At 46.7% G+C, this 122,771-nt stretch overlaps 3 protein-coding genes across 8 annotated transcripts; 1 reads left to right on the top strand and 2 right to left on the bottom strand.

Moving 5' to 3' along the window:
• Positions 1-6,593: 6,593 nt before the first annotated feature.
• Positions 6,594-43,695, top strand: B4GALT4 (beta-1,4-galactosyltransferase 4). 4 transcript variants are annotated; one of them, XM_074853064.1, is made up of 7 exons: positions 6,594-6,675; positions 25,037-25,515; positions 27,074-27,306; positions 31,459-31,646; positions 39,728-39,850; positions 42,475-42,579; positions 43,008-43,695. In XM_074853064.1, exons 2-7 carry the CDS (start codon positions 25,248-25,250, stop codon positions 43,147-43,149), a joined length of 1,059 nt encoding a protein of 352 aa, XP_074709165.1. In that variant the 5' UTR covers positions 6,594-6,675; positions 25,037-25,247; the 3' UTR covers positions 43,150-43,695. The 4 variants fall into 4 exon arrangements, with proteins under 4 accessions (XP_074709165.1, XP_074709184.1, XP_074709174.1 ...); XM_074853083.1 differs by lacking the exon at positions 6,594-6,675 and adding an exon at positions 13,936-14,249; XM_074853073.1 differs by lacking the exon at positions 6,594-6,675 and adding an exon at positions 14,619-14,676.
• Positions 43,696-44,710: 1,015 nt separating this feature from the next.
• Positions 44,711-60,277, bottom strand: LOC141936273 (beta-1,4-galactosyltransferase 3-like). The gene is made up of 6 exons (XM_074853125.1): positions 59,760-60,277; positions 51,698-51,933; positions 50,621-50,811; positions 49,400-49,522; positions 46,518-46,622; positions 44,711-45,326 (listed from the first exon to the last, which is right to left on the bottom strand). Exons 1-6 carry the CDS (start codon positions 59,995-59,997, stop codon positions 45,185-45,187), a joined length of 1,035 nt encoding a protein of 344 aa, XP_074709226.1. The 5' UTR covers positions 59,998-60,277; the 3' UTR covers positions 44,711-45,184.
• A 6,360-nt stretch (positions 60,278-66,637) lies between these two features.
• Positions 66,638-97,881, bottom strand: LOC141936220 (galactosylgalactosylxylosylprotein 3-beta-glucuronosyltransferase 1-like). 3 transcript variants are annotated; one of them, XM_074853041.1, is made up of 6 exons: positions 97,677-97,881; positions 77,096-77,244; positions 76,229-76,767; positions 74,602-74,898; positions 73,990-74,097; positions 66,638-69,912 (listed from the first exon to the last, which is right to left on the bottom strand). In XM_074853041.1, exons 2-5 carry the CDS (start codon positions 77,205-77,207, stop codon positions 74,011-74,013), a joined length of 1,035 nt encoding a protein of 344 aa, XP_074709142.1. In that variant the 5' UTR covers positions 77,208-77,244; positions 97,677-97,881; the 3' UTR covers positions 66,638-69,912; positions 73,990-74,010. The 3 variants fall into 3 exon arrangements, with proteins under 3 accessions (XP_074709142.1, XP_074709147.1, XP_074709145.1); XM_074853046.1 differs by having other exon boundaries at positions 76,229-76,764; XM_074853044.1 differs by having other exon boundaries at positions 77,096-77,240; positions 97,677-97,864.
• Between the last annotated feature and the right edge of the window lie 24,890 nt (positions 97,882-122,771).

The raw sequence follows: 122,771 nt of genomic DNA, 5'->3' as shown, positions 1-122,771 counted from the left end.
CATTCTGTTGTTCTGGATCACCTGAAAAAAAGCCCAAACTAAAATGTGAAATCATTCAAAAAATAAATTGTTCTTAACCTCAGTCCAGGTGTCGCTAAGGCCTGAGGCGCCTGCTCCAAGAGAAAGCTGCTCTCTGTGTAAAATATGCCCAGGAGATCTTAGCTGGTGGAGCTGTGCGACAGGGCACGGTAAGGTAGGGGACAGAGGTCTGTGCTAATTCCACAGGGAGAAATTCCTTCTCAGCTGCAAGTCTGAACGCCAGTTTAAGTCTGGATACATGCAGAAGAATCTGACAGCTGCTACGTGTTTTGACTCAAAGAAGTAACTTAGTGTTGTTTGTAAAAGTTAGGCTAATGACAACAACTCTGGCTGGATGTTTCAAGGTTTACACACCCTCCTCCCTAGCATACTACTTATAATGGTTTTGCATACAGAATTCAATGAAATCTTATGGAGGCTTGGGCACCCTGTCTTTTCCTTTCTCATTCTCACATGGAAACGAGCCCAGGACAACCGCAGAGAACAATTTATTCCCCTGTATCCTTGATAACACTATTTCAGAAAAACCTTGCATTTATCTGCCAGGGTCCTTGTGGCCGATCCATGGTGTGTTGTATTTTTATCACCGAGTTCATCAGAGACATGTGTGAATGTTTGGGTCCTTGCTCTCCTCATATTTGTAAGACCACTGTAATCCAGAGTGAGTTAAGGAAACTAAGGACTGAGGAAGAAGGAGCAGCTCAGGCAGAATGTGAAAGATGAGACCACCCTTGTTAAATCTTGTGAAATCCCCCTAGTGTTTTAACTGATCCTTGCGTGGGACTTTATCATGTGAAACATGGATTTTACATCTATGAAAATCCCAGGAAAGTACAGACGCCCATGTTCAAAAAGATCCTTCCTCTCTGATTAAAAGTGTAACCGCTGCAGGGACTTTGATAAAACACTAGTACTGAGTCACCGTACCACCACTTCCCCCACTGGCCGGTACACCAGCAAATGCTAACTGTATAAAACTTCTTACACGCTCAGCCAGTAGCACACTTGATTTTGCCCGTCTTTACCTGTTCCTGTTTTCTTCTAACGCTCATTTCCTTTCTGGTATTTCAGGTTAATGCCCTTTTCATCTACTTCTCACTTCTGCCATGCTTTGTGTCTGTTTTCTGCTGTCCCTTAGAAGACGTAAACCCTTTTTCTTTGTCACTCACTCTCCATCCTGTTTCAAATCCCTTTCCAGTCTTACCGATTTAACTCCTTCCTTTTTCCTTTTATCAAACATCCCCTCTATCCTTTTACTCCAGGTCTATTGCCCCACAGTCTATGGGACACAAATGGGTGTGACTCTGGACAGTCCTGTAAATCTACCTGTTACTTAGAGAGTCAAAGCCTTACCTCAACAAAGCAAAGACCTAATTTCCATCTTGTGTACATGCATCCAGATGAGGTTGGGTACCACTAACAGTGTGGCTGTAGCGACTTGAAATTCAGCATGAACCAACTGCTTGAATGTCCACCAGTTGCTGGGATGACTTTTGAAGCCCTCTCTAAGCTCCTGGCTACTGACACCATGCTGTTACCGGCACCTGGCTCACATTAAAGCGAGCTCTGCTTGGCTGACTTCACAACGTGACAGTAAGTCATCACCACTAGGGCATATTTCCATGGAAGTTATTCTGTGCTGCAGAATGTTTACTTAGTGTGTGCTAGGATTGAGCCCCAAGGTTTAAAATAGGGTGTAGCTGAATAAGACACAGTAAAAACAGGAGCACAGACCTCTGGATTTAACACAGCTATATTAACATTCTTACAGAGAATACTAGTGTCATGGGGATCATGAGTCACTGATGTCTAAAAACGTGAGGTGGAACTTCCTCTTGTGCCCACACAAACACCAGCTGGATTTTGTGCACAAAACGCAGCCTGGGAAGTCAAACCTCCCTTCCAAAAGTTCCTCTGTATCACATCTTCATGCAAGAAAGTGTCACTGCTGTTGTTCACCTTTCAAGGCCACATTGCGTCAGGCAAGCAGCTTTCATCCAAAAGATTTCTCAGGTAAAGGCCTGCGTTTAAACTGTGAGGCTGAAGAACAGAGACAAAAAAAGAAAGGCTGCTTTCACTCTTGCTGCAGGGAAGAGCATCCGATGTGGACTTTGTATCTGCATCCAGGAAAACGGTGCTTCCGTACATCTTCTACAAGTCGTGTTATGGAACAATTTTACTTCTTTACAGAACGGGTAGTCAGGCGTTGGAATGGGCTGTCCAGGGAGGTGGTGGAGTCCCCATCCCTGGAGGGGCTTAAGAGTTGGGTCGACATAGCACTTAGGGATCTGGTGTAGTTGGGATCTGTCAGTGCTAGGTTAACGGTTGGACTAGATGATCTTCAAGGTCCTTTCCAACCGAGATGATTCTGTGAAATTCTGTACTTCAGGTCACTGATGTTTATGTGAATAGGAAACCAATCCGCAGGGCCTTAAAATCTATTCAAGCTCAGCTATCTAGAAACAGACCTGAATGACCCATGTTCTGATTCTGTTTGCTTAGAAATTCCGATATTTCTATGACACTGTATTGAGATAAACTGCATCCAGGATTGCTTCACTGGTAATTTTTTAGTAGCACTAAGAACCTGGTATAGATTTGCTTTCTGAGGGAAACCATTTACGCTGTGCTAAGGAAACTGATGAGGTGTCAGGTTTTCTGTCTGATATCACTGCCACTTTCCAGACAGGAAAAAAAAAGTCTGTTCATCACCTCAACATAATAATGTTACTGAACATGCCATATACTGTGTGTCCTTCTCCAAACTGGAGATGGAGCATTCCACTGAAATACCTACTGCTAAGTTTACAGATAATTATTTATTGGATGGCATTATTTCCACAACTAATGATCTTTGTCTTTTTCAAAGATTTCAAAAATATCATTTTACCCTTTGAAAACCTTGAGTCACTGGGACATTTGGGGAAAAAATAGCTTGTACTACATTTGCATGTGGCGTGGGGCCCAGTGATACATGGCTGATATTCTGGGTAGCTTCAGTTCTCATATTCTACAAGTGAGATTAAAATCAACAGCTAAAGATCTCACCTAGGACAACCTGAATTTTTGAGCTAAGAGAAAATGTAAGGTTTTGCTTAATAGAAGATTAAAGACAGATCACTGAAGGAGACCCCAGCCTCAGGACCTTTCTCAATACAAGCTCTGTTCCCAGGAGATCCACAAGAGGGTTTTATTTTTTAGAACAAGCATAACATTTAGTCCAGAGGAAAGAAACCTGATTAAAGAAAGTTTGGCAAATGTTAAATTTGCAGATAACAACGCTTGTGGAGGAAAACGTGAAGAGGGACTTTTATGAAGGTGTAGCCATAGTTTGTATTAGTTTAACAGTGTTCCCTGGGCCATAAATGGAGTTGATTGCTGCTCTGAGCGCATTCTTTCCCTGCACTGCCTTCACTGCACGGGCTCTTTCTACCCCTGTAACATAGTAATCCTGATACCTCCGAGTCCACACCCCGCTTGCAGATCCTTTGCACATCCCGATTCACTTCCAGCATCTTCACACATCCCTTTGGCTGCCTCTTCTCTCCCCTCACCCATCCTGCGAGACCACCACCATAAGAGCTTTGTGTCTCACCGTTTGCTTACCTATTTTTGTTGGCCTGTAGGATGAATGAGAATGTGATTTGCTGTGTGCGTTGGGACTTAAGATACACGCTGATTAAATCTGCGGTATGGCTGTGGACTGACAAGCCGGATGATGCCAACACACTCTTGGCTGGGTCAGACAATGACTAATGCTCTCTGTCACTCTCTCAGCAGAGTGTCTTCTGTATCTATAGCTCTGATTCTCACAGCACTAACAGAAAATTGCTATCTTTGAGATGGATGCTGCTTTGACAGGTTTGATTACAATCAGCAAGTAGCATCTGGATTTGCAATTACATAATATTATAAAACTCGACTAAAACTATCAATAGGTGTGACTGATACCATTGGAAAGGTGGTCACTCATACAGTTTTTATATCGTATATCTCTTAATTTTGGATTATCAGCATCCTTCACTATTTACAACCTGAAGGAATGTCAGACTATCCTTCATTCTCCCTCCAAACCAATTTCTGACAGTTTCAGTGAAGGTTATTTTTTTTCTTGCAAAAACATTTGCAACATTTTGCTTCGTTTAATTTTTTACGCTTTTAAATAGAAGTTTTCTCCTCTCTGGTTCTTTTAAGAGTAGTGATTTCTTACCACAAAAGAAGATGAATTTTGCCTTTTTCTTGCAGGGCTTTTTCAGTGCTTGACAGCAGATCCCTCTTTGGTGCAACTCTCTGAAGTCTGGGTGGAGTATTCCGGGTCCCAACAGGCAGGTGTGCAGGCTTACCCTAGAGCCAGCTGGACTCAGCAGGGCAGCACCATGGTCATCCCTATTGCCCCCCTTTTGCTTTTCTTGTCGTTATTGGTGAAACGGCTTTGCTATTTTGACCAAATAATTTAAAATAATTGTTCCTTTTTTGCAGGTAGGGGCAGGTACACTGGAAAGTTTTGCACGGAGAAACAACAAATGTTACATTATCGCAATAGGGACTTTGGTTAATTCATATGGTGATCCAATTTGTACTGCAGGCAAAAATACCTTTAATTTTGAGGCTTTTCTCAAATATTAAGAAAACTTACTAGTAACAGATAAACACTTTCAGCCATCTCCAGGTGGGCATGCACACTTGAAGGGGGTTTGTTTGCACTGTCAGCGTTTGACACAAAAAGCCCTTTTGTGACTGGATCTATGATTAAGGAAGAACACCTTTCTCTGTCCTGTGCAGTTAGGTGGTGGAAGCAGGCATCTCCAGTTCTGATTTCTGAAATTCTGAGAACTCCTGCCAAGCCCCACTTAATATCGCTGTAAATAAGTGCTAAATATAATACATTCTGAGAGGAAGCCAAACTCTCAACTTTTGACAAGCACCAAGCAACGCAAATGCTGTGATGCCCACAACTCTCAAACCTCCCCTGCAGCTCCCTCAGCCTTCTGCATCCCCGCCAACGGTGAGACCTGGCAGCGCTCTGGCACCCAGCCACGAACACCCCTGCCAGGCTGAGCCGCCGGCACCATCTGACCTCTGCTGATAAACGTCGGCCTGCCAAGTTTGCTCTGCAATCCAAAAGCAAAGAGATGGAGAAGGCCGGCACGGCTCGTTACTGCCAACACCCAGCCCCGCCGAGGAGCTGCTGTGGTGGGGGGCAGCCAATGACCGCCACAGTGGGGGTCCCTCTATCCCTCCGGCAGGGGGTCTGTGTGGTGGGAGGGGAAGGGAGGGAGGGAGGGAGGGAGGGAGGAAGGAAGGAAAGAAGGAAGGAAGGAAGGAAGGAAGGAAGGAAGGAAGGAAGGAAGGAAGGAAGGAAGGAAGGGAGGGAGGGAGGGAGGGAGGGAGGGAGGGAGGGAGGGAGGAAGGAAGGAAGGAAGGAAGGAAGGAAGGAAGGAAGGAAGGAAGGAAGGAAGGAAGGAAGGAAGGAAGGAAAAGAAAGAAAGGAAGGGAGGAAGGAAGGGAGGAAGGAAGGAAGGAAGGAAGGAAGGAAGGAAGGAAGGAAGGAAGGAAGGAAGGAAGGAAGGAAGGAAGGAAGGAAGGAAGGAAAAGAAAGAAAGGAAGGGAGGAAGGAAGGAAGGAAGGAAGGAAGGGAGGGAGGGAGGGAGGAAGGGAGGGAGGGAGGAAGGAAAAGGAAGGAAGGAAGGAAGGAAGGAAGGAAGGAAGGAAGGAAGGAAGGGAGGGAGGGAGGAAGGAAGGAAGGAAGGAAGGAAGGGAGGGAGGGAGGGAGGGAGGGAGGGAGGAAGGAAGGAAGGAAGGAAGGAAGGAAGGAAGGGAGGGAGGGAGGGAGGGAGGGAGGAAGGAAGGAAGGAAGGAAGGAAGGAAGGAAGGAAGGAAGGAAGGAAGGAAGGAAGGAAGGAAGGAAGGAAGGGAGGGAGGGAGGGAGGGAGGGAGGGAGGAAGGAAGGAAGGAAGGAAGGAAGGAAGGAAGGAAGGAAGGAAGGAAGGAAGGAAGGAAAAGAAAGAAAGGAAGGGAGGAAGGAAGGGAGGAAGGAAGGAAGGAAGGAAGGAAGGAAGGAAGGAAGGAAGGAAGGAAGGAAGGAAGGAAGGAAGGAAGGAAGGAAGGAAGGAAGGAAGGAAGGAAGGAAGGAAGGAAGGAAAAGAAAGAAAGGAAGGGAGGAAGGAAGGAAGGAAGGAAGGAAGGGAGGGAGGGAGGGAGGAAGGGAGGGAGGGAGGAAGGAAAAGGAAGGAAGGAAGGAAGGAAGGAAGGAAGGAAGGAAGGAAGGGAGGGAGGGAGGAAGGAAGGAAGGAAGGAAGGAAGGAAGGAAGGAAGGAAGGAAGGAAGGAAGGGAGGGAGGGAGGGAGGGAGGGAGGAAGGAAGGAAGGAAGGAAGGAAGGAAGGAAGGAAGGAAGGAAGGAAGGAAGGAAGGAAGGGAGGGAGGGAGGGAGGAGGGCGGCTCCGCCTCACCTCCCTCCGCCCCCACGCGCTCGCCCCGCCCCCGGCACGCGGCGGTGAGGGGAGGGGAGGGGCGGGGAGGGGCGGGGCTGCGCGCGGCAGAGGGCGCCTGCGCGCGGGGAGGCGGTTGGGCGGGAGCGCGCGGCCGCGCCGGGAGCGCGCGGCGTGTCCCTGTGGGCGCCCACAGGCGTGGGCCTCGTAAGTAACGGGCGTGGGTCAGAAAACGGAGTGGGGAGGGCGAGGGGGCTGCCTGGCGTGAGGGTGGGCCTGTCCCCCACCGCGGCGGGCGAGCGAGCGGAGAGGGACAGCGGCGGCGGTGAGAGGATGGAAGGGAGTTGGGACTGGGTTAAATTGTGGAGGAAGGGGTAAAAATGTGGAAATGAGTGGTGGGGATAACTAGTTCCCGGGCGGTGCCTCAGTTTTGCATCCCTAGCGAAAGAGCGAAGGGGGGGTTGTTTAATTGTGCCTCCTACTTGGAGCGTCTGGTATGTGGAGAAAACTTTAGCTCGGCTTCTGCAGCTCATCCCTCCTGGGCTGTCCCCTGTACGCGCAGGGGATCCCTCTGCAGGGGTCTCTGGTGAACGTCAGGAGCAGAGCTTGGGGATGGGGTCCTGTAAATAAGTCTGCCAGTATATCATTTCATTGTAGTGAATATATCGTTACTGGTAGAACTGGGAACAGTTACATCTCTAACCGTTATACACCAGGTGGCATTGGGCTCGGAGGTCAGGAGGACGGATGTAGTGCACCAGTGTTTTCATTTTAACTAGACCTTTTGAATGGTTTTGTGGTAAATTCAGTACTTGGTGTTTTCTCCATTTCACGCATGGAGAAACTGGAGCACAGGCAAGCGGTGCTGTTCACTAAAATTTTCTCCCTGATGAGACAAACTTCACTCGTTGCTCTAGATGTTACTTTGGAGGAGCCAGAACAGTGATCAGAGGGCTTGAGAGGAGGCTTGCACAGGTTCATGCACACGTTCACCTCGTTTGGTGAAAACGGTGATGGTAGAAATGTGTTTGCAGGTCTTGAGGGGAAGCAGAAGTGGGGCTACTGGTGAGAATATCTGAGAAAGTTGGGTTTCCGAGTCATAATATGTTTAAAGTATAGCTCTGATATGGTTAGAAACCTTGCAGACTTAAGATTTTCACAGCGCTATGGTAGTAATAGCCAAAAAGGAGACTACATAGAGTCAGTTTCTTACTAATACCTGCTTGTCTCAACAAGTTAACAATGGAGATCTCTTCTGGATTTAACGTTCTTTTCACCCTGTCACTTAACAACTAAGGAAGTTCCCAAAGGACAGCTGAGTCAGTTTGGAAGAGCTCAGTATTTAACAGAGAAGATGAGAGAAAAGGAAGGTGAAAGTTTGATGTCATTGAGACGATGTCATTAAAAAAACCCCCAAAGATATAAACTTTAGTATCTGTCTACATTCTTTAAATATTTACACTTCTTATCAGTAAGGTTGGTGCTTAAGTGAGATACTCTTTCTCTAAAGATTTTTTTTCTCTACAACTCAGTGATGATTCTGTAAGTCTTCTGTTGTTAATTACAAATACTCTGATTAAATTTAGAATGCTGAAAAGCATGGCTTTGGAGTTTTGTGTTATTCTCTATTCAACTTGGATAATGTTTCATGAACCTTTCTTTAACACTGTGAAGTATATCATCTTTCATCCAAGATACTGTTACTATAAATAAGTTTTCTTGACAAACACTGTCTTTAAGTATCTTGTTTCTCATTTATGTAGGTATTTCCTTGTAATTTTTGTAACAGCTGTTTTTCATTTTCACAAATACTTTTCAGTTAGAAGTAAGGAATTTGTTACTTCGACTTTGGAAGGCTTGGGTTTGTCTTTTTCTCTCTGGTTTGAGTTGCCAAGTTCTTTTAAATAATATGTAGGGAGAAATAGAGGTTGAGGGGTGCTTGATTTGTGTTTTTTATTATGTGATCCTAAATCTAAGTTGCATGAATGAGTTTGGTGAACTTGGGTTTTGCTAGTTTGAAGGTGGTAGGTCTGGGGATTCTGAAGCCTTGGTGGAATGACTGCCTGCTTTGATGCAAGAGTTCAGTTAAAAACCTGCTTGTTTAGGCAAATATGTAGTCCAAAAGACACCCAACAGGTGTGCAACTGGGCTAGCCATTTTTTCAGAGGTGTGGTTTTTTGTGCTGTGTATAACTGGGACCTTGAAAATTCTGTAAAACAATGGGAGACAGCTTCCATCCCTTTTTTCTTTATAGTTTTTAACATGTTTAGGGGTTTTGGTAAGTATTGTGTCTACATGCTTTTTTTTTCGGTTGGAAGTGCTTCGCCATACCTACAAGTAACATGCCTTACAGGTATGATCGTGTCATCGTGGTGTCCTTAAATCTTTTTTTAGCGTATATGCAGCGCTGCTGCTGAGAGCGACAACTGGATATCATTTGTCAGGCAGTGAATAGTGGGATCAAGTTACATTATAATTCAAATAATCCTTTTAAACTGATACCATGATGATTCTAAATGTATGCAACTCTAAACAATAGCAAAATTTGCAGATCTGATGTTGCTGGGGCATCTGCAGCATTAATCTTGTATCCCCCTCAGTCTTCAGTCCTGTAGTTGACTCTGAACTCTTGCAGCTAATCTTATTCATCAGTGACTTGGGGAGGGATAATACCTGCACAGAAATGAGAAGTGAAGGGTTGTAAAGGAACCACTTCCCCTACTCTGCTTCTGAATTAAGTGTTATCCCCTTCTACCTTCTCCCTTTTTCCTCAAAAGGGCTAGAGCCTGGCTGCTGCTTCTTGGGTAAGGAGGAGGAGGGTTGTAGAGGCACAGGAGCTCTTCAACCATGAGGGAGTAGGAGAGGAGGAGGCCACATCACATCTCACCTTTAGTTCTCCACACTCCCCAGCAAGATCTGGTGAGGTGGGGAATACAGTAACTGGGTGTGAGGAAGAGTGATACGCTGTCTCCCACTGCCTGAAATTTTACTGAGCTGCTTGTCCAAAAGGTTTAATAGTATCCTGATTCTCGGGGGGTGGGTGGGTATGTTTTTAGAATTACTTCCACAAGCATTTGATTAAAATTGCTTGTTGCTAGGTTGAACTAGAATTGTTGGAACAGTTTTGAATTCTGTCAAACGCTGTTCTAGGCCATGACACTTCCAAAGGATGGGAGTTAGAGCTCTTAAATTGTATGTTTGAAACTTTTCTCCTGCATAAAAATCCATCTGCAGATTGGTTGAAAATTTGCATAGATGTAAATTGTGTTCTAACATGGAAAAGGTTCTGTACATTTAATAGCTTAACAAAATCATGCCATCTGCACAGTGTCTTGATAGCTGTCTTTGCAGTATGCACTGACAACTTGTAATCCTTACTAAGACTGGGGGAAAAAAAAAAAAAGTAAAATCTATTCTTGCCTAAGGAAGCTTTGACTGGAATGTCTTTGGTGCAGTTCTCATGCTGAAGTACCTCTATGAGAAACAAATAATGGGATTCTGTTCTTAGTTATGCATTCATGATAAATGTACAACTGTATTAGTTTTAATTTTCTTACAACTTTGTTCATAGGTAGTTGTAAATTGAAAATTATAAATGGCTTAAGTAGCCACAGGTCTATAATCTTACCTGAACTTCTGTCCTGTATTGCTTTAGCTATCTGTGGTTGGCCCTTTGGTTTAAAAAATTAATTGTGAAGTATTTAAAGCTAAAATAAGAATGTGCACTGTTTTAATATAATATTTTTCTCAGATGGTGTTTTTGTGCAGGAGAAAGGTGAGTGAGGAATTTGGCCAGAAGTGTGTTGAGGTTTGTTTTTTGTCTATGGGTATTTTTAAATTATTTTTATTTTTGTAAAGTGGCAAGTTCTCTGACATCTGGCACCCACTCCAGCAAGGCAGCAGCTGCCAGAAAAAGGGTATTGCGGAGTTGAATCATGACCTTAGCTTTCCATTATACATGAGATTCCTGTGTTCACAGAAATCTGTTTTACCATGTGCTTTTTCAGGATATTCCACTGACCTTGGGGGGAAGATGTTTTGAAGTTGTGCTGTGTTTTTTTTAACAGATACTTTCTGTGGTAAGCACTGAGGTAGTTACAGGGTGTGCCAGTACTGTTCTCTGTATGCCTCGCTCTGTCTCTTTGACTGCACCCTGACAGCGCTGTGCCTTTTTCATGAGGTCAGTGGCTCAGCTGTAGTTGTGTAACAAGAGGCCATTCATAAATGTGTTTCTTGGCCTGGAGATGTTAGATTGCATTTCCTAGCAGAAAATCAGAGTTCATTATCTCTTAGGAAAGTGAAAACTGTACGGGAGTATTGGAGTAGCACCCGCTCAGTTGGCCTGTGCTTGATGATGATGTTGGGTCATTTGCAGCAAAAGCTCCGTACTTGCTTTGTAGAGGAAGCATAAGCTTCTCCTTTGGTAATCTCAGAAATCTTAATGGGATGTTTTAGGTGCTGAGTATTTGCCAAGAGTTGGGCCTCTGTTTTGTAAGTGAAACGTGACTATATAAAAATGTCTGCTGCTTGCTCACCAAATTGCCTGGAAATGTTGAAAGTAGCTGTATATCCACTATCTAATATTTGAGATAGCATTACTCTTGTTCCAGCACTTTATATCTAAAGCCAAGATTACTCTAGGGCCCTGTATTACGTGAAAACATCAACTGAAATTTCTTCTGCATTGGTGAAATTGTTGCCTCAAATTTGTCTACCTGAAGATAGATTTGCATAGCTGTGGTTATGCCCTGTAGCGATGACTGTCTAGATGAACAGTCAGAGAGTGGTGGTCAGTTAATCTGAGGTGGTAGAAGTGTGTCGTTACTATTCTGGATGTCAGTAGAGGACAGTGAACTCACACGTGGGTGCTGTGGCTGGAGGTTCAGGGTGGAGAGGACACTGTTGCCTGGGTGTACTAGCAGGCAGAAAATTACATGCATTCTGAGTTAATCAATATGAGTAATCATTAAGAAGCTATATGTCTCAAGCAATGCGCTGGGTCTTTTAAACCAGTTTTAAGTCGGTATTTCACGTCAGCTAATGGAATGCTGTATCGAGTGTGGGTGGCAAGGTGGTAGTGCAGGGTGGCCTCTGTGAGAAGACGCTGGGGGTTGCACCCGTGCTGAACACAGCCAGTTCTCGCCAGCCCTGAAACTGGCCAAGGCTGAGCCCACTGCCTGAGCTGGTGGTGCCTTGGGGAAAATGTATTTAAGAAAGGGCAAATGCTGTACAGCAGCTGTAAGAGGAGAGGGGGGGGGGAAAAAATCAAAACAAGAGAAAAAGTGAGAAACAGCTCTGTGAAGGCCAAGGTCAGAGGAGGAGGAGGAGAGGAGGCACTCCTGTGTGGAGCAGATATCTACCCACCTACAGCCTGTGGAGGGGACCACGCTGAGCAGATACCACCCTGCAGGCCACGGAGAACCCCACGGCGCAGCAGGCGGGCATGCCCTGGAGGAGGCTGCAGCCCGTGCAGAGCCCATGCTGGAGCAGGCTCCTGGTGGGACTGCAGTCTGTGAGCAGGAGCTGGGACCCATGGAAAGGGCCTGTGCTGGAGCAGTTTGTGAAGGACTGTACCCTGTGGGAAGGACCCACACTGAAGCAGGAGTAAAACATGAGGAGGAGGAGGAAGGAGTGGCAGAGAGGAGTTGTTATGGACTGACCCCTCTTCCCCATCCCCCTGCACTGTTGTGGGGTGGGGAGTAGAGGAGCTGGGAATGAAGTAGTGAAGCTGAACCTGGGAAGAAGGGAGTGGAGGGCAGGTGTTGTAGTTTCTGTCTCTCACTATCCTACTCTATTTTTTTAATTGGCAATAAATTAATTTTCCCCAAGTTGAGTCAATCTTGCCTGTGATTGGTAAGTGATCTCCCTGTCTTTATCTCAACCCATGAGCTTTTTCATCTCATTGTCCCCCTTGTCCTGTTGGGGAGGGGGCAAGTGAGAGTGTGGCTGAGTGGGTGTCTGGCAACCAGAAAATCAGTGACACCTATTCAGAGGACAAGGGACTTCGGCATCCCAGTGCTCGGGGACTGCTGCTTCTGTCCTGTGGAGCAAGTTGTTCAGCTCTGATCCTAAACCAAAGCAGGTCGGAACACAGGAATAGTGTTCCTTGTCTGGGGTAATGATGGGTGGAAGAGCAATAGTGTCCAATTATAGGGATAGGTGAGACACTGAGGTGCTCCTATTTTCTTCTCGGTCCTGCATGTCAGTTAAAGATATATGGAGAGTTCTCTTTCAGTGCTTTCCTGCTATGATGTTCCTTTTGTATGGAATCGATTTATTGTATTTGCCTGCCAAGCCCTCCCTCGTTTACATCTGTTGCAGTCGCTTCTTCTGTGATGCCCACATGCATCAATAAGTGATGTAAGCTAAGTATCTAGGTTATTTCCTGGTATGTTACAGATTTTTTATCTGTAATTCAGAGAGTTGGAGCTGCCAGTACTTTTGTTCTTTTACACTGAGTATCAAGCAGTTATCAAGTAATAAATAAAAAAAGAGTGTGGAGCCAGCACATCTGTTTGTATTCTTAACACATCTGGAATGTTTTAGCTGGCAGGGGCTGTTATTCTAATCAGGTCCACAAATACACCTTGGTCTGTTTTGTTTTTTTTTTTTTAACTCATACATTTCCTCTTTAAAACTGTCTGGTTTGAAGCAGTTTGTAGAATGTTATTGCCTGGAAATGTATATTATCATCCTCCTAAAATAACCATTCCTGTTGCACCGTAAGCTGAGCTACTGTTTTTCTGCTGGTAGTTGTACGAGGTCTTCTGACCTTCAGTGGGAAGGGTAGACGGAGGATCACGGAAGGTTACTAGAAATACTGCTTGCCTCCTGCTCTGGCTAACCCCATGTTTGCATGAGAGCTGATGCTGGTGCAAAGAAAGTATAGTTTGGGGACTGAAGCGGAGAGGCAGGGGAGACAGTGACAGGCAAGATCCAGGCTGGACTGATTTTTGTGGCTGGCCAGTTAAACCACACAGTAGGCCTGAAGGTTTTTTCTGTGCTAGTGAATGTCTGAAACAAGGAAGTTTTTCCCAAAAACTCTTGTGCAGTTCTAATAATAAATAAGACCTTTGTGGCACAGAGGAGGCTTACTGGGGAGGCTTTGAAATATCTACCTGCTTGGAATGTACGTGTTGCACAAAGAGTTTAAACAGGTTTGAGTTACAGGAAATTAACACTTGTCATGAGGCTGTACCTATCCTTTCTCTCCCACCTTTAATACAATCCGTCTGAACTGTGTACCCTGTGTGTACTCAGGCCTCATCCTTTCTATGGTGTTTTGGCATTATCAGTGTGTTGACTGGAAGCATGAGAAAATCCCACCCCTTACCTGACGTGTGTGTGCTCATAAATTCCCCTAACGTAGGTGTAACTCTACTGAAGGAAATCTGTTTGTCAGCTTAATATACAGTGGCTAGGGAGCAGGCTTAGGTAGTTTTGCAGCAACACTGTTCCTGGCAGCTGTGTGCTCGGCTGACATTGCCCTGCTGCTGCCCTGGCAGCCTGGAAGAGCCCCAGATGGGCAAAGTGGAGAAGAGACACCTCAGTTATTTCCCTCCTGATGAGTCTGTGAGGTTGCTAGAGGAGTGTTACAGGGCAGAGTGGTAGAAAAAGCACCAGTGAGGAACAACCTTGTATGAGGTTACCTTTTGTGAAAAGACTGGTCAATAAGCCAGGCATAAAGTACATGCTTCTGCCCGTGGTGACACTGTCACCAGCAGGTATGTCAGGGTGATAAGGAAGAGGAGTGCGGTGGGAGCGCCTGGACTCCTTCACAGGTATGGACAGGAGGGCGGGCAGCTTGACCTACTAAGAAGGATGGCATCTCCCAAAAAAAAATCTCCAAATGGAGCAGATACTTAAAGGGTTCCAACAGAAATTGTGGTTTGCTTTTAGAAGCAAAGGCTTGAGCCTTTGCTTCTAGTCGGATGGTTTGTTACAGTAGTTATTTGGATGCAGTATTGCTTCTGGCACAGCGCTCTGTCAAGAGACGCCTGCGTGCCCCCGTGCTGGTTCTGCTGTGCTAGGGAGAAAGGAGAGAGGCTGTCTGCCATCCCACACTGGGACATGAGCCGAGGGAGGAGCGTGTGGGACGGCACTAGGGAGCCTTTTAGGGCTGGGGAAAAGCGAGATGTGTTGGCTCTTTTTTTTTTTTTCAGTCATCCTGCGAGTTTTGACCTGACTCTTTCCTGCAGCATGTGAGAGGTAACAGAGATCTCTTTATGGTGTGGGGTTTCCTGGATGAAAAGTCTGCTGCTTGTGTAGCGTGCTCCATACTTTGTTGGAGTGGCTGCTCTACAGGAAGGAGGGATGTGGCAGCAGCAGTGAGTGGTTTTATGTGCTTGCTTCATTTGGTGTGAAATCGTGAGAAGTGGAAAGAGTGTTTGTCTGAGGACTGGGTTTCTTTTGTTTGTGTTTTTTTTAATAGCCCATGACTTCACCATTTCTCGGTGCAGTTGGTGGCTTTTTTTAATAGGGAGAGGTAATAGGATTATAAGTGTTGAATAAAAGAGGTGTTAGAAACTGTTAGCTTAATGCACTACTAAAAACCTGATCTGCTGAAAAGAAGGAAATACCTGTGAAAGGAGCAGGTTTAGACTCCTGTAAAACTTTAGGACTTGAACTGTCTTGCATAGATGACTGTACAGCAATCAGCTTTTCTTTCTATGTCAGTTGTAAAGAATTTAATTCTTTCTTGGAGGGTTTAATGAAGATTGCTGTACTTCTTCATGATAGTCCCAGAGCAAACTTATTGCTGCTTTTGATTTTGGCCTAGATAAAATACCAAAATACCAAATGAAATACTGCATAGTACAGAGCTGATAAATGCAGTCCCGAGGAACTCTTTCATGCTTCATTTCCTGCTGGAACTTATGAGGGTTTTTAAAGTTCTGTTGAAGGGAATCATTTTGGCTGCTGAAACTGTTCTGCTGTCTGTGGAATTTGTATGTGAGCTTGAGGAGGTTGCAGGGGCTTCTGGAAAATCCAGCATGTTAGGAAATGTGTCCTTACAGGGCAGCGTGAAATGGGTAGAGTCAGAAAGTTACTTTGTGTAAATTAAAAATTAATTTTCCATGCATTAGATGGAAGTATCTCTCTGGAGCCGTCCTGCAGATGTTCCACACAGGGTGAATTGTTTTAAATATAAACCCATGAAAAATTTAGGCAGCGTGTTCTCACTGATTATTTATACTGTTAAACGTAACTTTTTTGATAAGTAATCATGTGACTCTGAGCTTTAGCATAGTTATAATGACAATTTTTATCTAAAACTGTATCAGGTAAAATAAGTGTTTGGCAAATAATGAGTTTTAATCAACTCCAATTTTGTTTATAAGGTTACTTTCCTTCACTAATATCTAGATCAGGGCTATCAGTAATCAGTCTTCCTGCTGATATTGTCTTTGTCTATCTAGGAATTTTGCTTAGATGAAAAAGAACAGCCTTTAGAATTTCTGGATATCTCTGAGCTTGGTAATGCTGGTGGCTTCAATCAGGCTGCAGGCAAATGGGTAGATTGACCCTGCAGCCCTTACATGGGGAACCAGCTTGTATGTACGTTGCTCGCTTGCTCTGTGCTTGCACAGCGTGTTAGACTCCAGTGCATGTGTATTGCTGTCAGGAAAACCCTGAATGAAAACGAATGGGGTTCTGATCTTCCTAATTTGCTTCGGAAGAAGTCTTGTCCATGCTGGAACCTTGCTTACTATTTTGGGTTTCCTGGGTGGAGAGGAGCAAGTTAGGGCTTCGTGTTCACGGAGGAGTCATACAGCACTGCATTTCTGATCGGTTCCTACAGGTAGGCTGTGCTGAACAGTGCTAGCAACCTTGGTGCAAGCAAGTAGGGTTTGGCATGTGTTTCAAAAAACATAGCAGGCTACAGAAACTGAGTTGGCAGAGAAGCTGCTGAGTGCAGGTACAGTTACTGGTACAGATACGATGTTGGGGAACGCAGATCATGCAGTATTTATGTGCCTCAGTATGATCGTGGATATATTTAGAAGTGTGTTTGCGGTGTCTGTCTAGGTAGGAGTATGTCTACCATATAGATGGAGACCTTTCTTGTTCTTCATTGATTTTTGGACTTCTAGCTGATGTCAGATTTGGATAACTATGTTTTTTTTCTGTTTATTTTTTTCATGGATTTTGAAATAAATACCATGGGGTTTTTTTAACCTTGTGGCCTGAAGTGCTGTGCCCTTGTAGTCAGCTGTAACTTTCTAAACTAGATTTGGTTATGCTTCACTGAGACCTTATTTCACAAGAAGAGTTGAACTTTATGTTCATATGAAAGCTTCCTGGTACCTTTGAAGGTCAAATCTAGCTAGAGTCAGGTTTGAGAGCTATGAGAAGAGTTTAGTTGCATCACAGATGTTTTCCCACCCATATTTGAGGGTTAGTCACCCTGAGTTATGAAGTATAGAAGGAAGAACTACGTTTCCAGCATCTTGGAGATTATTGTTTATAGCAAGATTTGTTTAGTATTGAATTTTTGTTTGAACTATTGTTTGCGTATGTTTTAACGTCTGACTGGGTGGTCTTTTTTTCACCCACCAACCAGTGTATCAGCCATGATTTAGGGATATCCAAGATGAGAAGAAGAGCTTCTATAAGTACACAGGTAATAAAAAGAAAATGAGGGAAAATGTGGTGCCATTGCTCAGTGAGGTGGGAGACCTGGTTATGCGGATTGTGGAAAAGGCTGAGCTACTGAATGCTGTCTTTACCTCAGTCTTTACTAGCAAGACTGGGATTCAGGAATCCTAGAGACCAGGGCAAAAGGCTGGAGTAAGGAAGATGTAACCTTGGTAGAAGAGGATTACTTAAGAGGTCATGAAATACTTAAGCAAACAGGACATACATAGATCCATGGGCCATAATGGGATGCACCCGTGAGCGCTGAGGGAGCTGACTTGTGTCATTGCAAGGCCACTCTTGATAATCTTTGATTGATCATGGCAACTGGGAGAAGCTCTTGAAGACTGGAGGAAAGCAAATGTCACTACTGGCTTCAGGAAGGGCAAGAAGTACAACCCAGGGAACTATAGACCAGTCATCCTCACCTCGATACCTTGGAAGGTGGTGGAGCAGCTAATCCTGGAAGTCACTTCCAGGCACATAAAGGACAAGAAAATCATCAGGAGTAGTCAGCATGGATTTGCCAAGGAGGAGTCATGCTTGACCAACTTGATAAACTTCTACAGTGAAATGAGTGGCCTGGTAGATGAGGGGAGAGCCGTGGATGTTGTCTACCTGGACTTCAGGAAGGCCTTTGCTCTCTCCTGTAAGATCTTCATAGACAAGCTGTTGATGTATGGACTGGATAAGCAGACAGTGAAGTGGATTGAAAACTGGCTGAACAGCTGGGCCCAGAAATTTATTATCAGCAGCATGAAGTCTAGCTGGAGGCCAGTAACTAGTGGTGTACCCCAGGGGTCCAGTCCTGTTCAACATTGTTGTTAATGATGTGGATAATGGGACAGAGTGTGCCCTCAGCAAGTTTGCAGACTGCACAAATTGTGAAGAGTGGCAGATACACCAGAGGGTTGTGTTGCTCCAACTGTGGGGGAACCACCCAGCTGAGAAGCAGCTTGACAGAAAAAGACCTAGAGGTGGTGACACCAAGCTGAATGTGAGCCAGCAATGTCTCCTTGTGGCAAAGGCGGACGTGGTATTGTGGGCTACATTAGTTGAATTATTGCCAGCAGGTGGAGGGAAGTGATCCTTCCCTTCTACTTGGTGCTGGTGAGGCTGCACCTGGAGTCCTGTGTTCAGTTCTGGGCTCCCCAGTACAAGACATACTGCAGAGCGCCCAACAAAGGGCCATGGAGATGATGGAGTGGAGCATCTCCTGTGAGGAAAGGCTGAGGGAGCTGGGACTGATCAGCCTGGAGCAGAGAAGGCCCAGGGGGGAACTTCCCCATGTGTATAAATACTTGAAGGGAGAGTGCAAAGAGGATGGAGCCAGGCTCTTCTCAGTGGTGGACCAGAAGCGATGGACACCAATTGAAACACAGGAAGTTCTATCTGAACATCAGGAAACACTTCTTTTACTGTGAGGATCACTGAGCCCTGGCACAGGTTGCCCAGGGAGGCTGTGGAGTCTCCATCTTCAGAGATATCCAGAAGCCATCTGGACATGGTCACGGGCAACTGGCTCTAGGTGGGCCTGCCTGAGCAGGGGTGTTGGACCAGATGACCTCCAGAGGTACCTCCCAACCTCAACCATTCTGTGACTGTGATTTGCATATCCTCAACCTGTACTTAATTGGTAAGGGTTTAATTTTATCTAACTGGAAGTTACGAAGTGCAAAGCATCTGCTCCCTTATTTAGTGTGAATTGCAGAATGACTGTTGGGCTTTAAGGCTGCATGACCATTCTAGTCAGTATTTTATTAAGGCTATTCCATTAGTAATGATTTTATGGATGTATTACAAGTCTGCTTTTTATACTATTTCTCCAAGTGGGGCTTTTTAACAGCAGGCTCTGGGCCTAACATTGTTCTCTTTTTTTATCTTTAACAGGGCCCAAATCCTAGTGTTCTTGACTCTGGGTTAGCTGCCTGATTTAGCAACCCTGGTATTTTAAGCTTGCTGGTGAAAGATCACTTTTTCAAATGAAGAGTCCTTAGTGTAAAATGGTAAAGCAACACCCTCCAGAGGGGCAATGATCAAGTTCTCCTTTTTTTTTTTTTCTCTGACAGGCAAGTTTTCATTGAGGCTTAACCTCTTGCTTGTCCTTTTATTTCCCGTTACTCTTAAGTTCACAAGTTCTCCATCTTTGGTGGGAGTCATAAAAGTGCCAGCTCTTCACTGTGTTTCTCAGTTGCCTTCATTCATAAGGGTACAGTTCTTCATCGTTTGTTAGGAGAGACAGACATGCTTTCTGTGCACACGCCCTTCTTGTCTCAGGGAAAAGAAACCTGATACATTATTACTTCATAGGTTAAAAGGTAAGGTAAGTTGATGGGTGAATTGATTCGTTTAAAATCGCCAAAATATATCAATGCTTTCCACATTTTGAAATACATACTATATTCTCCATAGAAAACATCAAAATACCAGAGTGCAAGTTTATGAAACACAAATTACACCCTTTTGCATGTGTGTTGTGATGAGTTAAAAGTGACTAACTGTGATCATGCATATTTACGCTGCTCTGTTGAAGTGCTCAAGTCTGTTATAAGTAAGAACAACATTCTGTTGCTGCTGTAGAACTCGGTGGAGATGTGCTTTTAGTTATTATGGGAAGTAATTCACAGTGAGAGTAGTATGGTCTGAATATTTGTCAGAGGCAAGTACTGTGAACATGTAGTAATCTCTGCTTCTAAAGGAATCTTGCAAAGCTGACAAAGGAAATTGCGAAGTGTGAGATTTCACCTAACTGAATAGGAAGGGAGGAGGGTAGAAATAAGGTTGGTGCGGTAAATTCAGAGTTTATATTCCTAATTTAACATCCTTGTACCTTACCAATATTATACCTTCGTGCTCTTCCTGATATTTAAAAAAAAAAGTATTTCAGAAGTTTGGTCTTCTGACTAATACTGTCAGCTGCTTCCTGATGTTTCATTGTTTTTCCATGGAGAGTGCACTTTTTAAATTTTTTATTTAATTTGTGGGAAAAAAAAAGTTCTTATGGGGGACAGCCCATTTGCACTAGTAATTAGAGGTTAGCAACTGCCTTAGCTTTTTCTGAGAGTGCAGTCCACTTCTGAGAGGCTATGAATTTAATAATTTTTTTTTTTTAGAAAACACCTGTTGATAGTCATTCCCTGCATGTTAAGTTCAGTATCTTAACTTTGTGTTGTCCTTTTCAGCCCAGGTTAGTCTGGAACACGTTTGTATTGGGTGGTGGAGAAGGAAATTCCCTCCTCATGCACATGCTTTGTGCAGTGATACCCTCGGTTTATTGTGGAGAGATTACCCCCCTTGGGGAAAGTGTTTCACCTGCTGAACGCTGCGCAGTAATCCAGAGGTTATGAAAGGCAGCAGTTCAGGTTATTCCATAGAAACTTGCAGATCGAGTTTAGATGAGCAAATTATAAAGTCTTTGATTTAATAATTACAGGGTAATATTACCCATGGGGTCCACAGCATTTACTGTTCTCAGATCATTCATACAGTTTATCACTGGCTTCCTGTATGCAACTATTGTGGACTATAAACTGGTGGGGGGTCGTGGACGTTTTCTCTTTTATTTGAATGCCTGTTGTTTCAGTGATATGGTGGGATAATAGGGCGAAACATTTTAGTCCATTATTCCCTCAGTTGCTGCAGTTGTGAATAGGAGTCCTGAGCTGAAACTTGAACAAAGCTGCAGTTCAGAATCGATTCTGTCCTGCAAAAGTCTTCCTCTGGTATGACAGGTAATGACAGCTAGCTTGGAAGTAATGCTGGGTTGAAAGACATGCACTGATGTTTCAGCTGGCGACAGTCGAAGCCAAATGTTATCCTGTTTACAACTCATTAGTTGAGCTAAAAGCTGGAACTATTTAACTCAGAGTGTATCAACATGGTATTTCTGCTGTCACCTCTTAGGGCACCATGGCTGCTAATTTATATTATTATGTCTTCCAGCAAGACTCAGAAAAATACAAGAAGCAAAATTCATTGCTGAAGCAAAATATATTAATTGAAAATCTCAGCATTTTTGTCTTCCCTTCCATTGATGTAGTTTTCCCATTTAATTTCCTTCTACTTTCCCCCTAAACAGGAAAATAAAAGTATCCTGGTTTCAGCTGGGATGGAGCTTTTCCTCCACGCCTGTTGCAGAGACTGACTGAATTGAGATTTTAGAAACATGGGGAGATTTTTAGCTGGGTTTAATCCATTTTTTCTGCTTGAGCCCACTTCAAACTTTGATTAATTTTTCTTAACTGTAAGACAGTAATTACTCTCATCTATTTTCCTGGACAAATTGGAGTGTCCTGTTTGCTGGAAAGTGAATCCCCCTGCCCCTGTGTTTTTTCTCTCTCTCCTTAATTGAGATTTTCCTCTTTCCTCACTTCCTGTTGCTTTTTCACATCTTATTCCCCTTGCCCCCATCTGCATGCATTCCCAGTAGTGTGTTTGTATATCGTTTCAGTACATCAGCTATAGCCTACAGCTGTTGTGAGGAAAAGCAGAATAAAGACTGTCAGAATAAATAGTATTGGTTATTGACAACAACTGCAGGAGTACTTTCTTTTTAAAAAAGTGGTTAAAACAAACTGATATTTGGGGCTTACGGAGATTCTGATTTTGCAGGCCCCTAGAGTTAATGATTGTTTGTAGTCGGTCTTAGTATGGAAAACAGTGCAGTGAGGGGTCCATTTCAACCTTTGGTTTTAAAAGACTACCACACTTTTTTTAAAAAAAGCTAATACAGATCTGTTCTACAAAAGCTTTCAGATCTCCCCCTTGAAGGGTAGAAGCTGGAGAATCCCCTTCCATCACTGCCTTCTCCCTCATCTCGCTGGATTAATGAATTCTGTTCTGAATACCACCAAGGCAGTTGTTAGGACAGTTGTTCACAAAACCCAGAACCAGTAGGAAGGTTACCAAGTCAAAAGAAGGTTTGTATGCCCTTTTGAGGGGAAAAGTAAGGGGGACAAATCCATGCTGTTCTTGCACTGATCTCCAGGCTTTAGGATATCTATGTGACTCTATAAATCACTATTAATATCTCCATCTGGCTGCATTCCAGTCCAGATTTGTTTGTAATACTCAGGATAAAGTTCTTGAGCCCTGCAGAAAGATGGGAGACTCAAGAATTGGTTTCACAGTGGTGGTGGTACCCTCTCTAGCACTCAGTCAGCATGTGTCGTACCCTGAGCTGTAAGTAACAAAGGTGGTGTGACAGGTACCAGAAGGAGAATCAGGCTGCCAGGTGACCTGGTGCGGATGGGCTCACGTGCACGCTGCTCAGGTTTAACATCATCTGGCTTCTGTAGCAGACTGTCAGAAAGCATGCCCCAAAATACTCGGGGTGGGCTCCTTCTGGGGTGCGTGTGGTGGTTCTGAGACATTCCTATCTCCTCTGTGTGTTTTTAATACGGGACTGTATTGTGCCTGCCAGAGTGGTGGTGGTCCGCAGCATGATGTTGAGGCTGAATGTTGCTTGTCCCAGGGTTGTGGTGAAAGGAGGATTGAGTGTTTGCAGAAGCGTGGCTTGGTGGGGTAGCTGTCTGCAGCGAGAGCAGTGCTCTTCCAGGGCTATGAGAGACCCCTGCCAGCTACTTCTGTAGTAAGAATTCCTTGAACAGCTCTGATGATGCAGAAGGAGGAAAGTTTCTAGTTCGTTCTTCTGTTGTCAGTGTTGGCTGTATAGGAGAGAAGTGGTGGTGGTATGATTTTACCCCAGTATGCAAGTAAATACAGTAAGGAGGTGTGCTAAGTCAGTGTGAAGATTTTTGTAACTGAGGCCTGAGATTTGTTTGCATTTGGGTCTGAAGTCTGTATTTGTTCTGTTGGATAGTGCAGAAGCTGGATAATGTTTTACTCCTCTTAGCATTATAAACTGAATTACCTTCAGAAACAAATAGTTGAGCTTAGCATATGTGAAACGTGTTACTGACTGCCCCGCAAAGTTGCTTTCAGTTGTTTATTACAAGCTGACAGTAGAAAGTAGCGTGTGCTGTCAGCATGCAGATTAGATTTGCTGATCCTCTTGATTTTTTTTTTTACATGTATATAGTGATCCAGAACTGTGTAGATTTCGTTATTTTGTAGGTTAGTTGGATGTTAGGTGTTGATGGTGTTTTCTTTCCTGTTCTGACAACAGAGCTAATGGGTATCATCAACAGCAGAAAAACTAGTTCTGTTTGTTCTCAGGTTTCCTTTGGAGAGTAGTAGAGACCCATGCTGTCAATACCTTACAGGCTGGTCTCATGATTTCCCATGTGGAAAATCGAGGGAAAGGATGTAAATGAGAGCACTCAGCTAATTTTTCTGTGTCTTTTAAAACAATGAGGCAGACACCCATGTGGTCTCCAGTGTAATTTATCTAAGAACGGAAAGAATTCATTGGAAAATGTGGTTTCGAGAGCCAGGAGACAAGGAGGGGAGGACTAAGAGGAACTGAGGCTTCCCTTCATGTTTGTTTCAGTGCTTCTGTCCTTGTGGTCTTGAAGACCAGATGGGAACCACACACCCCCCCATAAAACCCCTCAAATAAACTGTGGTCATTAGTATGACTGCTGTGGGGTTTTTTCTTAACATCTCCTTCTCCTCTCCTCTTGTTTTTTTTTTCCCCCTCCTTTCCTTGCAAGTAATATTATCTTCGGTGTAGCCTCTTTTTATGCTCTCTTCTCTGTTTGTGGTTGAAGTGGGTGTGGAGATCTTTGACCGAAAAACTCTCCTGTTGCATCCTGTGTGCTGCCTGTGGGTGGAGAGAGGAGGCGAGGCAGTCCGTGGAGTGCTTGCCAGGAGGGGCAACAGCTGGTCACTTCCAGCAAACCCCGGGAAGCTCGGGTAGTACATCGAGTAGTTCATCTTGTCAGTCCTAGGTCTGGCTCGCACATACATCCCCATGAGTCAGCAAACTTTTCCAGAAGACACCTGGGCTAAAGGAATTGTAGAGTTACTGTGTTCCTTCTGCCTGCAATATCTCTCCTGGCTCTTATGTGTATCTTGAAAGCTGGTACAAAATAACCTTCCATGGTTTTGTGTTTCTTCTCTTTGATTCAGCCTGTTTTGTGTGCATTGTCTTTAATCACTGCCTTTGCTTCACGTAGCCTCAGTCCTTGTTCTTCTCACAGGTGGCAATTTTCTTGTGTGTTTTCCATATCAAAGCTCTCTTTTATTAAAATTTCATTCTTTTTCTGCAATGAGATGATAACAGACAAAAGTATTAGCATGGTAACTTTATAGTGTAATGGCAGTGAAAGGCTGGATGAAAATGGAGCTCCTGACAGACAGCAGGAAACAGAACAAAGGATTGGATCCTCACAGAGCTAACACTGAAAAACTGAACCTGCCCCTTGAAAAGCAGGAAGATTTGCCTCCAGCAGCAGCATGTGAGAGGGGAATACTGGGCAAAGACCCACAAGGTAATACTGGCAGGTAGTAGATGCAGAGGAATGATTTCTGATGCCAGTCAAGTATTGCGGGGTTCACACTGTGTTATGCAGAGCAACGTAGCATCAATAATACTCTAGAAGAAAACAGTTTAATTCTGCAGAGGTTCATGTGGTTTTGGTGGTGTGGGAGCTGACTTTACTCATAGCCAGCAGAATCTCTTGCCTTGCAGCTGTTGTTAATTTTGGTAGGAAGAGAAGTAGTAAAGCCTGTGCATTGCCAGGCACCTGTACACAGACATAACATGGGGTAGTGGTTGCACTTTCAGAGCTGGAGTTAACAAAAAAAAGTCTGGGAGTGGAGAACAAAGCAGGAGAGTGATTTGCCTAAAATCATGCAGCTTGTTCGTGGCTGACCTAGGACCAAAGCTCAGAGTCTTAGTTTCTGACCAGTAGTTCACACTTGCTGTTCCTTTCATGTTTTGTCATAAGCTATTTTCGTGAAGTCTGTGAAGATGCAGTAGAAACTAACTCTCACCTTTGTTTTTTTTTTTTTTCCTTTTGTCCAGGTTAAGACGTATTTTCCGACGTTTGAAGAGCAAACAGCACCATGGCTCCATGAATTGCAAAACAGTGGGAAGCGTGGCAGCCCTCCCTACCTCCAGCTTCCCTTCCATACTGTGACATTCTTCTCAGGACCTTTGGTTTCATCCTCACTGGGTGCGTGGTGGCCTTCCTCGGCAGCAGAGCGGAGGAAGCAGTTTGCCATCAGGGAGAGCCATGGCCTTGAGCTTGTATGTCTTTCACCTCTTCTATAAGTTCAAAGTGTTGGTGCTTGTCACTTTGTGTTTGATGGTGCTATGGGCCACATTCAGTTACTTTGTGGACTCCAGACAGGAAGTTTCTAAAGTGAAGAGCGTGGTGAAGGATTTCAGAAAGGTAACTAGCTTGGAGGACAGTCAAAAGGAAGAGAAGATGGAATCAATTGCAGATGTCCCCACGGTGAAGCCATTTCAGGGTCACTGCCCAGCGCTGTCTCCGTACCTGCGTAAGTGATGGTAACTTCTGAGAAAGGAAAGCACAGCTGCTTTGGTACTGCTGAGTTGGTTTTCTCTCTAGACACTTCTCCTGTGAAACAAATACAACGCAACCAGTTGCAGTAAGTGCTTCTGAGTGAGGAAGCGACTTGTGGCCCAGAGTGCCTGTGCGGGGTCTGGCTGGGATAGCAGCCCCCGTGGTGCTGTGCTTCGCACTTGTGGCTAAAACCGCTTTGGTAACGCACTGGTGACCTGCCTGCTGCTGAACAGTGTTTGCACACTGCTGAGGCTTTGTGTCTCTCTTTCCTGGTCCCCTAAAATCTGATAGGCTGGGGGTGGGCAGGAGGTTGGGAGCGGACACAGCTGGGACAGCTGACCCCAAATGACCGAAGGGATAGTCCCTACCGCATGACCATACTGTTTATTGTGCTCAGCAATAAAAACTCAGGGAAAGGAGGAAGGGGGGGTGCTCATGGTTGCAGCATTTGTCTTCCCAACAACTGCTCTATGTGCTGAAGCCCTGCTTCCCAGGACATGGCTGGATGTCTGCCTGCAAATGGGAAGTAGTGAATTATTTTTTTTTTGCCTTGCTTGCGTGTGCAGCTTTTTTTAAAAATTAAAATATCTTTATCTCAACCACAAGTCTTTCCACCTTTCTTCAATGTTTTGCCTTTTCTTTATTAGATGTACTTTTTGTCTCTATGTTGCCAATTGAAGGACTCCACATCTGCGTTGGGGTTAGCACTGCTTAGGACGAAGGTTCAAATAGGTGACTGTTTCCTTGCTTTGGCCATTTTTATTAGTCTACTTTTTTTTTCATCTTGGTACTACTACCAGTACCAGGCTTCTGCTTTGCAGTATCTTGTCATTTGTCATCTTCCTTTTTGTGAACCTGATTAGGGATTTGTTTGGGAAGCTGGATTCTTCCCTCTTTCCCCATGTAGTCCAAAAATCTGCTGTCTAGCTGCACACCCCCACCCCTGCCCCCCGAGACAGACTTGCTTAAGTAAACACATTGCAGCTATAGCTGTCACAGTTGCCTGCATTGTTCTTTTTCATGGGTTTGCCTAGTCTGGAGGGGCTGGAACTAAAGCTCAGTGCAAGAGAAACGGTGAAAATTTCATTTGGCTACAGAAACCCTTGGTACGTTTTATCTTACAAATTTATAGCCTTAAGCCTGTGATGCTTTTGTTCATGCTTTAAGCAGAGATGACTTCTTATGGCCCCAGTCCTGTGTCTCGTTCCACTTCCCTCTCCTCTGCTTTGCCCTGGCAGTTGTTTCTGGCCAATCGTCCTGCAGTAGGGTGGAACTTCTCTTGATTTTTTTTTTTTTTTTTTTTTTTAATTGTCACTACTCTACAATCAGTTTAAGCAACTAAACACTTGATACTCTCTCCTTCCACTGCCTGCGTAATATCCTCGTAGCACTACTTTTGTCTTGGAAGGGCAGGGAAACGAACTGGGGCTTGAACCTGGGTTTCTTATGCTGGTTGCAGAGTGCCTCATTAGGTGACTGGACTAGCCACAATGAGAAATGACTCAGGAAAGCTTCTTGCGTTTCTCCTACAGGAGGTGCCAGCAAACTCACCTTCAAAGCATCCCTCACACTAGACGAAGTGCAAAAGGAGAACCCTCAGGTAGCCAAGGGCCGGTATCACCCTACAGAGTGCTCAGCATTGCAGCATGTGGCCATCCTCATCCCACACCGCAATCGAGAGAAGCATCTGCTGTACCTCCTGGAGCACCTCCACCCCTTCCTACAGAGGCAGCAGCTGGACTATGGCATCTACGTTATTCACCAGGTGAGGCAACTGTGCAGAGATGGGTTTGGGTGGGGATGATGCTGGTGCTCTGCAGCCCGAGGAGAGGCATGCTGCTGCCTCTGCTGTCTAACATCAGACCTCCATGCCTGCTTCGAACACTTGTACTTGTTGAGGGATGCAGCGGTGCATGCAGCTGTTGCTGGTAGCATGACAGGATCTCTCTCAGCTCTTGTTAGCAAAGCTGGGAGGTATTAATAAACAGTGTCACAGAATCTTCACGGTTGGAAAAGACCTTGAAGATCACCTAGTCCAACCATTAACCTCACACTGACTGTTCTCCACCAGATCCCTCAGCGCTGGGTCAACCCGACTCTTCAACGCCTCCAGGGATGGGGACTCCACCCCTGCCCTGGGCAGCCCATTCCAACGCCCAACAACCCCTTCTGGAAAGAAATACTTCCTAAGAGCCAGTCTGACCCTGCCCTGGAACAGCTTGAGGCCATTCACTCTTGTCCCATTGCTTGTTCCTTAGTTCAAGAGACTCCTCCCCCCTCTCTGCACCCTCCTTTCAGGGAGTTGTAGAGGGCCATGAGGTCTCCCCTCAGCCTCCTCTTCTCCAGACTAAACCCCCCCAGTTCCCTCAGCCGCTCCCCATCAGACCTGTGCTCCAGACCCTGCACCAGCTCCGTTGCCCTTCTCTGGACACGCTCGAGTCATTCAATGTCCTTTTTGTAGTGAGGGGCCCAAAACTGAACCCAGTCATCGAGGTGCGGCCTCACCAGTGCCGAGTCCAGGGGTAAGATCCCTTCCCTGTCCCTGCTGGCCACGCTATTGCTGATACAAGCCAGGATGCCATTGGCCTTCTTGGTCACCTGGGCACACTGCTGGCTTTAACTGCTGTACGTTTCTCAAAGTACCTTATTATTTCTGAGTTAACGTTCCAGGTAAGCATCTTTTGTGTTACTAATGCAACTCGCTTCTCTTGCAGTATACACATACATAACTAGGCTGACGTGTTTTCTGTCTTTTAAAAGTTGGAGTTATTTGGATTGAAGGCCTCAGTTTGTATCTGGCTCTTCTTTCCCATCTGCTTGCTGGCTGTCATGCTTAGTAAGCTGTGTGTATCATGTTGTACTTCAGCTGTCTCAAAGTAAACACAACAGCTATTGCTTGTAGGTGCTTTACTTGCCAAGCAAGGGCCGTGGGAAGTAGTAGTCCATGGAGGAGCACTTGGATCCTGATTTATTAATTTTATTTGCATTCTTTCTAGCTCCGCTGAGTCAGCGGCTAAAATTTGAGTATACAGATTTGTGCCACATTCTTGCATCTAAGGTGCTTATGTTCTAGTTGCATGAGCTAGAAGCAGTATAGATTTTTTTTTTTGCAATATGTTGTCTTTTTCTTCATTTTTCATTGTGTTTGCTTTCTTTTACTATCATTTCCTTATGTGTTCTGCTTTAAGTCTAAACAGATTTTTCAGACAGTAGGAGAAAAAGGTGATAAATGAATATAGTTTCTCTTCCCTTCTCTTTAAAGAGGCTAAAGTCAATTAACCAGTATGAGCAGTGCATTCTAGGTAGAAGCTTACACTTTTGCTCAACGGTGCAGCAGAACAGCAGCAAAAGTCATGGCAAGATATATACTCCAGTTGGAATAGACTGTTCTTACATTGTTTAGAGTCACCAAGCAACCTGTGGAGTGGAAAAACAGGCTTTTTTCTGCATTAGTATGTACTGTAACCATACATGTAATGGCTCAATCCAGCTAGCAAGCAGTGGTTAGCAATAAATCATTGGGAGAATGGGCATATGTGCTTTATTTATTTAAATATGTGAGGTGGAGAACAGCTGTTGTCATGGTAGCAAAAAGTAATACAGAAGTATGAAAGTGCTGCTCACATCAAACAAAAATGTTGAGCGTGGACTTGTTCTATCAGCGTTTTTCCCTGGAAGAGTGGAAGCTTTCACTTAGCCTTTCCATGTAGATAGGTATGCCCAAAGACTGGAAAGTGGGTCTAACAAAGCTCTTTTATGGCACATCCATTTGCACTGTCCATTTGTGATGTCATTAGTTATTTTAAGTATCTTTTGAGGAAAGAAATAGTTAAAATCAGAATTTAACTATTAAAATACACAGTTTACTTTGGAAGAAGATTAAGAAATGGGCCTTCTGTATTTTTCTCTGTAAGCCATTGAAGGGCATACACCAGATCTCTTCTTTATGGGCTACTTGTAACATCTTGAAAATCATGTTTCTCTGCACAATTATGTGCATACATGAGTGCAGTGCTGGAAAAAATGAGTTTGTAATACCTAAAGGGTGAATAATTCCCGACATAAGTTTGTGTTGTGGTCAGTGTTCTTCTTCCTTAGAAACAAAGGAGGACAAGTCTCTCATCAATAAAAGATGAAAGTAAACTTTGCTATTTGTTCAGCATGTGGTCTAACGTTGAAAAGTGCCCTTCCTGGAAAGCATTTTTAGCTGTCGCTTGGCTACCTTTGTGCAGGAAGTGGGCTGTGGTGCCTGACTACTGGTGGGGGAGACAGAACTGCCACAGACACTCGATGCTGCTGCTGAACTGGGCTGGGTTTGATACCCAATACAAGGGAAGTTCTCCACAGGTTCCTCACCAGCCATCTGAATTGTTCTGTTCACTGAATAACCTATGTTTTCATCAGCAGAAGATTATCTGACAGATATTTTCATTTACAGGACACTTTAAAAAAACCAACCAAACAATACCTGACAACAAAAACACACACGAAAAAAACCCACTCAGAAATTTGGCATCATAGATTTTGGGTGAATTGTATCTGAATTTTTCTTGGAAAATTCCTTGCCTGACTGAGAATGGAAGCAACTGATTATTCCTTTTGTAATTTCTCAGAGTGGGCACCACGTTGTATTCCCTAACTGTAAGTATGGAGCCATAAATCCCATAAATCATCTTTTTGCAGGAGCAGATGTCTGTTAGTGATGGTGAACAAATTGCTGCTTCAGAGCAAAATGCTACTTTTTAGAACAATAAAGCATGCTTTTTATACAACTGCTCTTCCCTACAGCTAACCTTCTCTCAGTCTGGGAAGGCCAGCTTCTTTCTCACCTTCCATGGAGCCTTTATCAGTTCAGGCACCTTCTAGCAAACAATCTCTTCCTCTTGAAAATTGCTTTTTTAATTCTTTCAAGTACATCAGGTTCCCAGCTCTGGAAAATGACTGTCCTGTCAGTTTGTGGGAACACAGGACTTGGCCTTCTGACTCCCAGGTGGCAACTTGAGGCAACTTGCCACCTTGTCCTCAAGGAGCAGAAAGCCTTCTACAAGCTGGCATGTGTGCACTGCCCTGTAAAAAAATAAATAGCAAGGTAAGCACACCTGTTGCTCTGGCGAATAGGGGTGTGTGTGTGTATACATGTATACCTCAAAGATGAAAAATGGTATTTCTGGAAAGCGGAGATGCACTAATTTATAGCAAAAGCAAACAATGAAAACGAGTAAAAGTCAAGTGGAGCTCTGTGCTAGGGGGAGTCCCTGTGCAGCAGCATAATTAGATCATAGATAGGAGTTAAAAATAGAGAGACCTGCTTTTTATTTCCCACTCTGCCACCTACTGTGCGACCTAAGGAAATACAGTGAACTCGTTAAGCACTGCTGTCCTTTAAACTCAGTGGATGAGCATAAATCATCTGTGGCAGGTGCTCTGATATCTGTAAACAAATTAGTATGGGAGTAATGGTGGTTTGGACTTGTTTGTTTGTTTTTCCCCTGGCTTTTTAAAAACTTCCGTAACCCTTACTGACACAGTAGTATGGAGCGCCAGTTTCTAAACTGTTTACTGGTACCTCTTTTGTTACGTAGCCTGATGGGAACTCCAGGACAGGAGCAGCAATAGTAGTGAGATTGCATCACGCAGCATGCAAGCTTCTGGTATGCACGTAGACTGTAACTGTAGACTCTCCCAGCCCTGGCTGTGTTTGTTCATGACAAGGAGAGACTGAAGGAACACTGCATCACTGGCCACTCTGCTGCTGTATCCCATGTTATGGGGCAGCTCTTTGTGTGGCTACTGCTGTAAAGGCTGTGACGCACGGATGTGGTTGCAAACTAAAAGCTCAGAACAAATGCCCGGGAGCGGTTCTGGTTCAAAAGGTTTGACACCTTCTTCAGAGGTCTTTTTCCATTCTCTTCTGCAGGCTGGCAGCACCAAATTTAACCGTGCTAAACTGCTGAATGTAGGATACCTAGAGGCCCTAAAAGAAGCAAACTGGGACTGTTTCATTTTCCATGATGTGGATCTGGTGCCAGAAAATGACTTTAACATCTACATGTGTGACAGACAACCAAAGCACCTTGTAGTTGGCAGGAACAATACTGGATACAGGTAGGAAACCAGGAATATGGAAAGAATACCAACTGCGAAATTCCATGTTACTGATAATGTTCCTCTTCTGATGGAGCTGTATGCTGGTATCTACCCTTCCTCCTGCCAGCAGGTTTCTGGTGGTAATGCTTCACCTCTCTGGAGTGTCTTCTGACAAAAGAGAACTGTATGCACATCTCTGAAGTCAGCCCAGTGGTCTGTACAAACGATCATTGTCATTGTTCTGGTTTCTGGGGTGAGGTAAAGGGTGTTCTGAGAAGAAAACAACGTGCCAGTGGTTGTGCAGAGACCTTCTGTCAAAGCTGGAAGTGCATTTGCAGTCTTCTGGTCCTGTGATTTGAGGGTGTGATCTTACTATAATAAAACTTACCACTTACCTTTTGCTGTTGAAGAGGTAATGTCTGCTGTTGAGTGCTCAAGTGTGAGAATTTGCCAAGGGATAGGGTTGTCCTTTAATTATTTGGCTGGACAGTGTCTAATACAGGATCATTCTGATTTTTAGATGGGTCCCCTAAGTGCCAGTGTGATCTAGATAATTTAAAGTGAGAAGTCAGGTTCAGCCCACCTCAGAAAAAGGGCACCTGAGCTTGGTGAATTTAATGACTACAGTGTTTTCATTGAACTTGTGTCTTTCAAGATTCACCTCTTAGGTCACTCTAAATATTAATTAGAAGTGGGCTTTTCAAAAGCTGATCTCAAAGTACTTGAAGTAAAACTCTGCTTCACTTCTGGGTTTCCTTTGATAAATATATGAGAAAGAGGTGGGACGTGCACATTCTTACACAGAATAATATTCCCTTTCCAGTCGTTTAGTGAAAACGCTAGACACAGGAGGAAACATGGTAACAAGTGATGAGGAGAAGGCTGAGGTCCTTAATGCCTTCTTTGCCTCAGTCTGTAATAGCAAGACTAGCTGTATTGAGGGAATCCAGCCTCCTCAGCCAGAGGACAGAGACTGGGAGAATGACAGCCCCCCCCCTCCCCCCCCAATCCAGGAGGAGACAGTCAGCGACCTACTGCATCACATAGACATACACAAGTCTATGGGACCGGATGGGATACACCCGAGGGTGCTGAAGGAGCTGGCTGGGGTGCTCGCCAAGCTGCTTTCCATCATTTATCAGCAGTCCTGGCTGACCGGGGAGGTCCTGACAGATTGGAAACTGGCCAATGTGATGCCCATCTATAAGAAGGGTCGGAAGGATGATCTGGGAAATTACAGGCCTGTCAGCTTGACTTCAGTGCCCAGGAAGCTGATGGAGCAGCTCATCCTGAGTACCATCACACAACACATGCGGGACAACCAGAGGATCAGGCCCAGTCAGCATGGGTTTATGAAAGGCAGGTCCTGCCTGACAAACCTGATCTCCTTCTACAACAGGGTGACCTGCTTTTTGGATGAGGGAAAGGCTGTGGATGTTGTCTACCTTGACTTTAGTAAGGCCTTTGACACCGTTTCCCACAGCATTCTCCTGGCAAAACTGGCTGCTCGTGGCTTGGATGGGCACACGCTTTGCTGGGTAAAAAACTGGCTGGATGGCCGGGACCAAAGAGTTGTGGTGAACGGAGTTAAATCCAGTTGGCGGCCGGTCACGAGTGGTGTCCCCCAGGGCTCGGTTTTGGGGCCACTCCTGTTTAACATCTTTACTGATGATCTAGACGAGGGGATCGAGTGCACCCTCAGTAAGTTTGCAGATGACACCAAGTTGGGTGGGAGTGTTGATCTGCTCGAGGGTAGGGAGGCTCTGCAGAGAGACCTGGACAGGCTGGAGCGATGGGCTGAGGCCAGCTGGAGGAGTTTCACTAAGGCCAAATGCTGGGTGCTGCACTTGGGCCACAACAACCCCCAGCAGCACTACAGGCTTGGGGAGGAGTGGCTGGAGAGCTGCCAGTCAGAGAGGGACCTGGGGGTGTTGATTGACAGCCGGCTGAACAGGAGCCAGCAGTGTGCCCAGGTGGCCAAGAAGGCCAATGGCATCCTGGCTTGTATCAGCAATAGGGTGGCCAGCAGGGACAGGGAAGGGATCTTACCCCTGGACTCGGCACTGGTGAGGCCGCCCCTCGATGACTGGGTTCAGTTTTGGGCCCCTCACTCCAAAAAGGCCATTGAATGACTCGAGCGTGTCCAGAGAAGGGCAACGGAGCTGGTGCAGGGTCTGGAGCACAGGTCTGATGGGGAGCGGCTGAGGGAACTGGGGGGGTTTAGTCTGGAGAAGAGGAGGCTGAGGGGAGACCTCATCGCCCTCTACAACTCCCTGAAAGGAGGGTGCAGAGAGGGGGGATGAGTCTCTTGACCCAAGGAACAAGCGCCAGGACAAGAGTGAATGGCCTCAAGCTGTTCCAGGGCAGGGTCAGACTGGCTCTTAGGAAGTATTTCTTTGCAGAAGGGGTCGTTGGGTGTTGGAATGGGCTGCCCAGGGCAGGGGTGGAGTCCCCATCCCTGGAGGGGTTGAAGGGTTGGGTCGACATATCACTGAGGGGTCTGGTGGAGTTGGGAACTGTTAATGTTGGGTTGATGGTTGGACTGGATGATCTTCAAGGTCTTTTCCAGCCCAGATGATTCTGTGATTGATTCTGTGATTAGCACAGATGAACTGGGCTTGTGATGGGCTTTGGAGCACTGTGCTTTGCAGAGAGAATGCTGAGGGCTATGGGATGGTCAGTGCACCAAAGCAACAAAAACACTGCTTTGATTAGCTGACAGGCATGTAGAATCCAGGCTAATCACATGGCACAAAGCTTGAGGTGCTTTACTTGACCTCCCGTGCCTTAGTTACTGCAAGTGTTTTGCTTAGTTAAGCAAGCAGATGGATTTTTGCTTGCTTTTACTAAGGGATCTTCTTACTATTAATTTCCTCAGGCTTCTCCTGTTTGTGGAAAGGAGCTGTTAGTAAGGTCAGCTTTAAGCTTTGGCTTTAGAGAGTATGAACAAAATGTTTTTGTTGTGAATACCTTGCACCAGTATTCACTAAGGATACTAGTGGCTTAAATTTGATTCATACTTTCTTTTTTGCGTCACTGCCTCTGTTTACACATCCGTGAAGTGGGGATAATCATGCTCTACTTCCAAGGGAATTCCTGGGTACAGCTGAAGGAATTCAGATCCTGAGCTCAGGAATGATACCTAAACTGAGCTGAGACCACAGGTTGAAAGCCCAGTTGGGTGACCTCCGTGTTTTGCTTGGGCCGAGGTGAGCATACCGAGACGTGAGGAGGCTGAGCAAACTGAAGTCACGTGTTCTGCTTTTAACACAAAATACCTTGGACAGGAATGTGGGGTTTTTGTGGGTTTCCTGGAGGTTGTTGTTTGTCTTGTTTTTCTTCCAGGGAGGTTATCTTCCATGGTGATGCAGTGCATGGTAATCTTAGCAGCCATGCTCCTTTGCAGAGCAAGTACCTTATGTCTAGTTACATAAATTACAACTCAGTTTTAGATACTTTGAGAAAGAGACTTATATATTAAAACTTTGAAGGTAAGGGTGGGAAAACTTTTTTATCTTAGCGAAGCTATTGCCTTGAGACCAGCACAACATCCTTTCCTAATGACAGTTTCTACTGTATGATTTCTCCAGTCCAATTTTTAAAATCTCAGGGGAGCCGATCTTCATTTGTCCTCAGGGAAGAGGTGGTTGAACACTTAGAGGTGATTTATTGCAGACGATGTCACCTAGGAGCAAGATATGCCTGGGCCCTGCCAGCTCTGCCCTGCCTGGGGTTGTCCCAGTGCTGAGGGATCTGGTGGAGTTGGGAACGGTCAGTGTGAGGTTAATGGTTGGACTGGAGGATCTTCAAGGTCTTTTCCAACCTAGATAAATCTGTGATCAGTCACCTCCCTCCAACACTTCTATCTTCTGAAAACTTGCTGAGGGTGCAATCTGCCCTATCGTTCAGGTTACTAGTAAAGATGTTAACTAGTCCCAGCCCTGGTATCAAACTCTGGAGTAAACCACTAGTGACTGGCCTCCAGCTGGACTTTGCTCCACTGACCAGAACCCTCTAAGCCCAGCAATTCTGATAGTTTTCAGTCCATCTCACTTGTCCACTTACTAGTCCCTACTCCATCATTTTGTCAATGGAGATGTTACGGGAGACAGTGCTGAAAGCCACCTTAAGTCAAAGATAATCATTAGCCGCTACTCCTCCCTCATCCACCAAGCTAGTCAAATCAGAGAAGGCTATCAAGTTGGTTGGGCATGACTTGTGAACGTATTTGCTTCATCACCTTCCAGGGATTAAAAGGTGAGGTTGACCAGCGTGTAGTTTCTCACATCCTCCTTCTTGCCTGTCCTGAAGATCGGAGTGATCTTTTTTTCCTCCAGTCCTCAGGAACCTCTCCCAATCATCATGACCTTTCAAAGAATTTTAACAGAATGGCCTCACAGTAACAGCAACCAGTTCTCTTATGGACACATCCCATCAGGTCACATGGTTTTATGGTGTATGCCCAGTTTAAGCAATCCTTAACTTGATCCTCCTCCACCAAGGGTACGTCTTTGTAAGTCCGGGCTTTTCCACTGGTATCAGATACCCGACACTCCTGAAGGCAAGTCTTGCCAGTAGGGACCAAGGCAGAGAAGGCACTGAGTATCTTGGCCTTTTTCTTGTCTTCTGTCACCAAGTCCCCTGCCACACAGCAGGTACACATTTTCCCTACGTTTTCGCTCGTCTTCCCAGCAGCTGATTACCTGTGGAAGCCATTCACACTGCCCTTCCTGTTGCTTGTGAGGCAACTCCAGAGGGGCTTTGTTTTTCCTAACCCCATCTCTGCACACTTAGACAGCATCTTGTGTGTCCTTGTGAGTCACCTGACTCTACTTCCACCTCTTTCATATTTTCTGTTTGAGTTTTCTCAGGAGCTCCTTGCTCATCCGTGCAGGCCTCCGTCCACCGTTGCTTGACTTCCTGCACAGGGGAATGGATCATTCTTGAGCATGAAGGAGGCAACCCCTGAAGATCTACCAGCTCTTCTGAACCCCTTCTCTCTCCAGGGTCATCTCCCAAGTGATTCTTCCAAGCAGATCCCTGAACAGGAAGTCCAGGGTTGTGATCCTGCTATTTGCCTTATTCCCTCCTTGTTTCTGACCTTCACATCCCTGACCAGTTCTTCATTGTTTGCAAGTATACAGTTCAGCAGAACACCTCCCTTCATCAGCTCTGATCACCTGTGTCAGCAATTTATCATCAATTCACTTCCAAAATCTCCTGGATTACTCGTGCCCTGTTGTGTTGCCCTTCCAGCAGATACCAGGACTATTAAAGTCTTCCACAAGGACCAGGGCCTGTATACATGAGGCTTCTTCCAGTTGTCTGAAAAAAGCTTCAATTGTCATGTGCTGGAACTGTGATATACTTCCTAAAAGATGGTGTTATCTATATAGACATACAAAAAAAGGATTGTTCTAGGCAGGTGCAGTTTCTCATGCTCTACCTGCAGTTTTTTCTGCCTCTGGAATTTTTAGTCTTCCTTGCTCTCTGCTCTTTATCTCCTCTCCTAGAGGAGCAAACCATAAAGTAGGGGAGGGCCTATCAAGTTTTAATTATGCATTACTACCTTGAGACTTCTGCTATGGGTACTCTAGGGAAATGCAGGGAACAGGTGGGACGGACAGCAAGGAGGTCCCATAAACAGCGACAGCAGGGAAGAGCCCTCCCCAGCCATGCTTTCAGGCTGCACCGCCAGTCACCAACAATCCCCATTCCAGCAGCCTGGTAGGGTTTAGGAACTGACTGCTCACCCACACAGCCACATAAGCACCCTGCTGCTTGCTTAAGCACCCTGTAATTTCCCTACACCACTGGAGAGGCAGAGACCAAAGGAGCCTGAGCTGTAACCAGGATGGTGCTGCCCACTCAGAATCACAGAATCATCTCGGTTGGAAAAGCCCCTGAAGATCCTCCAGTCCAGCCATGAACCTCACACTGACCGTTCCCAACTCCACCAGATCCCTCAGCGCTGGGTCAACCCGACTCTTCAACCCCTCCAGGGATGGGGACTCCCCCCCTGCCCTGGGCAGCCCATTCCAATGCCCAACAACCCCTTCTGCAAAGAAATCCTTCCTAAGAGCCAGTCTGACCCTGCCCTGGCGCAGCTTGAGGCCATTCCCTCTTGTCCTGGCGCTGGTTCCTTGGTTCAAGAGACTCATCCCCCCTCTCTGCACCCTCCTTTCAGGGAGTTGTAGAGGGCAATGAGGTCTCCCCTCAGCCTCCTCTTCTCCAGACTGAACCCCTCCAGTTCCCTCAGCCGCTCCCCATCAGACCTGTGCTCCAGACCCTGCACCAGCTCCGTTGCCCTTCTCTGGACACACTCGAGTCATTCAATGTCCTTTTTGTAGTGAGGGGCCCAAAACTGAACCCAGTCATCGAGATGCAGGCACTTTGTCAGGCTGGAGAATGTGGCCAACAGGAACCTGCAGAAGTTCAACAAAGGGAAATGGAGAGTCCTGCACCTGGAGAGGAGTAACTTCGTGCACCAGTAGGTGCTGGAGGCCAACTGTCTGGAAAGCAGCTTTTCAGAAGAGGATCTGGCTCTGCAGTGTGCCCCATGATAGAGGCCAGTAGCATCCTGAGCTGCATTAGGAGGGGGGGTGTCAGCAGGTTGAGGGAGGTGATTGTTCCCTTCTGCTCAGCACCACTGGGACAATCTCTGGAGTGCTGTGTCCAGTTCTGGGTTCCCCAGCACAATAAAACCGTGGACATATTGGAGTGAGTCCAGAGAAGAGCCATGAAGATGATTTAAGTGATTGCAGCATGTGATGAGAGGCTGAGAGTGCTGGGACTGCTCTGCCTGGAGCAGAGAAGGCAGAGGGGGAGCTTGTCTGTGTGTATACATACCTGGTGGAAGGGAGTAAAGAAGGCAGAGCCAGACCCTCCTCAGTGAAAGGCAAGAGGCAGTGGGCACAAACTGAAATACAGGAAATTCCATTTAAACATATGAAAAAGCTTTTTTTACTGTGAGGGGGGGTCAAATACTGGAACAGGCTGCCCACAGAGGTGGTTGAGTCTCCATCACTGGAGATGCTCAGAACCTGAATGGACACGTTCCTCAGTGACTTGCTCTGGCAGATCCTGCTCTGAGCAGATGGGTTGGACTACTTGATCTCCAGAGGCCCCTTCAACCTCCACAGTTCTCCTGTTATGCTATGACAGGAGCAAAAATCAGCCAGGAAAAATAGTCTAAGGGAGGTTGCGTGTGGTGGTTTTGGGTTGGGGTTGTTTTTTGTTTTTTTTTTTGCTGTTTGTAAATTAGATTCATGGTAAACCAGAAATAATAATAAGCATTGCACCTTTGCTTGTCTGGCATGTAAACTGCCATAATGGATACGTTCTAGCCCTGGCTATTTGTATTCACGTACATCTAGAAATCCAAATGCAATCTGCAGCCACGTGCGTGTCACCTCTGAAGTTGGCAGTGGTGGGGTAGCAGGGGCTGTGTTGTAATGCTTACCTTAAGGGCCAGGAAAGAGGCAGGTAGCATAAAAAGCAATTAGCAAAATGCTGTAAGATGATAAATAAGCACGGTATGTAAATACTTTTTTTTAAAGTAGATCCAGTTTCCAGGACAAGGAAGGTAGAAGTTAGAAATTATTCTCCTTCAGAGCTGAGCTCCATCACGTTAGGTTCCGAAGTAACTTGCACTGTATCTTGGAATTGGTCCTGCAATATCCCATAGCCCCCTTGCCGTGAGCTGATTTCAGTCCAAGTTTTTCAGATTCAGCTCTAAGCTAAGGCAGTTAGTGGCTTGCTATCAGTATTGCAAAGCTGCAGCTATATTAGTGTGTAAGCTTTGTGCCTTTTCTACTCATCAGCGTCCTTGAGGTGAAGTGCTGCCTTGGCTGGCAAGGGGAATTGTGATAGAGAGGAACTATTGAAGACAGTTCCATTCTCTCAGTTGGAGAGGGAACTTCTTCTGGCCTAAAGCAAATCAACATATTTTTATGAAAAGAGTACAAGACCAACCTCATGGATTTGTGCACCTTTAACTCCATGAAAGACAAGTCTAGATCCAGAGTTTCAGAGTGATGTTTTCATTGTTAGTAGAATTTGACTTCCTGAATTCTTCATTTTCTCTTGTGTACTTCTAGGTTACGGTACCGGGGGTATTTTGGAGGTGTAACTGCTCTAACAAGAGATCAGTTTTCCAAGGTGAATGGATTCTCTAACAACTACTGGGGTTGGGGTGGAGAAGATGACGACCTTCGAATCAGGTAAAAAAAAAAAAAAAAAAAAAAAAAAAGATAGAGGGAAATGGATGTGAAGGGTGGAGGAATTGGTTTAAAAAAAAAAATTGGGGTACTTCACACCTAGCCTCCAAAGGTGGATCTGTACAGGAGCCTTCAATTCAAAACAGTATTGCAGTGGGGATTTGGAGTGCAAGATGCAGTTCTGTGAAGAGTTTCCTCTTTGCAAAGGTTAGGCATGCCTGAGACCTGGTCCTCCTCCTGACAGCATTGCTGCCTGGCTGTGGGTTTTGTTATGTTTGGTTGGTTTTTTTTGTTTTGTTTTGTTTTTGTCTCAGCCACACAGTATTTGCATTCTTCCTTGGAAAGTGGTTATAACAGAAATAAGGAGACTGAAGTCTGGAGTGTGATTTGCCAGAGAGACACAAATGTATTGAGTTCCAATACTTTGCAAGAGTGTGGGAGTGTTTTGGTTTTGGTGGGATTGGGTTTTTTGCATTCATTGACTACCATGGTTTACTCCAAGGAGGGCTCAGTTTGCACGTGGGTGGTGTTGACTATAGTTAAGATAGTGAGTAACTTGGAATTTTAGAAAGACTGCATGTATATGCCTATGCCCTTTGCTCTTGTTAAAGCTAGTTCTGCAGATGTGCCTGTCAAAGTAAGAGAAACTTGTTAGTTTGAGAGGTTTAGTGGGACAAAGAAGTCAACAAAACTTTTATGTTGATCTTCCTAGGCCCTTTGCCAAGGAAGAAACCTCTAATCCTGCATTGCTGTTAGTGAAGAAAGGGCCAGGGGGGAACAAACAGAAAAAACCCACAACTCTGCAAGCTCTGCTGGCAGAGCCTGTCAATTTATAGCTTAGGTATTACTCTGTCATTCTTAAGTGTTTGTCCCTTTCAGTTGTGTAAATATGCGAACAGTTTGGGGACATCAAATTCATATCCGTGGTGATGTTAAATGATTACACTGGTTACAATCAAGTGTGTTAAAGTTAGGAACTTCCAAATGAAAGTTCTTCTCTGTCAGTTCAGATCAGTCAGCTGTATCTCAAAAAATCTAAAAAGTCTAGTGGAGATGTGGATTTTTGTCCCTTCTTAATCACAACTTTTTTTTCCGGCCTAGCTGGAGACACCAGCTTCTTCTCCATGACCTCCTGGGAGCCGGTTTTTATAGTGGTAGGGGATGGCTTGGTACCATCTTATTCCCCAGCTTCCTGAGAAGTGTCAGTTAATGAGTGAACAAAGGTGATAGGGGTGTTCTCTCAAATGTTCCTGTGAGCAGCAGAGAACCAGCCGTGCAGTAGATCAGCAGGATTTACTGAGGGTCTCTACAACGTTTGCAGCGGTTGGAATCAAGTATTTCTTTGCAGAAGGGGTCGTTGGGCGTTGGAATGGGCTGCCCAGGGCAGGGGGGGAGTCCCCATCCCTGGAGGGGTTGAAGAGTCGGGTTGACCCAGCGCTGAGGGATCTGGTGGAGTTGGGAACGGTCAGTGTGAGGTTCATGGTTGGACTGGAGGATCTTCAAGGTCTTTTCCAACTGAGACGATTCTGTGAAAAGCGATCCTTCCTTGTGCGTGGTGCCTTGTAACTTTGCAGCTGTTGAGGTAGAAACCAAATCGTGTGACCCAGAGCGCACACCACAACTGGGCTCGGCTTGTGCCTTTCCTCCTGGGTGGATCTTAGGCTGGGCTGGTGACATTTTGCAGTGGGTGGTTGTAGGGAGAGATGCTGGCGGCCTTCCTCGGCGGAGACAGCAGATGGCAGCAGCCCCCTCCGGATCTTCAACACCTCGGGCCGGAGTCCTCTTAGGTGCTACCGTTCTGCCTCTGTGGTGAATGTGAGGGGCTCTTTTGGGCCCCTTCCTCACGTGAGCATTGCTTTTTTTTTTTTTTTTTTCAGATTTTTTTCAAATCGTTTGTTGTATTTGATTGATAATTTACTGCTACAAACAGTCATTGGAAACCTGTAAGGGGCTCAGTTTCTTCAGGTCTTGGTTTCCTACTGCACTGTCAGCTGCTGATGTGACTAGCAAAGACCTGGGTTATTCCTTAATTCCATTGTCATGAAGTTAACCCTTTCTGCTGACAGAGCAAAATTATTGTGTTCCACAGATATGTTTAATAAGGCCAAAAGCTCCAATCAAGTGCCTGATACCAGACACTTAAATCCATGCATGGGACTTAGTGTTTCTGGCACTGTTCTCATAAAAAAGAAAACAAGGGGTTTTTTTTAAGTGAAGAACTATCAAGTATAGGGGCTTATTGCGGGAGTTGAGATGAACTTGTTGCTACAGACCTCCTAGGTTAATCCAGGGCAGTAGAAACTATACCAGACAATACTAATTTAAATGTACTCTGTTGTATAATGTGTGTTTTAAAGCTCTTCATGACCTGTAGTGTAGGAGCTACCTGCTTCTGTTCAAAAGAAGAGGGTATCTGTCACTGTGTTGGACCAGTTCTCCAGAAATGCAACTCTGAGCCCCATTTCTCTGGCAAAAGGGGTTGTGGAAGAGACGCAGATGAGTTTCCTATAGTTCTCTGCTTGCTTCCATGCCATCTACAAGAGATGGAAGTCTCCAAATGTTGTTTTTTTTCCTTAAGAGCTTGTCTATAGGTGATGTCTTGCTCATGGCACTGTTGTTTCTTCCAGGGTTGAGATGCAGAAGATGAGAGTGGTGCGGCCTTCTGCTGATGTAGCCAGGTACACCATGATCTTCCACAAACGAGACCACGGTAATGAGGAGAACGGAGAGAGGTGAGTCAAGAACAGTGTTCCAGCTTGTATTGTCTTGGTATGCGGCTAGGAACCGGGCACCTGGGGGCCAAACAGGCATTTTGTGGTACCTGAAGGCTCTGGGGGCCACCCCTGTGACACCACCATTCACAGCTGGCAGCTGTTCCGTAGAGGAGATCTGCCTAGATCTGACAGGGTGATGATGTCCTTAAACTTACAAAGCTACAGTTATGTGGATCTGATTTGAGCACATGATTTCAGAGATTAAACCAAAGGACACTCTTCCCCATGTCTGATTGTCCATGCAGAGGACAGGAAAAGCATGACTTCACAGTCCCAGTAGATACAGACTGGCAGCAGCTCTGCTTCCAAGTTTCCCAGTAGTGGGAAAGAGCTCCAACCTCCTCTCCTCTGTGTGTCAGTGAAGATTTTCTCCTCTTTGTCCTCAGGATGAAGCTGCTACGTCAGGTATCTAGAACATGGAAAACAGATGGGCTGAACTCTTGTTCATATAAACTGCTCTCAGTGGAACATAACCCTTTGTATGTCAACATCACGGTGGATTTCAGCATGCAGCCCAAGATCTCATAAGGGTGAGCACCATACAGCTTACAGGAAATGGCAACAGGTCTTGGTTGTGGCGGCTGTTCCAGCAGATGATTCCTGGCACTCTGTGTGAAAGAGGGCTTCAGGAGAGAAAGTTTTTCTTCACAGCATCAGATTGATTGGTTGAGACCTTCCTTGTGTGAGAACTGGAGAGACGGACTGACCCGAGGGACAGGACCTCGTGTTCTGTGCACTTTCTGCTGGGACATTTGCAAAAGTGTCCTTGTTTGGGCTGGTCCAGTAGAAGGACTTGAACTAAGTCCCCTGAAAAAAAATTTGTTCTTGCAACTGTTCCTAAACTTATTTGTTGTAGGGGGAAGGCTGTCTAGCACTGCCAACACTGATGTGACTTCAAAAGGAACAGGCCAGTCTTTTCTCATTAAAAGCACAAGAACTCTTTAACTACAAACTTGCTGAGAAAAGCTATTTTTTCCATCTGAGGGCTGCTTATGTGTGAGGGAAGGGCAATAATGGTAATGGGGGAGGAGATGTTAAAAATCTCTCAATAAATACACTCCGTTGAATTCACAAGGCTTCTCTTGTCCTGCGTGAGCTCAGCTCTCCCTGCTGTGGGACTGCTTAAGTGTCCTGTGGCAAAAGCATCTCGGTTCTGCTGCAGGCTGTGTTGTTCTGGAGAGATCTGGAAGGAAATGCAGTGGCCAGCTCTCTCCATCTGACAGAAATTCCTGTCTGCATTTTTTTAATGCTTTGGGCTGCACTGTTAGTAGAGTGCACACTTGTATTCATTATTATTTGTGATTCTTGTTTTAGAAGACTGGTAAAAGTGTGGGGATAACTAAGTGTTCCACTATGCTACAGGATTTGTGCTAAAATCTTGATTAGAGTTCTTTGCTTACTGCATTATACCTAACTGTCCATACACCTGCTCACTGGATACCCATCCCTTGCAGGTAGATGTGAAGCCAGGCTTGGGAGAATCTTTTAGGACACAATATGTTAAGAATTACATGACAAAAAGCAAATACTGAAGAATGAGTCTCTGTCTTGTTGACACATTCCAACGGTAGAGAAGACAAACTTTAAGATCTGAGGTGTTAGTGGGATAGATGCAGCTCTTCAGTGAACAGGGGATTCTAGTATCTACAAGTAACATGCAAAAATACCCTGTGTCATGCTGGCAAAACAACGACCTGGTAGGCAGTGCTACTGCCCGCCTTACAGAGAAGGGGCACTGCCAGCCTCAGTTAGGTAAGCACAAATGCATTCCTGCCACGGTCACAGCTCCACTTAGAGGAAAAACTAGTATTTAATTTCTCAGAAGTATTTTCTGTTGGATGGATCAACCTTGAGGGCTAATTAATGTTTGAGCAACAGCTGAAATCAGATTAATTTCCCTACTCTGAGCTGGAGGTTAGGTTAGGTGACAGCTGCAGGTCTCAGCCTGAACTACTTACAGCTACACCAGAAACATTTAAACACTGATGGATCAGGCCAGAAAAAAAACCAAGGGCTTAAGGTCTGTTTTTCTCTAGTTTCAGGGCAACTTTCTCCTTTATCATACTCTTATTAAATATTCTAGAAAATCTTAACCCAAACATGTAACTCAATTTATTGTACTCAAATTCACAAAAGGTATTTACAGCTGTAACAGGCTTCAACCCTTTCTCAAAATACAGCACTTCAGAGGCCTGTCTGACAGAATGGCTTGTATCCTGATTTAACCCTTAAGTATAAAGCAGGCCAGAGCTATCCAGCTGTGGAACAAAGGTTCCAGAAGATTTGAGTCAGCTTACTCACAAGGAGACCTTGATCCCCAAGGCCTGAGGGCTGGGTCTGGTTCAGTAATTAGTTCTACAGTAAGCCACAGCCTATTTCTTAGCTATCACACCCTGTTCCTGAAGCCTTTTCTTCTAAGTTCTAATCAGAAGAAAAGTGAAATGCATGGAAGACAGAAGGTTTCGTCTCAGGTGGTGCAGACCCCACAGCACAACGGGAGCTAGAGGCTGAATGCCTGTGTGCGTGCTGCCATCAGTCATACTCTGCTTTTGTTTTCATTCTCTTAAGAAAATGGGGGAACATATCCAATGTCCACAGTGATGTTGGTATAAAGGGGATGCTTTGTTCTGGAAAGGAGCTTGAACTCCAGTGAATTCATTCCGTCATCTTTCCATGTTTTCCTGGTGTTGTGGCGGGAAGCGGGCCTGAAGAAGGAAGAATACCTGTGGTTAGATAAAAGAACAAAGGTGACGTTTGCAGCTGAAACTGCAGAAGAAACAGTCTTCCCAAGAAAGCTGCTCGTGGGAAAGCCCCAAGGAAATTCTTCACAATACAGGCTAGATATTAGGAAGTATTTCTTTCCAGAAGGGGCTGTTGGGCGTTGGAATGGGCTGCCCAGGGCAGGGGGGGAGTCCCCATCCCTGGAGGGGTTCAAGAGGCGGGTTGACATGGCGCTTGGGGATATGGTGCAGTTGGGATCTGTCAGTGCTGGGTTAACGGTTGGACTAGATGATCTTCAAGGTCCTTTCCAACCTAGATGATTCTGTGAAATTCTGTGAAATACAGACTAGAGAAAGGTGGCGTTTTATAAGCCTAAACAGATTACAATAAATTTATGCTGAGTATTCTAATCAAGGAGGACAGTTTGGACTGGAACCTCATCAGACAGGGAGACCAGGCAGGTGGCAACTACAGCCTGTAAAAAAACACAAGAAACTGGCAGCAGCTTTGACCTGGGAGTGCACCACAGAGGCTTGCAGTGGTGGTGTACAGGCTGCTGGAGGGAGGTTTTAAGACAGGGTTGTTATGGAAACAGGAGTTTTGAGATGATAGAGGGAAGGCTGCACTGTTGGTATGAGAAGCCTTCACCACACCTGACCCCACACCCTCCTCCAGCTCTTTTATGTAAAACTGCCTCTTTGCTAAGGTCTCTCATAGCACCTTCCTGAGGTCTTCAAACTGGAATACTGCTTTCCAGTATTTCAGTGGCACGCTGTAAATCCACACGGATTGAAGAGCAAGCTTCTATTATAGGGAAGTTGTAACAAAGCGCCTCTTCAAACTGAACTCTCCCTATTTACAAGGCAGGCAGTATTTTTTTAGAAGTTTTTTTATCCCCTGAATAATTTGAGCTCAAGTCTGAGATGTGTTAGCTTCCTAGCTGGCACATGTCCCTAACAGTAGGAAATGAGAAGAAACCCTTCAAATGCAGGGAGAGGAGCAGAATGATTCAGTTAAAACTGACTGGGAGCCTTCTTTAAATAGCCACATTAAAGTAGAAAAGCAGGCAGCAGCATCAGGTATACTTTCTGCCTGTTCTGAGGAAGATGATGGTAACAGTCAATCTGCCCCAAGGCTGAGTAGCCTCCTTGCTGCCCCCCCCACCCAACAGTTACCTTCTCCAAGGCTCTTGGGTCTCCATCTCTTCACTGTAGTCCATCACTTTGTAGCGTCCAAGGTGAGGTGATGTCCGGACTATTTTCATTCCTGCTAACTGAATCCTTTAAAACAACAAAGAAAATGTTTGCTTAGGCATAAAGATGCCATTTCTAAGCTTAGTTATAGGGAAGTTCAAAGTCAGAGATGATTTTCAATGTTTAATGCAATCAAAGCAAAATGCAGAAGCTGAAGGGAGTAGGTTTTAACACCATGGTGGCATGTTATCTTCTCTAGTAGGTTCTAACCAGGCTTGGGCTAGAAAGCTCCCAGCTGCAGCACACTTTGTACCCAGTCAAAGAGGATTATAGCAAGCAGGGAATGAACAACAGCATACAGAGCATTCTAGAGCCATTCCTGTGAATCTGACAGGCATTATTTTCACTTCCTTGTAAGAACAGAGCTTTTACCCCCTAGACATCCATCACCTAAACTTAAAAAAAAAAGTAAACCAAACTTGCAGTTTCTGACAGGAAGCCAGTCCAGAGTTTCAGATCCAGATTAAGCCTCTGTTCTTTGAGAAGTGCCATTCATTCAGATGGCCTGATTAGAGGACTGGCTTCATAAAAGATTAGTGATAAACACAGGCACCAGACAAACAAATGTGAGCTGCTCACTGCAGGACAGTTAGATAAGAAAAAAAGGCTCAGAATTCCAGAACAGAGCGCCTAAACCCAGCTTTTTGGGTGACTTTCAGGCAACCCGTTGCTGGTGGCAGCTATGTTAGTTTATCAATAAAAAGCGCCTGTAATAGTGCTAGGGCTAGCAAACCTCTTGTTATCACAGGGCAGCTCTTACACAGAGAAAATTCCTGTGAACATAAGAGCAAATGTTTGCTCGGTTGAGGTTATCTAACTGGCATGTTTGCAACATCTGATTGCCTTCCGTTAAGATCCGGTACAGAAGCAAGCTGCGCTGACGCAGGCATGTTATAAAGCTGAAAGAGGCTACAGAACTGAAAATACTTGTTAGTCTAGAGCCATCAAATGATTATAACACTTCATTGACAGTATGACACGCTATTATTTCAGATAGAGTTGAAGACAAGGTTTCTTGTTTTCTGACTGTTGCACATTCAATCAAAAAGACATGAAAAAACAACACTAAACTAGCTTTACTGTTACAGTTTTTATATTGCAAGATTAAACTAAAACCATAATATGAAACAATTAATACATTCATTTACTGCTAAGAAGAACCCAACAGACTTTCCTGTAGTTGATAATGTTAACACTTAAGTGGTTCCAATTAGTGTTTTCTTCTAATAAAAGGTAGCTCCTGGTGTTTGTTAGGACTAATAATATAGACTACTGCAGTCTGCCAACTATAAGCAGCAGCCAGAATGTTTTTTCATTAACTCTGCTTTAATAAGCAGTATCCCAACAAAAAAAAAAAAAAAATCTTTACCCTGTTTTGACATTCTGATCTCCAATTTCAAATACCAATTAATTTTGTTGCCACATGGTAAGAAGTGCTTGAGCACCTCCTAAAATCCTAATCCCAGTAGATGCATCAAGCTGGCCATTCAAATCCAGCCAGCTCATTCCTAATTTCTGCAGGCTGAGACTTCAGTGTGTGAATAAATCATTACAGGCACTGTCCACGGCCTCCATGGACCTGTGGGCCAGAACATTGCTAATTGTTAGCATAATTTTTCAGAGAAACAACATATGATTTACTTCCCTTCAAGAATGGTCTATTTTGGGATCTACATAACCTCCTTGCCTTAAGAGATTCTGTTAAGGAAGTGCACTCCTAGGCATAACTGGCATGACTACTGCTGGTACTGAAAACCACATTAGGTGCCTAAGCTGTACTAAGAACAGCTGAATAGACCCAGCATTGTAGTGTTTGATGTAAAGGTCTATTTTCCTGGCATTCCATTCCTTTAGTAAATGCTCAGTCTCTAAACAGTCCTACACCCTTTTAGTTAGCTTTCTCTGAAAGGAAAAGGAAGAATTCTGTGTTAGACAATCTGATTTTCAGTTCCCAGAAGAATACTGCTTTGTAAAAACTCCTCGAGTTCTCAAACAGAACATTCCACTGAAACTGTAACTTATCACACTGTGGAAGTCCAAAACACACACAAGGCCTTCATTGTCACTTTAGTTTTATAAACTGCCCGTGAGCTTGCCTCAGTGCAGGATGATGAAGGTGCACAGTGTAGCTATAGACCTGAATAAAGAAGCTACAGCCATGATTTTGTACTTGAAGAATTTGCATTAGGCAGAGTACCTGGAACTAAACTCATTGTGTTCAGGTCTATAGCATGCTGCTGCCATGGCAACTAAAGTACAAGAAAAAACATCAGATCTTGCTGTCACTGACTCACAGTTATACACAGGCTTCTCCATCACCCAGCACTGAAGACAGAAGTTAGAATGCCTTGTGTTCCCTAATTCCAAGTATTGGTGATGAGGTGGGATAACTTAAATTCCCAACTGTCTGAGATTCAATAAGTACCTCCTTGGCTTTCTTACTTGTCAAACTTGCAGATTCCTTCCTTCCCCTGGGGCTGCTAATCTCAATGGAGTCACTTGTCAACTACTGGTGGTGATAACCCCTTGGACTAACTCCAGAGCGACTGAGGGCACAGGGATGTGAAGTAACATTCTGCCCTCTGGAGTCTGAGGAAAGCTTTGTCCTCCCAGCACACAATGATTGGATTCACAGATTCTGAGCATCTTCTGACATTAACCACCCCCACCATCAACAGCATTTTGGATTATAACGATACTGCAAGCACGTTAGGGAACAACATCTTAGATCCTTCCTTAGGGTAGTGCTACATGTTTCACTAGCCAGCCTGGTTCTATTTTAAGCCTGTCCTGTGCATTAGTACCTTGTAGCAATGTCGTCATTTTCACCACCACTGCCCCAGTATGTGTTTGGAAACCCATTCATCTTCATGTAATGTTCTGGAGTCAGAGCAGATACACCCCCAAAAAAGGACTTATACGGCAGACTAAAAGAAAAAAAAAAAAAAAAAGCATCAATATTAGAGGCTAATACCAGTCCTCCACAAACTAACAATGTGATCCAAGTCACACATATATTAATTGCATACCTTATTACAATGCCAAAACCCAAATTAGAAAAACCAGTGTAATTCCTAACATGTTCCATGCCCCGCATTGTTCCCCCCACCTTCGCTCCAGCAGACCAAAGTAAAACTGGTTTTGAACTTCACATCTTGGGTCAGTTCAAAATACTTGCGTCCTATCACACTCCTTCCACATGATGCAGTAATTCCCAACCCTATACCTTCTTTCTGAAAGGAAAGGCAAACAGAAATCTGCCAGTCATTTGCCAAGCTGAGCTAACAGTGGAACAGGGAACTGTTCAAGATTGCACGCTTAGGTGTTGTGGTTTAACCCCAGCCACCAACTAAGCTCCCCACAGCTGCTCGCTTGCTCCTCCTCCCTGCCAGTGGGATGGGGAGGAGAAGTGGAAAAAAGTAAAACTCATAGGTTGCTGTAAGTACTGTTTAATAACTAAAATATAAAATATTATAATTGTAATGAAAAGGAATATAACAGAGAAATAAAACCCAGGAAAGGAAAAGTGATGCACAATGCAGTTGCTCACCACCCGCTGACCGATGCCCGAGCAGCGATCTGCCCCTCCCGGCCAACTCCCCCCAGTTTATAAACTGAGTGTGACGTTCTGTGGTATGGAATAGCCCTTTGGCTAGTTCGGGTCAGCTGTCCTGGCCATGCTCCCTCCCAGCTTCTTGTGCCAGCAAACACGGGAAACTGAAAAATCCTTAATTTAGGATAAGCTCTACTTTGCAACAACTAAAACATCAGTGTGTTATCAACATTATTCTCATACAATCCAAAACACAGCACTGTACCAGCTACTGGGAAGAAAATTAACTCTATCCCAGCCGAAACCAGGACAATAGGTCAAGAATACCCTTTTCTGGGGAAGTCACTACTGCAAAACTAACAAACAGAAAAACCTCTTAAAGGTTGTATCTTTCACTGTCCCCATTCCTATTTTCTGTGCAGAAAGTGAGCCAGCTAGAATACATACATTCAGAGCAAACAGAGACACTTACATGTACTTAAACTTATCCATGGCACTAGCCATATGCTTGGGATAGTATTCATCACAAACATAGAGATTATAATCATTCTCAGGTACTAGGTCCACATCATGCAGGAGAAGGCAGTCCCAGTCTTCATCCTTCAGGGCTTCCCGGACACCAACATTAAGCAGCTTTGCTCGGTTAAATGTACCATTCCCCACCTGGAAAAGAAAACCAAACATTTCTTCACCAGAACAACAAGGAGGATAACTCAGTTAAACTTTATATTACTAAAAAAGCCTTATTCAATTGAATGGTGCTGCAATGAATCAAGACTGGCTGCAAATTTCATGCCCCAGACTGAAAATTTCATCCATTCTCTTCACAATGCTCTCAGCAACTGTAAGCTTTGCTGTGTCAGGGTGTATACTGTGGGCACCTGAAGGCAGCTGACTTTTAAGAGACCAGTGAGTCAATCCTCAGGTATACAGCTGCACATCAACACTTCTGTCCTGACTACTGCTTATGAAAGCTTAAAAATGAGAAAAAAGATCTTGGTCAAATAAAAAAGTTGCTTCTCCCCCCCAGTCAACAATCAGCTTTAATTAATGAATCCAAAACCTGCTCTCTCACCACTGATCTTCTGCCACACCATGCCAGTTAAAAATGCTGTTTGACCTGAACAGGCTGCCCCACAGCAGGGTTGAGCCAGATGTTTTTATTTGATACAGACTAAAACTACCCAACTTCACTTTTGCATTTAGTCTCAACAGTTTTGCTCAGTAGCCACTCTGACAAGCTACAGGCCAACCACCTTCAGCTCCTGAACAGCTGAAAATACAAGTTACCACTTAATGACAACTTTGTCCCTCTAAAGGAAAAAAAAAAGCAGAACCAATCAATAGCAGACTGACTGACGGTCTTGACAAGTGGTGTGATATTTCAATCATTAGCAGCCATGGAGATGGGCCAGCATATAACTGACCTACTCTTGACCCACACGTAAAATGGTATTTCCACATTCGAAGATTCACGTTTCTTGTTCAGAACCTAAGCCTTAACTGGGAAGCTCGGCCACACCACCAGGCACATCTGATTTCAATTTACCTGCTGAATCAAGTAGATACTGTAACTGAGCTGCTGGCGCTGCAAGAAAGGATGAATATAGTAGAGAAGATGGTGAAGGTACTTCTCCTGGTTCCTGTAGGCTACAAGGATGGCTGATTTGTAGCGGGCCAAGCAGTGAGGTGGCCTGTAGCAGCCACCAGCCTGAACAAAAGGATTTTTTTTGACGATCATTCTTTCACTAGGGAGCACCCTGAAGGTGATGGTTAACGGACCAACTGTAAGGAGAGACAGGAAAAAGAAAAACAAAAGGTAAGATCAGTGATGTTTCTCAGCCTTCACAGAATCACAGAGTCATTCAGGTTGAAAAAGACCCTTGGGATCATCGAGTCCAACCATCAGCCCTACTCTACAAAGTTCTCCCCTACACCATATCCCCCAACAGCTCATCCAAACGACCCTTAAACACACCCAGGGATGGTGACTCCACCCCCTCCCTGGGCAGCCCATTCCACTCTCTGACCACTCTTTCTGGGAAAGATTTTTTCCTCATGTCCAGTCTGAACCTCCCCTGTTGCAGTTTAAAGCCGTTCCCTCTTGTTCTGTCACTAATCACCTGTGAGAAGAGACCAGCACCAACCTCTCTACAATGTCCTTTCAGGGAGCTGTAGAGAGTGATGAGGTCTCCCCTCAGCCTTCTCCTCCTCAAAGTAAACAGTCCCAGCTCCTTCCATCGCTCCTCACAGGATTTATTCTCCAGGCCCTTCCCCAGCCTCGTTGCCCTCCTCTGCACTCGCTCCAGCACCTCGAGATCTCTCTCGTATTGAGGTGCCCAAAACTGGACACAATACTCCAGGTGTGGCCTCACCAGTGCAGAGCACAGGGGGACTATCACCTCCCTACTTCTGCTGGTCACACTATTTCTAATCCAAGCCAGGATGCCGTTGGCTTTCTTGGCCACCTGGGCACACTGCCGGCTCATGTTCAGCTGTTTGTCAATTAGAACCCCCAGATCCTTCTCTTCCAGACAGCTCCAGCCACACCTCCCCAAGCCTGTAGCCATGAAGGGGGTTGTTGTGGCCCAAGTGCAGGACCTGGCACTTGGCCTTGTTGAAGCTCATCCCGTTAACGTTGGCCACTGATCCAATCTATCCAAGTCTCTCTGTAGAGCCTCCCTATCCTCATGCAGATCGACACTCCCGCTTCACTTGGTGTCATCTGCGAATTTACTGATGATACACTCTATGTCCTTCTCAAGATCGTCAATAAAGATGTTGAACAGAAATGATCCCAACACCAAGCCCTGAGGAACACCACTTGTGACCGGCCGCCAGCTGGATTTAGCTCCATTGACCACCACTCTCTGGGACCATCCATCCACCCAGTGCTTGACCCAGCAGACTGTACGCTCAGCCAGGCCATGGGCAGCCAGTTTTTCTATGAAAAACTTCATTCAAACTTCCTAGATCAGTGACATATGTTTAGCCCTGAAGACACCAGCCCTACCGCAGAACAGTTAACAACGCCGCGCAGATGTGCCCACACGATGCATTCCACCACTGCCTGCTGGCACCTCCCCCAGCCCCACAGCGAGGGCGCAGGGTGCAGGCTCAGCACCAGGACGGCAGGTGACCTGCCAGAGGCATCCCGAGTCCTGGCATGGCCAGCAAGTCTCACCGGGCTCCTGCACAGCTCGCTTCTTCCTGGGATCAGCTCCCTACTACACAAGGAAACCTTCCGTCTTGTGCTGCTTAGATGGGATCCTTGAATAAATGTATTCACTGTAAGAATAGCGTCGAAAATGAATCAAGATGAACAGACATACCTGCTTTTGCTACCCGTATGGAAAAAGTCTCTAAGCCTTCTTCAGAGGAGATTTGAGGACAAAGACGTCCAAAAGGATATTAAGCAGGTTGGGCGAGAAATAGTTTAAAATCTGGATAAATACAAACACTGTAGGAAATGTTAGCTTTATCTGAAAAATAAGTTTCAAGTTCAATTTGATGTAATAATCACATGTCACAAGGGCTGTATTTGCTATATTATTTAATTATATACCCTGTGATAAGCAGGCAGTACTTTTTGGGAGAAGCAGATGACAGAACTGAGAAGGAAGAAGAGACATGTCACATTTTCAGGAACAGGCACAGAGCAGCAAAAGAAACTACATATGATAGTTCCTCTACTCAGCACCTCGATTTTAAATGGGTATGTTCAACAGTTTTTACCTAATAAAAAAAACCTCTGCTTTTTTATATGAATTCTTCCCAATCTTCAGATGGAAAAAAGCTTGACAAGTCACAAGTAAGAAAGAACATAAAGTCAATCACCATTTTAACACAAGTCTCATATTGTTACAATATGAATAAATAAATTCTAGAATTATTTAAACGCCTGTCCTTCTGGGTAGTGAGAGAAGGTTCCAGAACTAGCAGAGAGTTATATTTATACACAAATCAGTGCGTCTTAATGGTTTCCAACCACTATCAACTTCTAAGAAAATACAGCACAAATGCAAAAGATTAAAAATATATTACTTAAATGAACTAGGAAGAAGTGTTCACCTAAATCACAATTAAAAGCTGACAATTTCAAATGAGAGTTTTAAGTAGAACCAACAATTCTCTGCAGGCCATGCTACCCAAAGACAATATTTTTTTTTGCACCAGAAGCCAGTGAGGCAAGTTCTGGGGTTTTGTTTTGTTTTCTAAATAGCTATAAAGAACATTTGGTTTTCCTTCCAAGCTCATAGTTAATGTTACGGCTATCTTAAAGAAAGTTTTCAGTATCTTGTAAGTCAGACTCCTTCTTGAACCTCTGAAGTAAATTATTCCCTCAAAAAAACTTCTGATAATGAAGCCTGAGAGAAAGAGCATGTATTTAGGCCTGGTGTTTAGTAGCTTTCCTTTGAGTAGAGAAAGGCATGGGTGTGTCTTAAGTCTAATTAAGCATTTAAGCAGGTGAGTCCAGTAGATACTTCTTCCAGCCCATCGTACATTCAAGTCTCTGCTACAATTCTAACGAAAAAAAAATCGAGCCTGCGTTCACCCACATCCTGTTTAACTGACACAGAAGGAAGCAACAACCCTCCGCTGGCTTTTAGGGTTTGTTTTTTTATGTCTTTTTGAGCACTAACAAGGCTTAAGGACTAAATTTGGCATAAAATTCAAGCTGTCCATTCAGAACTGGGAAACATTTTGCTAGCGTGTGGAAGTTGGTATAACTCACATTTCTGACAGGCAAAACTATACTCGAAAAGTGTCTCCTTTTCTCCCTCAACATATCGGCATTTCCTGAAGGACATTCTGAACAGCCACTGATCCCATTCCTCACACTGTCAACAAGGTCTAGCCACTGTGAATCCCATTTCATGGTTTGTTTTTGTTGGCTGGTTGGGTTTTGTTTGTTTGCTTTGAAAAGGAAAACCCGAATTTTGCTTGTCAGCAAGATCTTGCAATAGCTGACTCAACGATCACTTTTCAGTCCTTCCCTAAGTATCTCAAATGCAGGGGGAATTTGATTTTGACTGCGTTACCCTCAGTAGGAAACTGGAGTACGTTGCCATACCTGAAATGGAAGAGTAGTTCTTCAAAGAATCATGCTGTGGGCCCATGAATCTACGTCACATTTACGGTTAAGAATTATGAAGTTATTACCTACTTCTACGCAGACAGTTTCCTTTTCTGCCTTTAAGACCACCACATTACAATCCAATGTTGTTTTTAACCTGTAGCTTACGTTGCTTTTAAGATTTATGAACTCCCTGATTACCAGATCTTTTAACTAAATCACCATTAACCACTGATTTGATGACAACTGGAGTATGCTAAAGAAATGTTATATTCAGATTGGATTTCAACTACAAATAATTGCTCCAAGGAAAATATAAGAAAGGGAATTAATCCCTTTGCTTCTCCCACAAAGGCAGAGTTTTGTTTTCTATAATATAATCAGGGCTCTTTGTATTGCAGAGTAAGATTCTGTAGCAATAATCCTTAAATTCCAAAAAATCAAATCTAAATTTGGACATAAGGGTACAAATAAGATAACGTGCAGTAGTTTCACTCCTGTCACCTCCCTCCATACCCAAGCATATGATTCATGAGGGTAATACCTGCATTTTTCAGATTTTTCAAGATGTCATGTTCTCCCAAGCTGCCTGGCTCCCTACCTCAAACAGCTCAGAAACTCAATCTAGTACGTGTCAAGGAAACACAGAAAAAAAGGTTAGTCTGTGACTTCTATCCCCAAAGCCTCTGGCTGCCCTACACTCCTTGGCTACAACCTAAATTCTGGCTCTCAGGTCTCCTTCCTGCCCAACTAACCAAAGGCTAATGCACTGTAATCCAATTAAATCCCAAATGTGAACAGAGCTGTTGCAGGCTGAACCAAATAGGGAAAAATAAAACTGCTAGAGTGCAGCTTTGGGAAAGGAGGAAAAACTCAACTTAGACATGCTAGAAAGCACAGGATCCCACCTCAGACAAGGTACAGAATCAACACCCTGATGTGTCCAAGCAATTTCTCCGTAGCCTGGTTCCTAAGCCCCTTCTGTGCCCGTACCATCACATAGAGGGTGTTTAATTAATACAAAACTGTAGTGTGTAAAGTTAAAACTCACAATTCCCCGTCTGTATTGTTAGCTGGTGCCAGTGACAGCATACTCCCTGCTTGCTTTACTTCCGAGGCAACACATTTGACTGTTGGGGGATCTATTGATTTTGACCAGATCTATCCCATTTTAAGAAACTACATAACTTCTAAACTCCTTGCTACACCTTTAGAGTTAGCAGCTGTAATTACTGAGTCCAACCAGGATAAGCAGAACTTGCACAAGCTAAACAAATGGGAACAGTAGCATGGATGACTACCTCAGTGAGAAAGTGCAGCACCTCAAGGTACATTAATAGAGTCATATTTATATCATTCTACCACTGTTTGAAGAAGAAAAAAAAAAAAAAAAAAAAAAGAGCAGACCAACAGCCCTAATTTAAGCACCGGTTTCTAATGACAGAATACAAGGCTGCCTCAACTGCAGCTGAAAAGAAATCTCAGCATTACCACCTTTTTACTTCTCTTTAAGTGAAGAAACTCTAGGGGAGCATCCCTTAGGAAATGCAGCAGGAGCTACTCATTACCACAACTGATGGTCACACTCAGGAAAAGGTTATGAGAGATGGGAAGTGAAAGGGAGTAACTACCGTAAGAAGGGCTTGGGAAAAAATTCTTCCATAGCATGAGCAAATAATAAACAGCAGAGTCACAGGGAGAACTTTCAACTATTAAAGTCCTCAAGGGCCAAACCAACTTGTTCAGCACATGCCATGCACAAAGGTACCTCTTAAAAGTAAAAATAAAAATCTGAGTCTTCTAGCATCAAGCTTCTTCCTGGTAAGACGAAGAGATGAACCAAAACAACACATCTTGCATGCAATGTGAGAAAGTCAGATTTTGAATTTAAATGCTACTTCATTAAGTTTGAATAAGCACAACTCTAGCATATCAACACTTTGCTTTTTCCAAAAAAAAAAAAAAACCAAAACAACCACAGGAGGAAGAAACAGACAACTGGGTATTAGTGTAGAAACTTTAACCTTTAAGGGAATTTGAGTAATTATTCTCAATGTTAATGAAGATACTGAGTATCTAGTACAATGCTTTTCAAGTTGCCAGTCACAAAAGGTTCAATGGACACCACAAAGTGTTAAAAAAGTAACATTGGTCAGCAAGAGTCTAGTTCCTCCAAGGCAGGACATTTAGCAATGAGACTTCAATTCTTACTCCACAGCCCTGGAAGAACCAAGATGCTGTAGATTCGGGAGGTAGGAAAAAGCTAAGCTGCAAGCTGACCTTACATTCAAACAGTTATCAAAATGACCTGCTATATACAGAAGTGGAAAAAGTGCTGCACTTCATAAAAGCCCTGATGCAGAAACCATTTAAGTCATTTGGCATTCTTCCAGTTACTTTAACACACTTTGGAGTGGACACAGTGACTTATTACCAGCTCTGAACTGGAGACTGGAGTCCTCAAGAATTGATTTGAAATCTCATTTAATGGAGTTTATGAAATTAATATTAAAAGGCATCATTCTCTCTGATGTAACGCTTCCAAGAAAGATCAGTCCCATGACAGAAGATAACAAGCAATCAAGACATTTATGAAGTATTTATATATCTATTCATATGTGCCCATCACATACAGAACAAAGGGCAACTACCTTGCAGAGCAGCACGCGTTTCTCGGGTTAAAAAAACCCCAAACCACCCAGAAGAGGCTGGCATATAGTAATACCAAAGGAATAATTGACTTCTTGTACTCAAAGGGAAATATCACCGAGTAAAAGTTAAGTTGTAGCACTCATTTTTCTTAAGCTGAATCAGTATCAATTCTCAAAATGATCCGTGTTTCACAGCAACAATGCTTCATATGCTCAACTCTAATTTTTTTATGCAGCAAAACTTCCACAATTACTTCACCTCATTTTTTTTTTTCCCCTTCCAGTCAGCTTTCTGTTTGTTTCTGGCTATAACTAACATTGTTTCCATTTATACTCCGAAGTAACCACGTGCTGGCCAATCCCCTCTGTTCTCAGCACTCTCAGGGGTGGGCAGAAGAGGTCTTTGAAAAGATTTCACAGCTCTGAGAACACTGATGAGTGTAATTTTACTCTGCATCTGCCTCCTCTATCTGCCTACTCTTGCTTATCTGATGTTTTGCAGGCAAGCTACACAGCATTGCACCTACTTTTGTTTGGTTTTCTTTTTTTTTTTCTTTTTGAGACCAAAGCTCTCTCATCTGACCTTTTTCAGGACGGCGGATTCTCATCAGTAGTGGAGACAAGCAGGGCACATTTCTGCTGTGCTTTTTCAAATAAAACAATTAAGTCTGAAACACAGAATTGTAGCTTCCCAAAAGAACTGATGGGCTGTAGCCAGCGATGAACAGCGATTGCACTAAGACTGCTACAATGGGCACCTGGGCAAAAAGGCTCTGTACTATTAGTATTTCAGTATAACTTAGTAGAGCTGTTTCCAAGGGAAATGCTGAAGCACATACCCAAAAATTATCATACAATTTCACCATATATACTGCATGTATTTCATTTAACCTCAGCGACGGAGGAAGGAAGAAAACTTCCCGACAGAACAAGCATCATTATGAAGACTGTGGTCTAAAAAGGCTCATCCAAAGCATCCCAGCAGAGTTCTCTAACCAAAGTAAGCAACTTGACACAAGAGTAACCACAGCACTGGCTTTCCACAATACTTCCACCTGCAAACCAAGGTCAGCCATTTGCTCTTACTGCACTCCACGCGTGGTGATCAGCTTTCCTAGAACAGCAGGACAACTACTAAGTAGAGCTCAAGACTAGTTACTTAAGTGTAAGACTTAAATATGCACTTAAGACTTAGATATTCACTATTACCAAAGATGCCACTTTACTACCGACAAACTTGCTTTACGGGTTTGGCTTTGTATTTATTTAAAGCTTCTCAAGTGTTTTAGTAGTGCAGTAGCTGGATTAATGCTGCCTCTAGGATCAGGTCTAATTTGGTCCTAGTGTGAATACAAATTAACCTATGACCAGACTTTCAAGTCTAAAGGAAAAGTTTCTAAGTCTACAAGATGCATAACAATCATAGGCCAAAAGATCACCATGAAGAGCAAGGGGCCAAGCTACGTTCTCATACAAATGGTACTTAAAGCCAACTTAATCAGTTAACTTAATCAATTTATATTGAACTACAGGGTTGATATAAGGCTGAGACAAAACCCAACAGGGAGTCAGAGGTCAAAAGTATGCAGTTACTAAAGTAACAACCGTTGGCCAATTTTATACAGGACCACCAAGAAAAATTAAGTGTTACTTGGTATTACCAGCATGCACTGTTTTTGCTCTTGTTTTACAATTGCTATGTAGCCAAATCCCTGATATCGGAAGTTTTTAGATCAGTAAAATACTCTTCCTCATATAAGCAATAAAAATGAGTTGACACAAGAAAGTTTTGTCGGTCTAAATATTACACCAGTATACCACTTTTAAAGTGGAGAAGTTTGAAAAATACACATTTACAAAGTGTTCAGCGTTACCATACCTACCAAATATCGGTGACTGCGCTGAGCAGTACGGCATAGTTTCTTCATTAGGAGCTTGGGTGAACAAGCTGAGGTTTGTATACACATCATGAGTTTTTGAATAATCCAGAATCTGATGCGAGCCTAAAAACCCACGAAACACATTTGAAGGTCCACCTCGGTACAATATCAGGATAAATATTGCTTGGAAGACAAACAGAAACAGCAGGAAACAAGAATTTTCGACACGAGGGAGGGTCATAGTTTTTAGCCCATGCTCTGCAGTCAGACCGATGAGGAGTTTAACCGCCTTCCACGAGCTGCTGTTCTGCCTTCAGGGCTACATCGCCTGTGCACAGGAGACGACGATCTCCTCCTCCTCCTCCTCCTCCAACTTTCTGAGGCGGCAGCGCGCTCTCCTAGCACGGCTCCGTCAGGCCCTTTGAGCCAAAGCGCCCCTTCCCGCCACAAGCCGTGCGAGGCGGACTGAAGGGGAGAAAAACCCGTTCAAGGCCACCCAGAGCGGCGGGGGCCGCACTCCCACACACACCCTAACGCCTCCCCCTCCGCGGGACTGGCCCTCTGGGGCAGGCTCGCCGGTAACCGCCCCCCCCCCCCGCACCTCCCGGAGGCTCCCGGCGGCCCGGCCCTGGCCGTTCCCGCCCACCCGTCACGCAACCGCCCCCGCGGCCACGCCCCCCCGCCTGCCGGCCGGACTACAGCTCCCAGCATGCAGCGCGGCGGCCGCGCGGCATGCTGGGAGCTGTAGTCCCCGCCCGCCGCCGCCATGGCCCTCAGGGGAGACGGGTAGTGGTGGAGGTTAAAGTTTTAGAACACTGTAGCAACATTATACTTAGGTCAAGAAAATGTATGTGTATATTGTGTATGTTAAAGCCAAAGGCATCCCTAATCAGAAGACAAGTCGGTAGCCTTCTATGAGCAGGCACATCCTGGAGTCATTAGCCCTCAAGGAGGGTACATGGCCACCTTGGCAAGCAAACTCAAGGACCATGCGTCCTTAGATGAACTACCCTCATTATAATACTAAAAATCACGCCTATAGGTCAAGAATGGAGCAGCTGAGGGAACTGGGAGGGTTTAGTCTGGAGAAGAGGAGGCTGAGGGGAGACCTCATCGCTCTCTACAACTCCCTGAAAGGAGGGTGCAGAGAGGGGGGATGAGTCTCTTGAACCAAGGAACCAGCGCCAGGACAAGAGGGAATGGCCTCAAGCTGTGCCAGGGCAGGGTCAGACTGGCTCTTGGGAAGTATTTCTTTGCAGAAGGGGTTGTTGGGCGTTGGAATGGGCTGCCCAGGGCAGGGGGGGAGTCCCCATCCCTGGAGGGGTTGAAGAGTCGGGTTGACCCAGCGCTGAGGGATCTGGTGGAGTTGGGAACGGTCAGTGTGAGGTTAATGGTTGGACTGGAGGATCTTCAAGATCTTTTCCAACCTTGATGATTGTGATTCTGTGTGATTCTGTGAAGACTCTTGCCCAGGTGAAGACCCTTCCCCTGAGCATGCATAGAAGTATTGTGTCAGCAGTATTATAATTGCATGTAAACTACTAACCAATCATGGTAGAGAGGATGGACTTGGAAGATTACTAACTCTGCAAGTTTTGGATATAACTGTAGTGCAAAAAGTCCCGTTGGTGTGCTTGATTTGTGGGAAACCACCAAGCACCATGAAAGGCCTCACAGAAATGAATTTCTGACAATTATTAAGACTAAACTGTGACGTATGGAAGCTTTGCTTGTGTTTTGCTTCGTTTGTTTCAAAGCTTTGCTTGTGTTTTGCTTCATTAGTTTCTCAAAGACTCCTGACTCCTCAACTGTTTCCTTATTAGGTCTCTTTGTCTGTTTAGGTAAGATTAAAACGCTTGTTAGGCTCCCTACGTAAATCACTGATAGCAGACTCAAGGTCTTCAATGGACACTTGGGCAACTCCTAGAATGGGAAACTAAGATAAGGGGGGGCTCAAACAAAGAGACACAGAGACCCTATTACAGGGAAGATGATTCTGCTGATTTAGGAATTAGCAGGAATTAGGAATCTGGACTTTCACAGAATCACAGAATCATCTAAGTTGGAAGGGACCTTGAAGATCATCTAGTCCAATCGTTAACCTACCACTGACAGTTCCCAACTACACCATATCTCTCAGTGCTATGTCAACCCGCCTCTTGAACACCTCCAGGGATGGGAACTCCACCACCTCCCTGGGCAGCCCATTCCAACTCCTGACTACCCGTTGTGTAAAGAAATACTTCCTAATATCTAGTCTAAACCTTCCCTGGCGCAATTTGAGGCCATTCCCTCTTGTCCTATTGCTTGTTACTTGGTTCAAGAGACTCATCCCCCCTCTCTGCACCCTCCTTTCAGGGAGCTGTAGAGGGCGATGAGGTCTCCCCTCAGCCTCCTCTTCTCCAGACTAAACAACCCCAGTTCCCTCAGCCACTCCTCGTACAAAATGTGCTCCAGACCCTTCACCAGCTTCATTGCCCTTTACTTCACCGCGCACACTCTGGAATGAAGGTCAGCTAGTGAACACTGTGAAGAAGACGGCTTACTTCTTCCCTCGACCACCGAAGACCCTCACCCTATTTTCACTACGCATGCTCGGACTATGTAAATGAATTCTGGGAACTCATTACCATAAGACACCCCTTTCCAGGAAATCTAATGAATATATATGATTTGTGTGTATGTAAACTGAAGTCCTTTGCTAATTCTTGGGAGCCCTTTTGGTGGAGAATCCCCAGGGCGACCCCAGCGCTGCTAGTAAAGAATACCTGCTTAACAGTAAAACTTTACTGTTGAGTCAATTTCTTTGTTTCAACCTAGGCTTGTGCAACCCTAAAATAAATAAGCAATGTCTCTCCTGAGTGTGTGATTATTGAGCTATTGCACACCAGGTGACAAATCCCCTTTTCGGACAACAGTAGGGGCGGCTGCTGGGCTGTACACAGCTCTTCTCTGCCAGCCCACAGCTGCTTATTGTGTTGAACAGAGAGGTGTGAACTGAGATGAACATGCTACTCTAGCCTGAGGGACTACAGCAGTGGAGCCTCCACAGTGAGGGATCTCCTGCCTCACCACCCATAAAAATTTTGGCTTTTACACCCATCTCTTTACTGGCTGTTTTCTTAATGAGATGGGGCTTACGAGATTGTGCTGTCAGTCCGTCTGCTGCTTGTATAAGAGATTCTTAAAGTGTTGCCCATTGTCACTTAAATTTGGCAGAGGAAAAGAAGTCTTCCAGATACTAAATTCCTGTAAGGCTTCAAAGAAAAGTCAGTGGCTGGGTTTGCACCGAGGAGAGTAGTAAAATGGAAATTTGTGCCTGGGAGAGGGGGCAGGCGCCCTCAGCTCAGCCTCCTGTCCCACTCCAAGGCGCAGCTGCTGGCTGGGCAGTCAGCTCCGGTGGTCCCCAACCAGGTGAAGCACTTGCTGCTGTTCGCCCTCCCAATGGGGTGGCATGCGAAAAAGATGGGGGGAGAGGGTGAGAGCATTTATATGGGGAGCTGGGAGTGCTCTTGCTTCAGAGCTGGGCTAAGATGTAGGGGACACGTCTATAAGAAACTTGACCTCAGTCATTCTGCTGCACAGAACAACCCATTCTTCAATTTAAGTGGATTGCTTAAGGCCTGGATGCAAATTGTCATTTCACATTTAATTTCAAGTTTTTTAAAATAAAAAATGTCCTTGACATTTCTTTTGCCTGGGCAAAGTCTTGCTTTATTGAAACCCACGCCATGCTGCAGATTGCTTTTCTTGCACACTGCCGTGAGTCTCTGCTGTTTACATTCTCCCTGTGCCATGCCCCCCATGACCACAGCAAACACACCCTGATTGTTTTCCCCTCTATAAAACAAAGAAACACTTGCTGGTCTGCTGAAAGCTCCAGTGAATACAATGCCATGGACAGGAAAGAATTAATCTCTGCATCAACCATGAAACAACAGAGGAACCAAGATTTCTGTGGTATGACCTGGGGTTGCAGACAGCAATTGTTTTAGGGCCTGGTACTGCTTTATGCTTTAGGCTTTATGCTTTGCTTGTGATCGTCCCTTGGGTCACAGTAGGAAATCACAATCTAGGAACAATTTGGGCAACTCCTGTCTGCCTCCATCTGTATCGGAGGCAGGGAGAAGCCGGACCTGCTGGAACTGTTCTGCACTGGCAGCTCTGCTAAACTCCTCGCTGTCAGGGCTTAGTCGTAAAGATTGTCACCCTGTGTCGGTTCCTGGGCAGAAGCAGCACGTCAGGTGGAAAGGCAACAGCCTTACACCAATCTGTATTTTTACCTGTGTGTATATATGCTCTCAAAACTGGAAAACTAACATACGCCTAGTCAGATCAACTGTCGGCAGAGGAGCCAAACAGCACGTGTTTCTGCACGGGCTGGGAGAGCTGAATCTCCAGGACTATCTCCCCCAGGAGCCTTCCAAATCCAAATGCAGTTCCTCTCCTGCCCCTTCAGCCACCACCACTGAAACAGGTGGGTCAGAAACCACCACAAGCCTTTTTCTCACAAGAGCACAAGCAAGTACGGACTGGAGAGCAGAGTACAGATCAGATCATGGTACCAGCAGGTCCAAGCCTTTTCAAGGTCACAGTGCTCCTGTTTTAAACAGAGCCGTGGAAAGCTGGGGTGTGTTTTGAATTAAAAATTAAACTCATCGCTTAAATGCAAAAAAAAAAAAAAATTTAACTGTCTCCACCAAAGTGTGGAAGGGAGGTAGTGGGCATTTTAGCAACCCCTGCACACAGATTTATTGAGGGCAGTGATGGAGGAAAAGAACGTGAGACTGGGTCTGTAAGAAGCAGGCACTGGGCTGTCTTCACAGTCAAAGGTCTGCCTTTCTCATTTTCACACGTCTGCCTGAGAAATTAAATTGAATGCATTCCAAAAAAAAAACAACCAACTCTGACAAACATCGTCTTCAACAGAGCTTGAAATTAAGTTTGTGCGAGAGCCTCTGGATTGTCCCAAGGGAGGGGGGTCCCCTCCCTCCAAGTGCAATTTCACCTCCAATCAGCACTTGAACGTGATGAGAGACTAAGTACCTTGCTGTGTTTAATAAGATTCATTCTTGCTTGTGCTTTCTTTTCCCCTTCTCCTCCATACTTTTTCTCCTGGGGCCTGCACTAGATCCCTGTTGAAAATGCAGCAGAGTGGCTGGGAAGCTTGGCCTTGACAGTGCAGGGCCCAAGGAAGGTAGGAACGATGTGCTGGTGTAACAGAGTGATACCAAGCAGAGTGCTCATGCAGTGTCGGTCAACGTGTCTTACCCTCTGCCCCCCCCCAGCACCCAGGGTTTCTATCAAAGGAAGAGGAAGGTAGGATTAGTCCTTGTACAGGCATTGTAGAAGCTTTCAGCCACTACAGCCAAGCAGAGCTGTCCCTCTTGTTTGGAGGATTGAATGTGTTTTCTAGTGGGGTGGACATTTCAGGTACCTTTGGCTATGGCAGTTTTTTCTCAGCCTTTTGCAGGATCTTGGCTTGTAAACTTCACAGCGTACTCTAAGCAACACCTTCGTGAATGTGATTTTTTTATTACACTGGTATGGATTTGGCTTGTACTCTAGTATGCTAAATTTTTAGTAATGCTTCCTCAAAAGAGTCTTAAATGTGCATCCATGTTTCTGGGAGGTGGGTCCCTTGTTGTGAAAAAACCCAGATGGCTGATGTCATATACCTTGGCCAAATGACAGAGTAAATCAGTGAGAGCATTAGAAACAGGACCTGGGTCTACTAGCTTCTCCCAGGCTTGTGGATTAGCCAGCAGTGGTCTCCTGTCAAACAGGCCCATCCGTTCTCCTCCAGAGAGAAGGAAGATCCAAGAGACTAGAGGTGTTTCCCTACCAGACCCCATTGCACTGACATCTAGTGCCCCAATGCGAGTTCATACATTTTTCCCAGTGGGTTGTAGCTCACAGGGACTGGCAGAAGCAGGGACTGAAACAGCATGCACTTGGTTAGGAAGACTAGACCTCGTAATGCCTTAGCCTGCACTTCCCTACCCTGTTGGTGCTGCTCCTGGGTGTCTCCCCCTTGCCCAGAAGATGCTGTGGATTGTATTGCAGAGGGCCATAAGCTACTGCCCTCGCCTGCCTCCCATCACATGCTGTCCTAAGCAACTGATCCTCCTCCAGGAGAAACGAAGTTGAAAAATGTCTCTTGAGAGGTTTCATGGCCTCCAGAACCAAGTGGGAGAGACTGTGGCACTCCATTCCTGCAGGAGATCCCTTACGTCTTACCATACTGCTGCCAGAAGAGCTTGTACTGGCTCTTCCCAGAGGGGAGGACAGTGTGCAGGAGCTGCCTGGCCCAACCGAGCTGGAGTGGATACAGTGCATCCCACAGAGCAGACCTCAATAACGTCCCCCAGCAATCCTCCACAGAAATCAGGCGGCCTGCCCACTGCCAGCAGCAGCCTTGTTTAGGCATGACCGCGCAAGGCAGCTTGCTATTTCACTACGACGGCTTGTGGCACTTTTCCCCTCTCCCTTGTGATAGAGAGCTGCCTGCCTGCCCTCTGTTTTGACCACCACTCACTTCAGAGTTATGGTCAGCACCTTTGCAGAGCAATCTCAGTAGGGATGGTCACCACGTCACCAAAATGACAGCTAGAGATGCCACAAGACTACGGAGTTTAAGCTATACTCTCCTGCCTTCTATCTCCTTCCTTTATCTCCATAATGTAGGCACCATTCTCAGGGCCCTGAAATGTTTTTGCTTGAATTTCTCTTGCAGCATTTGGGTCAGATGAAGACTGAAGTGAGTACCCTTGAAATGAGAACCACTAAACCCGATACATTCTCCATTACAGAGACTGCTGGGTTTTCTTGGAAAAGGAGTAAGCACTTACACTGCAAGACAAGACAACGCTGCAATATCGTACTATTCACATCATATTTAATAACGCTCTAGTACCATTCAATATAAATAAATAACCATTAAAAAGTACTTTCTTGACATTCTCTTTCCTTCATCAACAGTATTTTCTGCAACAGGAAATGTTAGTAATATTCATTGGTTGGTGAATTGGATGAATCTCAGAGAACATGAATATCAGATACTAATATGCTAGTAAAAACCAGGCGCTGGGATGCCTTCTCTTCTTTAAATACTTCAGGCTTGAACTGCAGCTTCCCTCCCAATTGTGTTCACTGCATTCACCTTCCCTGAAGTCCTTAGGCTGCTCTACAGGGAAAAGAGTATTTGTGCTGAACAGGTCCAAATGTCTGCTAGCCTGGAACATCAGCTGTGTACATCCATGTTGTCCATACAAGGTCTTGGTCTTGCACAGTTTAGTGACTGACAGAATTTCTTGATTCACAGAAACTCTTCTCCACAGGGCCAGGCTGGGGCAAGAATGGAGACGGTGCAACAGGGCTGGTCTTGAGAGCAGACTCTGACCGGCACTGAACTGACAGTGTAGCGCATATCACCGGAATCCAGGTCCCCAGTGGGAAAAACAGGAATAATTTTGCTTTCTTGTAGGAATGCAGAGAGAACAACTCTGTAAAAACATGTGTATGGGGGTATCCTTTGCAATGGGAATAGATTCTTGCTGCAGACACCCACCGTCAGTGCCAAAACCCTATGTAGGACCTGCGCAAGATTAAAGGCCAAGGAATTTATCACCATATCCCCTCCTGTTCATACGGGCAGAAACCCTGCCCATCTCAGAGGAGAAAATGGAGGATCAAAAATCAACTCTTTTATTCCCTCGCTCTTGCTCATTCATTGAAACCACAAAGACGGGGACTTAATCTTGGTTTAATGCTGGGTGGAAGCATTGAACCCACCTGCCTTGTGGCAAGATGGGTTGGCAAAGTTCACTGGAGTGCAAGGACTGTTACCTCCTGCAGATGACAGGACACAAAGCTCTGACAAATGGAGAATGAAAAATATTTGGTGGACACCGGGATTCCTTCATGCTATCCAGTGCCAGTATGCCAGACCCTTGCTCTGTAAGGACCTTTTTAGGGCCCAGAGAAGACACTGTTTTCACGACCCATTCATTATTTCTCCATGCTGAGACGGCTGGCAGGGTGGCCTTGTAGTGCTGGCAGGGTGTGTTCATCCAGAAAGGCCCTGGCCTAAGCCTCACTAAACGCAGGCTCCATTCCTCTATTTGCTGCCTATTCTTTGATTTCTCCTGCCTCCCTTCTGCCCCCCTCCTGTATTTTGGCCCCCCTCTTACAGCAGGATCCGCGGCTGCTTATTCCCCGTTTGAGGGAACATGGACTGACTCCCTCTCTCAGATACCCTTCAATGAGCCCCTTTCACAGAGGCTTCCCAAGATCCCGTGGGGACTATCTGCTGAGTGAGGCACTCCTTTGCATATGTTTTTACCTCGCTATGATTGCTCGGGAGCCAGAAACTTAGCGCCACCCACGTCTCTTGCATAAAGGAGCTGTAATTCCCTTTGCTGTACTCCCCTCCTTGCTGTGTTTCTGATTATTTTGCCAGTTTAAAATACCATTGTAAAGAAACCCCGGGGAGCGCAGAACATATGACATTCATCCATGAACTCCAAGCTCTACCCTTCTGGGGCGAGGGGGGAAATATTCTTTCTTCATGAATGTGTCAGGTGTAAGCTAAAAACGAAAACTAAACAAGGAGTAGGCAGAGAAGAATTCTAGTATAAATAAATCAACGAATAAATAAGTTTCCTGTCAGCCCAGAATTTCTTGGGCGGGGATGGTTCAGCTGCTTATAAATTTCCCCCAGCTGTGAAATCCTCCACGTGTTTTGAATGCCTAAAGCCTTTTTTCTCATGGCCCGAGTGAAGATGGTTTTCAAGATGTGCTCAGAGGGGTTTCTGGGTCATTCAAGGAATCTTCCTGGAAAAGTCACAGTGACACCACTCCCCACGCACACACATGGTACCAACACTTGTGCTTTTAATCCAGTGCATCCTTCCTTCGGTCCTCATTTGCCACCTCCTCCTTTGTGGGCTGCCTTCCACCTGGCTGTCTTCCTGTTTTATTGAGGGAAAGGGAAACCCTTCCACATGACACTGCCTCCTCTCTCTTCACAGCACCACACATGCTTTTCAAAGTTCAACTGGAAAACCTTGTCACATTTGCTATTTCAGTTGTCATCTATGTGCTCAAGATATGTTTCCTGATGATATCTCTCCACATTCCTCAATGTTTTCACAGGAGATGAGTGCAGGCTGGGGGTTCCTCTTCTCTGAGCACTTCTCACCCACCTCCACCTCAGAGAGGTGTCTTCCCCTCTGGAGGTCTAGGAAGCAAGTCTGGATACGTGATTTGAGGCTACTGAAGCTCCCGATGGTGCTGCAGCAGGGTTCCAGGCTAGGAACACCACTTCCAAGTCCACCCATCTTTGCCCCTGCTTTCTGGTCTCTGCAGCGAGACATGGAGGCATGGCCTTTGAGGTACGGTACCTGCCGGATCTCCCTGAGCCGGAGAGGAACTTTATCCAGAGGGCTCTGGGCCAGTATTTTCCAAAACAACCTTAAGTGAGGGCAGTTCAAGTTCTCAGCCGAGGCGTAGGCACCAGATCCCTTCTGAATTCCCAAAGCCCAAATGAGGCGATTCAGCAAAGCTCCCTCTCCCACACTGAAGGCTGATCCATGTAGGTGTCTGAGTGCATCCTTCAGAAGGAGAGCCTCTCTCAGGCTAGCTTTGTTTTAAAGCTGTTTTGAGAGCATACCAGCCTCAGGCCAAGAGGTCTGCATTTGTGCTTTTGCGACAACTCCTGTCTTTGAACCACTGCAGCTTTCAGCAGCTGTACTGAAGCTCAGGTTTTATGATATGCCAGGAGAGACCTTCAGAGGCACCCGCACCCATCCTGGACTTCAGCTGCTATGCTGGCACAGCAGAGAATGGATCTAATAAATTTTAACAAATGGTTAAAAACACAGAGGCCGCAGGGGAAGGGAAGCACTCCTCTCCCAGGTGGGGAAGGGAGCCAGTGCACGAAGTCAAAGGTGAAGAGCTGTAGGATCGCAGGGCACCACATCAGCTCTGTCCCTGCTTGTTACCACCTTTCCGGCAGTGGGAGCTGATCGGCGTGGTGACATTTGGGGGTGTTTATCATCCTCCGGCGGTGGAGCAGAACGCTGGGCAGAACAGGCAGGGCGTGCAGCTGCCGTGGTTGCTGACAAACTTCAGGAACGATCACTGCCCGCTGCCTCTGTCAAAACACACACAAGATGAGGTAAGGAGGAGATAGAGGTGTCAGTACCACATCCAGTAGGACAGGGTAGGAGACACATTTCCAACAAGGTTGTCCTCTGGCTCAGGTAGACACTGAGCATGCATCAGTAAACAGGTTCCTCAACCAAACTACACACAGCTTTGGGCTGGGACATGGCTGAAGAGCTGCTTGTTCTGTCTGTGCTACAGAGTCCTAGCTGAGAGATTTTATTTATGAGTTAGAAAAAGTCTTTGAAGAATTTTTTTTTCTCCCCATAAAATCGTTATTTTAACCTCTCTGATAATTTTTTAAGGAAAGAGCAGGCGGATGAGATCTGAGGATCCCTGTTCAGTCTGTCTGGATGCTCTGACATGCAGGTGAACTTCTTTCCCTGTTTCCAAATATCACAAGGCAGCAGGAGTCCTGTGCTAACCTAAGCAAACTCTTCTCTTTCAGACGCCTGTAAATAGATGTTAGAATAAGAATAGGTGGTTTTTATAACATCAGTCTTGAGTGATAGTTTTCAGGGATTTAACAAAGGAAAATATGAAGCGAAATTAATCTCCATCTCCTGCTCTCAGAAGCCAAAGCCTGTGTTTCAAGGGCGTTTCAATACAGTCAGCAGGGACGTATGCTGTGATAGCTTTCAGTTGCTCTATGGCCCCTGTTGCAATACAGACAATCGTAAGGGTTTTCCCCATCCTCCACATTCCCCTTCCTACTCTGCACATCCCCACAGTGTTTCTCAGAGACCAGGCTTACAGCCATTTTCCACAATACCTCCACAGTGAAAGCCTTTGTCCAGCTGAAGGTGGGCTCAGAGACCCCCTTTTTGTCCTTCCTGCTCCTCCACTTTGCATGAAGAGGCTGGGGACATAGCTCTCAGCCCCGATCCTCAATCCCAGCACATCTCAGGTCCTGCCTAGTGGTTCTCAGGGCAGCAAAAAAAGCAGATTTTCTAGTGCAGAAAGGAAACCACTTTTCTTTTTTTTAAATGTTGGGTTCTTCTTTTTCTTTTTGTTGTCCCTCATGAAAAGCAAAATCCTGATGTGTCTTACTGCTCCCCCTTTGCAGATCTGCTCTGCTTTGGTGCATAGTTTTCTCCCCTGGAGCTGGACACAGCTAAGGCTGGTGGGAATGCAGGCAAGGAAGAGAGCGGACTCCAGCTGGGACGAAATAACTGCTATTTATGTAGCACCCACTGAAGCCTGATCTTCACAGTTCACGTGATCAGCAGGTCCCTTTACGCTGTGTCTGTGGCAATCCACCGAGTGGGCACACGTGCCAAGCAGCCGTGCAAGTGGTCCAACTAGAGATCAACAGAGCACCAAATCCCACACCGAGCAGCGTCTGCCTGGCTCACATCTGCAAGCACTAAAGGGGAAAGAGGCCTCTGGGAGGTCTGGGAGGTCTTGACTGGCTCAATCTGATCCTCAACAAGGACAAATTGCCAGGAGGAAGAGACAGAAATATTCTCCCTACTGTGTCTAAGAACAGAACATCCTCAGGGGAGCAATTTTATCTCTTTTCTTTCTCAGAGCTGGCTTATATAGATCATGTCTGTCAAGGTTCTGAAGCTCAGCAGCCTTGATAGTAAGGACCTCCAAAACACCGTAGCCATCAGCAGAGATCTCAATTTAAAAATTTAAGGGGGGGAATCTAAAGATTTTGTCTGACTGCCCAGTCAAGCAATTCACCTTGCAGGTGTCTCCTGGAGTGGATGCCACCTGCCCGCTCGGCAGGTCAGAGCAGCTGCCCCACGTGGCAGACGGTGGTACAGAGGGGATTGCGGTCAAATTTGCTGCTAATGCAAGTGGGAAGCTCCTTCAAAATCTACAGATGGCCTAGCTGACACTCTGGCTGGAAAGCACCAGAGAGGATGGCTCTAGATAAAGGGTGCAAGTCCTGCTGGTGAATGAATGGCAGTGCCTTGATCTCTGAGACTGGTCGCTTCCCCTTTCCCACAACAAATGACTTACAGGGAGTTGTTCCCATGAGTGACTGTTCTATAACTCCCTGAAAGGAGGGTGCAGAGAGGGGGGATGAGTCTCTTGAACCAAGGAACAAGCGCCAGGACAAGAGGGAATGGCCTCAAGCTGCACCAGGGCAGGGTGAGACTGGCTCTTAGGAAGGATTTCTTTGCAGAAGGGGTTGTTGGGCGTTGGAATGGGCTGCCCAGGGCAGGGGGGGAGTCCCCATCCCTGGAGGGGTTGAAGAGTCGGGTTGACCCAGCACTGAGGGATCTGGTGGAGTTGAGAACGGTCAGTGTGAGGTTAATGGTCGGACTGGAGGATCTTCAAGGGCTTTTCCAACCGAGATGATTCTGTGATTCTATGAATCCATAGCAGGTGTGTGGCATTTCTCATGGAAGATGGCTGAGTGGTTGGCCAGGGAGGGAGTGTGAGAACAAAAGCGCCGATACATAAATGGCACATTTATGAAAACATCACATCCCCACTCTGCATCTGTAGTGGAGCAGTTAACCCCTCCTCTCACAAATAGGCAAGGCAGGTCTAATCCATCTGAGTTTTTATAAGCCTGCTCATCCTTTACAAAGTAAGTGGTAACTCCAAACCAGTTAACTGGATTCTGAGTCCTTATGAGCTGAGTTTGGGCAACCACAGCTTTAGCCTACTGCAGACCCAGCATGGATGGGATGTAAAATGAGCCTGTTATGCTAGTGGATTTCACAGAAGCACAGGTTAAAAGAGGGGCTGCTGCCTAAGCATAGGTGTCTGGCATTTTAGGTTTACTAGGATATCTGAGACACTAATGAAAAGATATAGTACAGAGTTTGTGGCCTACAGGAGGGCCAGGTAGGCTACCCCAGGGTCCCTATGGTGGCCCAGGAGTCTGTGTTTAGGCAACTGACTCCTGTCCCTCCCATCTGCTGCTGGGTGTGCAGGTGCTGGGACTGCTTTGTGCTCTTTGTACGGCTGTCACTCAGAGATGATGAGGTGATGTGGAAATCCTGTATGCAGCTACTAGTAATGCACACAGCAGATCAGTGCAGAAGCTGAACTACTCATGACTGCCTGTACAAAAGCTGTCAGTTTTATTTCCACTGGTAGAGCTGAGCTGAGGTGTATATTGGGATCAGGGCTGAAAGCAGCTCTGGAATATCTTCCAAAGTAGGAGTAAATCATTCAGCATCCTGCATCCTGCCACAGATATGAGTCATTCCAGAAGGAACTGGGTACTCCCAAATTGGACACCTTTATTCTTTTCAGACTTCTGGGCTAGGTATCTGCCAAGGGCAGGCATTGGCATCAGAGGGCACGGCAGCTGGCAGAGGAGGTCATAGCTCCTCTGCAGCCTGTTCTTCATCAGTCTCCACTTCTAAGAACATATCACTGATCTCTGATACATTCCTGCCCTCACCTGTGGTGGTTGCCATAATCCCCCCTCCTGCTGCTGACCCTGGCTGGCACTGTGGACCACAAAGGCACTCCTAGTACCTTCACTATTTCTCCCTAGCAGCAGATATATTCCTAGCTCCGGTAACGTCGGTACCAAGCCCCTCAAACTCTGTGGGAGCCTGTGTAGGTTGCGTTTTGCAGGTTCCTGTTTTGAGGTGGTCTCAGTGTCCCACCAGCCTTTCCCTGCTGCACCCACACCACGGTTCTTCATGCAGGATAAAAGCTGAAGGTGGATGCATGGAGCACTGCAGAAGTGTCAGGGCTGCTGGGCGAAAAGCTCATCTGTAGGAGTGTGATCTCTTTCCACACACTGTAGGACAACTCCCACGCTAAAGAGAGTTTGGAGCTAGCAGCAATAGGGGTGCAAGGAATTTCACTTGTCATTATTACTGAGTGAAGCCATGGGATTCTTCTGCCTCTTTTCTCTCTGTCTGTATGCAGGCACTGTATGTGGACTGCAAGGAGGCTTGAATGAGCATGAAATGCAGACCGTAAGTGGGTAAAGATGAGGATCTACTTCTTGTGCAAAGGGTGGCATGGTAAGGGAGCTAGTGAGACAATCATATATGCAGTCTTTGAGGAAATAATAGCATAAGTAAGGAAAGAGGTACAGCTTACTTGCCTTGCCAAAACCAATAAAGACAAGGGTACTCACACCCTGGAGCTGGCTCTCTGCTTACACCTCTACTCTGGGGTCTGTAAATCCACGCTTGCCTTCGTTAACCAGAGTGGGCCTCTCAGTTCTTGTGTGCCAGACCAATACCTAGAGGGAATCACAAAGAGTTCAGGGGCTCTGGATGACGTGGAAATGCTGAAAGCAGCGTATCCATCGGGTGGGATCCTCAGCAACCCAGGGCTCAAAGCTGTTTGAAGCGTGTGATTGAAAGGGGTTGAACCTGGGAGACACTTTGCAGGCACCATGAAACAGTGACAAGGAGGAGTGATCATTCTGGACTGAAACCTCAGACTCAACCCTCTGCCAATCCTCCTGGGTTTTGGAGAAGCAATATGGGCACAAATTGTACAACCGAGGCTCTTTATTAACACTGAGTGCACAGCACAAACTGTGTGTTCCTCAGTGCTCTCTGAGCTTTGTATCTGTGAAGAATCTGGCAGGATCTGCCCGTCTGTCCCAGCATGGTTTGGCACAGATATGTGCCAGCACAGGGAGGGCACAGCGGAAGGTGGAGGAACATGGCAGGAGGCTGCAAAAGCAGCCAGGACCCAGCAAGGAGAATGTATCTTCAGGGTGTCTTGTCCTACTCACCTTTGTGCAGTTGGCTGCTTTGGGCTCCAGCCCATCCATAGTCACTAGATCCTTCAGCAGACTGGTTTCCTGGTAGCCTCCTTTAACTCCCTCCAGCTTGAAACTGGCCTGAGGCTTCTCCAAAATCAGCTTGATGCTGATCGCAAATCCAGCCATGTCAATAGCAAAGGGCCGGTTAGGGTCAAAGACGGTTTTCCAGCCCACCACCTTCCCTGCTGGGCTCACTTTTGGGGATTCATATCGCAGCCCTCCAACGAAAGCCACTGGCCAGACTGACACCCTCCTCGTGTAGCGCATCTGTGTGCCAGAAGGAAACAGTGCTGTGAGAATTCAACCCTGCGATGTTTGTCCCAACCCATTGGCGTACCATCCTCTGCCTTCGCTGGCACCTCTCCTCCCCCCTTGGCTTCCCACACAATCACACAGCTCCAGGCAGCACAAGCTCTTGTTCACCTGTGCTACCGCTTGAAGAGTTGCAGCTTGCAAAGCCACAAGGCTGTGTTAGCATGTGCTTCTCTGAACACCAAACCCACTGCTTTTCCGTGCCCACGTTCGGTCCCTCAGAAGGAAAATCTTTGGTTTTCTGATCTCATTTGAACTTTCATCATTTTTTGTAAAATTTTTATCATTTCCATAAATGCCAAATGCAACTTCTACTGAGCCTCTAGGTCCATATTATCAACTCCACTCATTAGAACTTCACCCTCATGCAAGTAATCTCCCTCCCTGACTGATGCATCTTTGTCCTCATTTATTGCAAATTCCCCCCAGCTTTGTTCTTCCATCCACGGCTACAGCCTAGAAGAGTGTCAGAAATTGTCAGAAATTGTCAGAATTGTCAGGAATTGTCAGAAAGGACCTGCAAAGCAGTAACAAAGGATGAGCCAAAAGAGATCTAAAAAATTCTGAAAACTGGAAATGTGTTCTGATGCATAACTCTGTATTTCAAGTGGTGTAGTACAGTTTGGTTTAAATTGGTGACAAGCGAGTTTACTGAATTTTTGCAAGTTTACAATAGACTTGGCATCTCACAAAAGCCAGGTTTCCAGCAGAAGTCTGGGCAAGCTTCTGTGATCCCAGGGGCACAGGCTTGCTGTGGTGGCTGGAACTCAGGAGTACAGAAGGGCAGCCAAGGAGAAAAGGTGGATTAGAAAGTCAGTCAACTTTTCCAACATCTCCTACCCGTCACATCAGTGCGGATTTGTGCTTTGCCAGAAGTTTGGTTTTGGTGCTTATTTAAATCAGGTCAGTTCTCCCTGAGGAGAGGTATAAATTCTGGAGTATATATCCTCTGGTCCCTGGCACAAGGGACTCTAGCTGGTGCAACGGTGTGTGTGTGGCTGCAGCCTGTATCATGGCAGATGTGCTCTTTGCTCTTTCAGCTCTTTAGAGCATGGCTACTGGGTTTGCATAACTATTGCTTTGCATCTGCCCTATACCCAGCTCCCGCTGAGTGCAGGGCGGGTGAGGAGAGCTTGAGGCAGCATGCCAGAGCCCTTGTCTCCCAGTTGATGCTAAAAGTCCACATGGTAGCTCTGTCTTAGAGGTCTCTGCAAGTGCACCTGGCCTTAAGAGGCTTTGCAGCTGTATCCTGCTTTTCTGTCCCAGGTAATTTTACAGCTCTTACCTCTTCAAAGAGCTCCAGGCTGTAGGTATTATCATCATCGGCAAAATACACTACGCCTTCCGGGGGTGCAGTGTTGCTGAAGCTGTCCCTTAGCCAGTGCAGCCCCAGGTTCCTCTGCAGTGTCCCCCTTGGGGTGTGGGATGGGATCCAGGACAGCCCCAGCTTCAGACTTTTGGGCGTCTCCACGTTGAGGTGGGTGAAGTTGAGCCCTGCCTTCTCCAGCAGGTTGGATACCAGGTTGGTCCTGCGGGGCGAGTCCTCCACCACCACCCAGTGCAGATTCTGTACGTGTAGGAAGGTGTTGGCCAGACGGGTCAGCTCAGCTTTTTGCACCGGCCGGGTGTAGGTAGGGGTGATGACAAAGATGGTCGGCAGAGTGTCTGACCATGGGGGAGGCCTGGAGTACACATAATTCTGGATGATTTTAGGTGTTGCCCCTATGCTTTGCTGCTGCCGAATGCATGATGGGAGGCCTTCTTCTCTCAGTGCAGATGTACCATTGAGGAGAGCTTTAGAGGTCACGTTCTCATCTGTCTCTTCTGGGACAAAAGGAAGGAAGAAAGGAAGGGAGAAGAAGAAAGATGTTAGAGAACCAATCACTGCCGGGCTGTCTCCTCTCCAGGGAGTACTGGGGACACATCTGTCTGGAGTCAGTGCTCAGCACATCAGCATCCTCTCCCCAGAGCCAGCCTAAGGTGCATGCTTAATGTGCAAAGGTCGTGTGCCTGCTGTAGGCAGACCCTGAGAGGGCCTTCGGGCAAGTTTGTCTTTGTTTAACCCATCCCGCGAGAGAGCATCTCCTACCGAGGGTTCACACAGCAATCATCACAACCACCAGCACGCTGACAGCAGAACTCTTGCACTTACTTCTCAGCAGGCTGAGGTAGTGGGTGGTTGGGTACTGGTGCCACAAGGTTAGGAGAAGAGCCCATGGCAAGGCAATCAGGAGCGTGGTAAGAAGGTTACGTCTCCTCAGCATGCTGCAGAGAGCTTCCAGTGCCGAGGCATCTCTCTACCTTTCAGAGCAGAAAAAAGAGTTAAGACCTCTGAAATATCAGTCATCACAAACATTAGAACAGTAAGTCTAGAGGCCAAACTAATAGACTGAGTTTGGCTCGCTTGGAGGGAGGCATGATAAATGTTGGGCCTCGATCCAGCAAAGCATTTGTCTAAGTATAAGTTTACAAGGAGCCCCATTAACGTTGCAGGTCCAAACCATTATCCAGCTGCCCTGGCCAATTCCTGTGTTATTGAACAGAAGCTTTTATCTATTTATGTTGTATAAAGAACCTCCTGCTGCCCCATGATGAACCCACTGTTCTTGATTTAGGGTTGTTCACGTTGCTGATTCTGAAGCCAGAGAGGACTCTTGCCCCTTCTCTGGGGCTGGTATTCATTCCTGAGCTTTGTGGTGACCATTTAATTTGCTTCAATTGTAGAATTTTTTAAAACTCTGTGCAAGATTTGTATTCCTGCATATGCAGGTGCACAAAACAGAAAATGTCAGGCATCCTCAAGACAGACAACATCTCTTTCATTCCTGCAGTTTTAATTCATCCTCCTTATGCAGATGCATTGAAGCAATCAGGGATGCAGGCTATCACCTACTAAGTTTTCCATGAAATCCCTGCCTCAGTCATTCCACAGTGCTGGTGATTCCTGCTGAAAGTTTAATTATTCTACACCCTTTTCTAATCCTGGCTTGCAGTGTTTGGCCACTGCGGTATTTAGTTTAAATTACAGACTTCAGAATACTTTGATTTCTTTCTTAGCATTTCTGTAATGTACATGATCATGACATCTGAGGAACTGCAACAGTTAACATTTGTTTTTGAAACTCCTTTTACAAGGTGAGAGGAACTAAAAAAAGAAAAAAAGAGAAATAAAGGACAAAAGTATCAGGAATAATCAGCAACAGGGGTGGCTTATTTACAGATGGTCCAAGCTACAGTAGTCCTGTGCTTGGTTTTTCACAATTGTTGAGCACCTTCAGCTCCCACTAGTTAATATGATTAATGAGCAGTCAGTCTGCCTGGAAATCAGATCCTTGGCTTCCCAAGGTAGCCACGCCTTCAACAAAGTATCCAACATTAATGATCAGTTTGGAAAACACAGACTGAAGTATTTGGACATCTATTGTTCAGGGACATAACTCAGCCCTGTGTAAAGTCATAATGAGATGAGATCCCAGTCCTGGCTCACCTGTTTGAAAGCCCCTTAACAGCCCGTGTGCAGTTAAGTCATATAAGCATGACATCTCAGAGGTGACTCCTGGAAGCCCAACATCAAATGGTCTTGCCTAGTGCATGTGCTGCCTTCTGTACGGGTCTGGCACAGTCAGGAACATTTTCCTCCAACTTCCAGCTCCTGCTTTGGTCCCCCTCTGGGTATGAAATCTCCTGATACCGTTACTACACACCAGCAGCAGAAGCAGTGCCCCAGAAAGTGGGATCCACTTCTGCTGCTGCAGAACAGCAGCCCACGGGAACACTGAAGGGTACAGAGCAAAGTTACTTGTTACCATCTGAGGACTTTCTGCTATCCCTCCAAGCAGGCTACCTGATGTTTGATAGCTGGATTTTATTCCCTTCTCCTGCCTGGTAACATCTGTAATCTGTTTCCTCTGGGATTACCTTTCTGATGCCAAGTACTTCTCCTGGTGGACTTCCTTGCTACCACAGCAATGCTCATTAGGAAGCTAAAGGGAGCATAAAACTTTCATTAGCCTCCTGCAGAGAGATTTCTGTTGGGAAACTACAGTCACATGCCCTAGGAACCCGAGAGCTGCTGAACGGCACCGGCCCACCAGGTCCTCTTGCTCTTCTCTCGCTGAAGGCAGTTTGAGGGAAGAGAGCGATGGCATCACACTGATACAAAGGACAGAAAGGAGGTTCAAATTGGTTGGCTCCAAATTCCCGCTCTGCCAGGGATTTCCTAGGTGTACTGAAGGCCAGTTGTCGAAAACCAAGGTCCTCAAAGGGATACAGGCACATTTTGTTCAAAGGATTTGGGCCCGGCAGCTCCTTATCTGTCCAAAAGGGAAGGATTGCCTTGCTTCAGCTTTAGAGAATTGTGTGAGAAGAAACATGACGACTGGTCCAAAAGGGCTCTACTTTGCAGTGGCAGCAGCCACATGGTAGATATCAGGGGATGCTATTCTAAATTCATCCTCTGGGACCTTCTTAGGACCTGTCTTTATTTTTTTCCTTGACATTTTACCTTGGTATCCTGAAAAAAACCAAAGATTATGTGACCGCAGGGTTCATCAGTGCCCTACTGCCAATAACTATCAAACCCATTTCGGCCAAATCTGACAGAAAAATAACAAGTCTCAGCAAGTCTTCTGGCAGGCAAGTAGATACTCACAAGCCCTATTAAGGAAATTGCTGCAGCATGAGCTCATTGCTTGTTAGACACCAACGGTACCACGCTGGAGCAATCCCTCAATGGAACCTATCTCCACTGCTCCCCAAACCAACCGTTCATGGTGATAATCTCTAATGGTTCTTACCTCCTCACTCAGGAAATGCCATGGTGCCCGTTCCTCTACTTTCAAGCTATGGAAAACTGGTGAAGAAGTGGGCCAAGGAACCTGTGTGGCCAGGGGCACGTGGGAGTGTTTTGGTGGTGCCAGCAGGAGCCTTGAGCAGCAAACATGCTGGCTCTTCATAACTTCATTGCATTCTGATGGCTGGGTCAAGGGCAGATACAAGAGTTTCCTTCAAGTTTTAGCGCCGAAGGCATGGGAGTTTGGTAAGCTACAGATCTAGGCTGGACACAGGGCAGGATGGTGTTACCCACACCAGGGGCTGCTTTCCCTCTGGGAAATCCTTTCCCTTACCAGGACAGAGCAAAGCTTCCCATCACTCGGGGCCATGAGAACAGACAGAGCCACCAAATAAATCCAAGGAGGGCTCTGCACTGCCTTGTAATGCCAGCAGACATCTAGGCCCACCCGGGCCTGGCTTGGGGTCATCACAGCTCCTTGATTCCTCTCTATGACAGTCAGAGAGGGACCTGGGGGTGTTGATTGACAGCCAGCTGAACAGGAGCCAGCAGTGTGCCCAGGTGGCCAAGAAGACCAATGGCATCCTGGCTTGTATCAGCAATAGCGTGGCCAGCAGGGACAGGGAAGGGATCTTACCCCTGGACTCGGCACTGGTGAGGCCGCACCTCGATGACTGGGTTCAGTTTTGGGCCCCTCACTCCAAAAAGGCCATTGAATGTCTCGAGCGTGTCCAGAGAAGGGCAACGGAGCTGGGGCAGGGTCTGGAGCACAGGTCTGATGGGGAGCGGCTGAGGGAACTGGGGGGGTTTAGTCTGGAGAAGAGAAGGCTGAGGGGAGACCTCATGGCCCTCTCCAACTCCCTGAAAGGAGGGTGCAGAGAGGGGGGATGAGTCCCTTGAACCAAGTAATGAGCGATGGGACAAGAGGGAATGGCCTCAAGTTGCACCTGGGAAGGTTTAGACTGGCTCTTAGGAAGTATTTCTTTGCAGAAGGGGTTGTTGGGTGTTGGAATGGGCTGCCCAGGGCAGGGGTGGAGTCCTCATCCCTGGAGGGGTTGAAGAGTCGAGTTGACCCAGCGCTGAGGGATCTGGTGGAGTTGAGAACGGTCAGTGTGAGGTTAATGGTTGGACTGGAGGAGCTTCAAGGTCTTTTCCAACCAAGATGATTCTGTGATTCTGTATGCTTGCAATTACACATGGCCCTGCACTAGAGTCAGGCAGCCAGTGCTTTTCCCCTTTAATAAAAGGACTTAATTATACAGGTACAGTTTCTATGCAGCAGGCCTGCCAGTGCTGCAAACTCAGGTCGCTTGTGGAGGGAAGGAGAGGAGGAGGCGGCGGTGGCAGCTGTGTTACCAAGAGAGCACCAGGGGAGAGTGCATCAGAGTTAGAAGAGCTTTAAAAAATTCCCTTTCTAGTTCTTTCTCCTCCTCCTCACAGCCAGACCTGTTCATGCTTCCCCACACTGCAAACAAGGGGAGATGCTGTTTGTGCGTGCAACTCCCCTGGTGCTCCTTGCTCATTTATTTCTACATGCACCTTCCCTCTATTGCTTTTCCAAAGCATGCCATGCTGAAGAAGTTAAACCCCGCATAAAGCACCAGGCCGCTTGTGAACCTCACAAAGGAGCTGACTTTAACCCCGTTTTCAGAAAATCTGTCTTGCAAGACTTTATTTTCTCTTTAAAACGTTCCCTTCTCTCCCCCAGTGCCATCCCCTGCATCCATCATGCTTGTGCTCTTCTCTGTTCCTTTATATTTGTCACCTGCCTTTTCTTAGTCCTTATGAGTCTCTCTTCTTCCCTGTTCCCAGGACTAGACAAATCCCCTGGCCTACTAATAATTTTAGCCTTTGTCTTCTCTCCTTCCCCTCACAATGGCCCTTTGCATTTTCTTAATGTTCACCCCGCATGGAATATTTCCCACAAAGTGGTCCATTAAAGCATCAGCCCATCCTTTTGAAAACACAGCATCAAAACCCCAGTCACATGTCAATGCCTCTGGGTAGCCTGCCGATGGCCCCAGTGGGGCTTACAGAGGTTTGCTGCACATATTTTTACCTACTTTTTATAATTAAAACCAAAGTCCCCTAAGTGGCTCAGATTAATTGCATGCCTGGCTGGCAAGCATTACTCTGTGTATTCTTGGCACAACCAGCTACCTTCCTTTTTCCTTTAAACCCATTCAGAGTAGATCTTATTAAATGAGATTCAAGATCAGAAGAAAATTTTGTGATCATCCGAACCCATCTCCAGCGATCATCCCGTAATTCCTGGGTTTAAACTGTAGAGGGCAGGGACTGTCTCTTAATGTGCTTGTACAGTCCTGCACTGATCCCAACAGGAGCCTTTGGATGCGATTGCAATACAAATATTATTGATTGTACTCTCTTGCTGGCTCTTCTCCTCCCTTGCTATTTCTCCTGTCCTGCCTATTCCCCTTTCTCTTCCCTGTTCTTTTTTTCCTAGTGTCCCCTGCAGCCCTTGCTTGTGTTACACACCCTTAACAACATTAGCTGGATGTTTGATGGATGCCTTCAATATGCTGCCTGTAGCCTTCTTGAGCTGTTTTCCAATTACACATCCCTCTTCTTAATTTCATCCATCAATCTTCTGTTCTCCATTAAAAAATAAACAAACACACACACAGAGCTCAAAGCTGAGTATGATAGGGACAAAATGTTTCTTGTACTACTCTTGCTTCACACTGCTTTGTCAGACTTCTCAATTACCGGGACACAACACCATCCATTTAAGCTCATGTGCCGATGCAGGGGGCATTAATCTGAAAAGATTCAGAAGAAGAGAACGAGAGCAGCACACTGGGGGAAGAGCCCAGCCCCAGCCTGGGTGCGTCAGACTGATGCCGAAGAGAAGCAAGATTGGGCTGAGGCTCAGAGCATCACATGTGACTGATCCCTTCGTCGGCTGTTGACTAATTACCAACAGGGTACAGGTTGTTACAGGCAGGGCAGCTCAGATGTTGGAGGAGGGATAAGGATTCTCAGGCTGGAGGACAACCCAGGCAGCCTCACTGCTCAGATGCAACTTTAAGAGGTCACAGAGATGACTTTCTCCCTGAGTAGTTTGAAAGGATGTGTTGGGTGAATGGTGAAGAAGTGTGAAAGTTAGGGAGAGGGCCGGCTGACTGAGGGTTGTAAGGCTGACATGTGAGTTCGGGTGCCTGCGATTTTCCTATAGCCCTGTCAAAAAGTTGCTCAATTTGCATCCCCTTTGATAACTCAGAAACGGTTAGGATCACACGGGCTTTGGTAGTTCTGTTCTGAGGTTTCAGTTCTGCCTTCCACCTGCCTGATTCAGCATGAGAACCGCACCTTTTGAAAAGTTTGCTCTGCCAGAAAGATGATTTTCCAACCTCTGGTTCAGGGCAGCCAGCCTGTCTGAGCCAGGCTTACAGGACCCTGAATGTTGGACCAATCCCAGCCCCAGGACTGTACGTCTGTAGTCTGAGACACAGACTTTAAAGATCATTATCTTCCCAGAGGGACAAATTTTACAGTTCAAACTGTCCCCTGGGAACATCCTGCCATCCAGTGTAGAGATTTTCTAGGCAAGCACCCAAAGCAAACTAGTCTCAGCTAATGGAGCCAAGAGCTTCAAGAAACAACCCCTAATCTTGGTTTGTACCAAGTTTGCAAGCCTACCGTTCTGTGCATACCCTGGGAGGACAGAGGCATGGAGAGGGGAGGAGAGAGGGGTGTGAGGGGCAGAACTGGAGCAGGGCTGCCCTCAGGTGCAGATGACTCTTAATTTCACACACCAAAACTGTCAGTGGGGTTTTGGGTTTGTTTCGCCTGCGTTTTGCTGCCTCTCCCCATCAGCCCCTAGCCACCTTGAGAAAGTCCATGCAGATTTCATGAGTTCCCTGACGCCCGGTGTGGGAGATGTGATGCTGAAGGCAGAGCAGGGAGCTTTCAATTATTGATGAGAGCGACCTCTCTTTAAACAAGGAATGCATAATTCATGGCAGCGCCGGTATTTGTGGTGATCAGCAAGGGCTCTGTCTGTGCTTTGCTGAAACCCACAGGAAGCCGCTGTCCCCTCTCCCCCCATTCCCTCGGGCCCATCTGAGCCTTCAGCCAAAACTTCAATACTGTTTAAAATTGAGACACGCCAAGATGCTGCAGTGCTTCCCCTCACTGGGCAGTCTCCTGCCTGTTCAAGATGTGCACAATAAAGTGGGAGGACAGATTCAAGGAACCACAGAAGTGGGTGGAATGGGTTATTGCTCGGGGATGAGCAGGGGTGATTACTGTGCAAACACAGCCACAACAGGACATTTCTCAGCAGCGGGACTCCTCCAACCCTGAGACAGGTCTGCAGGAATGGCATCGATGTAGGACAGAAAGGACAGGCTAGATCTAAAGGACAGAGCCTGAGGGTTCACATCCAGCTGTATTTCTTGTGGAGGTGGGAAACAGAAGGGGAGAAGGGAGATTTGGTTTTCTGCTCAATAAGTAGCAATTTCTCCGCTAAACTCTGCCGGGACTTGGTGGCTGAAAAGCAAAGGAAAAAAAAAAAAAAAAGGAAGAGTATTTTTTTCTAGGAAGGGCAGTTCTAATGATGGAACATGGAAGGGAAAGGCTCTTTCCTAAACACACAACTGGGATCTTGACCTCCTAGTAGCACAGGCAATGCAGGTCACTGTGGTCCTGTCTGAAGGTGGAAGGGTGCTCTTCTGCTGCGGGTTTTAATTGTCCCTCTGCCACAGACCTTGTGAATGGCTCGGGGCAAGCGACGCCTGCCATCTGAATGAGGTGAGCACTTCCCTACTGCTCATGGGGACAGAGGGCAAGGAAAAATTAACTGAGCCCTCTGGAGAGACAAAAACCAGAGAACTACAAATAATAAAACAATACGGGGAAGGATGGTCAGGTCTTTCCCCAGGGCAGGAAGGGCAGAGCTACCAGCAGCTGTGGGGTTTCAAGGCTCAGCCCCATCTACACTCTGTCACTTGGTGCGCGGGCTCCTGCGGGGACAACTTCCCCGGGAAGTGAGTCACTCGCAGTGAAATAGCCGCCCTTCCCAAGCCCCCGCGCTTCTTCCTCAGACATAAAGAAAGGCTTCATCCTCTCCCTGCCAGCTCCGATCCCTTCACCATATGAGACTGCAGTTACTTCAGCCCAGAAACCAGGCTCACCCGCGGGGAACACGCCGTGCACACCCCTGTCCCTCCACCACTTGTGTGAACCCAAGTCAAGCATCTTCCTCTGACCTTGGTCCGTAAATGGCTCAGCACGATGCCTTGCCTGAGAGCATCCTTATCTCAGACGTATGGCTTGTGTCTGAGCAGCACAGAGCAGGGGAGGGTGATGCAAGGCTTTGTTTCCAAGTTAAAAAAAAAAAAAAAAAAGGCAAAAAAACCCCCTCAGAAAACAAAAAAGAAACATTGATGAAGCTAATTAGATCTGCTGGCTAGGTCCCGTGGGAGCCAATACTTTTGAGACAGTGCATGGCTTAGCCTGCCATCCTCAGGTAGATCAAGGGTATCCAGGCACTATCTGGACTATCAGCAGGAACAGCCATAACCCAGTTCGGATATAGACTAGACCTTGAACTTGGCTGCAAAGCCCAGCTATGCAGGGAGCCTTCCGGAGCCTGCAAAAGGAGGTCTAAACCAGGCTATTTTTAATCAGCCCAGATCCAAACGTCCTTCACGATCGACCCGTGCGACCTGTCACTGCCTTCCCGTCCCCCTGAGCTGTGGTAAGAGTGCACTGTGACTCAGAGGGATGTGGCCCTTCGCCCCATCCCAATTTCCCTGTGCTGCAGAGCTGTAATCCAGGGGTGCCAGAAATACCCAGAGAAAGATTGGCAGCTCAGGACCAAACAGAAGCAGGAGGTGCCAGATGTCTCCTGAGAAAGCCAGCTCTCTCCTGAGAGACCTCTCTACTTGGAGTTATCCTCTCTTGAAAGGGAAGTCGGGGGCTTATTCAAATGTTGGCTTCTCTCCCCTGCTGCCAAGTTCTGGCAGAACCGAGGTCCTTTTTAGACACTGATGACTATTACAGAATAATCGTTCCAAACATATCAGAGTGAATCAGCCCAATATCTGCATTATCCAAAAAAAAAAAAAAAAAGCAGCTTTGTTTTTTTCCAAGGGGGCAAAATAATTCTAAGGAAGCAAAACCAATACCGGATTGTTCCAAAGGATCTGTACATTTCATCCAGAGCTTTCCCTACTGAGTTAACAGCTGATGCCTGTTCAGCAGGAGTGGGAGCTGTCATTTTACAGGTTTCTTACAAAAGCAGAAAGGAAAAACCCATAGTATTTGCTTCCAGAACATTTTCAAAGACAGAGAGGAATTACTTTTTCAGAGAAAAAGGCATTAGGCATTATTTGATGGATAATTACATTTCACAGGTGCTTGTTTGGGGGAAAAAAAAAAATACCACGCTGATCACAAGCTCCTTGTAAAGATATGGGGCCCAAAGGCCAATGCTGTTCCTCTGGTAGCAGCCGGGATGCAGAGACGGGCTTTGATCTTAGCTATGTGTCAATATGACATCAAATGCAGACCTCCAGAGGAACATACTATCACTAATGCACACTTTTGATTGATTTAGACAGCTTGTTTTTCTCCTACTTTCAAAGGCAATGTCGAAATGCTCTTCCCTGCTGGACTTCCCCGTTACTCCTAGGGAGGGCAAAAGAAACCGAAGGAGAAACTGCTCTGGCTGAAATCACACTGCAAATGAGTGTAACAGCCAATATGCCATTTAAAACACAGCTGAAGATGTCTACTGTCTTTCCGAAACCTGTGGAAATATTGACATTTTAATGGTTAGACATGTGTGCTGGCACCCTGAAGAATCAGAGTCCAGACCCCTCATTGCATGGAAACAACAGTGGGCAGAGGATGTGTGCAGTGTATGGGCAACATTCCCCCAGAGTCTTTATTTGGGAATGCTGGCTGAACTATGTGATCAATAAAAACATCACGCAAACAGCAAATTTGGACAGAATGTTTCCATGGGTGGCCACTCCATAGATTAACACGAAGCAGACACCGGCCAGCACCGATGAGTTGCCACCACATCACGCAGGCATCGGTTCCGTGAGAAGCGGAAAGAGGAGAAACACCACTTTGGTCTCCTTGATGGACATTTTTGCTGTTGCAGCTCTCCGAGCGGTGTGGAACACGCCCGCTCCGTAACTAGCTGAGATGGTCCAAAATGCTAATTCTGATTTCTTCCTCTGAATAAATCATCGGCACTCATTAGATTTGCCACTTGCTGTGCAGCATCCAAGTGTCATGCAGACCCTTTTAAAAACAAACGTAGAATAGAGAAATAAAGTGGCACCTAGAGAATTGTCTTTTGCAACAGATATATGTTATGGTCTGCTGCTTGATTTGTACCTTAAATGCCACAGCTGATCTGTATAGCTTGGGCTCAATAAAAAGAAACACCGGAATGAAAATTAGAGAGTCAGAAGACTCTGTTTATTCTCATGCCCTCTGCATGTGAAATGAAAAGGGAGGGAGTGAAGGACAGAAGGGGCAGGAGGGCAGTGCCCAGTGTCCTCTTGAGGCTGTCCTGCTGTCTTTCCGTCCTAACAGGGAGGCTGTTGACTCCAGACCACAGGCAGGCCACATCCAAATTAGGTGCCAGGGCATCTGCGATCAAGAGACCCATATGGGATTCCCACCTTCTGGGAATGCCAGGGGAGCAGTCAGTGCAATAGTTGAAATACCTAACTTAGGCACTGGCAGCAGCTGCCAGAAGCTAACCCTACATCATGACAGAAATAAGTTTTTCTCTGTAGAAAAAGTACGCAGTGGATGCATTGGGGTGAACAAACGGAGCTGAGGAGTGGCAAAAGCCAAATGCCCCTTTCTGACAACAATCAGGTCCTACCAGAAAGAAAAGGTGTAGGTTTTGGTTTTTCTTTTTCCATGTCTTGCACTGTTAGAATGGATAAGGCTTTTCTGTTGGGAAGGCAAGGAAGGCTGTGAGGGAATTGAGGGCAGACAAACTCACAGCACAAGAAATAAACTCCGCTCTCTCTCTCTTAAGAGTGCGTAGGGCTTGCTCTAGGGCTTGGCTGTATAGGGATTGCTCTCTGCTGTGCCCTTAATTGCACATTAAAGTAACCTGGGCTGAAAGTGGTCTTTGCACGTGGTGTCTATAAACCTTCTCTTGGGAGGGAGGTCAGCTTATGCTGTATTGTACTCGTGGGATTCTCTGTAAATTTGTGTGCTTCAGGCTGCTCAAGACCTGGATGCAATAAGGGGTTGATGGTAAGTTGTCTCCTCTGCTGTCCCTTGAGCTTGGAGCGTGATCTTTGCACAAATACCAGCAAGAAAATATTGGGAGATGCCTCTCCCTAGCTCTTACATCTCTGCACTCAGGGCTGCTGGGGAGTGGTGTCTTTCCTCCCTCCCTTCCACATGCACGGGCTGCCAGTTGGCCTTGGACAGAATAACTGAGGAACAGATACTTCTGGTTGGAGGGGAAAGATGAACTAGGATTTTCCTGAACCCTTCTCTGAACTTTGAGAGCCCTTTGAGCTCACTTCAAAGGCAGGTCAGATTGGCCTGGAACATCGGGGCAGACAAAGAGCAGTCTCTCTCTGAAACAAGAAATGGGCTGCTGCTGTAAATCTTAGAGGTGGTTCTGAATCTCTCCTGATTCTGGGGGTGAATCTGGCTCTCTCCTTGTGTTGGGGATGGGGGCAGGAAAGCACCCTCTGGTTATTGAAAAGCTTTCTGTGCACTGGGTCAGTGCATAGCCTCCCCACAGACAGCGATGCTGGTAAAAGTAGTAGCTGCAGAACTAGAAACTGGATCTCTAGAAACTCAGGAATGCCTTAAAACAGGGGTCTGATTTGTCCTTGCCGGACAACGAACTCCTGCCCCCCAGAGCACACTTCTGGTTGCTTTTTGCAGTCTTTGTCCTCAACCAGATTCTGTACATTATGTCACTGGTGAACAGTCTTTTCTCTCTTTCTGCAGTAGACTCCTTCTTCAACTTATTAACTCTCTCTGGATGCTGGCTGTTATCCAAATTGGGCTAACCTTAGGATGATGTTACTAAGGTTGATCCAAACCCCTGCAAGCATGCACACCCCCTGCATCTCTGGCTTGTGCCTGGCATGCTGATCTTCTGTCAACGGTTGTCTTGTGTATCCTCAGTGTGACAGACACCTTGGTGTTTCTGGGCCCCAGCAGGACAAGGCCAAAAGCAATTCTCTGGGAGGAGGTTTGTGGAGGTCAACAAGGCAGGTGAGTCATTTGCAGCTTCCCACATGCACATGTGAACTACTTCCATTCCTTACCAGCTCTGCAAAAAATACCCTCAAAGGGCCAGCAACAGTTCCTTGGCAGGGAAAACATCCTAAAACCTCTTGGGGAGGAAGAAAGAAGAAACTGGCTTCCTGGTTCTGCTGCTGTAACTCATTTCTAGGCCATTTGTGTTTGTCTTGATGGTCAGGCCAGGACCCATGTTAGGGTTAGGAGGGAAATACTCAGTATCAGATTTTATCTGTCTAATACCTAGTATCAGATTTTATCTGTCGGGTAAGTGTGATGCAGAAGGGAGTAAAAAAGAGCAGAAATCATGCCTAGTGACTATTATGCACCAGCGTTTAACAGCTACAGGACTTGCTTTGACTTTCAGGGAGCTGCAATCCAAGCGTGGCTTGGCTTGCTGGACTGTGAACAAAACTTGCTGATGGAGCTTATCTACCGCTGAATGGGAGCAGGTGTTGACAGGAGAGCTGCAAGGGTCCTCTGCAGCACCTCCAGAAGAGGCTACTAGGTGAGATGAAGTGTGCAGAGCTTGTCTAGCAGGCTAATGTGACTGGGAGCCCATATGGGGAGACTGGTCATGATACGTGAACAGTACTGGATTTGTTCTCAAGAGGATGAGAAAAGAAGGGAGCACCATGCATGAAGGCTCTTGGTGGTGGTAAGAGCAAATTTTTAATTATCCTTTCTCAAAGAATCCTTTTAGATATATTCATCCACAAAAATCTTCTTAGCATAGAGGTCAGCAGCGATGACTGGTTCTTAGCAAAGTGCTTAGCAGTGTCCTGTGCCTCCCCTTGTAATGGAGCTGCTGATGCATATCGAGTAATAAGAGATTTGTTGTGTTTTCCTTAATGCTCCAAGAGTCCTGTTCTTACGTGGAAGTTAGAAGTATCACTTCTGATGTAAAGAAAGCTCCTGTTATCATTTGATAACATGCTGCTGAGTGCCGTAGGTTTGAGGAAAACAGGAAACGGCACAAGAGTTGCTAACCAGAATGGGAAACACACTGGGATTACTGGAGGAGCTATGGAGAAGCCTATGGGCTGCTACAGTGCAAGAGGGGCTGGTATCCCACAGTGGAGGGCAGATGTGTGAGTGAAGGCAGAGCAGGGGGCTGGATTGGAGAGGACACCCGAAATATCTAGTTGTTGAGAAAACAGAGGCTGGAAGAGGTTGATGGGAGTAGAATGGAGAAGGTGGTTTCAAGGGGAAAAAAAAAAAATGGGGTGGGGGTGAAATGCTGGCCAGGCTGAGGTCTGCCACTTGACAGCACTTGCCAAAACGCAAATAATTTCTCCTTTCTAAAGATCTGCTGGGGGACACCTCAGCTATCTGGAGTCAGGTCCTATTGCTCCACAGAGATCAGGGAGCTGGCATGCATGTCTCAGGGAGGAAAGAAACTTGCTGTGGAGCGGTAGGATTTGCCAGCTTGCCTCTGACTGCCCAGCCCAGCCCTGAGATACAGCTCAGCTAGGCTCGTGTTTGACTTCAGCAGATGCTGCCTGTGCGCTTTGTAGAGGTGCACAGGGATAATCAGGATTTGGTTTCTGTTTGCTTGCTAATTTGAGCCCCTGCTGTGAGATTTGGATGTTTCTGAGGATTCTATATTAGCTTTAATGATTAAAAAATTATTTCAATGCTTAGTGAAGAAGATGCATGGTCTATCATTGAAGCCGCTTAGCAACAGGACTCATTAAGACACGCATTAGTACAGAAAGATACCCTTGCCCCAGTGTCCTCTTGGAATGACTATCCACTCATCTAAACAAGATAAAGGTCTTTGCTGGCCTCCTCCGAGGCCAGAGGATAAAGCACTCAACTGTGAAACAAGATTTCTTGGTTCTTTTTCTGGCTTCAACATAAGTTGCATAAGTATGTGGATCTGGGCAAATCATTTCACCTGCTTCAGTGCCTCAGTTCCCCCACAGGTAAGATAAGCACAGTGATGTATAAGCACTCTGGGGAAATGACTTTCAAGTGCCTACTAAGCTCATTAGAGAAAAAACAACCCTTGCAGTGAATAAAAAGCATCTCAGCCCCTTGATAGTAGCTTATACTAACCACACGGTTTGCGTTGCCCTCCTGAAGCCCGACATACAGTTAGCTAATTATAGGGGTGTAAAAAGATCTTCTTATAGTCCCTTACCCTGATGGTAGCCAAGTAGAGATGTTAAAAACTTGTTATCTGGCTTGAAAGAATTAATTTTAGGCGAAGCCTGGCAAAGTATTTCTGGTTACCCTTCAAGGAGAAAGAGGGCCTGCCAGTTCTGGGGCAAGATCTAATTTTGCTCACAGGAAGACTGTTAAATACCATGTCTGAGAGGACGACAGTAATACTTCATGTGTTATTCCCAGAGTCTTTCACTGAGTCTCTCAGGCAGCACAACTCTCCTTATGAGGAGAAACTGAAGCGGGATGGAGGAAGCAGGTATAAAAGGAGACATTTTGGTCCACACTGTAAGAGCTGAAGTGTTCCTGGCTCTTGGGCTTGCATGCACGACATCGAACTTCATACCTGAATGCACAATCCTTGGGTGGAGCTCAGTGTGGGGTAGGGGTAGGGGAAGAGTAGATGAAAGGAAGGTGAGGGAAGAAAAACGGGTGTAGGTGAGATACTAAGGTGTGACTGAAAGTGGTTCCTGAGGGAAGGAGAGGGAACCAGAGGAGAGATGAGGTTAACGAGAATGAGAGAGCAGAAGGAAGGAGGAGAAGGAATGAACAACAGTGAGGGAGCAGGAGACCAAGTGGGACAGCAAGCAGAAGGCACCGTCAAAGCATCTGAGCTCTCTCTGAAGAGATTGCCTGTTTTGCTTCTGCCTTTTTTTGTGTGTGATCTTGCCTTAAAATTGCAGGAATGTGGCAGCACAGCACTGGCGCTCTGATTTATTAATTCCATCCCGTCCCACCAGCCCATAAAACAAAAGCATCTGTGTTTGCTCAAGAGGAGCACATGAAGGGCCTCATTCACGTCAGAGGTGGAGAGGGAAGCTGGCAGATACAGGAAAGTCATCGGCGCCTCCTTCCTTTTCACCTTTTATGTGGATCTGGGCTGGGGGAAGGGCCGCAGGAGGGAAGGATCCAGGGGATGTGGTATCAGGAGGGAGAAAGCTAAGATCACCCTGGCTATCTGTGCGGGAGAAAGTGGAGGGGAGGACCCAACGAACATACTAGGCTGGACCACCTCCAGTGAGGAAGGCATCCCAGCACTGCAGAGAGGGCAAGATCCTTTGCTGCCACTCAGGCTCCGAGGTGGCACTTTGTGCAGTTTTGTCCTGATGAATGGCTATTGCTGTGGTCAGGGCTTTCACAGAGCCCAGCCTGACCCATAGCTATGGACAAAACCATAACAATAAATTAAATCTGCCAGTCATAGGAGAAACATCCCCTTACAGCTGTCTTTTAGCACACTTTCAGAATGAGGATGGCTCAGGGCGAGACGAATATTAACTATCCTACTTTAATGACTGGGGCATGAAGGGGGAGAGGAGCCAGCAACCTCTACTCCTTCCAGGCAGGGATCAACTGTGCTGCTTCTAGCACAAGGTACCGGGAGATTTTTGTTGGACACAGGGGACCTTGCTAAAACCTCATCTCTATCCCCTAAAGACAATATCTCTAGGGGGCAGGCTGCCCTGCAACGCCGCCGCAAGGGGAGCATCACCTCAGAGGAAGCAGGGTCTGCAAGCTACTGCTGCATGCCTGGTCCTTGGGTTTTCCTCCAAGGTCTCCCACACAAGGACTGCCGAGGAGCAATCCTGCTTTGCTAGCAAAACGCAGTTCCCATGTGCCCTGTACTCCCACACACAAACCCACTGTGAACTTACAGAACGAGACAACATTGCTGCTCTAAAATCTTTTATCCAGAGCTGAGATTGTCTGACTGCTAACCCTGTTCAGCTCCAAGTAATCCCAGCACTTTGCTTGGCTAGAGGCTCGCTGTAATGGGAATAAATGCCCTTGCAACCATTGCCAAGGGGTAACATCCAAAGGACAGGATAATACCATTTTCTTTTGTAATGCAGCATTATTCATAAACCAGCACCACACAAAGTTGCCAGGATGCTGGCAGTCTATTAAAATCAGCACAGGCAGGGGAAGCAGCAGCGTAAGCACCACTAGACCAGCTCAAATCTCATCAGAACTTAACCTGAACCCGCTCCAGCTGACAAAAACCAAACCTCTGAGCACTGAGTGTCAGCACACAGGCTGGAAAACACATATTTTTTGCTTCTGCATGGAAATTAAAATATGCCCTAGTGATCTTCACTCGAACACGTCTGTCCCCTTTTGTCCTTTGTCTCGTACGTTGATCAATGTTGTGGGTTTCGGGAGGTACAAGAAATCCTATACTAAACATTGGGAGAGGTTGAAGCCTGAAGATTTAGATCTATTTCAAATGGACTGTCCTGTCCAGTGATGAATGATCCACTATCCATCAAAATGTCTCCTCTTTTCCTGAATCCTACACTCAGCATCAGCAGCATCTTGTAGCAGTGAGTTCTATATGTCACTGTGCATAGCATGGGGAAATACTTTTATCATCAAATTGCTACCTTTTACATTTTCCTGAATGCAATCCAGTTCCTCTACTAACAAAAGCCACGTAGAGAAGCATTCATTCTCCTCTTCTATGTTGTTGATAGCTTTGTTTTTCACCCTGATGTTCCTCCTCATTTGTCTCCCTGAGCTAACTAGCCCCATCTTAACAAAACTCTATGTGCACCAGGCATTAGTGGGATGACCTGGAGGGCGGGGACACAAACAGCAACCAAAATCTAAAGGTCCCTGTGCTGGAGCCGTGGATCCCAGTTCTGTGTCACAGCCCTGGGAAGCCGTTTCTCCTGAGGAAACTTAGCTCACATTTTATAAATTTGAGGGATATGTGGAGTGCAATGTTTTTATCTCAGGGAGAAGGATTTCAGACAGCCCCCCGCACTGCGTGGCAGAGGAAGCCAGCAAGGCAGTTGACTGAACACTTGGGAACGCTGGCAAAGTAGATAAATCCGAGCTCTTATGGAAAGACCTTCGGGAGCACTAATGTCACATGAGAGTGAGCTAGAAGAGACTTCAAGTTATTAATTATGAGCTGCACAGCTTAGAGCATGAAAGGATAAAGGACCAAGTTTTTAGAACTGTGTTGAACACGGGTCGGGTGCAGTTTGGAGACAGACCCCAGCCTGGAGGAATCAGTGGGGTCTGACCAGTGTCCCCTTCGAAGAGCGGGCTTCAGGCAGTTGTGCCTGTGCCCGAGAGGAGGGTGCTGATAGCCACAGGTCTGCACTCTGTATTTATTAGTCTCGTATGGTACTAGTAGGTTTTAAATCGTAGTCCTGTTAAGGCTGAGCTGCTTCCCAGCAAGTGCTTCTCAGAGATGCCGGGGCCTTTCCTGGGAGACAGACGATCCGGGGCTGTCTCAGCTCTGACGCTATCAGCTGCAGTGTCTCCCTTGTAAAGCAGGGGTAGTCATCCTGACAAACAGCTCTGTATGTGGGCAGGGAGTGCTCTTAATCACGTATGCGGAGTACTTTGAGATCTCGGGATGGGAAGCGGCACACATGAGCGTAATGCTTCTTATTAGACAGAAAGGCCAGGAGCAAAAAGGGCAGAGTGATTCTAGACTTCTCCAGGGCCCTGCAGGTGTGTGGGACCCGGCTTCCAGTCTGGCTTACTACCACCTTTTTGGGCTTCTTTTCTTAGGAACAATTAATACAAGGAGGAAGGGGACAGATATCATCTTTCCTGTGTACAACCTGCAGAATAATTGCAGAGCTTTCCCAGAGCAATTTTGCATGCTCAGTAAAGGGCATCTTTGGAGCCTATCAAGTATCTGATCCCTCGTAGGCATACATATGAAGGCTTGCAGCATACATCAAGAGATCTCTTTATTGCTCCCAAATATTGGGAATAGGAAAGACAACTGAGAGTGCTGAAGAGGAGGAAGAAGAGGCCTTGGAAGAAGCTCCAGGGTGGCTCCTCACAGCTGGGACAGCAACATCGGCTCCCGAGGCATCGGTGGGAAGCTGGTGACTGTGCCTGCAGCACCAGCACCCCGAGGGAGACGGGCAGCGGGGGCCAGAGCTGTGGCAGCACTGAGGAAGAGGGGGGTGTGCAGGGCAGTGCTGCTGGCAGGTGATTACCGTGGTGAAGAGGGGAGGAAAGACATCCAGGGCTATGAATCCACTCCAGGCTCCTGCCAGCAAGCTGCCTGCTAGGTACAACTTTGCTCTCAGACCCTAAGCACATCTCCTGGCCTGCCACTGAAGCAGAGGGAAGTTCCCTGCCAGAAAGCACCTCTACTGATGCTTCACAGGCAAGGAGAAAGGCTGCTGGGGGGCACAGGAGACACAGCCTTGAGCCATCCAGTACCGCCTCGGACACTCTGCAGGGAAGATGCCATTACAGGACACAAGCACTAATCACAAAGACATTCCCAAACCATGGAAAGAACGCGAATTTTAAGGGCTGTACACTGTGGAAGTATATTCCCTCCTGCATACATTTAAGCTGCTCTATAGCTCTGTACAGCTCCCTAGGCAACAGTCTTCCCAAATGACACCGTAACAAAGCCCAGAGGTGCAGGATCTTCGTTCATTAACAATCCTTGCCATGGGAGCAAGTGTGCTCAGCCCAACGGCTTCACTTTCTATCCCGTGGCTGCTAAGGGTCTTGCAAGTCAGGCTGAGGCCCTTCGCTGTGAAAGTGGCTGCATCTCAGCCGTGCTCTGTGTCAGCTGGTTGAATTGCTTTGGGACTGCAAGGTTGCCTAAATGGTTTATCAATTATTGTACTTATTAGTAGTAGTACTACACTGAAAATGTCAAAGAAGCCAAGAGCTTTAATTTGACCTCATCTGATTCCTGAAATACCCGATACTACACGCATCTACCTCTGTACATTAACTGCCCCGCGGAGCCTTAATTCAGTGAAGTCTGAAGTGCCCTGAAAGTGATACTGAAGTCGTTCCCTGGAGGGAGGGAGGGAGGGAGGGAGGGGAGGAATCACAGCCATCGGGCTCCTGGCCTCACACCCGGCCAGCACAGCCTGCGCTCGGCCACCGGTGCTCACGTTCGGTCTGTGTCCCAGGCGTGCCCGCTAACAAATAGCTTCCAGGAAACCGTGGAGCAAGCACCGACCAAAAGCGATCCCGGCCCTCACGTCCTGCTTCAAGGCACGGAGAGAAGGGGAAGGGGACTGGCGGTGTGCACGGCTGCAAACAGACATGACACCGGCTGTCACACACACGGCTCTGCCAGTGCCCCCCCTGACACCCTGTAATCCGGTTACCTGAGACTGATCTCCCCAGAACCTCCTACCAAGGTATCTCACTTCGGAGTAACGATGGCCTCCTGTGAGGATCCTGTCCTCCCACCTCGCTGTACGGCCCCGGTTCCTAGCCCTGCCTGAGGCTCTCCTGGAGGGACACCCGGCCGCTTGGTGGTCCAGGGGGGCAAGGCATGAACCTCACTGTCCGTTTTTCCTTTTTTGCACCAGACGAGGTTTAAGCCCGAGCAGAGGCGGGTGATCAGGCTCGTGTGTGAAGCTGCTGTACCCTGCTAGGCTCTCCGCATACGTGCTTTGCACAAGGAGGCCTCCTCTGGGTCCAGGAAAGGAGCTGAAAGCACCTGCAGAGGCTGCTTGGTTCACACTCCCCCACTTGCTCGCTGAGCTGGGCAGGCTTCAAGTTGCTGGATGAGTATTTATTGCTCGTCATTACTGCTCTGCTACAGAGATGCTTGGTGCTGCCCCACTGATCCGAAGACCCCTTCTCCCAAGCGCGCACAGAAATTGCCCCCTGACAGGTTTGCCTAAGGAGTTGCTGAGGAACCGGCTGCTTCTCTCCAGATTTGCAGCACCTGGGGGTTTCTCCCTCGCCTGCAGTAGCTGATGAGCCCACCCCTCCTCTCCTGTCCCTGGGCTGGATGGGTGAGTGGCAGAAGCAGGAGGGCAAAAAAAAAAAAAAAAAAAAAAAGTACTTTCCAACTCACCTAGGAACATCCACCCCAAACTCTGCTCTGGAGAACCAGCAAGTGCATCCCTCGGCAGACACCCCTGTGCCAGGCAGGGGGGAAAAGGGCAGAGACCTTCCCCAGCCCGCCTGCTCTTGCCCTCTCCCAGTCCGCCCCTCCAGAGCTCCTCACGGGGATGCCCACTCGGGATCTGTTCCCACCGGGGCTCCGTGTGCCTGCACACAAACCCTGTCGCCCCTCTCTACTTCGCCTTCCCTGGTATCTGTCACGAAAAGATGCAGTAAAACCTCTCGGGGGGCAGCGGCGTGCCCGGGACCCGCGTTTGGGTAACCTGGTCGGAGCCCCCGGCGGTTGCTGCAGCCACGGGTGGACCAGCCACCAGGACTGGGGGCATCTCCCCACAGCTGGAAAATTCCACTCTGGGAGTGGGATGCTGCTCCTCTGGAAGGTGCCCGGGTGGGATGGGGGGGTGTGGAGGGGTGTGTGCAAGGACAGGGGCTCCCCGTGAAGCGCGGCGCCGGTTCGGGCGCTGAGCACGGCTGAAGTTTGGGGTGCCGGTCGCTGGCCAGGGGTGCCCCTTCCACGCCAAGTGCTGGGCATCCGGGCGACCGCAAGGTCACCCCTGCATGCCCAGCTCTCCCCAAAAAACCCCAGTGCTCGAGCGCGGGAGGGGATGGGGGGGGGGGGGGGGCTCCCGCTTACCTGGCGAGATGCGCCGGTCACGGCGGAGATGCCGGGGCGCCGGGCGCGGAGCGGCTCCGCGCCGGGGGCTGCCGGGGAAGCATCGCCCGCCGCCGGGCGGAGGCGGGTCCCCGCTCCCTGCCGCACCGGGACCGGGACCGGGACCGGGACCGGCCCGTCGGCGCTGCCGGCGGATGGCAGCGCCCGCCTTCAGACGGCGCCCGCGCTGCGGCTACGCGCGGCGCGGAGCCGATTTAAGGCCACCCCGTGCCGGGGGTGGGGGGAGCGCCGAGGGCCGCCCGCAGCCGGCTCCTGCGCGCCGCGCATCCCGCGGGGCCACCTTAAACGGGGAAGGGGCGAGTGCGGAGCCGGCGAAGGGGGAAGGGGGGAAGGGGCGGCCACCCGGGCCGGGAGGGGGGAGGAGGCGAGCGGGGCCCGGCGCTGCCCCCGCCGACCAACGCGGGGCCGGGAGCGGGGCCCTTGGACTCGAAGGGGGCGGTTTCCCTTCCCCGGGCCCTCCCGGTGCTCTCTCCGCTGAAGGCGAGGGGGTGGGTTTTAATTTTTTTTTTTTTTTTGTCCGTCCCGGGGGGCTCGTTTTGCTGCCGGCCGGGTGCTGGGGTGATTTCCCGCTCCCCACCGAGGTTGCTCCAAGGAGGAGCCACCCGCCATCCCAGAATCTCAGAATCATCTCGGTTGGAAAAGACCTTGAAGCTCCTCCAGTCCAACCATTAACCTCACACTGACCATTCTCAACTCCACCAGATCCCTCAGCGCTGGGTCAACCCGACTCTTCAACCCCTCCAGGGATGGGGACTCCCCCCCTGCCCTGGGCAGCCCATTCCAACGCCCAACAACCCCTTCTGCAAAGAAATCCTTCCTAAGAGCCAGTCTGACCCTGCCCTGGCGCAGCTTGAGGCCATTCGCTCTTGTCCTGGCGCTTGTTCCTTGGCTCAAGAGACTCATCCCCCCTCTCTGCACCCTCCTTTCAGGGAGTTGTAGAGGGTGATGAGGTCTCCCCTCAGCCTCCTCTTCTCCAGACTAAACCCCCCCAGTTCCCTCGCTGCTCCTCATATGACATGTGCTCCAGACCCTTCACCAGCTTTGTCACGCTGGGTCCAGGCCTCCTTCCCAGCTCACCACGTGGCTCGGCGCCCACAGAGCCACGTGCGGCCCCTTGGTGCCAACTCCAGCTGGTACGGGTGTGTGGTGGCGTGCGGGTGGCCATCAGGCCTGCACAGGGAGAGGGCCCTGCGGCCCTGGCACGTGCTGGGAGCGTGGCAGGGAAATGGGAGGATGTACAATTCGCACTGTTTTTCAGCTGTGGAGATGGGAGTTCTGGCTTGTCAGATATCCTCCAGCTCGGGCAGAGTAGAAGCTGGTGTGACCCTCTCCCAAGTCCATCATGCCATGCCCTGTGTGCCTTCCTTCATAGCTAGGTATTGCAGAAGCTCATCTCTTTCCCATCCCATCCCATCCCATCCCATCCCATCCCATCCCATCCCATCCCATCCCATCCCATCCCAGAATCATCAAGGTTGGAAAAGCCCTTGAAGATCATCCAGTCCAACCGTTAACCTCACACTGACCGTTCTCAACTCCACCAGATCCCTCAGCGCTGGGTCAACCCAACTCTTCAACCCCTCCAGGGATGGGGACTCCACCCCTGCCCTGGGAAGCCCATTCCAACATCCAACAACCCCTTCTGCAAAGAAATGCTTCCTAATACTTCCATTGCTACAGACTGTGAGGGCCATGGGCCACAGGGCTTCTGGGCATTGGTCTCCCCACTTGCTGGTTGATGGCTTGCATTGCTGCTGTGTGCCTCAGTTTCCCTTCCAGCTCTCGGGTAGGCAAGGAGCATTAGTGCAACCACTTCCCAGGGCAGTGGTGGCTGGGTGATTTCTTGCTTTGGCCACACAAGCAGCCACAGCCAACGCTTTGGCCATCAGCCTCTGCCTGGGAGCAGGTTACGTGGGAGCAAAGACAGGCCCACTTCAGTTTTTCCCTGCCTGCCTCCCTTACGAGCTGTGTCTCCCGGCCACAAACTCACCACCGTGCTGCTTGAAGGCGTGGGGGGGAGTGAAGCAACTCTTCAGCCCCTCAACTGGGGCTGAATCCACAGAGGGCAGGAGAATTGAGGGCTGTCACACCTCGACCCTGCTCTAAGAAACTTCTTTCCAGCCTTCTCCTCACATTGGGCAGGGCACCACACATCTGTCCCCCACTTACCTTCCTGAGGGTTTGAGGCTGCCACATCCCAGGAGTTTCTCCTGAAGAAGTTGCCACAGCTTTCAGTGAACCATGAGACACAGAAGGTAGCACAGTCCCCGGCTCAGCTGGGGACTCGTTAATCAAGTTTGGCTTCAGGTAACAAAGCTCCTGCTGTGGGATGCACTAAGCAGGGCAAAATGCTTTGAGATCCTTGACTGGAAAGCGCTCTTGGAGAAGAACAAGAGAAGTCTGTCTTCTCAGGTTAGCTGGCAGGTCTTGGCCACGTTTCTGGAGGAGATGTTGCTGAAAACACCTCGGAAAGAGAGACATCAAGTGACATTTTACAGCCCAAATGACATTTACAAAGTGCAACATGGAGGCAAACCCAACACGGGCAAAGCAGCAGGCGTGCGCGTGCCCATGCCTTGGCTCACCTGCTCCTCCCCTTGACAAAGGGACGCTCCCAGCCAGACGTCAGCTCCCAGCAGGACCTACTGCCATGCTCACCGCTGCCATGCTCAGGGCTGTGCAGACCCGCTGGCTGCGTCCTCATGTGCCTCTTCCTCGGCCAGAGTGGGGTACGAATTGCCGCTCTCCTCCACCAAGTGTGTCAAGGGCTGGGACTATCCTGCCCTGGCATCCCAGGCTGCCCTCACTGGGAGGAAGCCACCAATCCATCCATCCGTCCATCCATCCGTCCATCCATCCATCCATCCATCCATCCATCCGTCCACCCATCCGTCCGTCCGTCCATCTGTCCATCCATCCATCCATCCATCCACCCAGCCATCCTCGGTGTTGGAGGCATAAAGTCCCCAGGTTGTACGGTCAGCCCAGAAGAACCCTGTGTGCTCAGGGCTGAAAGCCAGCGTGTGGGTGTCAGGAAATGGTAAGATGCTTCCCCACAGATGGCTCAGCAGAAGCTTGAATTCCTCCTGCACTACGGGCAGAAGCATTACCCTGTTCCAAGAATTATCTAGCTGGGGTGCTCCGGCTCTGCGGCACCTTGATTTTAAGTAAACCTGCACCAAAGGATTTGATTGCCTACCCATGCAAGGCATTGAGTCTTCTCAGCATCCTCCCAGGACAGGACAGAGACTTTAACCTCCTTCTGTGGCTGGGGAAAGGACTTGTGGAGAATATAAGGAGGAGGAATAGATCAGATCCAAGGCTGCTGGCAACTCTGGAAGCCCAAACCATTCAGGCTTTGCTTACTCATGCTCCAGGCTTTCTGTTTTTATGTCCACAACCTTTGACCGTTCCACTGCTACACACAGAGCCACAGTTTAGTCAGCGCATCCCATGGTTGAACTGCAGGGGCTGAGGGTCAGCGCTGCAGGAATATGCTCCCCTCACCTGGTCAGAGCTGGCTCCTGCCAAAAGCTGCGCGATTCTGAACTGAGACTCGGGTCTGGGGAAGGTGGGTCTGTGCACAGTCGTTTCTCTTGGCTAGAGTGGCCAGAGTAGATTTATTGGAGGGGACAGCGGGGTGTCCCGTGTGCCATACACTTTCTTATCCCTCCTGAAAGCACTGCCTGGGGCAGTCTGTATTCCCAGCCACATGGAAGGGGATTTGCTGCGCTGGTAAGAGCTTCCTCTTTCCACCGCCGCCATGGCTGTGTCCAGCCCAGGCAAATACAGCAATCCGCACTCCAGTGCTCCGGGTGGCAGCTCTCCCCCGGCACACTGTGCCTTCCAAGGCCATCTGCCCTCTCTCTGCCCGCACTTCCTCCACTGAAAGTACAACATATAGTGTAAAGCTCCATGAAATCTCTATCCTGAGGTCACCACAAAGCTAAGCTACTTCCCAAGTGGTAAGTGATTCGAGACCCTGGAAGAGATGCTGTTGGAGAGGGTAGCTTACTGTTGCAATCTGTACACAATTTATTCTTGCAATTTGCTTTTTCACTGCCATGCCCTAAGGGGCCTGATGCCGTGTCAGCCCTGAGGCAGGCCCACACGACCACATCCCTGAGTCTTGCAGCAGTAAGTCATAGGAGAGGAAACACTGTGGAAAATGTTCACTGACTCGTGCTGCAAAGGAGTAAGCTGTGCCTCAGCGCTGTGAGCTTCCCGAGGTCTTACTCCATCTGGGCTGTGTGGCTGCAGCTGCTCCTCGCTCTCCTGGCTCGCCGCTCCTGCTGCTGCTCCTACAAGCGATGCATGGCACTGTCAGTGTCTGAGGCACCTTACAGGACTTGGGGAGTGAGTTGATCATGCTTCCCACCCTCCCTTTTGGCAAGGGATTTGGCTACAGGGCAGCAGGGACCTTGATGGTGTCCTCTGCCGTGGCAGGTGCGTGATGCCGTGCTGTGGGTACCCGTCTGTCAGCAGCTGTGCTAACTTGCCTCTTCATTGCATTCAAGGTAGGGGAGAAGCGAACAGGGCCATTGCTGGTTCCTGGCTGGCGTGGTGTATTTCACAAACAAAAGGTGAGGAAGAGCTGCCAGCGGCCCTGGAGGAAGGCAGAGAGGGGATGTAGAGGCAGGAGGGAAACCTACTGAAAAGGTCAGTCCAGAGTCATGCCCGCAGGTGCCGCGGCCTGTGAAGCGTTGCTGGGGGGGTGGCATCACACTGCCTCTGTAAATGCAAATCTCAAAACACCACCTGCACTAAGGTGAGCAAAACCTTCCCTGTGAGCTGAGGACGTGGCACCCCCTTTCTCTGGAGAGTGAGGATGAGCCCTGGAGAAGACAAGTAGTTCCCTCAAAGTCACCCCTGAAATCCATATCTGAGGGATGCAATGAGATGCCGGTGGTCTTGCCTGCCAAGGTCCTGGTCAGGCTACAGCCTGGCTGTATGTTCAGAGAGCTTGCTGAGCTATCTTCTGCCTAGCCACTCCTCTGTTGCCAGGACAGACCCCCCCTTCCCAAGTCCTTTCCTTCCCAGCCTTCCGGACGTGGTGAAGGAGTGCCGGCAGGAGGTGGGGAGGGGGGTCAGGTGCATCTCTCCCAGGGTCCAAAGCTGCGGCAGTGCCTCTCTCCTCATTGTAAATCTGCCTCGGAAGATGTGTGACAGAACAAGCAGTCCTTGATCTAAAACCTGCCATCCTTTGAAGAGCCTGTGCTTCAGCGAAGCAGCCAGCAGTTGCTGCCTGAAGAAAGCTGAAAAGCCGCTCTGCAAGCTCTGCAGTTTCATTTCTCTCTCCCTTGAAGCACCAGTACTGTACACTAATCAAGCTATTTCTGCTACAGGCTGAGGAGGGAAGAAAGAGAGATTGTTAGTGTTATTGCTATTTTTAAATACTTTGCAGGCACTTGAATAGGATGATGATGGGGGCCGTGTAAGGACCCAGACAGAGACAGATTGATGTGTGGTAAATGCATCTGTTATTCTTCAATTGGGAGGCGGCTCCTTCAACGGCGCAACTCCAAAGGTGCAGCAAGGAGCCGCTGCGAGGTCTGGGCTCACAGCCTCCGACAAGGCTTCGGCTCAGCGCTCCCAGGGCTCTCTGCCTCCTTTCCTAGCCGTCCGTGAGGCACCATGACTGCGGAGGGGCGCCGAGCTTGCAAAAAAACCCCTGGGAATCGGCTTACAGTTATGCAGCGTGTGTAAGGGTCGCTGCGTGTATGCCAGAGGCTTCTGCGTGGGTTATGCAATTGCCTGCCTCCGCGTGTACCTTGCACCCTAGGGATGGGGTCTGTCCACGAAAGGCTAGAGGGAGCCTGTCCCAGGATCCTACAAAACTAAATCACTTCTGCCCACCAGCTAAAGAAATGCAGCACGAAAGAAAGTTTCAAGATTTGGTCTCACCGCAGTGGCAGGGAATATTCCCACGTGAAGGGGGGAGAGCAGGATGGGAGTGGGGAGGTGAGAAGGAGCGTTGTACTGATGGAGACGTTTAAAGAAACCCAAGATTGAAATTTTCAGATTCAGAAAAAATTCAGATTGAATTTTCTCTAGCCCCAGTAGCAGGTGAGAAACTTGAAAATACATAGCCGTCAGCTGAAGGCAGCCAGCCCTTCTGGTCTCCCTGAACTGTTGAGCTGTTTGAGCAGGGGCTCTGTGTGCACCCAGGGGAGGGCACTTCAGCATCTCACCTCTCTGGAAAAGTTCTGCAGAGGGAAAATATGTATTTACCTTTCAATCGATTTATGAGCCATCCTTCAATGCTGAGCAGAGAGTTATATCCTGATGGTTGATTTCTATAGGATGGCTTAAAAAGGAAAGAAAGTCACTCTCTATTAAAATGTCAGCTTTAAGAATAATTTCTATGCCATTCTGCCAGTCTCATCTCTGTTAAATTCAATAAGGCTTTTCCATAAAGGTAAGTAACTGCTTTTATAAGAAACTGTATCTTAAGTGAGCTATCTCTTGAAAGCAGCAGATCCTCTGTGCTGTTACATCAGACTGATGCAGGAGTAGCTTTTGAAAGTGCTGTTGTGGAGACCCCGATCTCGCCGAGGAGACGCTGCCAGTCAACACACCCCGGCCACAGCAGATCTCTCTGCGCTGCCATTCCGAACAGCCACTATTAATCTCGCATCCAGAAGGATGCGAAGGGCCCTGCTTTCCACAACTGCTCTACTGACAGCGATGTCAAGCCCTCCTTTTTCCAAAAGCAGATCATGACACATCCTTTGTGTGCTCCCTTTGGGAGGCGGAGGGAGGCTGGGGGTGGAGAACAGAGGGCAGTTGTCACCCAGCTCCTCGGCTATATGAGAAAGTGGCTTCTGTTTCCGAGCTTCTCTCCGTTCCACGTCTTTCATCAACATCGAATTAAACAAGACTTTCTTTTGTACCAGGGGAATGAATGGTCCGCATAAGGGTCAAATAGCACTGCCTGCACAGGCTGGAACCTGCCTCACACAGTATGGGCTTGTCCTGGAGACACACAATCACCGTCAGTTGTATGTGCCCCCAAGGCTGGCTCCCCTCCTGGCGCTGGACACATGGGGGCAGAGTCCATACATCCAGGCGGGGAAGGAGGCGAATGCCAGGGTGGTGCTGCCCTCCGCAACATCCAGCTCTGTGTCTGGGCAACATCTCATGGCTGAGCAGGGCTTTGCCACGCTTGGTCCCCCGCCACTCGCTGGGTTAGTGCTGGGATGTGAATCTGAGCACGCCAGCAGTTTGGTGGAGGCGCAGCTGTAAAGTCCTGTATGCAAGCCCTCCGCTCGGAGGTCAGATGGGAAATTTCTCTTGATGTGGTGGTGTTCTGATCTGGGCAACAGCTCTAGTTGTGATTTTTGGTCTTTAAATGAGAGGCAGCCATGAATCCCTATGGAGTCTCCGAGTCAGCCGCATGCCTCCTGCAACACAAGCTCACAAATGCGACAGAAGCTTTTGATCACCCTCTGCTAGAACGGAATCTGCCTCCTGCTGTGGGTTATGGACACACAGAAAGATGTATGCACTTAGATGTTCGTTCATCCAGTCTTCTTGTGCATATGGGTCCCTCTGACTATGCCAGGTGCTGACATCAGCCTTGCGAGTCTGGGTAGCTGAGTCTGGGCAGAGCCTTCCCCCATGGGAGGTCTGAATCTGCTGAGGAGAGAGCAGGATTTGTCAAGGCAGAGAAGTACCTGGTGTGCAGTTTGCTTTGCAAGGTGGTTTCCTCTAAGCCTGCAGTCTCTCTCTCAACATGGACAGCCTCCACCACTCCAATGTAGTCCTGCTTAGGTTTCTGCTCGGGACACAGCTTGAACATTACTGATTCAGTGCGTTTAACATTCCTCACTTGCTTTCTGGAAATCTCCTGGGCGCTGTTCAGGCCAAGGTGATTACAGCTGTGCTGAGTGGCATGGCAAAAAAAAAAAAAAAAAAAAAAAAAGATGAATGCAAAGACATTCTGTTTTCATGTGAATCAGCAGTGAAGTATGTGTCTATGGGCAAAACCAGGACAACAGGCTGCAAATGTAAGGGTCTGTAGAGGAAATAAGGACTCTTGCTGATTGCTGTATTGTGCTACACTAGCAAATGGAAAGGCCACCATGCTGGGCTTTTTGTTAAAGTCATCTCAAGCTTTAAGCTGTCACTTTTGAGTGCTGGTAATGCATGGCCAGTTAAGTAATTTTTGCAACATGAAACTCTCTTTCCAGCCTGAAACAGAGCATCACAAAGTGGTGCTGGGTCAATGTGATGTAACAGTGCCATAAGAGGGCTCAGAAAGCCTTCAGACCCCTGGACAATACTCTGCGTGGGTTATACTCGTGCTGATGGGCTGCTTTTAAGAACAAGAGGCAGTCCCACCCAACCTGAAACAGGTGGAAATACTCTCTGTGCAAAGAAATGGGATGAGCTCATGAGCACTGATATGGAATTCCCTTCCTCTCCATCTTCCTCCATCTGTTGACCTCATCTCAGTGCTGAAGAGGCCACTCTGTGTGGGAGACTCAAACAGCAATTCAGACTTTGGGCTTGTTTGGCTCTCAGCACCTCGCCCACACAAATCCTGCCAATAGTCATTATTGTGATATCTTCAGAGCTACTTCCAGTGAGAAATATTGGGAGAAAAATGATGGGTGGATGTAACATAATGTGCTGACACCACACACACCTCATATCCCCTCCTTATTTCAGTCTCATCCAAGATGAAAGGCCTCCATGTTATTTCTGTGCTTCCCATCTCAGAATCAGCCAAGGATCAGGCCAGGGACATGAGATAAGCCTGAATTTACAAAGGCTCTGTGTTTGTGTGCACACATGTGTGTCTACACGTGGACATGCATGCACACCAATACCGCACACCAGTGCTGCTCAACAAGTAAAGTCCATGTTAACTCCTTCGTTCATCCTTCACGTGTCTTTGCAGGTCTGATTTTGTCAGGCAAGGCTAATTTTGTCAATAGGGCATCCATATGCAACGTTGACCTAAGGAGAGCTAATACTCTCAATAAGAAAAAGAGTACACATGTACTTTTGTATCTGTTAAGACTTAAATATGCTGGGAAGTTGAGTAGCGTGGCAATAGAATAACAGTTATTGCTCTAGCTATGTTATTTTAACTCCCTCATGTGCATAATCTATTCTGGAATAAGAGTAATTACTCCAAAGTAAGAGAATGCTTTTATTCTAGAACAGCATTTCCCTGAGGGTGAATTATACTAAGAGCAGAGAATGAACTAGTTTTTCCTGCCTTACCAATCTTCAGGATGCAAAAATTGTTTTCTGATCTGCACCAGAATGAAAATCAGAATCTTTTGATATTTTTGAGGGAAAATAAATCAGAGAGGTCAGGAAAAGCTCCTTAGCAGCCTGCTGATCAGTGTCTGCTATGGGTGGAGGATCTGCAGTTTGAGGTCCCTTGACTGACTGATTCATGGATGGACATTTACTTGGAAATCCTGCTTAGAGAGAAATGTCCTGAAAACGCTTCACTATAATAAGTGCATGTTCTGACTCCTGTTGTCTCTTTTGGGGTTTTTTTTTTTGAGTTGAAATGTGCTTGTCCTTGAGAAAAGTTTCATCTTTGATAAAATCAGTTGGTATTTTCCAATGGAACACTGGTTTGTTAAAAAATTCATGATCAGCCTTAGTAGTATTAGCATAGATGTAATGGTATAATTATCTAACTATAGTTATGCTGGTCAGTTCCCTGGGGTACCAAAGCTCTAAGCTCATTTTTTCATGTGCGTGCGAGCTCAAATGATAATGCAAGTCAAGTAATCCTCTCCCTTGAACATGAGCATCTCATCTCTTCCCTGAAACTACCCTTGCTAGAGGTGCTCAGTAGCACCTCCATGATCCTGCCCGTGCCCGCTCCTTCCCTGCAGCCCCCTGCCCTGCCCTTCCCGGGCTCCCCACACATACGTTAACATCTGCAGTAACGTGGGATCCCCCTGAGGTTTCAGCAGCTCCTCGCCTTTCTAATATGCAAAATCCCCCTCCCGTTGCAGGGCCTTATCCCCTTGCTCTCTGTCTGCAGCATTGCTAGCACCCAGGACTGCTCTCAGGCTGGTGACCTTGAAGCAGCAAGCTCTGTTATCTCGTCACCAGCCTGCCTGCCTGCCTGCCAGCTTGCCTTTGCCTTCCCACTGCATCCTCCCCCTCCGCAGGCACACTTTGAGCTTGTTGTAGCATCTGCTGCCCTCTCATTTGGAGTCTCTCAGTGAACGCTGCTGCCCTCAGCTAACTGTCAGTATTTATCATGACATCCCATTAGCACAATCCACACTAATGACTGTGAAAGATGCATCCATTTCCATTTTCTAAAGGGCTTCCGCTGGCTGAAATCCAGCCGCAGGGTGAGGTTGGGGAGGGTAGCAGGGGGACAAATCTTCGTGTTGACAGAGCAAAGCATACACATCATTACCAAGTGCTCTTCTCCCTAGGCTCGGCAGCTGTCAGGGGCGAGTGAGGGATGCCTCTCTTGGCAGCTCCGTGCTCCGTCAGGGCACCGCAAGGTGTGAGTTGGCTGGGGGAGATGGGAGAATCGCCTACCTTTTGCCATCTGCACGGACAGGGCAGCTTTCCAGTTGAGTGGTCTGCAGTAACCCACAGCTGCCACTTCTCTCTGAAGTGCGTGTTAAGAGTTAAATCTGTAGTTGCAGGCCCAGTGTGGAAGAGCAGGCAGGTAGGATGCAAAAAGTTAGTAGGCAGCCCCTTGGGAAGGGGGTGTATGTGGTGGGAAGAGGGGGCAGGATTGGGGAACCATGATGCAGCCTCTCACTGCTCTACATAGCACTCAGTTCACCCCAGATGTGTAGGTCTTTGTTCCTGGGGTCTCTGTGACCCCACTTTGATTTTTCCTCCCCAAATGGCTGCCAGTGAGGAAGGACTCACTTCCCCCAGACATCCAGCGCCCTTCCTCCACTCCTTTCCAACACTTTCTTAATCCAAATCCTGTTTGTGTCCCTTTCATCTGACTGAATGGGACTTTACTGCAAAGGAACTGAGTGACTTAGCCTAACTCTCTTGCCTGGAGAGAGGAAATGGGTCCATGGGAGATGCTTGTAGCTCCTGCTGTGCTGTGTCAGTCTAGGTAGAGATAAGTCAGCTCTGTTACAATGAGACCAGAAAATAAGTGTTACACGAAATCAGGTTTGTACTCTGAGCCAAACCCTGATCTCTTTCAGCAATCACTGTTGTTTTGGTTCAGGTGAAGGTGGAAAAGCATATGGTGGGCAGAAACCCAGGGCAATCAAACATAATGGCACTGTTCCCTTCTTAGGACCTGACACCATTTTCTCCTTGCCCCTTTCACATCCTGACTCCAAAAACTCCCACCCACTGCTGGCACAGGTTGCTCTGTGTTACCCAGCACCGAGGCCACCATACAAGGGAAATAAAGTAGAGAGCTTCCGCCTCTGCCCACAGTAAACTTTTCCATGACCCAGTGAAACTTTGGCCACATAACCTTCCTGACACCAAGTTGGAAATATCCTCTTTTGCTCCTACTTGTGCCTTGTCTCCCTGCCTCCATAGCAGCCTTGCCCTTTAGATATTGATGAATAGCTGTGTTCGCTTTTGGTCATCTATTATCCCACAGATATAGATTTAACTTCTGTAATACTTGCTATAAATTTGACCTTCTAGCCCTCTGACTGGTCTCATCATTTTTCTCTGATCTCCAGTTCCAGAAATTGCCAAAAGTGCTACAAGTAAACAGCTGATGTAAAATCTTGCCAGAGTCAGATTTTCCCCCACCTTTTTTTAGGTGCCCAAAGCAACAAGGACCATTTTCAGCACTTTTTATATTAAAACCTTCTGTTTAGTTGGTGCTTCCTTTCCCTAGGACCTATGCTGTTACCAGAAACATTTCACATATCTTCTATTTGCTGAGTATGTGCTAGCAATATTTTAGCCTTGACTTTTTAAAATGAATCCCATCTGGACATTTCTTGCTGAGGTTTCTAATCTCTCTCGCTCTGTGCCTTGTTTGCTTTGGTCTTCATTATTTCATCCCCAAGGATCCAAGAAATGGTTCTATACTCCTCCTTTGATGTCTATCCTTGTCTCTGCTGCCTGTATGCTCTCCTTTTGCATTTTAATTCATTGAGAAGTTCCTTGCTCATCCAAATGGGCCTTATGCTGAAATACCCAGTCTTCCTGCTCAATAAGACTGTTCCTAAGCTCTCAATAATTTTACTTTAAGAATAAGTCAGCCCTCCTGGGTATCTTAACCCCTCATGGCACCTTCTCAAGTGATTCTGCCTAGAAAATCTCTAAAAAAACGCAAAGTTTGCTCTACGAAAGTCCAGAGTATTAACTGCTATTTACCTTCCCAGCCATCCTCTAGATCTTAAACTCAATTATTGCATGGTTACTGTGGTCTAAACTACTCTCTGTGGCCACATTCACCACTGTTTTTCCCTGTTTCTGAGCAGGAAGAAGAGCATTGCTTTGTCCCTGTAGCATTGTGAGCTTCCTAGGAAATTCCTGGATTTCCTGTTGCCCTCCCAACAAGAGTCTGAATGGTTGATATCCCCTGTGAGGAGCAGGGCCTGCAGTAAGGATAGTTCTGTTAGCTGTTTTTAGAAAGCCTCATTCAATTCCTCCTCTTGGTCAGGTGGCTTGTGATGGAACCCCAATACAACATCCTCGTGTTTCTTCCTCTGCTGACCTTGACTCAGAGATCAACCATTTCATTGCAGTTCTCTGCAGGCAAGGACCTCCTTTATATAGCACTGAACTCCCTATCCTCTTCTCCCCTGCCTGTCCTTCCTAAACAACCTGTAACTCATCCACGACCACGTCTCCAGTTGTGAGTAACATCCCACCATGTCTCTGTGATCCCACACAATCCTTCCTTGCTCATCGTGGTCTGAAAAATGGAGAGGAAACTGGATGCAGGTTCACCTTGTTCCTCCACATGTCTTCCCTTTGGGCAAGAAACCTCTTGCACTTTGTGTTGGTTCCTGGCCGTGTTTCCTTACCTTGTGATCATCAGTATTGTGGCACACTGGTTCCTCCTCTGCTGCAGTCTGAAAAACTCTACTGTCTGGTGTTACTGAGCAGAAGGAAGTGTTTTCTGAGGCATAATGGTGAAAAAAAAAACTAAAACAAAACCAGAAACATAGATACTGAGATGTTCAAATTCAGAATAAGGATAAGAAGGATAAATAGGCCATAGCAATAATACATAACCTGGTTTTCACTGCTGCCCTGTAAGATGGGGACTATACATTATATGCTGTGACAGGGTGGTCTTGCTAAAAGCAAAATGATGCGTGATGTGAGTGAGAGATTCATGGTGCATTGGAGACTGTCTTGTCTTGCTTGTCTGGCTGAGCTTTGTGTGAAACTGATATGCTCTGATTATCTGTGATAGTATGACCTGATGGCGAGAGGGAGCTCCATTACACAGCACTATGGCAGAAAGAGCTCTGCAAGACTTGGTTAAACATTTCTGAGTATGCTGAGAAACTGTGATGGAGTACAGGACTACTTCCAGGCTTTCCTCCCACCAGAAAGACATTTGAATGCCTTTTGATCATCACTGGATGGACGAATTAGTAGAGAGAATGAATCAGGCCCTAAGAAGAAATGTAAACAGGTGATTTTTGTCCTACATTTTGTTTATCCAGTGGGAGGTTGCACAGGATTCAGCAGGAACTTCTCCATTTGATGTATTGAATGGCTGACAGCCTAAAGCCTCCTGGACCTCAGTCCAAAGCTAAACCCCAAACACTTCCGCCACAGTTTAGAGATAAGAGAGAGAAGCTTGTAGGGGAAAATCTCAGACAAAAGCAGCAAGGCAGGGTGGCTGATAAAACTAATCAGGCTGGCAATGAGGAAGAGCTTTGTTGTTACTACCTGTAACTGGAGATAAACTACTGGCAAAATGGCAAGGGCTGTTAGGGCTGAGCAGGGAAGGGGGATGTGAAGACTGTAGGATGGAACAGTCCAAGGAGAATCTTTGAAGATGATTAACTATGACTCTGGCCTGAATGAAATCCCAGGGAGCTCTGAACTGTACTTCAGAGGTGGGGAAAAAAAAGATCCTCCTTTTTTAAATTTTTGTAGGTGGAAGCACATAATCATCAGGGGAACAGAGGGGTATGCAGCCAAAAGGACAGCTAGCAGGAAGAGCTCACAGCCTTAACAAGTCTGGTGAAGTGTTTGTATGTAGGCAAAGGCAGACCAATGCAGGATATCAAAAAGACACGCTTCTCCCCACAAAGAGTCCTCCAAACCATGGGTGAAGAGAGGAAGCAGCACAGGTTTTTGTGTCTGCAGTGAAAAGAATCACTGCCTTTGCCGTTTCTTCATAGCACTCAGTGCTTCCCAAGAGCTACCTTCTGCTCTGAAGCACCAGATAGCCTCTGCTTCACCTAGATGATCTGCTAGATCTGCAAACCAGAGCCAGATACATTACCATAGTAGACCTTGCTGGTGTGTGTGGCTGATTGCCCTGGGGTAGAGACACAAATGCAAAGCTCCCTTGCTACCTCTAAAAGGCTACACTGCTCTCTGGACTCTGCGGGGCACAGACAGCCTTCCAGCATCTCATGGATTTATCTCTACAGCTCCACGTGCAGTATATGGCAGCCTAGTTAGAGGACATGATCTCTTTCAGATCTGATTGAAGCAATGCTCAACCCCACTGAAATTTGTTCAAAAACTAAATAGTCAAAGTGGGGATGACTATCAGTCGTCTTTTTACCTTCCCTGCTAAACATACACTGGCTGGTTCAGAGAGCCAATGCTTATGGTATCTGATGGGCACTGGGAAAATCAGAACCAGGTAGTTTCTAAAGTTGAAGTTGTAGGGGAAGTTCTGTATTCCTGGCTTCAAAACAATTTTAGGGGCAGAAGGTTATTATCAGAGATCTATTTTTGAATTTTTGCTTATTACCATGTTCCTCTGACCAATTTGCTGAAAAAAAGCCAAAAAGAAGAGATGTAGACGAGATGGAAGAATGTCATGCACCTTTGATGCAATAAAAGAAGCCCTGAGCCCAGAGCCAATGTTGATAAGCTCTGATTTTAGGAGACCATTTATAGCACAAATGTATATGACCAAAATAGGACTGGGAGCAGTAGCCAAGATGAAAAACAGTGTATTTTATATCAGGAAGAAAATGTGCCCTTGGGAGTCACGGTACAGTACTGTAGAGAGGCTGTCTGGCAGTAACACAGTTCTGCAGAGCCTTCAGGTCTGTGCTTGTTGTAGTGAGAGGCCAGCATCCTCCGGCTTGCATAAATACACAGAGAGACAAAGATGCACATATAACAAGGTGCCACCCGGTTTTGCAGTCCCGAGGTGAAAAACCAAACAAGAAGCCATGGAAAAAAGGGCTAATCATGGGGAAGGTGCAATCCGTGCATACAGGGAGCAACTGTTCCTGTGCACAGCGCAGAGAGAGGGTCTGTCTCTCATGTGGTGGCAGTGGTTTTTTGCTTCCCCCAAAGTGTAATGGTTCTGCTGAGGAACTGGCAGGTTAACCATGCTGGCAGGCAGCCTGATAAAAGAAAGCTAATTGCTCACCAGCTCCTGTGTAGCCAGCAGTGAATGAGAGAGAGAAGGAAGTGCTAGTTCTGGGATGGGAAAATATTTGTGTTGCTTCCATGAGGAAATCAGAACTGGAAAGTTATTCCGATTTATTCTTGAGATAAAGCTGATCACTATTCCCCAGTAAAAAAAAAATCCTCTGATTGTATGAAGCCAGATCTAACAGCGGACTCTGCCCAACACTACACACAAACACACTCCTAATCGCTCCACATCGACAACAATATTTTGCTCAGAGTAGTAAGTTTAGACCCCCCATCTTACACCTAGCTACGTCACTGCCATCAGCCCTAACTCACAGGCAGGAAAACAAGCTCAGCAAAGGGAGGTGGTTTGCCTGTAAGGGTCATGCAGTGAGTCAGCCTCAGAGTTTAACAAGAGAACGTGTGACTTTCCGGATGCGTGCCCAGATCTCTGGCTATACCTCCTGCCCAAACCTGCCCCCAGGCCCTCGGCAGGATTTCTCTGCTCGGCAGAAGCAACGCACCATGTATTAGCAGAGAGGGGCCACCAAGAGTCAGTCATTTTACTGGCAGGATGCTGCTTCACCTGACCGATGCCAGAATTTCCACTTCCCTGCATTGATCTTCTAAATGACTCAGGAAAGAAACGGTCATGGAGGGAATGTCGACTATGAGGCTGGCAGCCTCGATGCAAATGTCCAAAGCAGTCAGGTCTGGATGGCATTAATCCTTTCAATGAAAGACTGTGGCAATAAATCTGCGTAAGGGGCGGCGAGGTCTGATGTATGAAGACAGTTTAAAACAACTAAAAATGTGTACCGTAGCTTGCCTGAACGATTCACACCTGCCAAGTGACACCCACACATTTCATTGTGCCTGTCAGTCTGCCCAAGCCCAGAAGGAAAAAAAAAGCATGTTGTTTTTTTTCTTTTTTTCTCACTACTGTTACTGCTCTTCTCTGTGCTTGTGGGGCAGGTAACCCCCCTTCTCCTGCTGCCCCATTTGCTGAAGTGGCTCTTATGCTGAGATACTGCATCCTCAAGAAAGGAATCCAGTCAGGTATGGCGTTTTTGGAAAGCACCTAGATGAAGGTTAGTAGACATGCAGTGAGGAGTCATTGTGTTAGGGCTTCTCTGGAGCAGAGTGGATGGGAATGATAGCTTCAAGAAGCAGTACACAAAGATCATAGCTTCTTATAGCTCTGTCCTCTTGAGACCAAAACCCCAGGCCGGAGAAATAATTTTTTCCCAAGCCTCGTGACTCCTGTCTGACTACAAGTCCTGCAGCATTGATGCCTGTCTGAATACAAGCCATGCCTGTGGCATGAAGGAATGATCTTCCCCAATCTTGCCTGCCTCCTGGGGCAGAAAGGCAATGAGGGCTCCAGCAAGAGCTAGGCTCTGCCTCTGCCCCCTCTTCCTTACTCCCTCCCATCCCATCATGTTCTCTCAGGAAAAAAGGAGAAATTTTTCAAGGTAGGGGTAGAAGAGAGACAAATAGAGAATGCATCCACCTTCCCCCCCACACCTCCAAGTACGGAAAAATACAACGAGAACAAAACATGCCCAGAGCTACCTCCCTTTTAGGCTTGGGAAGAGAAAGAGGCTATTGCTAGTGCCACCTCAAGATGCAGCATTTCAGGAAGGGGGGATAAGAGCTCAGCCAGGAGCTGCAGGAGCAGATCTGGAAGAATGAGGTTGCTCTGGAGATGAGGGACTCCAAATCATCTGCAGGAAATGCAAGGGTGCACATACATGTTTTTAGGGTAACATGAGGGAAGGTACAAGCATTAATTGGATGAAGCTTTGAGAGGAAAGCTGGGAACATGTCATCTTCAGCAGGGGCCAAATCACTTTGGCTTTATGCATTTGGAGACAGTGAGTGATAGGGGTTCTTTTAATTCTTGCCACATATATGTGGATGCGGAGAGGGGGTGAAGTCCCTCTGCATATGTGTGTATGTGAGAGAGAGAGAGTAAAAAACACACGGTTGTCTTCTTTGCTTGATCTAAGGTATGTGGGAAGGGATCTGACTCAGCATTTGGGGTTAGGCACTCCACCAGAGAAAGAAATAACTCAAGACAAAAGTTGGAGGATGACACAGTTGCAGGAAATTTTAACCTAAGCAATATAGGGACTTCATAAATACTATTCCCCTGGTCCTCAGATTGACAGCAGGTTGTGCTCCATCTAAAACCAGGGCAGCTCAGAGAGGTCTGGCTGGAAGACAAGAGGGGGTGGTCTGGCAGCCTGGCTTAGCACTATATCATTTAAACAGAACTCTGCCTTCAATTCTTCCCAGGAGATTTCATGCATCTGATTTAGCATCCTAAATAAGATATCAAATATTAATACAAAATATTACTTCTACCTCAGGGACTCACAAGCCGTTCTTGCTATATACTCAAGGCTTTCATTAAATAGGCCGGGGCTGCAGCTGTATTATTCTTATAGGAACAGATCACTTTTTCTGTGTCAGGGCACTGCTGTTGTAAAGTTATGAGAGAGGGAGTCTGAGACAAAACAGTGTGGAGCAAAAGAGATGGTGGAATAGAAGGAGATACAGGGAACAGAAACTGGAAAATAGGAGCCGGGAAAAGAAGGATCAGAGAAAGGAATGAAAGTGTTTGATGATGGAGAGGGGAAAAGAGGCAAAAGAATGGAAAAGGATATGGCAAAAGACAGAGAAAGAGAAAAGCTTATTTCTGATTCCTAAGGCTAAGGCATAGTCCTGAGGCGACCAAGGAACTACTCTGCAAATGCTGGGAAACCGCATATGATTATTAATTAGCTGCAAGATGGAGTTGTGTTTTTTTTCCCTTTGGCTTTTTCCATTCTTTCCCTTTTGCTCAGATTGCAGGGAGAAGTTAGCCAGTTCTACCTGCAGGAGCCAGCCCCTGGGCTGGCAGGCAGAGAAAGAGTACACACGCGTTTGTACCTCAGAGAGGAGGTGAGGTGCAGTGTCCTCTGGCTAGTGGACACTAGTACATGGTCTGTCAGTGGCAGAAATCCCTCCTAAATCTAGGCACTTCTTACCCTCCTATGGTCTGTGCAATGCAGCCAGCCTAACTCGATGACTAAACCAGCCCCAAAGTGTTTTGGAAGTATTATCCTGGACCGTAGTGCCGTTTTGTCCTGGGTATTAAAGATCTTCCATGGCTCTGTGGCTGCCTTTAGCTGGTCCCGTGTTGTACAGATTCTTGCCCCACTACACTACAGCACAACACAATATTACTGAGTAATACCAAAGGGTTTTTGTTAGAGACAATATTCCAGATGAGAGCAATGAGTTCAATACTCTTCTCAACGTTATGCCCCAGAAGATGTTGTGCTCATGTTCTGCTGATTTTTAGGGATTGATACTCACAGAATCACAGAATCACAGAATCGTCTAGGTTGGAAAAGACCTTGAAGATCATCCAGTCCAACCATTAACCTAACATTGACAATTCCCAACTACACCATGTCCCTCAGCGCCATGTCAACCCACCTCTTGAACACCTCCAGGGATGGGGACTCCACCACCTCCCTGGGCAGCCCATTCCAAAGCCCAACAACCCATTCTGTAAAAAAATGCTTCCTAATATCTAGTCTAAACCTTCCCTGGCGCAGCTTGAGGCCATTCCCTCTTGTCCTGTCGCTTGTTCCTTGGTTCAAGAGACTCATCCCCCCTCTCTGCACCCTCCTTTCAGGGAGTTGTAGAGGGCGATGAGGTCTCCCCTCAGCCTCCTCTTCTCCAGACTAAACCCCCCCAGTTCCCTCAGCCGCTCCCCATCAGACCTGTGCTCCAGACCCTGCACCAGCTTCGTTGCCCTTCTCTGGACACATTCGAGTCATTCAATGGCCTTTTTGGAGTGAGGGGCCCAAAACTGAACACAGTACTCAAACCTCTAAAGGCAACAGAAAGGAAGACAAATGAAGGAGCAGTGCAGTGTTAGCTGTGATTCTCCAAGCTCCCCATCTGCTTCCATGGTGGACGGTCAGCAGAGGGGAATAACATGTTTGCAGGCAGCAGGAACAGACCCTCTCTGTAATTCTTGGAGATCAGATTTTTTGCAGCATGGCTCATTCGACCAAGTGAACAAAAATGCAATTCCTGGGTCTGCCGATTTTCGGGCTAAAAGGAATCACAGTTTGATCAAGCAGTCTGACCTTTTGCGCACCACGGGTCTTTTGCATTCCTTCTCTGTTGCCGCTGTAATGACAGGAGGAATTTGTGTTTGGTGAACACATCTCTTTTTCAGATGACTATTTAGTCGTGATTTAAGGACAGCAGGGGATGGGACGTCCGTATCTTAAGCCAGTAGCTCTTTCCTGGTTAACCACCCTCCCTGTTGAAATTCATGCTTCATTGTCAGCAGAAATTTGTCCAGCTTCAGCTTTCAGTCAGTGACTCCTACTGTTCTTTTCTGCTAGATTAGAGACCCCTTTAGTAGCTGGCATTTTCTCCCCATGAAGGTGCTTGCATGTTGCACTTCAAGTCACAGCTAAACACTGAGATTCCTGTTGTAAGGCACTTTCTCCAGCCCTCTAAATATTTTAGTGGTTATCTTCTTTCATGTTTGATTTTTCAGCATCCTTTAAGGGTTGGACACCAGAACTGAACATATTCTAGACTCAGTCTTACTAATACCATTATACAGACAGAAAATAACCTCTCTACACCAGAGAAGTAAGAAACTTTTTTTCTTCTGCATTCAAGGCTCTTATTAGCTCCCTTTAATCAGCCTTTTATGTTAAAAGATGCACATCATTTGTCTGGATTTGCCACTACCTCCTTGATGTGTACAGAGGCACTTTTGGTAGGAATGGCTTCTGCTCTTTCTTCTTAGCTTTGCATTGAACCACATCAAAATGCGTTTTGTCTGTAAGCATCCACTTGCTATTGAATGCAATTCAGGGTCTGTGACTGTCTTTTTTCTTGTATTTACTACTCTGCCAAACTTTATGTCTCTATAAACTTTACTGGCTGTGATTTTTTATTTACTTCCAGATCATTAGGCATCAGGCCCAGTTCTGATGGTGGAGCTGTGTGAGACACCATCCCCATTTGAAGAGCTGTTCTTCCTGACAACTCTTTTTCGAGGTCTTACAGCTGTTTATTCTTAGTCCATTTATGATGTGTTTTATGGATGTTGTAAAATCATTACAGGTCTATTTTTTAATCAGAATATCATGCGCTACTAAGTGAACAGAAATCTCTGTGTGGTTATCTTCATCAGCTAAACTTGCAAATCCAAGAAAATCACAACAGGTTTGACATGTTGTCTTTCAGTAAGAACATGTTGACTGGCATTAATTATATTTCTTCTCATTACTTTGTCAGCAGCTGATGTCTGGCTATCTGACCTACCATACTTGGAACAAGCTGCTTGCATCTTCTGGTACATTAACACAGCATTAGTGTTCTTCCAGTCTTCTGAGATTTTCCCTCCATGCCAAGATTTGTTTACTGTAGGTTACTGTCTCCAATCAACAGGTAACACAGCGAACTCTTTAGGACTCTTGAGTACAAGTTATTCAGATCTGGAAACATTAAAATATCTAACCTTAGCAGGTGATGTTTAATATCTTCAGACACTAATGGACTGGAAAGTACTTCTTCATCTTATGATTTTTTTTTTTTTAATACAGACCAGAAGAAGTGCTTAAGTCAGTCTCCCCTTTTCCAATATATAATAAAACATTACCTCCATTAGTCATGAAGCCATGCAACTGATGGAATTTATTTAGTTCCTAACACACTTAAAATTCTCCTTATTGTCCTTAGCTCTACCAGTCATTTGTTTTCAACTTGTCTTTGGTTTCCTTTATCAATTTTCGATATTCACAGCTTCTAATTTATATTGACTGCTGTCTGTTTCTTGAAACAGTGTAACCCGTTTATGAGACATGTCTGTTCAGTTCCTGATTGCTGCTTTGACTTTGCAGCTGAATAAGGATGATGAGCTCTCAGCCAAAGCATGTCTTCTGTTGATTGCAAAGCCATACTTTTTTCTAACAAACTCTTCTGTAAGACCTGCCAATTTTCATTCATCTTTCATGCCTAATTTTTGCCCCATCAGTTTTGCTTGTATTTTTCTTCTACTGTTGAGAAATTAGCTCTTTGCGACTGCCCTCTGTTTGCCCACATTTAATGTAATCATTTCACAGTCATTATCATCTGTAATTTTAGAAACCTTTAAACTCTATCAGTTCCAGCATATATCTTTACAATCAAAGCTCCTTAAAACAGTGCTTTCATTTTTTCCTTCTGCAGTAGGTATGAAGAAGAGACAGGTGCATAAAGAATAACTCACCTTATTTTCTGGTTTGATTTAGCAGTCTCAAACATCCCTGTACCAGCATGCCTCCTGGGTTTTATTAGGTAACGCATTAATCCGTATGCATCCAACATCCTTTGGTTCTGGATTATCAATAACTCTAAATCAAGTAATGATGTCTTTAATGCAGACTGCCACCTCCACTTCTTTTATCTACTCACTTATTCCTAAACTGATTAAACCCATGGATTTTAACATTCTAGTCATGCGAGTTGTCCCACCAGGTTTCAGCAATGCCAATTATATCAATGAGAATTTCTAATTTCTTTTGCTTGTTACAGAGCCTCTTTGCACTGCAAGATGAGCAGCTGAAACACTTCTTCCCATATATGCTGCCACATCAGTGCAGCTTATCTGTGATGAGCTGAATTCAATGTCAGTTTTCCACTCCTGCACTCTGTGGCTTGACTCTCAGGGTGTGGAGTGTGTGATCTGGTATCAGGATTGTATCAGCATCCGTGTTTTGTAACAGTGCTAGAGGCTAGCTTTGGAGATGGCTTGCTCTTTTGCCTACAAGAACCGTAAAAACTACTGCATTGGAACTTGGCACCTGTCAAATCTGTCTGTCTTCAGTAAGCTCATGATATGATATTTAATGCCAAGACATACTAAATAAAGGAAGGCAAAAATGTCTTCGCTTCTCATATTTACAGCTGCAGGGAGTTTTGTCTGGAGTTAGTGGAAAAGGTACTCCTTGTACTTCAGCCCAGAGATGATGAGATAAAAGAGCCCAGGACGCAGCTGAATCTGTGCAACTGCTCTGGAGGGCAGGGAGTCCCTTAGCTAGTAGCCATAAGGCAAGTCAGAATATTTCCCTCTGTGCTTCATCTAAATGTCTTTCTGGCCTGAGTTGCTCTCCCTCTAGTTAAATATCGCAGGGTTCATTGAAATTGGGCCAGTGGTGCTGGCCATGTCACATGTTTAGTTGTTTAGCAACAGACTGGGAATCGGTGACATCTCTCCATTTCCCCAAGGGTTCTCAGAGGGTAGCATTTTAAGTCGTGCAGGCAGGAGCTTCTGAGGCAGATGAGCAACTGTCCATCATAACAGGATGTCTCCTCTGTAGCCTCCCCGGGGCCTGGGTTACAAGGACTGTTTGCTGAGCAGGGGACAGACAGTTAGACGGGAGAAAAATCTTTGCAGCAGAGGACATCAAATTTCAAATAATAAATCTGAGACAGGAGATCTTGCAATACTGAAAGTCATGCCCATATAAATAGAGTGGTAATATAGATTAAAACTGCAGTATAATCCCTCAAAAAATTTCTTATTTTTATGACGATCCAATCCCACAGATGTTGTGATCTCACTCATCAGTTTCAAATCCTTGAAATCATCAGGAAAGAGAAGTTGGCTCAATTGACACGTAGTTTCCCAACCCACAGCAGGCTTGGTGGGTTCTCCTGGAGCAGGCTGTGGGGAGAGAGCCAGTGTTGGTTCTTCCTGGAGCCAGACAAGCACTTACCCAGCCAGTGGCCCCACCTCCTCTGTAAGGGAAAGACTCACTGGTTACACTGCTTGGTGTTCCTCTGGAAGTGGCCAATAAGCAACAAACCAAAGCAAGGAAAAACAAATCTCCCTAGCACAACACATACCTTTATCAGAAACTTGCTCTTTGTCCATGATTATCATTAGTTTAGCTTCTCAGCCACAATCTTTGACACTTTTATCACTAAGTGCAACACCAGACAGAGATCTTATTTGCTGATATGACTCAGCTTGCTCTTGTACAGCATAAACAAATAAACAGTAAACACCCAAGAGGGCAATGAGCAGTTTGTCTGGGAAATACAGTGTGTAAAATGGCAATTAGTCTAAAATCTGATGCCAGTGTATGTTCACAACACAGTCTCTATGCAAAAACATGTGGGATATTGCTGTCCAGCTTGCTGCAAGCCATCGTTTCCGTTGCCATTGAACATGGGTTAGGATTGATACCTTATTCCCTTGTCTCAGATTGCAACCATTTTCTCTGCCTGCCTATGATTCATCTCTTCCCCTGTCACATTCAATGCACTGTGAGCGTCAAGTCACCAAGTACCAGCACTTGTGTCACTCTGGGCTGAGGAAAAGCTCAGGTGCCTGCTCTAATGCAAATCATTCAGGAGATGCTTGGTCACCTCTCAGCTGAGTCAAGCATTTAAAAGAGAATACATCAGAGGAGGGGCACATCAGCTGTTTCCTCAGCCTTTCATGCTGCTACCTGTATGATAAAATGGAAGAGGAGCTCAGCTCCATCTGAACAGTGTTAATCATGGCTGGATTGTTAACAGTGCTACAGGCAAGAAGGTTTAACAGTAGTGTGGCTGAAGAGAAACATATTTGTCACGAAAGCTTAGAGCTCCCTGATGGTGGTGGGGGGTTCCAGAATGAAACCCTGGGCTGATGAGGATATGATGTCAGATGGCCGTTACCTTTCCCGGCACTTTGAGTCGTGGGGTCCTGATGTCCCGGTGAAGACTACAGACAAAAAAAAATCACAGCATTGCATGGCAACATGCCTTGGTGGCACTTAAAGAGCACTCTTGCAGGGACTCCCCTAAGGGCATGGGCACCACAGTTCATACTGTCTAAGCTCTGAGCAAAGCGTGATTTACACCCGGAGCCTCCCACTGCAAATGTGCTCCATGCCTTCCCGACTGAGGTGTCAAGACTTATTCTACCAGACTCTGAGATAATATGACAAATTTGCATTTTCAACTAGGTCTCACAAATTCCACCACTTCCCCCAGCATGTAGTTGTACTTTGCTCTATCACTAGTGGCTCCTTATTTCAGCAGGATAGTTGAGGGAATAAGATATTATTTATCATGAATAAAAGAAATAGCAGATAACATTTAAGGAAACTAAGATGAGTAAACTGTCCTATGAGTCAGATGTTCAGCCGGCAGCAGAGAGAACCAGGAGTATGACCAGAAGTTTAGCTTGCAATGGGGCAAAATGCTGCAGGCTTTCATATTGGACACACTTTACTAATTAGACAGCTGGAAAATTCTGCAGCTAGATGTGCAATTATTAAGGAATAGATGAATGCAAGAGTTCTCCAAGGCGACTTAATCTAGCCCCTGCTAACAAAAGCAACTGTACCACAATGCTTCTTATAAACTGATCAAGTCCCAAGTAGCTATGTGGCTTGACCCATCTCTCCCTTGGACCCCACATATATAAGACCAAAGACTATGAAAGACTTTGAAGCATCTAAACAAAGAGAGGCAAAAAAATTG

Source organism: Strix uralensis, chromosome 2 (assembly GCF_047716275.1).
Source record: "Strix uralensis isolate ZFMK-TIS-50842 chromosome 2, bStrUra1, whole genome shotgun sequence".
Classification (NCBI taxonomy): Eukaryota; Metazoa; Chordata; class Aves; order Strigiformes; family Strigidae; genus Strix; species Strix uralensis.
The sequence above is the reverse complement of the archived record's forward strand: the minus strand, read 5'-3'. Positions and strand labels throughout refer to the sequence as shown.

Bases quoted from the DNA above. Each gene is read 5' to 3' on its own strand.
- LOC141936220 (XM_074853041.1), bottom strand. From the start codon at position 77,207: ATGCTGAGGAGACGTAACCTTCTTACCACGCTCCTGATTGCCTTGCCA. The intron at 74,899-76,228 runs GTAAGAGCTGTA...TCTGGCACACAG, and splicing joins GCCTGGAGCTCTTTGAAGAG to ATGCGCTACACGAGGAGGGT. The intron at 74,098-74,601 runs GTGAGTAGGACA...GATTCCCTCTAG, and splicing joins AAGCAGCCAACTGCACAAAG to GTATTGGTCTGGCACACAAG.
- B4GALT4 (XM_074853064.1), top strand. From the start codon at position 25,248: ATGGCCTTGAGCTTGTATGTCTTTCACCTCTTCTATAAGTTCAAAGTG. The intron at 25,516-27,073 runs GTAAGTGATGGT...TTTCTCCTACAG, and splicing joins AGCGCTGTCTCCGTACCTGC to GAGGTGCCAGCAAACTCACC. The intron at 42,580-43,007 runs GTGAGTCAAGAA...CTTTGTCCTCAG, and splicing joins AATGAGGAGAACGGAGAGAG to GATGAAGCTGCTACGTCAGG.
- LOC141936273 (XM_074853125.1), bottom strand. From the start codon at position 59,997: ATGACCCTCCCTCGTGTCGAAAATTCTTGTTTCCTGCTGTTTCTGTTT. The intron at 51,934-59,759 runs GTAGGTATGGTA...CTCTCCTTACAG, and splicing joins AGCGCAGTCACCGATATTTG to TTGGTCCGTTAACCATCACC. The intron at 45,327-46,517 runs GTAACTGTTGGG...TTCCTTCTTCAG, and splicing joins ACCCAAGAGCCTTGGAGAAG to GCCCGCTTCCCGCCACAACA.